A 144,179-nucleotide genomic window follows, 5' to 3' on the forward strand; every position below is an offset into this window, starting at 1 on the left:
AGTTCCAACCTTGCAACCATGGGCAGAGCACACCTTCAATTAGACCATATTGCTCAAAGCCCCATCCAACCTGGCCTTGAACACTTCCAGGGATGTGGAAGTGAATCCACAACTGCTCCGAACAACCTCTTCCAGTGCCTCATGACCCTCACAGTAAAGAACTTTCAGCATCCAATTCTAAACTTACTATTTTTCAATTTAAAACCATTGTCCATTACTAAATCATACTAAGGAAGCCTAAAATATTAATATTGCACAGATACATTTTTTAAAACCACCAATTAAAAAAAAGTACATGCACTTACTGTCATTATGTTAGTTTGTTTCACTTTTAATCCTTTATCACCCACGCTTTATTACCCATTAAATCAGCACGGCTTACTCATAGCTTCCCTCTTGGGAAAATTAGATTTAATACTGCAAGCATTATTTTTTTTTACTATTACCTTCATTTAAATTTAGATTTCACCTTGAATTGCTAATATCTTTTTCTCTTCACTCATTTTCACTTGAATAAGGGTAAATTTACAATGCAATATAATTTCTTGACTTCTACATTTGTTCATTAATTTTAATCTCTTTCACTCATTTTATTTTTTGTATTACTGTAAAATGGTTTAATATTTTTCAAGGTTCTATTTATCTAGCAATTATTTTCTTGACTCAGTTTCAACATAATTTCCAATAGCTGATATTCTGGTGTCTCTTTGCTCATTAGCTACTGAAGACTCTTCTCTGCTTTACAGTCTTTGCTTTTATTATTTCAAATCAAAGCAAGAAAGCTTCATTTTAATGCAAAATAATTTGATAGTGATTTGCTTCTCAGATTTGCTTTTTGCAGTAATCTTCTTATTTAATAAGGAAATAAAAATAATGAAAATTATTTAAAGTGTACAGGGATCAACCTGTGGATTAATCTTCTATAGAAAGGTGTTCCTTAAAAGCAAAGAGTACTCATTAGATCCTGTACACAAAAACAAAAGTAAAGCAAAGAGTGAATCCATCCCTCAGAAAAGCATGGCAATAAATCTCTTGGATTAGTTAGAATTGAGCAGTTTGAAATAAGCAAAAACCAATAGCTCATCCCCTGTTTGTGTTTATCCCCATGCAACATATTCAGTCTAACTACTCAGAGAAGACTGAATGGATTTATATTCCAATTCATCAGTTAGAACTGAAAAATGAAATTACTAAGATACTACTATTATATTTAGAGAACTTACAGGAATTTAAGCTTTTCTTATAAATTAAATGTAGAGAGATGGAAAAAAAATTGATATAGCAGCAGGGGAGTTTAAATTTCCAGTACCAATGAGATCACAAGCTATTTTTAAGGTAATGATTTACTGGGATTCCTGGCAGTGGTAATTAGCTAAAATTGACAAGGCACTCATTGTGACATATTATGACAGGGAAGAATTTGTATCACATATATTTACTGTATTTACTTTACACTTCAAGTATTAAAATACATTTGCCTTATGGTCTCAAAAGGATATTCAAGGGTATTCCTCTCTCTTAATGTTCTGTAACTCTAACAGCTTTCCTAACGTATTACTATGAGTATTTCTATACCATTTGTACCATCAGAAGATACTTGCTATAAAAAACTGTTTACATCCTCCAGCCACATTGACTTGATGACTTTTATCTCAATGCACAGCTACATAGAGGAATTTTTGCTGAAGCATGAAAATCTTGCAGCATAATATCCTGGCTACCTTGAATTAACAGAAATCTGACATTTCAGAAGTACTTACTCTAAGTTTGGGGCTTTTGATTTATTATTTGTTTGGAAATTCCTGAATTTTTGATCTTTTTTCTTTTTATTATTGCTGCATTTTGATACATCTCTGAGAAAGGGAGAGAAAAAGAGTTTAGGATTGCTTTAAAGCTGACTCAATACTGTGCTTGCTTGAAGCTATTAATGGCACATCATAAGAAACACTAGATGCTTGCCTAAACTTTACACTAATTCCTCTTAGATGAAAGGATTTTTTGGCATGCAAAACAGCACAGCCAGGCAGCATAAGAGTAATTACAAGATCATACTGCATTTCACTTTTTTTAAACTGGTTTCTAAAGAAAAAAGGCAGTTTTCTAACTTTGATCATTATGTACTTGCACAGGAGAAAGTGAAAAGTGGTTTCTCCTTCACCAGTAGTTGCAATCCCTACTAATATAAACACCGTGGAAGTCTTCAAGGACAGATTATATATGCTATTGTTGTTCAAGAGATTGTTCAGTAACCTCATCTTATTTGGAAGGTCTCCAACACAAGCAAAGTATAATCAAGTATTTAAGGAAATTAGTGAGACAATAAAAGAAACCTGCGTTTAAAACTTAGAACCCAGGGAACATGGATATATCTTTCTTCTGTGCCAGATTTTTTTAATAATTCAACAGCTTTTTATGAAAATTGTCACTTAAAAACCTTGATACAAACAAAAAATTATAATTTGTAATAAGAAAGCTGTTACAGTATGCAATATTTAAGGGTTTATTTTGGGTAAATGCAATAATCTAGCCCAAGTAAAAGAGAATTGCTCCAATGACATTTTATATTTTCATTAAATGAACAGAGTGCAACCTCCTTTTGACACTCATTTGTCTTAATAATAAATCACAGACTCCAAAGACATACAAGTTATTTTAATAAAAAGACTACATTTGGCTAGCATCAGCAGTATCTTTTCATCCAGACCCTACAGGGCTGCCAGTTCAATTCCTTCCAAAAGCAGCTCTTCATATGGAGGAAGGCTAGTAGAAATTCTAGGTAATAATGCTAAACTTATTTCCACAGCCCTTGCTCACAAAAGTTGGGTTTGAAAAACAGAGCTTGTTTTAAAATCACATTCTTTGCCACATCATAAAAAATGCTTTAGTCCTAATGCTTAAGGAAAATTCTTCATTTGTGTTTCAGATCCTGTGTAAGAGTTTAGGGGTTTAGTGAAGAGAAAATTTCAGGGTGACCTAATTGTGGCTTTCCAGTAATGTCTTAAGTTTTAGCTCTCATAATTTCCAGATTCTGTACTGCATTAGTCTATAACTCTGAACTACATATAGAGTGCTATCAAGCTCTCCTCACAGTTTAGTTAGACAAAACAATCCTTTTACAGCCTGAAAATAAGGTCACCATCACATCTTCAAGCCCAAGAAAGTACAAACAACAGCAAACTGAGGAGAGCAAACTGGGAGGATGGGACTTCATTACCTGAATCTGTAATTGGACAATTAACCACAATATATAAATCGACCAAAACTTAGAAAAGTGTGAAAACTCGTGACCAGGGTCCATCTTGGATGTAGATTCTGCCAGGCTCTTGTACTACCCAAGGTGCATCCTTTGAAGGCCTTTCAATTATTCCTTATCTCTGTCTAGCCCCTGTTCTAGGTAGCCTCTTCAAGATATCACCTGAACGGAACCTACAAAAAAGATGGAAAGATAATTTCGACAGGGGTATGAAGTGACAGAACACAGAGAAATAGCTTTAAACTGAGAGCAGGTTTAGATAAGACTTTAGAAAAAAAAAATTTACTGTGAGGGTGGTGAGGCACTGGAATAGGTTGTCCAGAGAAGCTGTTCATGCCACATCCCTGAGAGTGTTCAAGGCCACGTTGGATGGGATTTTAAGCAGCTTGGTCTAGTTGAAGGCGTCACTGCCCATGGCAGGAAGGTAGAACTAGACTGTCTTTAAAGTCTCTTTCAACCCAAACCATTCTACAATTCCCTGTGGAAAGCTGTAATACAACAGCCTGAGCTGAACCAATGATGGAGTCTGTGAAAATACTACTAGTCTTTACTAAGCAGTAATAAAATCCAGATTTCCAGATGTCTTGTAACATTACACTTACAGCACTGAGCAAAGAATTTCCAGCACACATAACAGGAGGCTCAATTGCACATGCCACTTGTTGAATCTGTGGTGTGGTAACTCACAGACTTTGATTACATTGCTACTTTGATTCACAAGAGCTACTGAAACCCTAACTTTTGAAGAAAGTTCTTTCTAAAAGTCTTTTTACTATTTCTTCACCAGTATTTTTCTCCTGATGTTCATCCAGGAACATAGAACAAACATGTCAGCCTACACATTACCTTCAGGAGATTCAGACTTAACAGGAAAATTTGAAGTAATGAACACCAAACCAATCCTTTTCTTTCTTCCACTGTGTACTAACAAAACACCCAGAAATAGGAGATATGGCCTTGAAAAGGTCACCTGGTTAAGTCAAAAGGACTGGAATTCAAGAATTTTGATTCCTCTCCCTAGCCCTGTCTCAGTCCATTAATAACCTTGGGATGTTTTTTGCATTTGAAAATGATGATAATAACTACCTAGCAGCCTCAAAAAGTATTTGTGGTGCTTTATTCTTCAGCGCTACTAAGAGCAATGAAACGTTTGTCATAAGACAATGAAATACACAACATTATTCTTGCACATGAAGCAGCCTATATGTTCTATGATGTCAGTTTGACCACTTTTGCTTCCTGGTTCATGTCTACGGGTATTTAAATCTGATACCTGGGCTGTCCTATTTTTTTGACCTATGTTTTTGAAGTATCACTTGAGTTCTCTGCTCCTCTGAGCAGAAATTGAGAAGGCCTTACCTGCTATCCACAGCATTTTCTCTATTTTACAGAAGTAACATAGGATTATTCACTAAATTCTTTAACCTTGTCTGCTATTGCTTTCAAACTATGCAGATGACTTTTAACATACAACTGGCATACCTCTACACAACGGAGAATTGTCTTGCTTGCAAGACAGAATTGCTACAACCAAGTTTTGAAGTGTGAAGGTGTATAAATCCCACATTTGAGAACGTAACTAGGGAGATGTCATCTCTGGAATTGACCGAATAACAGCTCAGAATTAGATTATCGACTGAAAACATAAGTCATTAGTTAAAAACATTTTCAGACTAAGTAATTGTTGAGGAAATTATGTCTACAAATGCTTCAAGATCAAAATTTGGAACAACTGGATCTTATATGTAGGGACTGTGAGCAGAGGGGAAAGGAAGGTCTGTGATTCATTGTTTTTTGTACGTTTATGCTTGACATAGAAAATTATTTTCCATTCAGTGTAAGTCCTCAAAATGCTTGTAACATAAACATATCTATGATAGAAATTTTATCTAGTCTTTACAAGTTCCTTATTAATTTTAATTAGAAAGAACAAAACTGATGTTAGATCACCAGTTCCTACTGAAATATTTGTCTTCCTGAAGGCTCTTGGATACAAATTTAAGAATAATTTACTAAAGCTAGTATATTTCCACATTTAGTGAATAAACAGTTACTTAAATAATATAAATACTAAAGCTTATTGTGAATTTTCCACAGGAAAATTCTTTTTTTTATGCAAAGTCAAAATCAAATATTTCATTCCTAGTCTCTCTGACTCATATATCTTATAATGCACTGAAAAGGAAACATCATTTTGACATAAAAAAAGAATGTTAACTATCATTTACCAGGCCCTGTACTACATTCTGGAAATTATATGTTAACAGATAGATGTTGGCATCCACTTCAGCCAAGGCTCTCCAAATGCCATGTCCAACAATCCAATGAGAATGTCTCTCTCTTTGGCCTGGCTGGTGTTACATGATTGAAAAATTTTAGTTAATCATAGAAGAAACTAGAAAGCAGAGACCATGGATGCAAAGGCATTGCATAAAGGGCACAACTCAGTCTTTTTTTCCCTTGTCAACTACCAGAACACTGTAATACCATCATACAGTAACTCACAAAAAAAAAAAAAAAGGCAGAACAGATTTTAGCCTCTGCCAGTTTCCCTTTACCATACTTCGTGCACAGCATTTCAACTACTTGCAGATTTCACTTTCAGCATTGAACCATGCTGCAAATACACCAACTTTGTTGCCACCTAAGTGCATCCCGAGTGACAGAGAAGTTTGTGTCCCTTTTTGCTACATCCCATGAGTCATTGCCAATGTGCTCTAGACAAATTTCAGTTTCTCAGAATTCTAAGAAAACTTTTCCATCTTTTACAAAAATATCCTATACAATTTTATTCTCACAGCCCATTTATATATAAATGAATTTTCTGAAAATATTTTCTACTTAAAAAAAAAAAAGAAAATCCAAAGATAAGTCAGTTTCACTAAACCTCCTTAGCATATTCTTAAAACATCTCCACTGGACCATTGCTGAAGTGAGATTTGGGTAGTTTTGCTAGTTTTTGTCCAGCAAAACCTGGCCCAACTCAAAGCAGAGTGCCATGTCCTGACAACTTGTGGTGATACATCCCCTGCCCCACTCAGGCCAAACTATGATCTGTGAAATGTCCATCACACCTTGGCCTTGACGAACATCACCTGTGCTAAGCTTTTCTCGAGCTTATCAGAAAAACTGTTCCCAGGGACTACTGCTGTCCAATGAGCTGCTGGTTTTCAACAATCTTGGAAATTTATTTTTCATTCCTGAAAAACTGCCCAAAGGAAATAACAATTTTGGGAGACAGTTACCTACTGAATTGCTGCCAGGATGGGAAGTTATTATGACCAAAGCTCACTCTGTTGTAACCTTATAAACCATAGTCCAAAGTGAGATCCTTGGAGCTGTGCTGGACTGCAGTAGCTGTGACCAGGTCTTCCCTCTGAGCAGGGACTCTCAGAGCCAGCAAATTCTCAAGTTGGCTGTACCTGGAGGATCACAGAACAGTGATAGTGACACAGCCCCTCCTCCAGACTCAACCCTTCGCCCTCTGACAAGATGCAAAGGCATTTGACTCAAGAGCCTTACTAACATGAAAGGGAATTTTTTTAGAGGTATATATCTTACATGTACTCCTTGACGTCTGAGTGCATGCTAATGTGAATGTAATTAGCCACAGCTAATGTACAATGAGTCTTGCTCTCTCCTGTATTAAGTATTTTAAATTTGTAAGTAAGTTAGGCCTGTGAGTTACTAAATTCCGTATGAATTGTTCAACTGTTTAACTTAAGCTATAAACTAGCTGCTGTTAAGTTTAGGTTTAAATCTTTGGACCAAAATTTTCCTAGGCTCCATTTAGCAAGGGAGTGTACTCTGAACCTTGTGAGTCAACAGGAGGGCCTTCTTTATTCCTTTTTCCTTTTGTTCGTTATCCTTTCCAACCCCGTGCTTTCCCCCCACACCCTCAGCCCCCAAGCCTTCTCATGGGTAATTTTTGGGTTAATTTTGGTTGCAGATTGAATGGGTTTGGATTTTTGTTTGCTTTTTCTCTATGTGCTTTAATCATCTAGTAAGTAGCAGGGTAAACCTGAGCAATGAACTTTGTAATGCTTTTTGCTTTATACCAACTGTGCTTTTGCCAATACCTTTGCCAGTGATTCTTTAAGCAACCCTAAAACCACAAGTCTTTGGAATACCTTGGCTCTTCAAGGTAAGTGCTTTCAAAAGGACTGCTTCCCACTCACAGAGTCCTGGTAAATTATTTTCCTTTGAAGCATGACTTAGTCCAGATCAATAGACTGGTAGACATATTTTGCAGACCACTATGTCTAAAGCATCTTCTGGAACCTGGAATCATGTATCAGCCTTTCTCGCTTCTTTTCTTCCATCATAAAGTTGGCTAGAGTTTTTCCTGCGAGCAAAAACATAGAATAAGAGAGAGTACATGTTCTCATGTCTGGTGGGGTAAAAAGAAAATATTGCAGAACATTGCTACCTGACCAGAGTTTCAAGGGAGCAGAAACTTCTTTTTTCACTATTTTTCCTTTTGGCAGCTCTGCTTCACAGTGAGGCCCAGACAGGGCAGGAAAATGAAGGAGTACAGCAAGTTCAAATGAGAAACAGATGTTGGGAAAGTGTTGAAACAATATTCAATACCCCAACAGCCATTTGCTTCAGTGGCCTGAATACCCCAGGAACATAGGCATATATAGGAATTATGAATATAATAAGGATATATTATAACAATGCATATATCAGTACAGTGATAGAAGCTAAAACACCTTAGCTTTTAAAAGTAACGTCATTAAGTAAAAAGTCTCTGAAACCAGCATTTAAAAACTATTTATAAACTAATTAATTTATTATTTACATAACTGAATTCTAACTTTACAATACAGAGAGCTTGGTAATATGATTTTTAAGTTATTATACAACAAATCATTCTGAAATTAAATTCAAAGGCAAAAACATTATTGAAATGAGAGTTAGCAATGAAATGCTTACTTTCCATCATCTCCACAAGGACCTTTTGTGACTGTCACGGGGTTAGTACCTATAGAGTAAGTACAATACCATAATATAAATTCATTTCTGACCATGAAGACTGAACTGAAATCCTATTATATTTCAAAAGATGCAATGCAGACTGACCTAAGTAAGGACATTCATATACTACTTCTTTGTACAGATGTACATAGAAATGTTTTCAGTTAAGATGTCAGAGCATGCATGGCAAGACCGATTTTCTATCAGACCATAGTATGTACTTTCTGCTCAATATGATATATGAGTGTGAGAAGAGAACATGCCTTATGGAATCACTGCTCCTTCATCTTCTTCCCTTGCAAGAAGTTTATATCATAACATATGGTACCCATGTGGCTGTGAGCCATCTAAGGTACGCTATCCAACATGTTTTCAAGGACATTCTGTCCAGTTTTACTTTCCTGAAGAGGTTGCCACCTCTCATAACTGCTTCCTGGTGTTCCTTGCAAAGAAGTGAAAAAGAACAACTGAAGAAACGTATTTCTTACCTTGGTGTTGGGGGTTGGTTCTTTCCCTTTTCCCTCTGTGGAATTCTCCCCATTGTCATGCTAAGGTACCTGTTGACTGGGCCCTGGTGGCAAGAAGAAGGAGAAAGAAGAGGGAAACCCCGCAAAATTCAAACAGCCAAAAAAGGAAATGGAAAGCTCTGGCTCAGCCCCATTTCCCCCGTGGAGTTCGGACGAGAAGGACGATCGCCGCCTCTGGCCCCATTCCTGCCATCCCAGCGCTGGGAGCCATCCTCACTGCTGTCAGACCCTGCCCTGCTGCCTTCTCGCTGTAACCTGCCACCATCCAGCACTCTGCTGAGCACCAGGACCCACACCGTGAGCAGAGGGCTCTCTCTCCATCTCTCTCTCCCCCTGGGACAGCTCTGCCATCACCCCCAGCCCTCCTGCAGCTCTGTGGGACCCGCCCGCCCCCAGCACCGGGAACTGCAGCTCAGGGAATAGGTGCCTGCAGCCAAAAAACACTGGGACTGAGTTACTGTTCTGTTTGTGGGTAATTTCATAGCTGTTGTTGTTTTTGTTTGTCTTGTTAGTTACACTAGTTAAGAACTGTTATTCCTACCCCCATATCTTTGCCTGAGAGCTCCCTTAATTTCAAAATCATAATAATCTGTAGGAAAAAGGATCACATTTTTTCAGTTCAAAGGAAGGCTTCTGCTTTCCTTAGCAAACACCTGTCTTTCAAACTAAGACACTTGGTTGAGCTGTATCTGATTATATATCTGACTGCTTCATATACAAATTCATATATTCTTTATATTGGCTGAGCTGTATTAAAGTCTGTATCCCATTGCCTCAGATATTGTAATATGGAGTTTCCATGCAGTACTGAAGAGGTCTTTGAAGAACACTACCTTCTAACTTCAGCTGGAGAAATCTGATGCTGCAATTTTGCTCTCAGCTACTGCCACAAACTATACTGACAACAGCCATTAGTAATGACAGCTGTCCTACAGAGAGCTCCTGCAATAATCACCCTGGTATCAAGCAATTTGGAAAAAATACATAATCATATTATTGTTAGTACAACTTTGGTCCTCACATTTCCTATTCTATTAAGAATTTGAGATTATAGACATGGGCATCTTTGCATCTAAAATTGAGTAACAGTGGCTGTAGATAGGATTTATTTAACATATTTTGAAAAACCATATTCTGAACTGCAATTTATTTTTATTTATAATAAAGTGAATAATAAAGTAACCTTTAAACAAATCTTGGTGCATTTCTTAAATAAAGGAAAGCATAGTATTTAAGGATGTATGTACTAAACTGATTTCTACTGACATACAAAGCTCCAAGGTATTCTGTAAGAAAGCTGTTTTACCACAGTCCCTTGCTGTTCAAAAAAACCTTGAAATACAATCTTAAACTCAAGATTGTATCTAAGCATTACATTGTAAGCATATATGCATTTCATACATGTGCATAGTATATAATATGCAAATAATATATATTCTAAATAAACCAGAGCCTAAATTTTGCGAGAACAGATCCTATAAACTTGTAATATTAGAGAGTATTTCCTTCTAACCTAAGCAAAATATCATGTCCAGTTTCTTATAACTTCCAGTAACATCAAGAATCTTGTGATTGATTTAAATTTCAAAAGATAATTCATAGAATTTTTAACTTACTTACCTGTATCTCAGATATTAAACAGAGTTAAGAGAAAAAACTCCAAGGCAGAAAAATCAACTAATGATACACATGTGCTAAGAGTTTTGTAATCGTGAAAAAGGTCTCTCTCTCAAGTGAACATCTCTGCACATTACCCTTGCTGTAAAGTAGACTTTAAATTTCCATTAAACAGTGTGAACTTCCAGAAAAAAATAGTGTGACCTTTTAGAAAACTGTCCTTTTTAGTAGTGAAAAGTCTTTTAACAACTCCAACAGTGAATATTGGTACCAACAGAACAAAAGATGTGACACACATGCTTATAAACACCTGGAAGTTTCCTTCAATCAGTGAACACCTTCTTCCCAAATGTGTTTCTAGGTTTTGATGGTAGAAGATTGGCTGTTTATTTATTAGTGAGAAAAAATTGTAAAAATAGCTGAAATTACATGATCAGTCCTGACCGTTGAGTGATGTCTGAAGGCATTGCTTGGTGATATTAAAACCTGAACTTTTTCACATCCACCTTAATTAGTAGTTGGATGACAGAGAGTTACAAATATGAGCTTTTCATTTTCACTCTTTTGTAGAGAAAGAACATTCCTTCTGTTTCAATACATTTGGTGCATCCCACCACCTGTTTTATGTGCCTGACTATACTCATAGACTATTATGTGGAATTACACACATCAGACGAATTACTTAAAACTGGCTCACCATAATTTAGCAAGCACTTGTGTGGACTTGCATTCATTAAATGGATAGTGTTTACTCAGTATTACACTAAAATTTCTATAAACTATTTTCTCTCTCCTAACTTAAGCAGAATGAAAATCCACTTGACTAACATATACCTAAAAGTATGCTACAAAATACATCTGAACATCCATGTCAGTAATTGTTAGTGGGTTTTGGACCTCCTAGTTATAATAGCCAATGACAAACTGTAAGATTTCCTCAATTATAGGCATTATCCTGAACTGCATATAGCCTCCTGCAAGCCAGATAAACTAATGCTTTGCAAGATTTGTGCATTTTTTCATATTTCAGACTATCAGGAGAAGTACTAACATCTTCTGCCAGTACATTCATTCTTCAATTCACTGTTTGTGTTCAAAATGCACATAACGTTCCTGCCATCAAACTGACAAACATAATAATGAAAGAGCTTTAGTTTTAGAGGGTCTAAATGATCTGCTGTGGGGATTAAAAAAAATATTTTAATAAATTAATTAATTAAAGTACTTTAGCTTTATTACAATACTTTTTAAAAAGTCCAGCAGTAGCAAACCCAGAGCTATCAAAAAACCCAAACCCCATTGGGTTAAACTTACTTATTTCAGAGAAGTAAATCAGAGAAATAGAAGCTGGGATTCAGAAGTACAGACAGAAAAAATTGTACAATGTACTCAAAACCCAATGTGCATTTCCACTTTATCCTTTACCATAGACACCAGAATATCTATTTCAGTATATAATACAGAGAATATCAAAACCTGAACTCTTGACCTTGCTCTACTCACTTTACTTTGCAGCAAATCTCTGTAACTTCAGAAGGCAAAGCAATTCATAGAAGATCTTAGAATTTCATACACAAGATCTATGAGAACCAACCAAGAGAACACACAATTCCTATGCATGGTCGAATTTAATATTGAGTTGCTGTAACAGAGTTGAGGAAAATATTCAAAAGAAACTAATTATGTATGTGAGGTGGTACCTTTTTGTGTATTAAGAACACACAGTCTTTCTTTAATACTCAGGATGCAGAAAGAAACCTGCTGAAAATATCTGAATTTTTCGGAAAATCAGAAAATGAGAATTTGTCCCTTAGAAATTATATTACAAGCATAATCCATCATAGAAAACCCAAATCACAGTTCTCAGGTGGAGCACATGTCTTATGAGTCAATAAGAGAATCATCCAAAGCATCATACATGGAAGAAATGGGAAATTTTACCCATTCAGACATTTGTTGCAAAACCAATACCAATAAATAAAGACTGTAGAGAAACTTCTTTGAATAGTCAAAATTTATCAATAACTTTTCCACAAACTGGCAGACAACATTACAAAGAAAGTTGTAGATATAAAATTTTTCTTTTCTAGATGTTCGTCCAGTTGTTGTTCTACACAATATGAAAGTTCGTGTAAATGGTAAGTGGAAAATTGGTGCAAATAACAATTACTTTAAATTTACAAATAGGTAATTTTGAACTTTTCAGGTTTCTGTTTGACACCAGGGCACAAAAAATAATTATTCAGAGAGTGCTTTTCAGGCTATGTGTGCAAGGTGAATGTCCTCATTCCTCTTGTACTTGCACAGTTCGTGGATGCCCATGTATTACTTTAATGACTATATAAACATTCAAAAAGCAGTGTGGAAATTGGCTTCTGGTCTTTTTCACCAATTTTTCATTTTAATGGCATCATAAAGGACCTCATCATCTCTGAAAGTGTCTCCTTGTGATAGTGGAAAAATCCCCATCTCTCAGATCATTATAATGAGACTAACTCTGTGCCCATCCCAAACCCCTCAGCCTGACTCTAGAGTGATCTTTATTTTTGAGTTTTAATGATATCTTTGAATTTAACTTGTATAAAAAAAGATAGGGCTAAGTGGATGGATTATTTACATGAGCTGAAGCCAAACTTTTTAAGTGTGAAGTCTATGCACAAAGGTACTTTTGAACTGCAGATTTCCAACATGATTGCAGCCTAGATTTTGTGGTTCCCAGTTGAGCTATGCTCAGCAAGGAATTTTTGTCAGCTTCGAACATTCAGTAGCACTGCAATTTGCTTTCTTATCCTTCACGTAAATTTAAACCTCCCAATATCCTGCTACCACCAACTGCAGAAAATAACTCAGTGGCTAATGGCTATCCTGACCTCACTTTTTTCCCAAGAAGTTCCCATGTCTGGGTGAGGAGTACAATCAGAATCTATTACCATTAATTAACCCCCAGAAGTTATGCAGAGAAGTCATATGGAGGCTGAGCTACCAACTTCTATGCGCCTTCCAAAACTACTGCACTGCACAAATGTCAGGTCTTCCACCTATCAACAAAATGAATGAGAAATCAGAAGGACTGATGTAACCTTTCCCTTGGAAACCAGAGCCTAAAATGCTGCGAATGGAAGTAGATATAAAAGCTATAAACATAAACCAAATTTATTTCCTTGACTGTTAGAAATTTGAGCAAGAACTTTGAGTAAACCAAGCCTGAGCAGTCTTAAAAGACCTTCTTAACATCTATCTTATGACAGTCCTTTCTGAAATTTTTCCAAAGGTGTCATCACTGGACATCAAGAAATCAGACTATGAGAATCATGTCACAGAATTTCTTACTCATATATTCACTTGAAAATTGCATTTTAAACATGCTTCTTTCTCATTGAAACATCATGAATACACTTGTTATTTTCCAAACATGATGCTATGAATGGAAGAAAACAGGCACTTGTTAAGATATTATTAAGGGTTTTAGAGATTTTGTACATTCAATGGCAGAGAACTTGAAAAGTTCTCTATGTACATGCATTTCTTCCTAGAATAACTGCTACTCATTCAGAGTAGTAATCACCCCAACAGCCTCCCACTTATGGATATATACTTCTGGTGACCATTTTCAGAAGAACTGACATGCAAATTTACTTACTATATCAAGCCAGTTATCCCTATAGAAAATAATAATGAATAATAATAATAAAACCCAAAAATATTGTGACTGAAAGATTGCCTGACACTGCTGTCAACACCATTGAGAGTTCTCTATTGCAAGAGATGCAACAGATAAGCTAGGTTATTCATTAAGCTCTTCTCCTACTCTATTTGCTTCAAAAGAAGCAAAATCTTTGAAAAGTTGTGTCTGCATGTCTTAGGTTGCAATACAGGATATGACCAAAAGTATGTATTCTTTCTCCATCTGTTGAAACCGGGGGGGGGGGGGGGGGGGGCAGTGATCCTTATCTCCGTGGAGATATTCTCTGCTAATGGGCCATCTGATAAAGCCAGGTGGGGCAGTTATCTTTATCTATTCCACAGCCCATCCTTCCTCCAGGAGATATCTCCTGTTAATGGGCCATTGAGTACCACTGTATGACTGATAAAATTACATCATCCCACTGGGAGATGCTCCAGCCAGGGGGAGGAGTCAAGCCTTTCCTACCTAGATAAAAACTGAGATTTGGAACACCTAAGGAACCTTCTTTACACTGGATTCCAGATGAAAACTGGACTTTTGGAGGAAAACTGCACCCATCCACAGGACTACTGCTTCAACAGAACCACATCTGTCACTGCAGGAGGACTGCAGCCACCATTTAATGGGACTGCTACCAACACCCTGACTGACTGATGGGGTGTCAGGTTGTATTCTGACTCGATCAGTGTTTTGGGTTCTTTATAATACTGCATTTCTATTTTGATTTTCCTAGTAAAGAACTGTTATTCCTATTCCCATATCTTTGCCTGAGAGCTCCCTTAATTTCAAAATTATAATAATTTGGAGGGAGGGGGTTTACATTCTCCATTCCAAAGAGATGCTCCTGCCTTTCTTAGCAGATGCCTGTCTTTCAAACCGAGACTCTGAACTAACTAAGCCATGTAGGGGTTACTGCAGTCATCCTATGGAGGCCTTGTGAATGAATTTCTCTAAATGTTTCTCAGTAGTGCAAAAGACTTATTTATTTATTGTCTCATGCAGTACCAAAGCAAAGCCACAGATCCACAACACACATGCACACACAGAGACAAAGATCAAGGCAGTGAAAAAAGCCTATTACTGTTTTATTAGCAAGATTAACAGATTTGCTAATGCTAAAAAAAATCAATAAAAAGAGCAAAGAAGAAATCAGAATATTCTTCCTACAGTTAATTATTAATTATTAATTTTCTGTATTTTTCAACTCCACTTTTAAAAACTTTGAAATGCAATTCCGAAAATGGTGCTGGAACTACAGTTTAATTAGTCAGAGTTTTCACCACAGCTTCTTAGTATTATTAAATTTGCATAATAAAATTATATTTAGGTATTAACAATAGCTTTCTAAGAATAATTGCAAACTAGTTCTAAGCCAGGAGCACACACACACCAAAAAAAAAAAAGTCCAATTTTAAAGTGTAAAGTCTCCCATCTTTTTTTATTCCTGTAAATTGTATGAAATAAAAATCAGCCTGTTTCATAAACCACATCCTGAAGATAAATTACTGAAAATTGTTTTAACTTTTTGCTTATTTTGATGAAAGAAATGATTCAGTTATCTTTGGAAACTTGATACTGCAAAGGAGTATCCATTGATTGGACTCACATGCTGCCAAGTAGAACTTTCTGGTCTCGGGTTGTTACAATCGATTTTTTGTATTATATGTATCCTGAAATTGGTAATGTACTTTCCTATTCAAAGATGTAACAGATGGTCAGGTGAAGATATATAAGAGCAGCTTCTGAAATATATATGAGATCATAAAATGCAATACATACCTAATATTGCAATGTTTACTCATGTTCTTGGCGACCCAAACTTTTTAGAATTTCCATTAGTTCTGTGATTATGCTCATAAAACCTAAGTGACAGCAGCTGTTTCTTTAAAGTCAGAAGACCAGTGGCAGAAAATGAGTGTTGCAATAACTACAGTGTATAACTAATTACTTTAAGAAAACTTACAGTGCAGTCCAAACTTTTGTTTATATTTTGCTGATTTTCATGGAGACAAAACATGAAATTCTTTCTCAAAAAAATTGTTTATTCTAAGAATAGGATTTGAGGAAAAAAATGTCTTTAAAAAACTCAGGTTAAAATGCCACAATCCTTTGCCTATTCTGATAAAAATAACTCTTAACTCGTAGCCAGAAAGAAATTCAGAGAACTTACATTGTTAAAATTTGTTCTTGTCTTCTTTTATCTTTCTCATATATCAAAACTATTAGTATCAATGCTGAACCATGATTCTCATTAATCACCACAAAACAGTACTGTGCAAATATGCAATTTCCAAAGTAATACTCTTTGTACTTTAATAATTTGATTTACCAAACTAAAACTTCATTTTAGAAGTGAGGAAGCTTCACAGATCACCTTCTGACCTGTGGAGTCTGATGAGTTACTTGGACTGGATTCCTGAGGGAGGAATCTTACCTAATTCTGCTTAGCTCCAGACTTAACTCCTAGATCAGTTCCAAAAGGAAAAGAAAATAGAGTGTATTGATCAGTCAGCTGCCCACTGGAATACACTCTGAGACTCCAATTTCCCAGCTGATTTTGAACCTGATGAAACACGAAACTGACTCAAAGGCTTCTGCAGGGAGCACTCAAGAATCACCTTGTATCTGGAGTAAATCACAACTGCTTATGATTTCACACTTAGGTAGACTGTAACTACCGGTTTCTCTCTCCATATTTCTGAGCTTTTCATCACAACCACAATGACACCCATGCCAAGATTCATCCAATCTAACTATTTTTTATTTGAGGCACTCAGGTTAAAAATCTAGTCACCCTAGACCTCTCTTACCCTCGACAACAAGATCTTAGATAAGCCTTAAGTGTACTCTGGAAGTATACCTGTGTCTCCCTCTGAAGGGAATGGAAGTGTAAAATAATCCTGATTTGATTCCTGACTGATAAAAGATTCTGTTTAAAAGACTAACACTGGGTGTGACAGACTTTGGCCTTTAGACTTTTCTACACAGAATATTTATGCTTACCAAATCTAAATTCTGGAACAAAATTATTTCTGAACTGTCAAGGGTAAAATTAAATGATGCATTGTTTTATATTTTCACAGAAGTAACTAAAATTGTTCTATGGATGCGAAATTCTCTTCCATTTTAGCCAGGAAGTCTCTCCTCTACTTGTCTGTTAACACCTCTCCATTTACAGTAACAATTCCATGCTACTCCTGATCCCACTTACTAAAAATTTCATACTACAATTTATCCTTTTCTTTCCTACTCATTCTCTGCCGGATGTTCTTTGCAATACGGGCAGCAAGAGCCCCATTAATCCCATCAGTTACTCCAGTACTATTCCATAGACCCCTTCCCCATCCATTTTTATGCTCCATCACCCACTTCCAAATTCCTTTCCAGGGACCTGGCACAAGGACTCATCCTACAGCTCTACCTGTAGACACCACAGGGGTGCACCCTCTGTGCATTTTTTACTGTGAATTTGAACAACCTCTCTTTGTGAATGAGTCACTTCATTCTCATCTTTCCCAGCACAACTATTGTTTGAGCACCATGACAAAGACCCACTGTCTCTCTTTTGCTCTTGGGACATCTTCAGATTGCTTCTGCAGCTTATTTTCAAGTTTCCCTCCTGCAAGGGATCAGAGAGAGCTTGGTCTTTTGTGTTTTTCTCCCCCAGATCTTACCTTTGAGTAGTCTTTTCTGCTATCATAAATTCAGCAGTCATCTCTGGACTGAAATATAGAGGTGTCTTTTTCTACTCCAAACTCACCAACCAAGTTGTAACAATTTTTGGATATGGAATGTTTTGAGTTAACCACGACACTTCCATGGGATTTTTTTTAAAAAATTATTATTAGACTTAAGGAATCTAGCAGATACTAGGATCCAATTTTTTACTTAACATTTTACCTGGGCGTAATGAGAAAATTTTGTCCTCACACAACAAACAACTGAAATAATCAGCTGAACTACTGAACTGCTTCTTGAAAAAGAAAAACATAGGATATAGGAATTATTAAGTGATGCATTTATGATGGGCTGTACAAGAAAACAATGTGGTTTACACATTTAAACTTAATATCCCAGTTTGAAGTTCACCACAAAATCTTTCTAAGCTCTTTCTTCATATGCATTAAAATAATCATTACATTCAGATGTTTTTTTTAAATTTAAATTCTCAAATTGTTGCTGAATGTTGAATGGAAGTAGGAAAGGAATCTCAATGTTAATTCTGCTTTCCTAATAAAAGAGACATAAGATCCCCTATGATGTAAATGAAGTGAGTTTCACCAAAGCATGTGTTCTATCTGATGTGCAGATAAAGACAGTAACACATATAAGTGTGTATGAAGACTCAAAAGTGAAAAAAGTAATAAGGAAAACATCTGCAATGATAAGAGCAAATTATTCTATTTTCGAAGTCACAACTTCGAAATTTCATGGAACATCTGAGGATTTATAGAGGATGAAGAATCTTTTTACTGTCTATTTTTTCAATAGTTCTACTATGTAAGTAAGAATTCCTATCTTGGGGAAGAGGCTGATGCCATTTTCCCTTTGTCTCCATACCCACAGTCGGCAGCAGGGGCCACTGTACTGGGAGAGGACAGTACCCTGTCCTTTCGGGAGTCTCTTTGTTCCCAGGGTCTCCTGAGATTTAGCAATTTTGTGTTAAGTGATTATTTACTGGTTATGGTTTTGGGGATTTGTTTCACCTGTTTCTGTTTTACATGTTAGTAAACCGCTATTTTTTAACTTATATTTATTAATATTTGCACCTTATAGATGGAAAGGGATTGGTTGAAACTGGGGGAGGTAACTAATTTTAGAGTTTCCACATCTTTAAATTGTCATGACAAAAAGAAAGGGAGCGAGCCCAGAACAGATGTCTTGGTATCAGGAAAAAGAAACTCCTCTGGCAAAAGTCAAAGCACAAGTGGCAGGAAACTAGTGTTGTCCCCAGTGTCTAGTTAACATTACTTGCACTTTTCTTCTATGAAGCTTCTTAAAGTTTCAATTTGATTCACAAAACTTGAAAGATTAATTGAAATTTCTAAAATTTATTGTCATTTTCAAGCACAAAACAAACTTCATATATATTTCATTACATCTGTACTGAGCATAAAAACACAAGTGTCTGCAATAATCACATACTTTAGTAAGTATTCCAAAAATGTAACTTTTATGCATGGCCTCTGGGATCAAGGCCAGTTGTAGCTACAAGACAGTCTACACAGCTGCTACCACATCATATGAATCTGGAGAGTGCCAAGATAAAGGGTAAGAAATAGGACAGAGCCACGACACCCTTTTTCTTTAAATAGTCTTCAATTTCAACTCTGTACTGTTCTGCAGCATCTTATGTCCTACAAATAGAATAACAGAATTGTAGAATGCCCTGAGTTGGAAGGCACCCATCAGGATCACACAAGTCCAGCTTCTGGCCATGCACAGGACACCCCAAGAGTCACACCACATGCCTTAGGGCATTGTCCAAACACCTCTTGAGCTCTGTCAGGCTGGTGCTGTAACCACTTCCCTGGGGAGCCTGTTCAGCCACCCTCTGGGTGAAGAACCCTTTTCTAATATCCCACCTAAACCTCCCCTGACACATCTTCATGCCATTACCTCAGGTCCTGTCACTGTCACCCCAGAGCAGGGATCAGTGCCTGCCCCTCCTGTTCCCCTCACATGGAAGCTGTAACTGCAGTGAGGTCTGTCCTCAGTCTCCTCCAGCCTGAACAGACCAAGTGACCTCAGCCACTCCCCACACGGCTTCCCCCTCTACACCCTTCACCACGTTCATAGACCATACATAAATGCTGCCCTGCGATGCACATAGTTGTTCTGAAAGGAGAGAAAATAGTTCAGAAAAATGCATTCCAACACTGAGAATATATGCCAAAATATTGGAGTGAAATACTGACACAACAGGAAGAAATGTCAAAACCAAACCTCAAAGTACAAAAAGTGTTATATGGGGCAATGCCTAAAAGTAACTTGACTGTGACAAGCTGACAAGAAAATCTTGACTTCAAATGCATTTAAGTCAGAAAACAGTATGACAAAGGGCCAACAAAGAAGTTATGAGGCACAAAGATTCTTAACTCTGGAAAGCCACTGAGGTGTAAAAAAAAGGAGAAATAAACAAACTACTTATTTTTAGCAATTACTAACTAAGTGAGAAGAAAACAAAATTGTTGGATGAAGAAGGGCCAGAAGTATGTCATCAGGGCCTACAAGAAACTTTCAAAGCAAATTATTTCAGTGTTCAGGGGAAATGGAAAGGAAAATTGAAGTTATGACCAAGTAGGCTATAAAGACAGAACTCTAATTGATGTGAGGCCAGGGTGGCACTGGCTGGATTCACAGAAGCGCAGCAGGCTCCCTGCTCCTGCTTTTGTTTTTCCCTTTGCTAAGATGCACAATGGGACTTAAGACTGGCATATGCAGTGATTAGTTTTGGATGAAATATCAAGATAAAAGGAAGGAGCTCTTTTTTGTACTTGGAAAATCTTCCTTCTGAAATTTTTTGCATCCAGTTTTATACTCACTGCAAACAAATACAACCTAGATGTGAGATTACATCCAGTAATTCTTAAAACATACATTGGCGGCATTGTGTGTATTACATCCGACACTAATCTTTACTCACATACAGTCAAATTCAGCTCCTTCTCACATAGATCACTATAGCTACCTGACATTGGTGGTACTACAAAGAAAAGTTCACTTTATGATGGTTAGCTGAGTTACTAAACTGTATATAACTGTCCAAGTCAGAATTTTTATGAAGCAGCAGCTGTGGTAAACAGCCCTCATCTGCAGTGAGATTCAAAACTGTCTCAGCAAACATACCCTTTAAATCAAATTCAGCTCCTGCTGGAAGAAAGTTCCTCTACTACAAGATGAAAGGATGAGTTCAAAGTATTTTCAGTTGGCTTTTTACTGATCCAGATGAAACCTAGTCTGCTACTGAGCATCCAGCAGCACCCTCAGAAATATCCTAAATGGAACTCAAAAGTAATACTTTGAAAGGACTAGCTTGGCCTAACCTCACTTGCATGTGAGGCTTGATAAAAAGTGCAGTCAAGGGTGACTTTGCTGCAGCTCACTCACAGGAGACGCCAAAGCACCAGTTAGAAATCAAACATTAAAATATAACAAGATTCAAATGTTAAGCCCTGCAGATACAAAATGTATTACAGAGACAGCTGACAGTAGTTGTATTTGTTTAAATACTCAAGACTTCAAAGCAGAATTCTAGGCACAACAGTGCCATCCAGGGGCCAGGTAACTGGGGGTTTTTTTGTTTGTTTTTGGGTTGTAGGTGGCTTTCTTTTTGTTGTTTTTTTCTTGGGGGGAGGGGGAGTTTGTTTGGGCGGTTTTTGTGGCTTTTTTGTTTGTTTGCTTTTGTGGGGGCTTTTTGTGGGTTTTTGTTTGTTTTGTTTTGGTCTTTTTTGTTGGGTTGCTTGTTTGTTTTTTGTACAAAGAAAAGTCAGTTTGTTTAAAATGATTCCCTCAAATATTTTTAACTATGGCCTCATTTCTTTTGAATACTGCAGCAGATAAACAGGAATGTGGAATAAAATAAACCTGATTCGTTCTCTATACATGCTAAGCTTTGCTTACATTTAAGCAAGGGTCTTGCAAAAGTTTAAATAGAAGAGTATTTTTAACAATTTAAATCAAGAAGTCCTTCTAGCACTATGAACTGGCATAGAAAAGTTCCGATGAAACTTTGCAAAACTTTTCAAACTGAGACATCACAATCACATGCCCAGCCACAATTCACCACACCTATTTAATTACGTATATTAAACTTCACACGACCAAACCTCCGAGACGTACAGTTTCTACACAACTCTAAGTCTTCCTTCAGCACAAAGGGAAAACACAATCTGAAAACTGTAAAGCACTTCGCAAACGGAGGCTGGTTTGTCACGGCGGGGACAGGGCAAGGTCAGGAGGTGCTGGAGCGTCGCGGTCGGCTCCTGTAACACGTTCTACTCCGCAGCAACGAGGGCGGGACAAGTAAGAACACAAAAATATTTCTAAATCGTGAGGGCAGAGTCCGCTCCAGTTTAAGGATTTACAAGCGTTCATCCCCTGCAGCTTTGCATTCAGCCAGGCAGCAGGCCGGCCATGCCGTCCACCACCGCTACGCCGCAAGGCACAAGGCCGCAACGACCCCGCAGCCTCCTGCTCATCCCAGGCCCTCTAGGAACCTCTAGGAACCGCCCGGACGCCTCGGGTGGGCCGGGCTCGGGATCCGCCCCCTGCTCACGCCGCTCAGCACGCACGGGAACCAGGAAAAATGCCCCAATGGAAGCTCTTTAACCCCGCTTCTGAGCGAGGGCTCGGGGCGGGGCCGGGCCGCGAGCGGCCGCTCGGCGCCTGCGCGCGGTTTCGGTTCCTGCGGCGGCGGCGTGGGGAGCGCTCGGGGCCGGCCGGGCACGGCGGGGCCTGCGGTGCCATGGCTCCCGTGCTGAACCTCAACAACGAGGTGAGACAGTCGGGGCGCCGGGGGGGGGGCGGGGCTCGGGCCGGAGGAAGGGCGGCGGCGGCGGCGGATTGCCCTGCGAGCGAGCCGCCTCGGGGCCGACACTCCACGCGGCCGGCGTGACTGCCTGGAGCCCTAGGGAAGGCCCCAGGTGGGTACCGCCGTCCCTCGGCGTGGGGAACAGCATCCCTACACCCGTGCTGGAGCTCAGCTGAGACGAAAGCAAACACCCGTGTGCTGAAGTTAAGATACTTGCAGGGGGGTGCTACGCGATTTTGGCGCGTGTGCCTCGGTGCGACTTCCTGTCCCTGAGTCCCGTTCCGATCCTGCTGTGTTTGTGTTCACACTGGAGTTTTGCAGGTGATCTAGCGGACCCACCAAAGCCGCAGCTGCCTGTCTTCTGGATGGCAAAGCTACTGCCTTAATTTCTTGGACATGAAAATGAAAAATTAATGGATTACAGCTAACTTCTCCCTGTTCTGTAAGGAGTTTGGTGTTTCATATTTATTTTAGTGTATACATATATTTTCTGTTTATTATGTGAATCTGGTTATGAGTGTTTCACTTGTGATGGGTTTTGGTTACATATTTGCAACTCATGTGCAGTAAGCCTGGCACAGCTAAAGGAACCTCTTTTTAGGTGTTGCAACAACAGCTTAGAATAGCTGGCAGTTCTGCTGAGCATGTGTGGTATAAGCACCTGCATTTGGCACTGTATACGTCTACCATAATTAACAGTTTGATTACAGTTATCTGCAGAACAAAAATTACTTTGTTTTAGACGTGTTGTAGCTTAGAGAGGGGTGCAAATTGTTTACCTGGTCAAGAATTTAGTGAAGTGTAGCCTCTTCATCTGGAAAAATGTTTGGTAGTACATAAAATCAGGATACTTGCTCAGTAGTTTTTGGTTCTTGCTGTTAACAAGTGTAAGGTCAGAATGAGTGTTTTGACTTTGGAATATACTGGTACATCACCAAGGAAAGAAGAGGATGTTTCATCCATTGATGTAGTGTGGACTTCTTGTGATTGATTCATGTTTGGGTGCTGTTTCATAGTCTTTCACCACAACAGTGCTAATATAACAAGAGATGAAAACAGAAGCATTATTTGAATGAGGGGTTTTTCAGAAAAAGAGTACAGTAGGTTCTACAGAAAATTGGAATATTTCAGTTAGGACACTGGGAATGAAATTTCATTGTCCTTCAAGCATAACCTTCTCGTAAGAGGAAACTGAAAGTTCTGGATGAGGTAGCTCTTACCAGTTTCTACAGAAAGTAAACACTGTAATAATAGGTCCATCTGAGATGTAAGGTAGGACATAAACTGAAGTCCTGCCATCTCTTCAAGAGGGACAGAATATCAGCCTGTCTTAGAGCAGGATGGAGACCTAGTGTGAATAGATTAAGAAGTGTTTTCCATTTCTGTGCTTATGTCCTTTTGTTAAGTGTCAGAACTGTATTAATTAAAATAGGTGTTTATATATAAAATGCGAAATAAATTATTTACCAATGCCACAATGTTTCATATCTCTGTAACAGATACCCTTTGTGTATTTGTTACAGACATACCCTTGTAAGAAAGCATTTTAAGAAAAGAAAATCATATCTTCCTCTCATAAAAGATGAAATAGAGGAATTTTATTAGGACCACGTTTAAAGTAATAATTTTTTAAAATGCGTTCTATTGAATAATATTTCTCATGTATTCTTCCTATTTCCTAAGGGAAAGGAGATTACAGAGCAGCTCTGTTCTTTTGCACCTTCAGTTCTTTTGCACTCAGCCAATATTACGGATCATATGGGCTTTTCCTCATTAGGCCATATGCAGTGGGCATGATGGTATTTGTTGCAGAGACAGCCTTGTGACCCTTAATATAGCTGATAAATTTCTTTGTCTTTGCTGGATTTACAGGAGTCCAGTATGTGAAGGAAATCTACAGTAAGGCTGGAGAGACACTTTTCTCAAAGGCATGCAGAGATAGTACAAATGGGAATGGCTTTAAAATGAAAGAGAGTAGATTTAGGTCAGTTACTGGGAATAAATTCTATCCTGTCAGGGTGGTGAGGCACTAGCATGTGTTGGCCTCTGCCCTATCTCTGGAGGTGTTTAAGGCCTGGTTGGATGCACTCTGGATGCACGTGGTCCAGTGGGAGGTGCCCCTGCACATAGTAAGGCTGGAACCAAGTGGTCTGTAAGGCCGCGTTCAACCCAAGCTATTCTATGAAGTCCTGTGATATTTTATTTACATATTTTATGTTTTAATTCTAGCAAAGAAGGACTTCTGCTTTTAATTAACATAAAATACCATGTCCTGCTAAATGGTGGAATCTTAAGGAATTCTAGGATGTTGGATTTCAGAATTTTTTTAACCAATTGATATTTTGTTTAAATGAAGAACAGATATTCTTTAGACAAGTGTTTCTCAGTGATACAAACTGATTCTTATCTTAATATTAATTGGTCTTTATTTTAATTACTTACTGGCTTATGTTTGATATTAGTAGCTAACAAATAGTTCTAAGTGTCAAAAAACTTGCTTGTTCTGCAGTGTCTACTACATGAGGTGTATACGTGCTTTGAAACTAGAGAATGTTTAATTGTATGATGATTGAATGATGACGATGATGAAGAAAATCCTCCAGGGAAGTGAGAGAAATAGTGGACTGTCATGCCTGTGTCCTTTCTGAAGTTCAGCTTTTGAACTTACTGGATAATTTCAGAGAAAGTGGAAAGGAATGGAGACCTCAAAAGTTGTTGGGCTTTGTGAGTTTTTAAATTATAGTTTGGTTAAAGAATAGTACCTCCATGGAACAATATTCTCCCAACTGTTCTGATCTATAAGGAACAGAGAACGAATATGTTGTACTGTTCAGGTGACTGAATGAGAGATGAAAAGTAGCTGTACAGTGTTAAGGACCTAAGGTGAAAAGAGGAAATTGCAATTGTGATGAGGTGAAATAAGACAGGAAATAAAAAAAAACAATCATAATAAATTTTTCATAAATAATTGGTTTAGACATTTCATTTATCTTTCTTTTCATGAAAAGTTGTTTATAGCAGTGTAAATGCTATAAGAAAACATCACATTATTTCCATGTTAACAAGTAGGATTTGTGCCAAAAATGTGTAATTGTTTTCTTTGTTTTTGCTCTAATTGAATATATACCTAGATAATAACAGAAAAAAGCACAAGGTTTTGGCAGAACCCACAGTCAGCAAGGTCCAGTAGTTTTAGGAAGCCATCTTGCTGCTGGTAAATAGCATGGTATGGTTTCAGTGTGACTGCATATCTGAAAAATTGAGATGGAAAAGGGTTAAGAAACACAACTTTTTTGTAAATCACACATCGTATTACTGTATGGAATTGCAGCGTTTTGATTACTACCCAAGGAAGAATTGTGTGGGGGAAGGAGGGAAGGTAGGGGCAAAGGAAATAAAAGCCAGAAAATTGGAACCAAGTGCAACAGTGAAGAGTAGAGTTTTTGGGAAAGAAGAAAATGCAGTATTCTTACCGTTTTTCTGCTTGTTGTGTTCATTGAAACAAAGGAAAACATAAGTTATAGAATGAAAATTTCAGTTTTGCAATTAAGTATTCACTGCATATGGTCTTAGTTTTGAGAGTTTATCTGTATTAAGCCTAATTGTATTCTCCAATTGTACTTACTCTTACAAGCATGCAGGCTGAAGGAATTGTTTTAAAAACCTGTTGCTGTCTTGAATATGTTTCCTATTTTAAAAAGCTTTCTAAGAAATTTCAGGTGTCTTGCCACAGAATGGCTTCCAAAGTTAAACTTTTCTGGAAACATTTGCTAGATGGCAGCACATAATCATCAACTACCATGGATAAGGGCAAGTTTAAAGGGAGATAGGTCATGTTTAGTGTGAAAAATTACCCTTGTTGATCAGTAGTACACAGGAGTATGAAACAGAAGCTGTTGAATGGGAGCCCTACAGATTTCTAGGTTTTTTTTCAGAACTTGTGTTTCTTAAATTATATTGTTCTGTTTTTACTGTCATAATCTTCTAACAATGTTGCATTACTGCAACAAATACAGTTATCTTTCTACCCTCCCTTTTTTTTATTTTTTCTTTTTTTTTTAAATGGTATTCTCTTTGCAGCTACCTCAGGGACCTATGCTGCAGAAAGCTCATGAAGCTAATGCAAATGAAATCTGTATACAGTCCTTTAAAAATAAGTATTCTAATGTGTACCTCCATGAATGCTGTAATGGCTAAAGTTGAGTATTAATAAGGCATCATATTATATAAAGCAAATTCTTAGAGTTGAAAGTAATTTCTGTTTGTGGGACATGTGAATCAAATTTTCCAAACTTGGTTGGGTATTGAAACTTTGGTATCAGGTGAATTTTCCTCCTAAATTTGTAATAATTAATCATGTGCAGCCAAAATAATTTTTCTCTGTATTTAACAAAGCTAAACGTTTAGGTAGTAAAAGCTGATGTCTCCATAAGGCTTGTCATCCACAACAGAACTGTTCTCCTTTTTTCCTGAAAGGTAGGATCAAGATAAAACCATATACTGAGAATGATGTGTGTGCATATGTATTTTTTAGCCTGCCAAGCAAAGTGCAGAATGAAATTTTTTTATGTAGGGAGCTTAGTAAGGAAGCTCAAGGTGATCAATTCCAGTCATACTGTTTTGAGTCACAGCACTTTGTGTTGTGATACTCTTCATGGCAACACTCAACTCTTCTACTCTTTAGCTTCACAGCTGACATCCTGGCCTCAGATTTAGCTGAGCAGCAGTTTAGGCAATGGCACATTTAGAAAGCAGTCTGGACATGTGAATTAAGAATTTATATTGATGTATGGCAAAGTCAAGAATGAATGGCTGATAATGAATAAAATAAGACAAAAAGCCATGAGGAATAACCTCAGGGAGAAAGACTGGCATACAGTCTCTGGAAGTCTGAAACTGCTGTCTTGAGTTTTAGCTGTAGTTTAGTAATTACACAGAACTGCATCTGAACTAGTAGAATATTTTATCACAGAAGTAAATGTATATTTGGCAATGCTTATATAAAGAATGAGTTGTCTTGGTGTAGCAAGGGTAGGTGTTCAGACAACTAAGATAAAAAACAAAAAGGAAAGAGCTGTTGAAATTACATTTATACTTTTGTTCATTCAAAAATTGAAGAAAATTCAAGTACATCCTTTTATAAGTAAGTAATTTTTGGTCACCAAAGTTTCTGTATAGCAGTAAAGAGAATGTGGTCTGAGCAGCATACCAGGAAAGACTAGGGAGGGGGTAATTTGAGCGGGTTGTTCAATCTTCCTGAGGCTGGATTGATTTCTATAACCAAGAACTGCCTCATTATTTTTGTAAGGTGCACTAAATGTGAAAGATCTGAGTATTTACCCATTCTAGTCCTTAGTGTATTATTTATTTCTAGTTTGTATATAGTACGTCTAGCATGCTTTCACAAATATTTTTGAATTGATAATAAAATCAACTTAGAAGTTTTTAGTCTTTGAATGATCTCTATTTTTGCAAGAAGCACTCTGTACAAAGTGAGTTTAAGACTTCACTGTGGTATTTATTTGCAGTTACTTAAGATCTTCCTTATTTTAAGCCTTCTTCAGCATTATGTATGACTAGCTTGTCACTCTCGTGATATACCTCTAGTTTTTTGACTTAGGATGTTAAATTGGACATATAATTTAAAATCTTATTTATTTATTTATGGTATGGTTTTTTACACACATTTTATTCTATAGAAACCAAGAGAGTTTTTAACATTGAAGTGCTTCTCATATAAGGCTTTTTGTGGAGAATTGCTTTGCAGTTCAGACAGATGTGACTTGCCCCTGAAGGAGTGTGTTTCTCCAACTGTTGTTTCACAAGCATCTGGACTTGCTGCTTCTCAGTGTGGGGCTTCTCACTTACCCATTCCAGCCACATGGTCTTGCCTCATTCTTCTGTGATTGTAAGAAGTTTGTTGCTAGAGTAGTTTTCTACTACAGATTGATGGTAGCAGGGTCCTACAAGTGAGTGGGAGCAGCAGGAATATGGGACCTGAGATGAATGGGATGGGCACAGAGCTAGAGAGATGGACTATCCCACCACAGTAACTGAGCTGTTTGGTTGGCTGATAGAGCTGTGCTGTTTTTTCTGTGAAATAAACACAGGATATGGGGAGGGTATTGAACCAGCAAAATCTAAAATAAGGTGATACATAATGTGCATTTATGTTGTCTGGCAGATGTTTGTTGCAGAAGTTAACTAGTGGTCAAGGCTATAAAGGCAGGAGGATTAGAGAGGTCAAAGGAGGATGCCAAAGGAGCCCATATATTTGTCTAATCTTGATAGTTTTACATAATGAGTTCATACCAGAGTAGTTAAAAATCAGCTTGAAAGAAGAACCTTAAAATTTCAGTGGTGTCTAGATATACAGGTGCCTAGAATGCTCTGTGGTCAGAATTTAAGCTGTGGCTGGATACTGGAACTGCCAAGATCCCTGATAATTTATGATCTTAAATACTTCCTTGAACCTGGTCATACAGTTTCTTATATGCCGCTACATTTATATTTATTTTTTGGGAAATGTGACAGAGGGGGAAAGAATGGTCTCTTACCTGTTGCAAAAGAACAAGTTGCAATCCAGTAATAAGTAAAGGAAAATGTAATATATGAGTTGTATTTCCAATGGTAATTAAGAAATTAACACTTGGGCCTTCCTGGCCTTTCTTTATAAATGCTTTTTGCTATTGTGGGCAAGCTGATGTGAGCATTCAGGTTTTTAGTCTGTTAGATACAAAGATTCAAATGGCTTTTGTTACCTAAAGTATGTTGTGATATTTGAAAGTATATTCCAAAGCCTTCCTTATAGTGATGATAAAGAATCCTAGATGGAAACTTTTGAAATAACACTGGGAGTGCTGCAGACAGTACTTTGTATAAGGCAGTTTGAAATACTGGGCAGCCAGTCCAGTACAGTAATCCAGCATCTCACTGGAATAAAGTAGCTACCCCCAAAGATCTATTTTTACACTGTCTCCTGGACTATGTGGTAATCGAGGAATTCCTTGGGGCAATTTGATACTTTTGTCTGCTCTCTTTATATAAAGGAGGAAGTGAGACCTGAGGTGAAGCATCTGACCTGGTATTGGACTGAGCTCTGAGATGTCTTACTGCTCGTAATTTAAAATATAATTTTGTCCTTTAAGGCTTGAAGCTGTCTGATGGGGGGAATTTTTTAGTTTAATGGCTTAGCTGTTACACTTAACTTTCTAGTAATTGAGAAAGCTGGTGTATAGGTTCCCTCGGTATGAAGCGAGTTGAATCCTGTGAATCTCAATGACCAGCAGAGTGCACTAATCACAAATATTAGCAAATACGTTGCTGGGCTACTGTCTGGCAAAGAAGGGCGATTTTATGGAGTAAGGGGAGCCTGGTCATGTATTTCACCAGTGGGAGCATTTCCATAGGAAAAGTCCTTGACTGTGCTCCAAGGGCTGCTTATCCAACAATTAGCATAAAATACATGAGCTGTCTGAAAGGAAAAACTGGAACTCAGAACTCTGTACTCCTGAGAAAATACTTCTTGTTGGTCGTTAGATAAGTTCTCTTTTACTATTTTTTCTGTGGTTTATGCGCTGTATTTCATCCAGCACCTATGCAGTATGCTGGCCAAGCATTTTCTTGAAATATAAGTGCTTACCCTAGACTCCTATATTAGGTTTTTCAGTTCTGTTATGTGCCCCATCATCTAGACTGTTCCTCAGACGATGGACCCCGTTTTTTGTACTCTTCTGAGCTATCTGCCAGCATGGTTCATATGTATCACAGGGTCTCTGTCTCTTGTTCAGCTTAAACTGGCTTGAAGTTCATCTGTGACCACTTCAGAATTATTCTTAAGGTAGGGTGGCTAGCCCTTGGATACTTTTGAAAAATATGTGTGAATAGGATGCTTTGTGGTCACATTGAAGCTGTGGATGACTATTGGCACTGTCAAAATCTATGTACCCCTGGCTTGCACATGGTCTTAAATACTTCCTTGAAACTGGTTCTGCATTATCTTAAATGACACTAAAGTCAGTCGAAAGGAAGGGCACCTGTCTTGGAAAGGCATGTGAACAAGTTATGAGAACTGAGAAAACATAAATTTCTGCACGATTCAAAACTAAATAGCTAATCTTTTCCATCAGTTCATTTTTTAGTATACTGGCAAATCGCTACTTTTTTTCTGTATATTACAAGTCTGTGCGAAGTTGGAAAGCAAACATGGCTTTCTTTTTAAACTCTGGAATACTTGGCAAAAGTTATTTTAGCTCTGTGGAAATGCACGTAAAAATTTTTGCATTAGTTGTGTTACTAGTAAATAATTGTAGGCATAACAGTTTCTTGAAGAAGAAAGTCGTACTACATAGGGCTTGATTTCTGCTTGAAACAGTTCAAGTGTTAAATTGCTGACATTCTTCTACAGACCATGTAAATGTCCTAAGGAAAAAGTCTTTTGAAAGCTTACAAAATTTCCAAACTTACACTCTGTGAGATAAAATTCTGAGGAATTGTGGCTTTTTTTTCCCCTAGGAATTGTTCCAGCAGCTGTTTCTAAAGTTTCTAGAGTTGCCACATCATCAGTTTTACTAATATTAGCAGCAAATTCTGATCTGCTTGCTCTTCACACAGATTTTTTCAGCAGATTACTGAAGCAATTAACCATGGCTAGCAAGGCAGGTTTTTTTACTTTTGACAGTATTGTATACAGCTGTTACCGGACTACTGTACTTGAGGACAGTAATGAAAACTTTTTCTTAGCTCAAGTGGTTTATATAAAGTGTGTGTGGTAGGCCACGTAGGCTAGTAAGATGCTCTCATAAAACAAAAACATCTGTGGTTCCTTGGTGTGGTAGTGTGCAGTAATGAAAAAAACATGCAAACAGTCATGGGAAACTTAGTAACTTTTACTTTAAAGGAACTGTGAGGTACTTGCAGTACACAGTGTAGTTTTTTTTTAAATGTAATTTATGGCTACATATGCCTCAGTAAAATAATTTTAAAATGGTTCTGTTACAGTAAATGTGCGTAATTCCTCACTGCTGTCCTTGCAGAGGTCTTTCAGCAGCCTTTACATTGCTGGGTTTGGAACTTGTTGCTAAATGAAGAAGGGAGCAAGGCTGAAATGGGTATAGAAGAGAAGATGTGGTGTTAGACTTTTTATAATGGAATCTGGGGCCCTGGGGGAGGAGGTGTTCCTAGAAGGAGAATAGTAATCAATTGTGAATTCATTACAAATTGCTCATTGGTATGCAAAGTTAAAATTATTTTCAGTTTGTCTTGAGCTGCAGAGAGGTCAGTAGTAAAGAGCCATTAACAGAGAGGTAAAGTGGCCAACTCACTAAATTCAGTGATTCTTTTGAATGTCTTTCAAGTAATATAAAGTAAAGGGATTTAAAATTCTTGTACTGATTCTGTATGGAAAAAAAATACTGTTGTTATTTCCTTTGGAAAGAAGGGTCACAACGATACCTGTTTATTTATGTGGCCTTTACTCCCAAATGAAATTGAGATGGATTGCTGTCTACAGCTAACTGGAAGGAGCTTGTCCAGCTCGTGGTTGTGAGGTGGGGATTGGTCTCTTTTCCCATGTAACAGGACAAGAGGAGACGGCATCAAATTGTGCCAGATTGGCTGTTAGGAAGGATTTCTTTACCTAGAGGGTTGTCAAGCCCTGCAACAGGATGCTCAGGGTGGTGGCTGAGTCATCATTCCTGGTAGCATTTAAGGATGTGTAGATGTGGCACATAGAGACATGGTTCAGTGATTGGCTTGGCAGTGTTTGGTTTATGGTTAGGCTTTATCATCTTAAAGGTGTTTTTCAGTGTAAATTATTCTGTGGATCCTCTTTGCTGTTTTATGAGAACACATATGAGAAAACACAAGGTACAGGTATGTTGGTTTAGGAAAAGATGAGTGGATAAAAGCTGTTTGCACAAGAGCCTGGTTCTGAATAGCAACTGGTTCAAACGAATGAATGGTGGATTTCATTCAGAGGCAGGTGTCTCTGAGGAAATGCTGCAGAGGTTGTGAATAGCACATGGGAGCATACCTGACATAGATGAGATAGGAATTCCAAACAATATAAAACAGATTGGCAGTTCAGGTCGTTGCTTGCTTATGCAGGGGAGATGAGGGGGAGAAGGAAGGAAGGAGCTTGTAACTATTTAAATATTAGACAAAAATGGTGGGTGGGTGATGAGGCGTGTTGAGCAAGTTGAAATGAGGAGAGCTTCTAAGGACAGGAAAAGGGAAATCAGTTTAGTAAGAAAAACGTGGAGATCGAAGAAGCTAGCAAGCTTCAGAAGAAGAAAATCTTCCAACAGAACCAGCACTTGGTGTGGAAGAGTAGTTGTCAATAGACAAGGAATGTACCATTAGGCAGTGTGTGGTTGTACCTTGAAGGCATCTGAGGGGAGGCCATACTAGGAAGATTTGCTCCTTGAGAACTTCTGTGAATTGATGGGACCAAGTGGAGGTTGGTTTAGTTGTTGACAGGCTGAGAAGCCAACTGGAGAAGCTAGTTCGCTTCCTGAATCACATTTGAAGCAAGTAAACCTCAAGAAATCTCTCTTTCATTTATTTCCATCCTCTCCCAAGGTAACACCGACCCGGCCCGGGCCCCTCTCATGTGGGGCCAGGCAGGGCTGGGCTCGGGAGCTGCCAGGCCCCGTTTCCAACCAGGAGCCCCGATAACCAAAAGAAGCCGAGCCCATTGCTGGGATCCTCGCCCTTTTCCCGGTGTGTCCGTGGCTCGGGGGGCCCTGCCCTGCCCTGCCCCGGCTCGGAGCAGCCCTGGGGTGGCCGAGCCCGCCCGGCCGCCCTCACGGGCTGGGGGGAGGCAGCCGGGCCCGGTTCGGGAGAGCCCCCAGGGCTTTGTGTGCTGGGCAGGGCAGAGGGAGAACCCCCGGGCTGCGGCTGGAGCTGGGGGCGGGCAGCGCCGGGGGAAAGCCATGGACACACGGCCTTGGCACCCATTTCTCCTCTGCGTGCACTTTGCAGTTCTCGTCCTGCCCCTCCAGCGTGGCCTGGGCACCCTGAGATCCTGACACAGCTCCGGCATGGCCTGGCACAGCCCCTGAAACTTCTGGTGGAGATTTTAACTTTTTTACCAATGCTCAGATAAGACTTACAGACTTTCCATCCTTCCTTGGGTCAGAGGAAGAAGAACAGAAAGGATGCACTAAAGTCAATGAAACAAAGGCTAAGTTTCTAGATGGAAGGAGAATGAGGAGATGCCATCAATGTTGGCTGAAATACGTTTTTGTAAGTTACAGAAGTGAACTGTACTACACTAAAAAATTCCTTTAAACCATGGAGAGAGATGTGGGGGGATGGGTTGAGGTGTGAAGTGTTTGGAAGATCCTTTGTCCCGAGGGAAAAAGGGGATCTCTGTTCCTGGGAATGAAGTATGAGCAGAGAGAAGAGAGCTAAAGAGAACTTTCGCCTTTGAGTAGCTCATCTTTAAAAGTAATACCCCATGATTTTAACATGGCCCACAAGCACAGCTCTGGGAAGGCTGTGAAGGTGGGGGGAGTTTCATTATGGCAGATTCCGGGTGGCTGCTTTTTTGTGAAATAAGTGGAGTCAGGGGAGAACTGATTTTTTTCCTCTCTTAAAAAGGTCCCTATAGCTGAAAAGAAGAAACTCCTCTCCCTAAAGTGAACTGAAAAAGATTATTTAAGTAAGGAATTGACTCAAGTGTTTCTGTATGTTGTTCAAGTGTAAAAAGGGGAAGGAGAGAGTAGTCTAAAGATCTGTTCTGAGTTGGATATTATTTTTCTTTGTGTTATTAATAAAGTTTTTCTTTTTCCCCTGTTAAGTTTTAAGCCTGCTTTGCTTTTACTCCTAACTCTATTTCACAACAAAAGGTAAATGTATTAGAATTGGCAAACCCAAACTGTAACAGGCAGACAGGTGAGAGTACTTGTTCTGTTACAACAAAGAAGATTTTCCAAGAACCTTTAAGCGTTGCTCCAGGTTGTTAGTAAGTAATACCGGGATAGTTGTGTACAAGTCTCTTGTAGATTTGGCATCTGGGCAGCTGATGGAGAACAACTTGTGGGAAGGTATTTAAATTAATGAATAGATGTCAGATATCCGGCAGGGACACTTTATTCCTTCTACTTTTCATACTTCCCTCCAGTTTCTATTGATGTCATGAAGAAACTTCCAGGAAGAATGGAGATTATTAGATTTTTGGGGTTTTTTAAAACACTGACTTTACCATGTGTTTGTATTTATGAAGAATTCTCATCATGAAACAGTTTTTTTCAAAATTGATCTGAGGGAATAAGGAACACTAACTGGTGTAGCAAGGCAATTTTTCATTCCCACTCATTCTTCCCATCCTTCCAGTAAGACTGAAGAGTAGCTGATATGGTAGTGCTACTTAAAATTTTTTTTAAACATTTTTTGCTGCATAAATCTATATGTATTGGCTGAGAGAAAGTTCCCAGAAAAAAGTGTAAGTCATAGAGACATAATAGCAGAAAGCATCTTAAGGGATGAGCAGTTTTTCTGTGGGAAGTAGGATAGTGTTTCAGAGTTTGTCAGGCCAATAATACTGCAGCATGTTTGAAGCCAATAGAGGTTTACCTCACATTCTGGTGATATTCACAGTCTTTGGCTGAATATTCATCCTGTTTAGAAGTGTAGGTCAGAAAGATCTGTGATGCAAATTAGGATTTCCCTTATATGAGATTTTTATCAGAGTGTGTTTCCTGAGGCCATGGCTTTTGCTGGTCACTGGCATAGCCTAGGTCTGAACAGGGGTTGTGTTTGTACTCACTGGATGCATTTTGTTACCTAACTTTTATATGCATGTCAGGTGTCTGTGCTAGGGGCAACATAAGACAGATGAAAAGTTGGACTTGATAGCCTTGATAGATAGTAAAAGGAGCCTCAAACTTCTTAAAATAATTTTAGGTATGGTAGCATTTTTTTAATAAGTCCTTTTATTTTTTAAGAAAGGCAAAAGTACCAAATACTTTGCAAGTAATAAACCACATACACATCTTTTCTGTTCTTTCCCTGTTTTCTTGTTCTCTTTTCTTATTTTAACAAAGGATTTTTTCTTTTAAAAATATGGATACTAAATTCTTATTATTTGTTTCTCAATAGCTTTTTTTCTCAGTCATAAGAAGAAAGTGGTTATGAATCTCTTTTTTTGTTGTTTTTTTTCCTCCTGGAACTCAACTCATTAATTTTTATTTGATCAATGTTTTGGACTTAATCATCATTCCATTCTTTTCTTATAATGCCGTGTCATTCCATGACATACCACTCTATTTACTTCTTATGATGGTTTTTGTTAGTCTTGTGATGCTACTTATATAGATGATTTCTTTGTGTTTCTAACATTATACGCATCAGAACATCAGACCAGAAAACACTCTTGGAAGTTACAGGTTAAAGAGGAGAAACTTCTGTTATTTTAAAATATACTTGGATGACTGAAATTTCTTTAGGTAGTGAGGCAGAGTGTAATAGAGCTGCTTATCACTCCAAAATATATCAGTACTGTTGATGCTTACTGGCATCACGAAAATTAGCTGTAACTGCAAGATGTGACTTGAGGCGTGGTTTGCTTCTATCCAGAACACTGACTTCTGCATGAGCAGCAGAAGTTGATAGCTGTTCCTTTTCTTGACAGTTGATCATTCTCCATTTTAATGGGAATTTCTGCATGCCTAAGTAGCCTTTCAGCCTTTTCCCAGTAGTTAGGCTTCTTCTTACTTGTATTGACAAATGACAAACTTTACAGAGGGGGATTTTGGGAAAAAAAAAAAGTTTTAATTTTAAAACAAAAGTTATTTTTCTTGTCATAGTAAGATCAGTTACTTTCATAATGCAAGCTAAATGTATATTTCTGGTCAATCTAAAAATTATGGTATTTAGGTAATTTTTTTTTTTATCTTTCAGATTTAGGGAGAAATGGAAAATCACTTAGTAGATATTTCTCCAACTACATCACTCCTCTCCTGTTGCTGTTTTGTTTCATTTAATGAATTTAAACAATTTTTCCTTAATTATTCCTTCATGTTGTATGTATATATTAATAACAACTATATAATGACATTAAAATATAAATTTTGAAATGGATGAGTCCTACAAAATGAATGTTTGTGTTAAATATTACTGCGAAATGAGTGTTTGTGTTGAAGGACAGATACAGTAATAATAATAATAATAATGCATTTCCTGGTAATATTAAGATACAAATATTTGTCAAATATTGCAATGCTGATGTTAGTTCAAAACTCCTACATGGCTACCAGAGTTCACAAAACGTGTAGGAGCTCTGGCCTGTGATGATGTGTCAGCCTTGATTTCCGTTTAATAAACCCTAGAGTTACCAGAGATGGATGCTGACAAGACAGTGTGCTGACAAACGTAATCTTCTCAGAAACCAGGCTAACAAATATAATCTTAGATTACAGTTTTGATATTCTGCACTTTTCATAATAGCTAAGGAAAGTTGCAACATAGCAGCACTCAAAACTTGGAGTCTTTGTGGCAATTTAGGAGGCCCTACTACGATTTTTATTAGCGTCTCTTAATTTCAAGACAAAGCAGTTACACCACCAAACACAGCTCCAAATTGATCCTGGGATCACTGTGGTTGAATTTCTGTATTTGTTGTGCGGAAAGGTACTTACCCAGTTTTGACACAATTTTCTTTTCATGATGGCAGTTCAACTCTACAGGTATGGATCATGTTTGTGACCTATATAATTAATGTAAAAAATTACACAGATTGATTGTGAGTCATTGCAGTCCAGATGTCATGATTCAGATTATGCAAGTACTGTAGAGATTCATAATGTTGCCTTGTGATCAGTGCTCATTTCCAGCTGCTTTTAAGAGGTTCACTGTTTGAAGAGGGGTAAAAGCCCTCAGCACACTTACTATTTATTCACATATGTTCACCTTCATAATTCTTACATTACTACTGCATCTTCTGCTGTAACTTTCTGTAAGCTTAAGGAGGCATGAAATTCACATGTGACTTCTAGCTAGAGCTCTGGTCTAATTAAGAAGTCGTAGATGTCAAAGTCCATTGATTTGAGCTTGTCTGTATTGAATGCCTTGATCACATCCTCCTTCAACGTTCCATGGAAATATTTTTCGCAGAGTGATAGCTGGGGGTTTTCAAACTGGTAATCATCTTATCAATTAAATGCAGAGTTAGAAATTACCTTCAGGTAGTCCTCTCTTTTGGAAAATGTATAGTTTCTACTTCCATGTTGGTTACATATGCAGTGATACGTGTATCTAATATAGCATCTTGAGGCTAGTTTATAACAGTTATTTCTTATCTGGACGTTTACAACTACTGATGTGTATTTAGGGTTTAGAAATGTGTCTAGCCATCTCGTGATCCTGGTTTGGACTTGAATGCTTTCTGAAGTACTGCAGTGAATCTGACTCCATCCAGTGAGACACTGACTTTGAAACAGTAAATCCATTAAATTTTGGTCTTTGGCAATGATCAAATAATTCTAGGCTAGCCTTACTCCCTCCCAGCTATCGTAGGTCCTTGGAATTGCTTTACAAAACCTTTAGATGAAAATGATCTTTTCTAGCGTTTCCGAGTACTTACTGTGGTTTCTGCTTGGAGAAATTATACTAGAAATGACAACTGTTCTCCATGCAGGAGGAAATACAGTGCTATAGTGAATAAAGAAACCCATATTTCAGTGCTTCAGTTGAGAAAGTACAAAGGAAGCAGCGTGGTCAGACGGTGGAGGAGGGGTTTGACAGTAACTCACAAGGGGTGTGTGCATTACTTTTCCTGTAAGGAAGGTGGAAATTTTCCCAGGTGGGCGATATGCTTTTCTTCATTCATCCTCAGCAAACGCCTTGGGAAACCTGACAGGATGAGTACCCAGAGGCCTGAGAAGCTGCAGGTGTTTTGCTTTCAAGATACTCCAGCTAGCGGTGGCATTTCTGCCTGCTTTGGGCAGCAGGGTGCAATAGTTTAATCCAGAAGAATTTACCTCATGTGTCAAGAATTTTTGTATGTTCTGATAGTTGTATTGGGATAGAATTGAATCAGATCTGTTCTCATGTAGCTGCAGATGGCAAAAGCAAGATTAACACCATGTTGGTATGACACAAACAGTAACTGAAAAGTGTGTTCCTTAGCACTGTCTGTGTTATCGTAGTCTGATTTGTTGTGGTCTATCTCTCTGTCTTCTGTGTGTTCTTAATTTGCTCTTTTGTGCTGGAACTAGCTAACTATTTAGGTGACCATAAGGGGAAACAGTTCAGAAAATTGATCTGGCTGAAAATTCACACTGTTTTGGGGTTTTTTGTGTATTATTTTTTACAGTATATGTTTGTATAAATATGTTCTGGAACTGAACACTGATACTCCACATCGGTGTGTTTATGTTGTTTCTTGCTGCCTTTGCCACCCTACTTATGTATGTTTTTATAATGCAAACGTGTGAGGCTGTATTAAGTCTTTCTGCCTATTTCCACATATTTTGACATGTATTAAATGCATACTGTAATACGGGGATTTTTTTGTGAAAAAAGGAAATTTGGCAGTTGCTGACTTTTCCTAAGTATCTAAAAAATCATTAGATCTTTCAAACTGGCATTCCAGATAATAGAGAGAAATATTTGTAATGAAGTTCCAGAAACGTTTTTTTGCTTAGATTATTCACTCAAAAGATTATGTACTATTGTTAGTTCTGGCTAATATGTGATCCAACTGCAGGTGTTTCAAATTTTAAAACTCTGTGTTGCCAAATAGCACCAAAGATTAACGTTGAGAATACTCTGTTGCCATGGTAATTTCTTGGTTAGAAGACTGCCAAGTAACTATAAAGTGAAACCAATGCTTTTGATGTGCCCTAAAATGAGGAAGGGAAAGAAGATCAGTGAGAACTGAACCATTACTGCATTCCATGGTGGTTTTTTGTAGGTATTGGAGAGACTTGAATATTCAACTTAAATACATTTCACTTTCCTTTTATTGTTTGGTTTGGTTTTTTTGAAGGTTTTTTTTTTTTTTTTGCTTTGACACTTGTTGATGTGTAATTTAAGCAATTTGTAAAAAATTTTTTAAATGGCCACTGTACAAAACACAAGTAATTTGGTGTATTTTTAGTGACTTCTTCCATTTCTACTTTAGCAGCACTGTTTAAACTTGAAGGAGTTCAAAAGTAAATACCTTACTGCAGTAAAATCTAAAAACTGTTGTGTACCTATGGGCATATGTAAGTATTTTTTCCTTTTGCTTCGAGTTATTTTGGTCCTAGTAGATCAGACATGCATTTCAACTTTGTAGGGTATTCTTGGCTTGAAGGGTATGTATGAGGACTGAAGTATATCCTGTACCTGCCATTTCATCTTTTCCTGTCATTCATTCACTAGACCCCAGTATATGGTAATTTACCAATAGCAATATGATAGACTATATTTAAAATAGACTCTCCCTGGGACAGAAGTAACAGCTTTGGTTCTTGATGTTTTCTCCTTGTTATCCCACTCTCAGGTGTGACCCTCATGTCAGATAAATCCTGTTAGGCTGGTGAGTACAGGAAGAAATGGAAATGAAAAAACAAGCTCAGAATTACCTTCTTTTTTTTCCAGGCATCAAGCGATAGAAAAGACATGAGACACCTTATTGTTGCACAATGAATTTGGATGTGTCTACGTAAAATTATGGAGCTCTGCTTTAGGAACACCATCTTCAAATTGTAGAAGAAATATTTTTGCAGTTGTGTCACAAAATTGTCCTGTTGAAGACAGTGTTCATATAGGAGAGACCTTACCATGTTGAGGGAGAGACTGGAAGCCTCTGTTTAATGCATGTGTGTCTGTTCAACATCATGGATATTTGACAATGTTACAAAATCTTAAAATTACGTTTCTTTTTTTTTTTTTTGTCACTAGATGAGGTTAGATGCAGTGTCCTTTCTTGAAGAGAACAGAGTAATTTGTCTTTTCTGGTTGCTTGTACCAGAACTAGGACTAACTAGACTGTGTTCTGGCATAAAGCAGAAGTGGATGAAGAAATTCTGTTCTGTCTAGTGCTGGTTGTTTAAGGATTTAATAATTTAAGTGCATTATTGGGTCAGGACCAAAATATTCAGTACCTCATGGGCTGAAGCCCAAGAAGAACAGTTGTATGTACTTCAGACTGCTCCAAAGAAAAGGACGTGTCTATCAGTTTATTGGCTTTCATACGTTTTGGATAGCTGGGGCTGACTGAGTAACTTCCATTAACTTTAGTTAAGAAGAATTTAAGACATTATAGGTAATTCAGGTATTTTCGTATACAGTATTAGCTTTTGTATGTGGTAATGTCAAAAAACCCAAAAAACCCTACTTTTCCCTCACAGTTGTTCTAGTATTTCAGTGTTTTTTGAAAAAAATACATTCAAACAAGACATAGGCAGAAATGTATTAGTGCTTCTCTTAATCAATTGGATTGTTTTTTGGATAATGGTTTGGTTTTGGGTTTTTTTTTTCCGGTCAAGTACAGTTGATACTATAGTTCAGAGTAGACATGTACCTTTCTTGATACATTTACAAATCTTTAGTCACACTTTCCTTTATTTTTTTTTCTAATTGGCTGAACACTAGCTTAGTTTGGAGTCATGTTGCTTGTACAGACCTCAAAACAAGTTTCAGAAGTGGCCAAGTATAACATTTTTTTCTAATGTAATGTCCATTTGAGAACTGCTGCTGTTGTCTTAAAAATGTGAAGGCAAATATCTTTCACTAGTCATGTGAATTTTAATGTATAATTGTACATACGCTGTCATTTTATCCACATTCCTTGATGTTTTTTTCTTGCTATCCCTAATATGAGGACTGTTTTGTAGTAATACAGATTTTGAGAATCTAAACTAGACTTCCTGATGTTGTTTTATCTAAAAATGCCTTACATTTCTCTTAAAGAGACTTGAAATTTTTCAAACAAGTTTTTTTTTAATAGTTTAGTTATGTGGGAGGCTCTTAAAATAACTTTCTATTCTATGGCACATGTGTTTTGTCTTGCATTATATTGTACAATTGCAGTGTCCCATTAAATTTAAAAGGGATAATGTCTGTGATTAGAAGCCCTTTCCAGACAGTCTGCACTGATTTAGGAACTGATTCAGTTCTTCCAAGACTTTTGTTAGTCAAAATTAATTTGTAACTGTGAGGGAAATACAGTGTCAACAGAACTATTTCATGAAAAAAAGCTGGGGAAGACTAAGAGATCAGAGGTACAGTTAAGTTATCTTGTGTCAGTTTTCTTTCTGGGCAGGAGAAGGGCTTGGACGTGCTGAGGATTGGGAAGGTCTGACTGGACTACCACACAAAAAAACAAATCTCTGGGAATGGCTATTAACCCTTTGGAGCCAGGTATAACCTAAAATAGAAAGGCAAAGTAGTCTCAGCTGTGAATTTTGGGTTAAATACAGTTCTTGTAACATCTTTAAACACACACCTGTTCTTTATTATTTGCTAGAAATCACCCTCTTGGTTTGATATGTACCCTCTGGTGCCCTTTTACTGTGTCAGTGGTACCCATCCATTAAAGCTGGGGCTGTTTTCATTGCCAGATAAGTACTGAGAGAATTGTGCCAAGTATCACTTTAATGTAGGCTGTGCTTAAAGCCAGCAATTTCTGTTACAATCTCCCTCAGTAATGTGCACTCCTTGGGAAAGGTGAGTTGCAGGATAATTTCTAGTTCTTGTATGGTTTGTCACCTGCTGATCCCCTGCTGTGCTGTTTGTCTGCCCTTCTTGAAAGGGCATCAGCAGCTACCACCTGCATATGGCTTGAAATGGTTTGTGTGCAGCTGGCTGGCATGTGTAATGCTTTGTGGCAGTGCTTACTGCAGGTGGAAAGCTTTTGGTTGATGGATGCCTCTCTTTGTGGAGTACCATCAGTCATGGAACTTTTTGGATTTCATCTTTGTTTAGCATCAGTAGTAATATAAATACATTATTCTGTGAAAAGGCAGTGTGAAATGGATGATTTTTGTTCATAACCAAAGCTTTTGAAATATGCCTGTATTCATTCATGCTAGTATATGTTACTACCTAGGCTTATTTTCAAAAGTGAGTTATTTTTATGATTTCTTTTGTAGTTAATAATTATGTAGTATATATCTATTCTTACTTTGGTATTATCTATGATTAATAATTTGTGAATACAGACATGTGGTAGGATTAATGAGTAGGAATGGCATAATTGTCTCTTAAATAGTATTTCCTAACAAATAAAGAAGTGTCTTCAATGAAGAAAACCATGTCTTCCTCTTTGTTCACTTCTTTGAAGTGGTTATTTCCACATAAAATTGCAGACTTCCTTAATTTCCAGGAATCCTAGATCCTATTGATAGAGAAAATTGTTTAGTTTGTGTTTTACTTATTTATAATTATTCTTTTGTCCTTACTGTGACTGCTGAGTAGATTAAATATCCTTATTGCCTAGTCTTAAAGCATAAAGTCTGATCCTGACTTACACTGCAGCCTTTTTATGTTTCAGTACAAAGAGTTCTCCTTTTCTTACTGTCTTTTCTTGAACAATTAATAAAAAATACCTTATTATGAATAAATATTTATTACTACTTTTTGAAAGTCATTACTATTCTTGGGAGGTTTTTGGGGTTTTGTGGGTTTTTTTGGTTGGTTGGTTAGGTTTAGCTGTTCTGGATTTTTTTTCTACGGATGGCAAAGTTGCCTCTCTCACTTTGTAATACAAGAGACCATGGCCTACCCTGGTGGTCTAAACACCATTGTTTCAGGCACACTGTAAATCTGAAGCTTAACTTTTTTGATTTCTTTCCCAAAGAGCTGACTGCTTTCTTGAGAACGTTGTGAGTACTTCCAAGAACAGAGTTGATGCATACTGTCCCGTGTGAAAGAAGTGACTGGATTACATAAATTGATATTCCTAGTCTGCCAAAGAACAAATACCTTCCCTCATTCCTGCTGTCATGTCTATACAGCCTTCACTGGCTGGCAGCAGAGGAGGCTGAAGTTTGGCTCTTGTAGGTCCTGGAAGCATGCTGTGTGTGCATTAATATTTCTGTTAAGAAATACCTGACAAAATGTTTTTGAGAGAAAGTTAAATATACTTCATGTACACAGTAACTAATATGTAAGGTATGAGTTACTTAAATTCCAGTATGTTTCTAGTGGTTATTAGAAAAATAGAGAATAAAAAAACCCAAACTGAAAACAACCTCCCCAGACATTCTAAGGCATACCCAGTTTGCATCTGACATTCCAAACTCATTGAGTGTACATAGTATCAAAGAGGTGTTCAGCCAGAAGCTGCATTTTCTTTCTTCCTTTTAGAAGATGTGCTATAGGAACCTATGATAATCTCATTCATTGTCTTATAAAAAAGAAGTATCAACATGCCTTGATGGCAAGTTTGTATGTTAGGGGTTTCTTCCTTAGCATGTTAAAGACTTGAGCAGTGCTACTGTGCAGCAGAAACTTGGCACTTGGTGTTTTTTGGCATGTGGTTTCTGCTGTTAACTGAAGTAGAAATGCTTTTGTAGGTAGACCAGTGTGTACAGGTACTTTTACTAGGGCAACTAAGGTAAGTACTTTGCTGTAACAATTTATGGAACAGGAGACCACTTTTAGGCCAATTGTTTTTGTCCCACAAAGCTTATTTATGTTTTTACTTCTCATGGTGCTCATGGTGATTAATGCTGCCCCCCCCATACAATTCCCTTCTTCTCAGAGGAGCATTGCTTCACATTTCTTCTGCTTGTCTGGCAGAGGTGAGGCTAACAATCAGCACATGCCCGTCTTTAGAATTTGTTTTGCTCTGATTTAGCCTTCAGTTAAGCCACTGTTGAATACTGTTCAGGGCTAAACAGCTTGATTAATCAATAACCTAAACTACAAACATAATCAGCCATGCAAAGTATGTATTCTACTTTACTTTTTTTTTAAAGTATCATCTTTATAGTCTCTGCACAGGGTGTATATGAGCTTGCCAGACTCCCCATCACAGGTGTGAGGTACTGCTTTGTGAGCTTTGAGGATTTTTCTTTATTTGTTCTTCAGGCATGTTGGAGCTTTATAGTACCAATATTCTTCATCTACCTGACTAGGTAGTGCAGTCATCATCAGTCTCACATTTTGATGTTATCTCTGAGAAATTAGAATAGAAATCTGTTGTACAAAGAACTTCATTGAGAAAGAAGTGAAATTTCAACTTAATTTTGAGACTTATTCCTCTGGCTGAAGTTAAGATAAATTTGGCTTTTGTCAGAAAAACAGATTTTTTTTTTGTTTGTTTGTTTTAGTATTTCACGTTATTCTATGTTTTAACTGTTAAGTACAAAATTTTAATAGACATAGTAACATATATATGAGTAAATAAGGGAGAAGCAAAATTTTAAAAAAGGGGGTCACTGTTGACTCCCTGTATATCTGAAATGTTCATCATTGGAGAGGCTTAAGGTTTTCCATTATGGAATTTAATTGCAAAAGATTGGAAAGATTCCTTTGTCCATCCTGTCAGTCTAATAATAATAATAATAATAATAATAATAATAATAATGAGAATTCTCTTTCTTTGTTATTGGTGTGAGAATTAAGACTAAAATGTCATTGCCAGACTTTCTTTAAAACGGCCTGCTTTTAATTTGGTAACAGAGTATTGGGTAGGATGGCAAGTTGAGATAGACTGGAGTGAGTTAAAATTCACTTGGATTTTTGTACTTAATGAAAATTAACTCAAATATATTAAGAGAATTAGTATCTCAAATTCTGTTCCGTAAGAAATAATGTTAATTTTGAAAGTCTTTCGTTAACATTTCAAGATGTTTCATAATGAAAATGCTTTTATGTATTATTCACCAATGAAGTTAATGTAATGGAGTTAATGGAGTTAATTGCTGGTGTTTCCCTGGGACAAAAATAAGCTAAGTGAAAGCAAAAGGTGAGACTTTTCAAATCTCTAGCTCAGTCTAGCTCTAAGAATAATATTAAAGTATGGCTAGTTAGGAATGTCTTGTCTTCTGTTCTGACTTCAGATGCATTTTTAGACTGGTGGTAGTTCTTCCTCTGATGTTTATGGAAACAGTTTGATTTTAATGGAAATCTGAATTAATTTGAAATGGGATTTGGTTAACAGGAAAATGCACTCTATTTTCAAAATAGTTCTCTTTATTGAACTAATTTCAGAAATTTAATTCAATGTAATGAATGTATTGTGCATGGAATGCAATCAAGGAAAACGCTTTATAATGTCTTCCTTATTTCTCACAGGTTGTGAAGATGAGGAAAGATGTGAAGAAGGCCAGAGTCCTCACTATTCGCAGACTAACCAGACACATCGGGAAATTAAAATCAAAAAAGTCAGTTTTAAATAATTGTGGGGTTTTGTGGTTGATAAATGAGGCAGTATTTTAATTGTTTTCACAAAAGTGGGAAAATGGGAGAAAATATACTACATTTAAAACTTAAGGCACTAAAATACATAAATTCTATTTTGCATCATTTTAGACTAAAAATACTAACTAAAAGGAGTTTCATAAACAGAATTTGGATGAGATTTTTTAATGGGATTCAGTGTATTGGAAGATAATTGAATCAGTTACAGAACCTTTTACAGCGTGTCTGAAAGTGTCAGATTTCATCTTTTAGGTTATTCGGCCACTGAATTTAAGTTGCACCAGGTTTTCTCACTGGAGTTGTCTTCAGGATTGTGTAGCAAAAATACTTTGTTTGCATAAATAACAGCTCATTGGGTTTTAGTAATTACTATTAATTAATTCTTATATGAGGAGTTGAAACAGTATTTTGTAGATTATTTTTTTAAAGATTACTGGCCTGAAATAACTTAGCATGTGTCTTGGAGATGGTGTGAGATACATCTGTTACTGTGTTCATGGTGTAAATTGAGCATGATCTCACAATTTTAGCAAGTTGTCCAAAATAAGAAGCAAGTCCAATGAACTTCTGTATTTAAATATTGCAGGTCTTAAAATATAATTGTATTTGAGACACTGGTGTCACCTTCAAATTTTTTATTTGAATTGTAGTTTAGTATTTTCTAATACAGTAACATTTGTTTTTCACATTGTTCTGTGAAATCCTCAGTGTTTCCCCTGCTGTTCAGGGCAGCAAAAGCATTGGGCTATGTTCAGCTCTTTGCTAAAATGTTTATTTGCCAGTAAGGGATTGTGTTTATACACCATCTGCTGATTTCTTTTATTTTGCTACTTACTTTATTTCCTCTGTGGCAATACTATCTTAAGATTTTCTTAATAAATACAGACTTTACTTGCAGGGGTTCAGAAGAGTTGAAATTAAAGAATCAAAAACGAGTTGAGAGATTAATAGAAGAAATTCATGCCATGAAGGTAATGCCATGTTTGGAAAATTCAATATTAGAGACAATTATTTTAGTAGCTAAAAGGTTTGTCTGTTTTCTGCATCTGCATTACTGAAACTTTAAGTATTTTCAGAGTAAGCTTGAACATTAACACAGGTAACAAATTATGAGTATTTGCATTTGTCAAGGTGTTAAAAAATTTGAGTCTTAAGCTTTCCAAGATAAACATGAATTTGCTTAGCAGTGTGTGATGTTCAGAGTTTTTTCTGTAACAGTTAAAGCACAGAAGTTCTTGTGCCGCTCAGGAGTATGGGGAGGCATTTTGAAAGTCTGACAGTACGGTGTCATCTGTTCGCAGAACTGTCTGTTCTGCAAGCTCTTAATATCATGCCATTGGTGTTTGGTTCTGTAATAGTTTCAAACTGTAGCTTCAAGGACTGGTTACACTTGAGTCACATGTTGTAATTTTCAGCCTTGCTGTAAATTGATACAGTGTTTGTATCTTAGGACACCAAGAAAATGCTTCAGAAATTTTGTAACTTCATAATGATTTGTGCTAGTTTCTCATTTTTAGTTGATACTACATAAAATTATGTGCGGTGAAAGGAGTTAAGAATTCCCATCATAGACCTTGAGCCCCAAGAGTCATGTATAGGTCATGACAAATGTTTTCTCACAATTTGTTTTGATTGTTTCCTTGATACGTGTATTTGATAACTGTAGTGATTATGTCACTCTTACTCTTGTGTGCTATTCTGGGAGGTTTTTTGTTTGTTTTTAACATTTCTCTCTTTCTTTCCTCAACCTTGCAGTGATCTTAGTCTTCAAAGAAAAAAAAAAAAGCTTAGTAACAGGAAAGGCTTCATTGACCAATTTAGATGTCCTTTGTGCCAGATGGATCAGGTGGAATCTAGCTTAATACTTCCAGTAAGAATCTCCATAAGCCAGTAAAGGGGAAAAGAAAATGAGTAGCACTGCTCAAACACCATGACAATCATATTGAGGCAGTCTGCATTACTGACTTCCCATCAGTGTTAAACTTGTATTTGCTCCTTTTCCTCTCTCTGCTTTTTTTTCCTCTATTTTTTTAAAATTGTTTTTAATGCCAAGTATGTGTATCTCAGTTTCTAAAAGAATGATCAAGTGGTCAGGTGTGCTGGAGCACTGAGCTCAGAAGCCCATGTTTATGGAGCTTTTGTGAGTGCTCTTGAGAGGGTTTCACTACAAGATTTGTTCTGTATGCATTTACCCGGAGTCTTTGATTTGTCCGCATTGTGCTTTTCCTTCCAGGTTCGGCTCATGGAGACAGACATCTTAAAGCCTGCCTGTACTCAGGGCTGTATTGGCCAAATACATTCAAGTGTTGCTTCAGTTGGCATGAATATGTACAGGACTTATAAATGGTAGCTTTAAGAGTGGTTGTCAGGGGAGAGTGGATTTGTTATTGAGAGAGCTGAAGGCAAATTTTGCTCTGAAATAGTTTATAGAAAGGCAGTGGTCCTCAAAGTAAGCCGCTGAGAAGGAGAAACTCTCCCATTTCTTGGGTAGATAACTAGTAAATGCACTTGGTTATCTGAAAGTGGTTTGTCTTTTAAGTGGTTTAATTTCATTTTATTGTTAAAAACAATGCACCGTTATATTAATATTTAATAGGAAAAAGGTTGGGTTACTTGGAGATTTTTAGACTTTAAAAATGCACAAGCCGACACTTAGTAGCTCTACAGTGTATTTGTTTCTTAGATGGAAGAAAAACTCCTGTTTCTTATGAATCATAACCTAAAAGGTACCCGTTATTTTAATATTTTTTCAACTATGTTGATTTCTGGACTAACAGAGATTTGTAGAGTTTGCATAGAACATTCCTTATGGAAAAAGTAAAAAAGAGCTTTCGCACACACTGGTAATATTTTTTCAGGTGAGTTGAAGATTTTTATATTGGTGAAACCTCATTCCCACCAACCTTTTGTCCTAAGTTATTGATCATAAGGTTCATAAAAGACATCTCCACATAACTCACATTATGAGAATTTTAAAGAAAGATTGGACACAATAGAAATAGAAAGTGATCTGTAAAGTTGCAGTTTAGAGCAACTAAGGTTTGAGTTATTCTAGATGATTTTAGCAGTTTTAGTGTGTGGATCTCAAACACATGCCAGCGGAAATTCAAGATCCTTTCAAAATTGATAACCTGTATGCAAGATACAGCAATTTTTTCATGTTCTGTTAACATGAAGAATTTGTCCACTTCCTGAACTTCTTGAAGTTGAACTTCTCCTCATATGTTTTACGTAAGAAAAAATGACTCTTTTTCTCTTACTGAATGATTAATCTTGAGGAGCTGCAAACTGCCAAGAGCAATTCAATTGAAAAGACAAAAAATCCAACAAAATAATTAAAGTAGCCAAAGTAATTTGGAGCCAGAAAATGGGTGTTGCACCAGGGTTCAATAGTGTGTGTATTTTTAGGATAAAAGATTTATTGAAGTGGTACCTTAGAACTTTTGGAAATTCTTTATTGGTTGGAGGCCTGAAGGCCCTCTGTAGGTTGAAGAAAGTAGTACAATTTTTTTTCCCGGTTCTTCCCTGTTGCCAGAGTGTTGTGGTTTGACACTGGCTAAGCACCAGGCACCCACGAGAAAAACTCTCGTACTACTCTGCTATAGTTGAGCACAGGAGGGGAAAGAAACTGGAGGGCTCATGAGTTGAGATAAGAATTAGGAGAAAACACTCCAAGGGCAAAACAGGCTCAAAACTTAAAAAAGGTATAAAGAAAAATTTGTTATCAGAATTAAAAGAGGATGATAAGAAGTAAAATAAACCTTTAGAATACATTTTTCTTCCCTTCAGCCTCTTCTTTCCCACTGACAGTGCAGGGAGCCCAGGGTGTGGGAGTTTTGGTCAGTTTTTCACTCAAAAATCTTCAGTTTGCTTAGGGAGAAGAGTCTCTTCAGCTATGCCATGGGGTCCTTCCCATGGGAAACAGTTCTCTGTGAACTTTTCCAGCGTGGTTTCAATGTTCAGGTTTCCTACTAGATTACAACTTTTCAGCATCCATCTGCTCCAGGGTGAACACCTTTTCTCCTGGGCTGCAAGTGGATCTCTGCATTCCCCCCCCCACTTCATGAATTACAGGGAAACTGTTGTGTTACAAGTCCTCACCACAGCTTGCAGAAGAATCTCTGACAGTTCTGACTCTGCAAGTTCTGACGTTTATGGCACCTCCTCTCCCTCCCTTCTTTCACCAGTCTTAGTATTGCCATGTTGTTCTCCTCACGTGTCCTTTTTCTTTTCTCTGACTCAGGAGAAAATTGTTGTCCATAGGTTCATTTGTTCTCAAGTTCTATCAGTTGGAAGGTTCTTACAGGGTTTTGCAGCACTGAAAGGCTGATCCTGTCTGGACTTGGTATTGGGGAATTGCTCGCTATGCCCCTTGCTGTAAGCCAGGTTGGCACTGTGTGGGCAGTACTGGCACTATTCCGTATCTCTCTTCATGTGGAGCACCAGAAAAGAGAAGCTGCTGCATCTGCCCTTCTGCTCTCAGCATGGCTGGCTAAGAGCAGCTAAGCAGGCAAAGTTCACTGCAAGCTCTGCTGAGATTGCATGCCATATGGCACTGGCAGCCACTTGCAGCAAATGGCCCTGGTGCCTCCTCACCCCTTGGAAGAAGAGGAAGGACTGTGGTTTTTTTTCTTTCTTAAATATTTCTTAATAATGCAAAGGCATTTCCAACTTCTCTAATTGGGCCAGCAACATGTCTATCATCAGAGCCTTTAGGGATTGGGTCTGCTGGGCATAGAAGCTTCGAGGAGCTTCTCAGAAGCCATCCCCAATTAAACCAATTCACAAAGGACATTTCTTTCTCAGTCCTTTGTCTTCTGTTGCAAGAACAGACCCAGACCTCCTTTCTCCTTATTATATATCCAGAAAAAAAAAAAGAGCTGCCTGAGAACTGTTGGCAACAAAGTCTTTGAAAGGACTTTATGTATTCTGATGACCTCAGAAGGCATTATTGGGGGATTCCATTTTACAGGGAATTTGTTTCAGTCTCAGGAAAGAAAGACTGAAATTCTGCAACCTTGATACAGTTGTCTGTTTTACTGATGGAATTGTTTAAGTTTCTCTTATTCAGAAAAGAAATCTAATGGTTTGAAATCCTAACCAGGGAGAGTTCTTTGCTTTCTTAAGAATTAGGTTTCTCAGTTCAGTTACCTGTAAACTCACAAACTTTTTGAGCCTGCAGCTCAGCAGGACTTTCCGGAATGAAACAAATTTGAACTTTCAGTTACAAGATTTTAACTTCTCTTTCCAGTTTGTATCTTTACTAACTATGGCAGGAAGGACAAAATGCTTGTTACTACTAACAGTTGTATCACTGACTCTCAAGGTTGCTATTTTCTTGTCTTCAAATAAATTCTGAACAGACAGTGCTGACATAATATCACTTTAACACACTGTTTCCTAGGAGTGAGAATGGTATAAGATGCTTTTACTTTTTAGTTTTAATAGCATGTCCATGTCTCTTTTTTAATATGTTTTACATTGTCACACATGCACACTTCTGGGTATATATTGAAAATCTTTGAAGTGTTGGTTCTGGGCTGTGTTGAAAAACCTTTTGTTACTTGAACTTGCAAATAGTATATATTGAATTATTGTTAGAGTGACATTTAATTTTTCGTTCTCTATATTTTCATTCTTAGAACCAAAGAATAAAAAAAAACTTAACTGGAAGATACAATTAAAAGTGTCTCAAGCACAACAGTCAGAAGTAAAAATTGTGAGAAATGACAGCAGTTAAAAGTTCCAGCTATGTGGATGCAGGAACTGGGTTAATTGTTTGCAGGAGTTCTCAAAGCTATTGGAATCCTCTGGGTTTTGAGTTCTTCAGTTTTCATTTTTCCAAAACTGTATAAAATATCAACACTTCTTGAAAGATGGGGAAAAATAATGGTATCCTTTCTAGTCCTCTGCTATGATACTACTTCTATGAAATATAAAATTGTTTATACTTACAGTGTATAATATGGTAAGTATTTCTTTACTTGTTTGTCAGGCTTGATGATACTGTAAAAATGGATTAATTATCCATGGTAGAGTATTACTTTCCATATTTAAGAAACTATTCTTTCTTTTTTTTTGAAAGTTTCTTGACAAAAAATAACAGATTGCCTAGAGATTTCTTAGCAATGTGTAGCTTATCTTGAGTTGTTGGAATTTCTTAGCTGAAGTGAGATCTTAATATAATTGTTGTTTCTTTCATGTGTCTAGGAGTATTTTTTTTTTTTTGCCTTTATCTTACAATATATATCTTGGCATTATGGAAGGTGTTCCTATATCATGTTTGGGGGATGCCCATTAAGAAAATATGGACAAAAGGCAGTTTGCAGTGCTGGAATGAAAAATGTTTTCCATTTGTCAGGAATGAGCAGCAATTGATTTCAGTCATTTTCAAGTGTCTTGGGAAGATACACTCTCTATCCTGAAAACGATCACTGGAGAAACAGATTAATTAATACAATGAGGATTTTTTAGTACAATTAAACCACAGTATTTATCACAGAATAGTGAATTTTGTACAAGAGATCCAGGAAAAAAATAATGCTTTACATTATTTTCGCTTGGTCTTATATTCTAGGAAGATGTTAACAAAAGTGGACTTAAATATGAACTCCATTATTAAGGTTTTGAAAGCCAAATTATTTTATAAAATATCTGGAAGTACAACAGGTGTTTTCACACTCGTTGTCCTTGGAACAACAGTCATTCAGTTTGCTGAAAGTAATAGTGGTAAGGTTGAGAACAGAGCTGGGTAACTGTTGAGCTCTGTAGTAGGACAGCTGAAGGAACTTGATAGGTCTTTCTTTTAGTATGACCTTTTTGCATGGCATTCTTATATCTGAGAATACCACGCTTATTTAGAAGTCTTTATCATTTTCTTCTAGAAGTACTATTTCCTTTCTTGGTTAATAGTTTCATCTTCTGTAACCTGGCTTTCAGTTAATATCTCACTGTAAAATTGTCTTACATCAGAGTGGAAGCTAATGCACTTTTTCACTTTTTCTTTCTCCTAGCATGTGTTTCCAGAAGTCTTGCATATTTTCTTTTAAATTAGATAGCAAACATTCGTCCTAATGTTACAGGATCTTTAACTTTTAAAAGCGTCTATAATAGTAATGGGAAGTGCTTAAACTTTGGTGTAGTCAGCCTAGGAACAGTCTTTGATGCTTTTCAACAAAAGGCAGAGGCAGGGGTGGTTCAGCTTTTGCAATGGTGTGAGCCAGATGCCACTTGTAGACCATTTCAAGGGAGGAAGAAAGGGTAGATCTTAAAGTTATTCAGCCCTCCTTCAGTGGAGCAGTCCAGATCCTTGCTTTGATGCTGGTGTCTGACTTTTTATCCATGCATGATGCATTCCTCTGCAGTAGTGCAGGAAGCGTGGGGCTTTGCGTGGCAGATATATCCATGTGTACACTGGTCAGGTGCGAGGAGTTCAGGCACTATTAGGAAACACAAAAGATTGCTGCTTGTGCTGTCAGCAGCACATTCTGCTTTGTCATTGGCAGTTCATGGCTGTTCTGGACAATGCATGCCTTTTTGTTAAGCAAAATGTGTAGTAATTCAATGGCTATCTAAAATTACGTCAAGGTTGAAGTAAAAGCTCTCCAAAGTAGAGCCAGAGTAGAGTAGACAGTCAATGTAAAGACCACTTAATGTAATGCAGAAGAAGGTGGTGTGGATAAACAGTGTGTTCCTGAGCCCGAACACAAGCAGGAAGGTCACCAAAAGTGGAAGCAAGAACAGCCGGCTTGTGAGGAATGTAGAAGACACTGTTCCTTGAATGCACAGCGAGTATGTTACTAAATACAAAACTGATGGATTTTTCAAGTAGTGATGAGTGTGAAGCTCTGCAGGAATGTATTCTGTAGGTACGCTACAGCAGAAGTAAGGCTAAAGGAAAATAAGAGTCCACAGCTCAGTGTGGAGATATGGAAAAAGGTGAGCTGTTTAATGTTTTTTTAAATTGATGAATAGAATGAGGAAGGAACACCTCATCAGGAACCTATGTACACACATCTCCTCTTGCATGGTCAGAATGTGTTGAGTGAGTGAGCTCATAATGAGAAAGATGTAGAAGGCAATACTTTTCTTTTTCTATATTACAAGTATAAAAGAATATTTAAAATTGCAAGAAGGAATGAAAAAATAGTGTGGGATCTTGTACGGTACAGTTTTAATTTGAAGGAAGAAAACAGCTGACAGCCATTCTTACTGTTATATTGCATTATGATAGTAGAAGTTGTTTGGCATTTTTAATACACTGAAATACTGAGCTGGATTAGATAAAAATGGGCTGCATTTCTTAAAAATGAAAGTCAGTAAAAATATCAGCTTCATTTTGAAAACTTTATTGTTGACATGATACTTAAATAGAAGCAGCTATCATGGGGTTTTTTTCTTATGCATTAGAGTCCTAGTTACAAAGTCAAAACAGATCACAAGGGCAGCTGTTTGTTGGATTTGAGACAACTTAAGGAAAATATTAAAGTATGTTCTAAGTGCAGGTTGTCAACTGACTTAAAAATATGGCTTGCAGATGAAACTTTTTCTAATCAAATCTTGCATAAGAATTTTGCTATCTTATGTTTTGTAAGAATGCAGAATAAGCCATTTTCACTTTTTGAAAAAACAAGGCTTACAGATGAGTCTTCATCTCTTCTGAGTTCTGTGTGTTTTCACTGTTTATTTTAATAAAGAGGCAACCTTTGCAATATAATTTAAAAAAATATGCAACTCATATGTCTATATGTGAAAATTGACCAGTGACAGCAAAAAGAAACATCTGCTATTAATCAAAATAATTAAAGAAGTGTCAGCTTGTTTCTGCACTTATTTTGAAAACATTTATGTGTATTCAAAATAGATACTACTTTGTTGTTGACTTCTTTCATAATCCTAACTGTATTTCATTTTACTGAACCAGTTTGGGCCTTTTATTAAATGTCTCCATAATTCATGAGAATCTGAAAAAGAAAATTACATTTCTGTAAGTACTACATACCTTACTTTCATATTTTGGTCATCCTATGCTGAGGTGTACTAGTCATCAAGATAAGATGATCCTTGTGAGATCTCAGAGGCAATTCTAATTAATTTCTTGCTGTATACTAGCTGGTCTTTGTACTTAATTTATTCTGGAGAAGCAAAGAATAATATATGCAGTAAATAGTGAATCTACTTAATATGATGGATCAAACTGTCTGAATATCCTTAATCAACTGTCCTTTTCTGTCCTTTTTTGTTCTGAAGAAAATTTTCTGTAGAAATTAGATCTTTTATTCTTCACAAATAGAAATTATTCTTTAATGTTGTGGTAAAAGTTTTATTCCTATTTCTTCTAATTGAATGGTTTGTGGTGGGAGGGGGAAGAAATTGGAGTAAATATCCTTATAGTCACTTGGAAATTAATTCAGAATAACAACTGCAGCTGCTATGACTCCTTATTCCAACTGATCCTTTTGTATGCAAAATCTTACTTCCTCCACAGCTACCTCCTGCATAAAGAAAAAAAAAATTATGAAGTCTGTTTGGGAACATAATGCTAATGTAAATACTACTTCAGTGCTGGACAACCATATTGGCATTTCTCTTTAAGTGAGGATTTAGTGAACACATGGATGAATAGTAAGAGCTCCAATAATGGTACCTTTAGGAAATGAAAGTCATACCTTGCAGATCAGTGGGAGTTCTTTGAAGGAGTAAATACATAGTAGATATTGTTGATCGAGTCTGTATATTGTTTTACATTTAAAAAAAAAAAAAGTCGTTGTCCAGCTTTCACCAAAGCCTCTAGTGGTTTTATGTGATTTTAGTTTGGTTTTTCATTTTTTAGAGCTGTTCATGAATATAAGTTTTCTCTTAGTCGTAGAGTTAAACATAGTAAACAAAAGAGAAGAATAGATGCTTGGCTTTTGTAGTGTTGGAAAGCTAACAGCGGAGTTTTGTGTAGATCAGTGCTGGAAACGATTCAGAAAAAGTGAATGAATGACAGAGCTTGATGATTCCAGAATTTCGGGGTAGTGAAAATACTAATACTAAAATGCTGCAGAGCTGACCAGCTGGGCAACAAAATGACTGAAGAAATTCAGTGGTGATAAATGCTAAGTAGTACTTGTGGTGGTGGTGAGAATTACATTTCCAGTAGTTCATTTTTACTGGATTGAAGGAAATTGGCTTTTGCCGATACCACTAGGAGGTGGATATTAGAGTTACCATAGATATCTGTGAAAATGCTAGATTTGCTTTTTTTTGTCTTCAGACAGAAGATGCTCTCTTCCTGATAAAATAATTATTTTACTATATACTGCATAAATCATCTTTGTGTATGTAAAAGCCAACCAAATAAACTAAAGAAGTATGAAGAAGAGTGTCAAGAATGATCAGATGTGGTACAGCACCTATATAAGGTGTAACAAAACTGGGAGAGGATTTGCCAGGATACAAGGTGAACTACTGATGTTCTAGTTTTACACAATGCACATATTGGGATATCGATATGGATACTGTGTCTTTTGCTGAGGAGCTAGCATTTAATAGCCAGTTTAAAAATCTGCGTATACTAAAAGCAAAACTTCTTTTGTGTTTTGTTATGTTCTCTTCTATCAACCTTTACTCCTCACCTTGGGCAAATCAGTGTCAGGTTTGTCTTGCTAAAGTTTCAAGGTCTCTAGGAAAGGACGGAAAGTAATTCATTTTTTTTTCTCCATGGAGCTTGAAGAAAGGGCTGGAGGAGGAGTAATTTTCCTGGAGACACTGCATACTGGGGAAAGGAATGGAAACAAGGAGTTCTTTTCTGCATGGTGTCTCTTATGCCCTCTGGAAGCAGGCAGAGGGGTTGTGCATATGGGGTCTGTGTGTTCACGTGCTTCTGCTTCAGACTGCATCTCTCCAGACTCTTCTGTCCTCAGGATTTGTTTGTTTCCGTCTGTTATTTCAAATAGAAGACAGCGGGCGGGGGCGGCTGTTAGGCGGGATGCGGGTCGCTATCGCGTTTTGGGAGCGCCGAGGGTCCGCAGCCCGTCCTTCCGCTGGCTCCTCGGTGGCGCCGGCCGCTCTCGGCGCTGCCGGGCGGGAGCGGCGCCAGGGGTGCGGCGCGCCCTCTGCCGGCGGGCGGCCGGCGCTGCCGTCCCAGCCGCGCCGAATGCGGTGCGGAGGAACTCCAACCAGCCCGCGGCGCTTCCCGCCGGCTCGGGGCTGCTTGGAAATGTGTTAACCCTCAAATCGCATGCGGCTGTTATTGTAATGTTAGGAAAGCGCTGTGGAACAAATTGTGTCGGCGGCGCAATGAAATTGCGGATTGCGCTACAGTGCAAGTGAGCACTGACATTCAGAACTAAGGGATGTTTGAAGCAAAAAGAATGCTCAAATAATAATTTTTGGCATCGTGCTTGCTGTGCTTCTAAGCTTGTTTTGCTTCTCTCTTTTGTGTTTTGTTTTGTCATTTTTAAATGCATGTAATTGTAGTTTATTTTCATAAAACCTTCTACTTCTGAAATTGCCGAATTACTAATTCCTCTCTGAATGTGACTACTGAATCATATGTGAACCTCCAAAATGAAACAATTCATTTAATCTAATTGACAGAATAAAATGCCAAGTTCACAGTGTTCATCTCAGTAGACTGATGTAATTGCTGGCATTTCACTTGCATACCTCTTGAAATATTAAATTAGTTTATAAACGTGGCAGAAAAGAGCAGCCTATACTTGCCAAATAAAATTTGGGTATTTTACAAGAGCTCAAACAATTAGCCATGTTAAGTGTTGTTTTGGGGAGTTGTTTTTTTAGTTTTGTTTTGTTATTAAAGCATGAATAAGAAGTCTTTCCCTCAGCTGCTTGTTCTGCTATTAGAAGAGGTTATGCAGCATAGAGGAATGAGACTATTTAGCTAGAGGAAGGTAACCATTTGTGCAAAACTGTGTTCATAGGAGTGTGGTGTAGTTTTGTTAGAAGGGTATTTCTGTAACTTTAATATTCCAGAAAATAGTAAACCCAGAAAATTATAACATTTTGTATTGTGAAACATACTAGATGAAAAGTCACAGGTTGACACTGAATTTCACTTGGATCTAAACTGAGACAGCAATACTGTAGACATTTAGTAATGTTTAAAATTGGTGCCAGCAAAAACCTGACACCAATGTAGTTTACAAAAAGAACAATTGCAAGACAAGTTCCCCTTGAAGTACATTCTTACATTCCCAATGATTAACTTATTTTGGAGTCTTTTTTTCTGACAGGTTAGGAATATTAAGTCCCATCAAAATCAATTGTCCATCTAAAAGTCAGTTGTTCATCTAAAGAGAGGTGGTTCTCAAGCTTCTGGGTTTTTTTGGAAAGTTGCAATCTGGTCATTTCTTCTAGTAATGTTGTTGGTTGCTATTTTAAAATATTAATTAAATTCTACTGTTTCTTTCTTAATTTGTTTTGTAGTATTTCTCTCCAAGTTGTTCTTAATCCAACAAGGTTGAAAATTAATGATTTCAAGAAAGATACTTTTTTTGTTTTGAGATGTCCTGTATTAAAATTAAAGACCTGTTAAAACAGCATGAAATTCAATAAAACTTTTGAAAATACAAGGAAGTTGATAAAACATGCAAAGTAATTGAAAATATGTTAAATGTCTTCAGTGCATTTTTCAAGAAAATTAGAAACTGCAGAACCATTTCTTCTTATGCTTTTCTTCCTCTTTGTAATACAGACCCTAGATAATATATAAATTAAAAACTATAATTACTTTTGAACATCAGAATCTTAAACCCAAGTAATACAGGGGAATGTATTTAAATTGTAATTCACTTAGTCTGCCTCCAATTAGAAAGAAAAAGTCTTCATCTCTACTGAATAAAACCTCTGTTTTCAGTGATACAAAACTATGTCATCCAGTTAGGTTGCTGGCAAAAGCTTTGTTGGCTACACCAGTGAAACAAACAAACATCCATGGAATATTTTTATTGTGCTTTTGCTTTCCTGTAGTTGCCTGTCCTTTATGACACTGGTATGTACAGTAAAACTTGACTTCCATGGAAAGCTACATCTCTACATACATATGTTTTTGGACATTTATCAGACTTGCTGCATTGACTGTAAGCTTAGCAAAGACTAGCTTCTTGAAGTTTTTTATTGAAAGAATATGTGGTTTCTGAGTATGTTGAAACTTCTGAAATAGTATATATTGAAGCACTATTAGATTTCTGTTTGGAATCTGTTAGTAAATATATCTCTTTGATAGTGAGAAGCTTCCACAACATGCAGAGCATTGCTAGTTGGAAAGACATTCCTACCTCCATTGTAATGCAGTATCTAATTTTCTTAGAATAAGGAGTATATTAATTATATGCTGATTTGTTTTGTTTATATTAATTTTGACTGTACACATGCCTCAACAGACAGTCTTTACTTTGTCATTATATTACATTACACTAGATATAAAGGTCTTCCTGAACACATGTACCCCACAGTGGTTACTTACTATCTTTTATGGTCTCATGGCAGAGTCCTGTGTTTTTTGAAAAGATTTACATGTCAGCACCACTTATATTTTGTGTCCTTCTGTAATTTAAAAAGCAAGAATTTATGAGTGAGTCACTAAAGAAATAATGAAAATACTTCCCAAAAATAGATTCCATTATTTTTTTCTATCTGAAAGGTGTAGGCTCTGGCATAAATATGCATAAACATTAAAAATTGTAAATGTTGTCTTGCCAGGAAGAATGTCAAGTCAAACTAAATGAGGCAGAAAGACCTTTAACCTTAGTGTGAGTAAATTAGGTATACCTTGTCTTTTATTTCTTTTCCTATGAGCTTTTTAGCTGTTTCTGTCTTTTTCAAGTATTAAAAGTAAATGGGTTTAATGGCATTTTATTTAAATTCAGCATTAATTGTGTCATAGTAGGCACAGCAGGGCCCTTCCCTGTGTGCTAAGAGTGGATCCTGATAACAGAGGGGAGCTGAGTTGCTGAAGTCTCCCTCAGGGCACATCCTCTGCCCTGGGCACCAAGTGTGGTTCCCAAGAGCTCCAAGAACTAGTCCCCATTTCAGCTGCATGGCCCAGTGAGTGGGCTGACGCTTTCAGCATGGGTGAGTGCAGGTTTCTTTTCTGCAGTGACAGTTAAAAAAAATAATAACAGGAAATTTTTTTAGCATGGAGATGCATAGGTATTTACTAGATTCATGAAGGATTATAGTATTCTTAACAAATGACTTGGCAGTCTTCGTAATTTTCTGGACTTCAGTCAGCTTCAGACCTATGACTGGGATGGCCCTAACAGCACTATCCTGGACTTCCTGTCAAATCAATCTACTTCCCATGAGACTGTTACTGGCCCCCACTGGATTCTCACCTGTGGCTCAAAAACCTCAGTCCTTCTCAGCAGGAAATTCTTGGTAAATGTGTAATGTTTTCATATCCACAGATGTGTCTGCTGCAAAAGGAGGCAGTGGCAGGTCTTTTTAGAGTTGCTTTAGAAATGCAATGAATACAACATCCCAATGATTACTCAATCTCTTTTTTTAGCACCAAGTAAAATGAGTTGATCAGTTGCGTTATTTGGGCATTCTCACGTTGTCATTCAGCCGGGGGGATAAATTGTTACTGGGAATTGTCACAGTCAGCAAAGCAGGAAATTATGAAACAAAAGTGAGTGCTTGGATGAGAAATGTTTTACTGCAGACGGAGCAGTTGCAAACAAGTAGCAAGTGCAGTATTTTGAGTTTACCTATCATCGTCGTACAGTTAGGGAAATTTGGGACAAATTACTGTGCCTCTCTGGAAGGATTTTACGTAATTTACAGGTGATGAATAAAGATGAGAGTGGCCTGGATTGCCTGGATTCCACTGAGGAAAAAACTAAAGCCAAATGGAAGATGAAATTTCCAGGGCTAAGGATACAGACTCTTTGTCTAGGATTAGACTTCTCTTCTTCTGTGTGATATTACCAAGAGAGGTATTGCCTCCCATATTATTCCTGTTTTAAAAGTTGTAGTTAAAAAATGAGAGCAGATACAGAAAATATTTAGAGACCTTACACATCTTCATCTAGCACAAAATAACATTTAAAGTTCAGAACATCTAATTACTCCGAAGAGAGCTTGAGAGGTGTTTTACTAATAGTTCATGAAGATTCTCAGTAAGGCAGCTACTCGAAATTAGCTTAGCTTTGTCTGTGGTAAAATCACATAGGGATTTTATAATAAAGCAGATATGTCAATGTAGCACTGATTTGCTTAATAAACTTGCTAGTAAGTTTAAGCCACACTTAACTAGACAATGTCATATTTTACTTACCAGATCACTTTTTTGTTATTCTGTTTATTAATTTTATCCAAATTCTTCTGGTAGTATTGTTCATATTTGTTGCACATCTGGTAAAACAAGGACTTGAGGAGATGGATATTTGGGATTTATTTATTCTATTTTTTGTATAGGCAGAGTGCCATTCACTTTAGTGTGACGGTCTACTAATGTGACTTACACTGGAAATTCTTCTGTGTGTATTTAGGTCACAGCTACTGACAAGGGATTTGGATTTATAAACTGCTAGGGGAAGAAAGTATTCTTTTTCTTCATAATCAGTTTGATAATAATCAGTTACAGCACTGCATTTCTGGAAAACATGCCTTCATAAGTAAAACAATTTATGCTCTTATAATGGATTTAGTTTCTTTGTGGATGCTGGATAAGCTTTCAGGTGAGCCTTGTCTGATTTATTTCCGTACTTTGAAGATACTCTGTTTTTGTGTATTTTCACAATGGTAATACTTACCCATAAGTCTAAGATTGCTTTTGTTTTCAATGAGTCAAATACTGAACTTCTAAAGACTTAGGGGAACAAATTGGTTTTGACAAGAAGACATAGGGATTAAACTAGTTAAAAAAAAAAGCTGGAAAGTATTCTGGAATTTTTTTCTCTTTTACCTTTCTCCTCACTAAGCAACCTAGAAAAATGACAGAAATTACCAAAATCAGACTGAATGCTCTGGAAAAATGTAAGAAACTTTGTGAGAAAGTATTCTCAAACATAGGCTTAAGAGTGAAAATTACGGTTATGTTTTGAAAGCTGAAAGTGTATTAATGGGTAGCAAACTAGCTAAGATTTCACCAGAAATACGACTTTTGGTAAGGGCGTTCTGTTTCTATACACCCTGATTCTTTTGCTTTTTTTTTTTTTTTTGTAAAAGTTTCACCATTTTAAGATGAACGTCATCTTTTCGTATGGAAGGGCTTAAAACTTGCACAATTAATAAGATGTGAAAAAATAATGATGAAAAGTAATGAATTTTATGATAAAGTTAAACAAAAATACTAGTCAAAACAGAATTGAAATCGTGTGGTTTTTAGTAGTCTGAGGACTTTTAAATTGCTTCCACAGGCCACTGGCAGACAGGGTTTTTTTCTGAGTCATCTAAAACTGCCTGAAACAGCACAGCTGAGAATACATATTGTATGAAAAATCTTGCATTTCTGAGATGTGTTGAAGCCTCACTTGACAGTGAGTTTTTTATTTTTGCTGTCTTCCAGAGACTATTCAATAAATTGCATTTCCATGCCTTTTAGGTTAGAACCTAACCTATCTTCCTCAGCATCACTTGGATAAAGTGTTGTCTGTGCAGCCACAATCAATATAAGCATGAAATCCTATTTTCACATACCATTTATGCTTGACATACTTCTCTTCTATATAGTCTTGTCTTTCTGTGTAAGACAATTGTGGTTTATTTAAAAAAAAACAAACAAAAAAAACCCCACAAAACTCCCAGCATTGCTGTTTTAAGTTTCTGTAAGTGCTGAGGAGAGCTCACTGCCTCCAGTATGCTGTTCAGAGATGAGTGCCTGCTCCACAGCGACCTCTTTGTGTGCCCCAGTGCTCTCACTTTTCAAGCCCAGGCCAGTCTTTGCCCACCCATAGTTACTTTTTCCACAGATTTGGTGTTTCAGTGTAACTTTGTATGCAGTGTTGGTTGGCTTCCTGTGCTGGTTACCTTGCAAGATGTCCACCCCGAAGTCTGCCCTGTATTCCACCTTTCCATGGAGCTTGTCTGGTTTTTGTATAACTGCCCTGATGATCTGTACAACCACTCTGCAGCTCTTGCATTATCTATCACAGCCAGCAGTTTACTTGTGTCCAGTAACTTTTCACATGCTGTTTGTTCATCTTAATCTAAAGCCAAGGCCTGATCATCTGCCTGCAGCCTGACAGGATCCAACTGGCTGACAGGGCAGTTCTGACATCGCTCCACTGCCCACTGGAACAGCTGCCTGGGCAGTGAATGACTGGAGGAACATCAGTCCCACACTGCTGGAAAAATTAAGTCAGGCTGGTCCTACTGCTGCCACTCCTTTGCCACCTCTTTCCAGTGTCATCATGGCATTCCAGTGGCCATTGTGGTCTCTGCTGAGGCATCAGGACAGACAGTGGCACCATCGTGCTTTGTGCCATGTACATTAGCCTGCAGAGAGTCTTTCCTTGCTTGTGTTCCTGTCTCTAAAGGATTTCCTGACAGAAGTGGAGATGGGGGTGCAGTTTGTAAGTAAAAGAAAATTATCTCTTCCATTGTTGCTCACTGCTCATTATCTATCAGTGTGCCAGCATTTGCCAACCAGAGCACTAATGCCAATAGTGCTGGCAGTGTAGCATCTCCAGTAGTTGTCTCTCTCCCACAAGAGAAAACATGGTCAGTCTGCAGGGAAGAAGGGGGTCTCAATCTCAGCAGTGTATCATCCCTCCATAGGTAGTCAGCATGTCAACACCTTACTTTTAAGGTTTTGGTTTGGGGTATTTTTAGATATTCGGGAAAACAGGGATGATTTTCAAGGAGAAAGAGTGTGTGCATTGGTTGGTAGGAGGCCTTTGTCCATATTTCCCTAATCTCAGATTATTGTGGTTTGTATACTTCATAAAGTAGCATATTTATCTTTTTCTCTCTTAACTTTTGCGTTCCTTATTCTCTGGAGCATAGCATCTCTCTTGGAAACCAACTGGCACAGGTTGTGACACTAAATATAAGTATGATTTCAGAAAGCAGCTATAATCTGTGAGAGTATTTGGAAGGCAGTGAGAGTACTCTTCATTAGGGGCCTCCAGAAGTGGACCTTGTCAGTGCTGAAGGGCTTGACAAGAAAACAGGAAGGGATGAAGAAAAACAGAGAGTAAAAATGCTGGTGAGACAAAGGATAAACAGATGGGACAAAGACAAATCATCTCCACTCACTAATAATGGCCCACATAAAAACTACTGATAGTGCTTTGCAGAAGGCCAACCTTGACTTTGTAACTGATAAAGGAGGACAATCAGAGCATGGGGATTTGGGGATATTGCGAAGACCTCTGAACACAAAACTTATTAAGCTGCACGTAGGGGGCTTAATTGGGAGTGGGCATTTTAAGGGGCCAATCTCAGCCAGGTTTGGTCAGTAAATTTACCTGACCAAGCACTGTGACAGATCAACACTGTCTGTTAATATTTTTTTCTTTCCTTACCTGTTTGTAATCTCATTTCTTTGTTCCCTGCCTGCAAGTGCTGTAAGGACTAGGTGCCAGCTACTAGGGGTGTAGGGCAAGCAATGGGAGTCAGGGTGCATTAACTGAGCTTTGCTACTCATTGAACCTCTCAATTGGAAAGCAGCTGGAACATCTATGGACCTGGGAGAGACACCACCAGGTCTCTGAACACTGGGCTGGGCTGCAGCATCAGGGCAGGAGGAATCCCTGCACTGGTCTCAGAGATGCTGGAGAGGGCATGAATTTATACTGTCCATTAGCGCAATTGGAAAAAGTGTTCCATAACAGATATTCAATACTAAGGTTTTCCTTGTGAGTCAGGTGCATCTCAGAGTTGAGAAAACTGGGAAAAATACCACTATCTCCTTTTTCTATATTATTGTCTGTTGCTGACCACTGATAGAGACAGAAAAAACATGTATTTATTACAGTAACTTGACTAGTGATGTTTACAAAACCAAAGTTCTGTGGAAGAATATTTAAGTCAAAAATTCTTAGTTTGCCTTAAATCTAGGAGAAGTGAAGGTGCTCACTTACAAATTTGGGAATTTAAGCCTGAACAGAAGGTTCTTGGCCTCATTCTGTATACTAGACATTTCAATGTGGCTTTCATGACTTCACATTCCAAAGTGTAATTCATTCTCCAGTACTATTCATAATTCTGCAATGTCTTGGGAATTCTGCAATATTGTCATATCAAAATTAAACCAACCATTCTCATGGGGAGGGATTGCTGAAGTTTGTCTGCCTCTGCCCTGAACCCTGTTGCTGCATTTAAATCCTAAGGAGACAGGAAATAGGCAGTTTTATTTGGGATGAAGATCATAGGAATTATATTTTTGGTTGTTTTTTTTCTTTTTAATAAACCAGCAGCTTGATTTAATGAATAATACTGGGTTCCAGAGCTTCATCTGTAGCCCCAAACCTCCTATATGACAGTAAACATGTCACTTAAACAACGTGTCCTACTTTCACCATCTGTGAAACACTTCGGAAAGTCATGGAAAACTGAATCATAGGTCTTTTCCATCTCTTATTACGTCATCCAACTGTTTAACTGCCAGTAGAAGATTGTTTCCTACTTCCACCAGTGTTTTTCCAGTGTGGATCGTGTCCTCTAAGTGATTGGACTTCCACTAGTACCTTTGGGAGATGATTATGCAAAGCTTTAGATCTCATTGTCAGGAAGCTCTTCTGACATTCACAAATAGAGGGTGGTTTGTTTCTTTTCTTCTTCTTGTTAATTTAACTAAGTTCTGCTACTTGGTTCCCATTACTGTTGTTAAGATAATAATTGTTTGCAGTTAATAGATAATTGTTTACAGTTTTAAGATATGCAATTCATACAACACCTTAAAGGTCTAGATAAATTGCAAGTCTCTATAAAAATACCTTATCTATACAAAGAAGCAAAACAAGGTTTTAGGATGCAAGGTATGACCCTTTATAAGAAGCTAAGATACTTGGTTCTTCCTGAAATTATGTCTAAGGAAGTGTACAGATTGCTCCAGATTTATGACAGAAAAAGGGTAAAATATGGAACTTAACTTCATTTTTACTCCACTGTTGTTTGAATAGGTTTCAAAAATGCTTAAGCAGGGAAAGAAAGAAATTAACAAATACAACATAGTTGTTGAACATGAAAGCTATCAGAATAACTAGGTGTTACTTTGTACAGCATTTTAACTTTTCAAAATGTGTGGACATTATTTGGGTCTGGCGTAAGAATCAAACTGCTTTTTAAATGGCCATCTGGGAAACAACTGGTATGTAACATAATTTTTGGTTGCACTGCCTGATGAGGAAAATAACCTTCAGTTAATTAGTTGATGAAGTTAATAGAGCATTTTGTAATACAGCCTACATAAGGCATGTGTCTTAAAAAAGCAAGAAATGTGTTGTGGGGGCATGTTTCATAAAATATTCAGCTTTTAACAAAATCCACTTGCCCAGAATTTTCATGCCTGTATTTCAGCTGCGGATGCAAATGCTTAAGTCCAGGAATGCAAACTGCATGTTCAGTCAGTCTCTTTAGAAAAAAAAGATAGTATTTTTTGTCTCAGCTTCATTTTCATTGTCTTTAACTTATATATTAATGTACATTGGCCTTCCAAGGTTTATTTGTAGTACTACAGTATGGGCAGTTGAAATATTTCTGTGAATAAAACCACCCATTCTGCATACTTTGCTGTTGAAAAATCTCCCTTGCCTTCAGCACTAGTGTATACAGTCAGATTAAGTATAAGGTAGTGTTTACATACGCACCAAAAACTTTGCCAGATAAGAAACTGGTTTTCTTCCTTTAAGAGATTAGGGAGGTACCATGATTAGAATGTTTATAAGGAAAGTGAACCTAGAAAGACTTCATAAGGTCTGATCATAAGAAGAATAAACTTATCTTTCATCTACAGGAAATAAAACTGGATGAAGTTACCAGACTTGCTCTTAGGACAGAAGTTAATTTTGAAAGTGTCTGCAAAAAGGTAAGACTTGCTGGCTTTGTTTTTCTTTGCCTGCTCTCTGAGTCTGAAAAGGTGCATGTGTGGGTGCAAGTACATAGATTTGACACAGTGTTTTCTGTTTGTTCCATTGTATCTTCAGTGTAGATCTTCCTTTTATGAGGACGTTTATCCACTGGGACATATTTACAGAAAAATGAATAGCTGTCTGGTACGAATTTTCATTAGTCTGGTGGGCTAGTCCCTAATAATTGGAACAGAATACCAGGAAGCATAGTAGTGATTTCTTGGTCTTTATAAATAGGTTTGTTATGTTTATATAGTATATATATACATGATTCAATTAGTGTAAATAATCTAAGGAACCTTTCAGGAACAGTTGGAAGAAGCTTCTCTATACTTTTAAATGCAGAGAGAAGTTTCCACATGGACAAGATATGACAAACATTAGCTTGAAATAAAAGTGGAATTCTAGCACCTCTGTGTCTCATGTGGTTCAGTGTAATGTTTTTCTTGAAGCCTGCTGATGTACAGTATCAAATATTGTCCTAGTTTGAAAGACAGGTGTTTGCTAAGGAAAGCAGAAGCCTCCCTTTGATCTGAAAAATGTGATCCTTCCTTCCTACAGATTATTATGATTTTGAAATTAAAGGAGCTCTCAGGCAAAGATATTGGGGGTAGGAATAACAGTTCTTCACTAGTATATCTAACAAGACAAACAAGAACAACAACAGCTATGAAATTACCCACAAACAGAACAGTAACTCAGTCCCAGTGTTTTTTGGCTGCAGGCACCTTTTCCCTGAGCTGCAGTTCCCGGTGCTGGGGGCAGGCAGGTCCCGCAGAGCTGCAGGAGGGCTGGGGGTGATGGCAGAGCTGTCCCAGGGGGAGAGAGAGATGGAGAGAGCCCTCTGCTCACGGTGTTGGTCCCAGTGCTCAGCAGAGTGCTGGATGGTGGCAGGTTACAGTGAGAAGGCAGCAGGGCAGGGTCTGACAGCAGTGAGGATGGCTCCCAGCGCTGGGATGGCAGGAATGGGGCTGAGGTGGCGATCGTCCTTCCCGTCCGAACTCCATGGATGATATGGGCCGAGCCAGAGCCTTCTGTCTGCTCTTCTGGATGTTTGGATATCAAGGGGTTTCTCTCTTCTCTCTCCTCCCCCTTGTCACCAGGGCCCAGTCAACAGTATCTTAGCATGACAATGGGGAAAATTCCACAGAGGGAAAAGGGAAAGAACCGACCCCCAACAAATACTAACTGCCTAACTATTGATGTCTGTAAGAGGTTAAATGAAGACATAGAATTACGAAGATGCTCATTTAAAGAAGCAGCCAAGGCTGGGAGCAGTACGATTTTAAAGAATAGGCTACATTATTGATGCCAGAAAGCAATTCCGAGTTTAAAAATGTCAGTACGTGAAGTTTTATGGGTTTTTTCACTTTTTCCTTAATTCCTATGTATGGTCCACTGAGGAGGACTGAAACCTGAAATTTTTAATGGCTAAATTTTGATGTAGAATTGGGTCATTTACTCCTGTAATGGCATAATTAGTTTGTATTACTCTGCTGTTGCATATTGCAGTCATATCAGTGTGATGTAGTTCAGTTATTAGCATCGTATGCAGCCAATGTCAACAAAATCAAGTTAATAGGAAAATATAATAGGAATTCCGTATTTCTGGCGAAGTGTTTGGGTAGAAGCATCTTAACTGATTTTCCTTCTCTTACTGAAAGAAGAGAGTAAGGAAAAGGTCACAGATACAGTGAATGTGAAACTCAAAAGCTTTATTCTTTTGAATTTATTTGACAAGAATTTTCCAATGTGAAGATGAAGTAGTCACAAACTGGTTACTGTAATGTTAGAAATGGGGCAGGTGTAAATATTTTAAATATGAAAACCCATGGAGAGGGATTTAATTCTTGAAGAGGGATGCTAAATTCAATCAGTGACATTTTGTCACTTAACCATAAGAGATTATTCTGCCAAGATTTCAAATTCATCAGGCTTATGCTGATCTCATAAATTGAAGGAGCACCAAAATGCAATTATTGATATGATTTTTAAAGGAGTTTGTAAGTTTACAGTTGGAATTTTCTTTTCTGAGGTGGCAATTTTATTGACAAGAATTCTTGAAGGAATAAAATTAATCTTACTTTCAGCCCATTATTTTTTATATATTCATAGTCATGACTGATGGTGTGCTTCTCATATTTACTTGAAATAGGCTTTAATTTAGCTTTAATTCTTGCAAACACATAATGCAGGTATTTTCCTGGAATTGTTTTGGGGTTTTGATCTTTTGTTGTATCTGTTACTTTCTGCTGCTGGTCCTGTTTTTCAGGCAAATTGAAGTCTATTAATTTCACAGCTTTTAGTGGCAGGAACTTACAGGAAATCAAGCTGATGAATGGATGGATTCTGATGCTTTTTTAAACCCATAGAGGGTTTTAACCTCACTGCAATAGAAGAATATGCACAACTGTATGACAAGTGATGGCTGTGCTGTCATAACTTCATTAGATGCTTTTGGTTAGTCATAGCATATCCCCAACTGAAGAAGGCATCCCTTCTGTGCTTAAACAGAAGTTAGTTCTCCAATATTTTATTTCTTATTTTCCCACAGTTAGTCGTTAAACATACAATAAAAAATATTTGATTTTCTATCCTTAGCAATTTTCTGTAGTCTGATGAAGTACAGACCACACTATTTACCTTTTCATTAATTTGAGTTTCAAAATATTTGAAGGAAAACATCCTGTGGCTGTTTTCATTTTCAGAATAGGTTTGTTTTCATTGACAAAAGGCAATCTGCTTTTAATTCACTGTGGAATGCTGAATATTAGTTTTGCATAGTAGTCATGTAGTCAAGATACTTTTTAATTGCTTTTGCTCACTGAGCTTTTATGTTCCATTACTTTTCCCAACATTTTTCAGAATAAGCTAAGTATACTTTTCTATTTAAAAAGAGTTTGCATATATTTCAATCAAGTACAATAAAATTCTGCTAAGTGTTTAGCAAGTGGCAATTTGCTGGGAGTTCCTATGATTAGATTTCAATATTGCTGTATTGATAATAAGCAGATCAGATTTATCTAGTTGCAGGGGGTGTTGGCAAGAGTTTCCAGCCCCATGACACAAGACTTTTTATAAATGCATTGCAAGAAGCAGCAGGTGAGCAATTCTTTGTGCATGTCTGCTGAAATATTTTTGATCCATTTGAATATTGCTGCAGCTGGCATCATTGCTACCAACAGGTGATAAATCCTATTGTAAAAACGGTAATAAATGTTACCATGCAACTTTGACTAGGATTTCTATTTTTGGTCCTGCTAACAGCTGTTGAAAAACAGAACCTGTATTTTGTGGGTTTTCTCCATGCTCTTGTGCACTTTTTGTACCAAGTTCTGCATTGTTTGCTGCAAATATATTTGACAGACATTAGTAAAATCAGAAAAGTATGTCACAGAGTTCATATTTTACACCCACATTTGCACATTTTAAACTGTTGCACGTGGCATGTATTCCTGCAATGTATGGGAAGCTTGATTCGTCAGTGTTGTGCTCCAGGACACTGGAAGTTATTAATTGGAAGCTAATCCTAATAATGCTGTTCATTTCAAGCAGAAAACTGAACTGAGCACTGGCCAAGTCTTAACTGTGATCTTCAACTTGTTGCTAACATAGATTCAGTGTAATTCAGCTAGGCAGGATAGATAAGTTAATATGTATTAATGTTTTTTTCCAATATTAGAAAATTGATTATAATCTGGGCTGTTTCCTCAGGAAAAGAGGACGTTGGTGCACTTGCAAGCACCTTCATCATAGCCACAGTTGGTTTTGTTGCCCTTTGCTAACAGATACTAACTTACTGCAGCATCTAATTTAGCTGTTCTTCCGGGAAGTCTTTGGTGTATAGTACATGAAGAAAAAGTCCCCGTGTTTTAAATACTTGAGAATGACAGAATTCCAGCATAGTGGAACTCTGCTACAACCAGTGATATGTCATCTTGCCTTAAGTCAATATATTCTAATTTTTTTCTAAATAAAAAAATCTATGGGTTTCAAAATTCAGCAACTGTCTGATTTGGGAAGCAGGGTTGAAACAGAAATTAACTATTGTATTTTGCTTTGAGTGAAGAATAGAGTACCAATATCCATTATTATCAGAGATTGAATTGAGCACATGCTTTTGCCTTGCAGAACAAGCATTCATAGGTTATAAATCCCACCCATATTTTTTGCTTCCAGATGCAGTCTTCACATAACCTTAGGAGCATGGTATTCCCTTCTTTCATTACACTGATGTTTAATTTGTGGTCCTTGAGAAGATTGCCATTTTTTCCTATTAAGTCTTGTATTTCCATTGCTCAAATCCTGTTGTGTTTGAATCATGCAGATGCTTGTCTGTAAAGAGGATTCTGCACAGCAAATTTTGAATATATTATGATCCTCACAGTTCTTCTGGGGGCACATCCCTCTGCATCACAAGATGACAGAAAAGCTTGCCACAGTTTCTAAGTGTGTTGAGAAATTTTTTGTAGGACAGAAATGTAAGTCATTAGTAGTTTTGAGAAGCTTTTTTCCCTTTTTTTTTCTTTTTTCCTAATTTAAGGTCTGGCAAGCTTATTTTGGATTGCTTCATGTACAGGGACCTACTTTGTCTTGCTTGGAATTTAAAAGGAATTCAAAGATTTTAGGAACAGGATCTCAGGCAGCTCATGAATAGCCATAGGGAGACATGCCAGGATTTAACTGAGCAATTGGGTACACATTGATCATTTAAAATCTAAACTGCCTGATGAGGACAACTCGGCTTAATATGATTTTGGAGGGTTGACATTAGTGTCGTGTGGCTTCTGCTGCAGATATTTTTAACAGATACCCAGACTAATATATTAGAAGTTCTTAGAAGAACTTCTTCCAGAAATTCTTAGAAGTTCTGGGGTGAATGAATTTAATATCTCTGTCACTTTACCTGTATGGCTTAAATCAATTTAGGATGGGGAAACCAAAATACTAACAGTAATATGAAAGGGTTTTCTGTGATTTACCATACATTATACATATATATATATATATATGTATACACAGTGTACAGCTATATACAGACAATGACAGTGACATCCAGTAGTAATAATTGCGTATAGTTCTCACTTAACAATCAGATCTCCCTGAAGTTCACATCGTGTTGTCCCATCTTTCTGCATTATCCACCATGTGTAACCTGGTCACTGAGCAAAGACTCAGACTTCAACTTATTCACATGTGAGAAGAAGATTTCTGTTTTATCTCCCATACTTCTTGAGTTCACTCAATCTCTGGTGTGGGGCTAAGGAAGTCCTTGGACAGAAGGCAGGAGATAGAAAGGTGTTTCAGCCCAGGACAGACAGGAAGAAGAAAGATGAAGCTACAGGGCTAAATACATATTAACTTAATTTCTTTCAAAAGTATTTTTCAATCACATTATCAAAATAGCATTTGTCAGATTCATGTCCTTTTTAAATTATGCTGGTGATGGCCTGAGAACAGTCTGTCAATTCACAGCCTCTCTGTCATAAGAAAACAAAAACAGAGCAAGGGTGGAGTAGTCACAATGCTAGTTTTGTTTTTCTTTTTGGATTTATATTGAAAAAGTTTTTCACTCCAAGTTTTTCACTATTTGAAAGGCAGTTTATGAAAAGCTGCAAGCTTTGAGGCTTTAATTAACAGTGAATAATTAATTGGAGCAGCAGGTGTTCCTGAATAACTCACTAGATGGATACAAGACATTGTTCATGCTGAAGGTATATACAAGACATTGTTCTACTAAATACGCTTACTTATTAAAGAAATTTTAATCTCAGTAGTCCTAATACTTTTGAACTTTGTAGCAAGAAAAGAAAGATGTAATTTCTGAATCAAGTAGAATTTTTGATGGAATGCATCTATGTGTATAAAGGAACAGTGATATCTGTAATTCCTAATTTTGAAAAATATAAAGGTTTTTCTTTTATCTGATAATCCTAAATGTATGTTTGTGATCTTTGCCTTTGTTTATTTTAAAAATGTACTTCCTAAATTGAAAATATCTAAACAAACCCCTCTACATGCACTGTAGATTTAATCTGAGGAAATGTACTAAATCCTAAAAAGGGCCCTGAAAAGGGTCTTTTGCATTTGCTGCTAGCTTCAAAGGCTTTGGATCAGAGAGAATAGTTGCTGTCTTTTGTTTGGGGTTTGGAGGCTTTTTCCACAACGTCCTCCCTTCTCCTCCCACCAGCCTTCCTGAAGACTTCCACTAACCACACAAACGTACTAATTAGGGTAGATGTTATTATTGACATAAAACAACTGTTTGTTGTTAGTGCCTTTAATGGTAGATTCTTATGTCTGTGGATTTTTAACATTGCTTTTGGAAATATTTTGTTTGCATAAACCATAGGGACAAGAGTATTGTATGAATCAATTTTCTTTATAATACTGATGTGGTAGTCCCTAAGTGTTGTATAATATGCTTATCATTAATATGTTGTAATTTTGTGGTTGGATTTTGGCTGTGTGGGGGGCAAATGTCTGGTGTTTTTCAGGAACCCATGAAAAACTTTGTTCTTCTTCTTATCTAAATTTTGGTTGTTGCACTCTGATGATTTAATAGCCTACCTGGATTCTGTAGATCATCTCCATCTCACTCCCCATCCCCTTCTCTATAAGTATTCATTATTGGAAACATTGATATGTATTTATTTTGCTCCAGAAGGAGTATACTGCCTTACTAGTTACATGGATATTTCTGTTCTCCAACAAGGCATTTATGCTGAAATACTGAAATGATAATATACAATAATTAGTAAAATAGTAAGATAGTAATATGCTATTTATTTTCTTACATATTTCCTACCTTCCTATAATAGATACTCATTTTCATGTTAGATGCCAGATCGATTTTTCTCTCTGTACTAGATGCATCTGTCAACATGTTATATTTTTTGGAAATGTATTGCATTAATTTAATAGTACAATTTCCTGCAGCACAGACTAATTTAATTGTCTTTGTGCTGGGCATCAGTGTTACAGAGTTGAATTCTTTTTGTCCTGACTACTTTTACCCAGTTTGAATGGAAGTTACACTAAATGTATGAAGCCACAGTTTCCTGAGAATTTTCCATGTCAAACACCAGATGTTAGTGTTAAACAGGAATGTCTGTGGGTTTTTTTAGGACTACTGATGAAGTGAAGAATTTTGCATTCATTGATGAATATCACATTCAGGTGTAAATACTTTCTGTGTGACTGATTGTTCTTAGTTTTCTTTTCCTGAAAGTTCCTCATCTTCCAAATTTGATTGCTTGAATTTCAGGCTGTTTAGCATGGCCTTTATATATACCAGGCTATATTTAAGAGCCTACAATCCATTACAGTGGCTGTAACTGAAATTTTGTCAGTATAAATGAAGTCTGTCAATTTTTAAATTAAATCTCTTTCCAGTCTTCTCCACACCTACTTTGGTTTGCACAATTGTCCATCTGTCTGCTAGTCCAGCCAGTATCAATCCCTCCCCAGGCTTCCAGTGGGAGAGTACAGGGTTGTACTGGGTCCATGTCACTCCCACCTTTGGTGAGCCATTCCTTCCCTGCACCATACTCTTCCATTACTGTTTCTGGAACAATTTGTAGATGTATTCTCCAGCTGCCTCTCTGCATTCAAACTGGGCCACTGTACATAGTCCACTGTAATGCCACTGTTGGAGAGTAAGGAGGTACACTAGAGCAAAGCTACCATAATCTTCAACATCAGAGTAGCAATTGCAATGAGCTCAGTTTAACCACAGCTTTGATTTTGTTCATTCTGGAAGGAGTCATCTTTTAAGTTCAGTATTGAAATAAACTGCTTAGTAACTTTGGCACTGTTTCACAGAGATACTGTTTATCTCTGACACAAAAGGGCTGTCTCCTTTCAGATTTTAAGTTGTAGTCCAAGAATCTTTCTACCACTCATTGGTATTCCTGTGAGGCTGTAGCTCTTTATTTTGTTGCCTTGCTGAACAGTTCATGTTTGCTAAAGTATGGTCTTGTCCCTAGACAAGACTCAGACTCAGAAGTGGTGTGATTGGCTTTGATTTGAATGTGCTCCTTTCACTTACTTGGTGTGCCAGACCAGAATCTGGGCAAGCATATCATAGTTAATAAAGCTCAGAGGAAGTTGATTCACATTTTTGTAAGTGATACTTGGCTTGGATCCCCAGGAAATTCAAACACAATAAGTATGCTCATGAGGCTATAATGGATGAAAAGGTGGGTGGGAAAAGCAGTGCTGTTAAGAGTCAGATACACCTGTGGTAGTGGTGTCATGATGCGTGGTTCTGCACATACACATTGCTGTTCTTCTCCAGTCCCAGGGAACTTTATGTTACAGCACTCACAAAAGACAAGCAACTCACAACTTTCATTCCTGTTTTAAATGAGTATTTGAGTGATGTCTGATCAGTATCTTACTGGATATGAGCTGTCATGGGAATAATAGAAGAGAATATTAGAAGTAGTCTTTTTTCTATACTTTCTTTGAAGAAAATAAAGGAAAAGTAGCATAAGAGGTTCTCAAGGTATTGTGGTTGATTTGACAACCTTTTGGGTTGGTTTGGTTTTTGTTGTTTTGGTGGGGGTTTTTTTGGGTGTTTTTTTTTAAGGAAGGCCAAGTTACTGATGGCCACAATCTCCTTCTCCAGAATATTGTCTAGACTTGCATACAATGCCTTTGAGACAGAATATCAGTGCCTGGATGAGTATATGATATAAAAATGAGACACTTAAGTACTTATAGTATGTTTGGGGCCAGGAAAAGCTGGACCTGAAGGATGACCTGCAGCATAATCAAAATTGCACAAGGCTCTCGGCACTGAAAATTTTGAAGGGCATAAAAGAATATTTAAAAGCATAAGGGAAGGTTCTATGCATGGAGGAATATCAGATTAACATTGATGTGACACACAGGGAGTATGTGGCTACTTTTCAGGACATCTTTTACAGGCAAAGGGCAGAACAGCTTGATCCAACAAGTAATGAAGGTAAATCAGACTGGCTAGAGTTGATTGACACCTCCAATACTAAGGTACTGGGGAAAAGTGTAAATTATGAATACTTCCACATTAACTCTTGCACTGAAAACAATAATGGCAGGGAACTAGAATTTCTGACATGTATCATCATCACTGATAATACAGATACCCTTCTTCAACCAGGTCTTCAAGATAGCTAATCCATTTTACCATCTTTACAGGGATACTGGGGTGTGATGTACACACATTAGAGTGGTGCTTTTCTGTGAAGCACTGTAGGTTAACAGCTCTAAGGTATTACCAGGGAAAAAAAAAAAAAAAAAAAACCTCAGAAGTGTTTTAAATGGATGTTTCAACTGTCAAAAAAGTTTGGCACCAGTAATGTACTACAGGCCCCAGTGAGAATGGTAGTGGTGAACAGTGTTCAATGAGACTAGAGACACTACAAATTTAGGACAGATAATAAGAGTCAGTGGTTTCAGTTACTCTTAGTTCTTTTGGGTACTAAAAGCAGAATTTTTGAATTGTGTCTTTTATGTATCCATAGGGAAAGTAATCAGTTTGTAAAGCTGATCCACGTGAAAGGGCAGGGAGATGGATTTGTGCAACCAAGTGACAAAGCAAAATGTTTCCTCTGTCTTGTCATCTATCTGTAAATCCTCTGAGAATTGATACTCATTGAGCAATTTCAACCAAGATTCCTGTAGCTGGTTTTAAGAGTATTAACTTACAGCAGGAATTTTTTTTTTTATGAGTGTGTGTATGTGAGAAATAATGACCAATGACCCCTGAAGGGGGAAATGGCCATAGTTTTTTACATCTTGATCGTGTTTTGAGAAGCATAATAGAGTTGGCATTCTATGATAGTGTGAATGCACTCCTGTCTAGAAGAAGAGTGCAGGGATGTAACATAAGGTAGAGTTTACATGAGTTTAAATGTTGTGGTTGCTTGCTTAAGAGAATTTTAAGGGTTGAGATGTCTTTAATGTTATATAAATGAGTGTGATTACTTTTATTAAAAACTAATAGTTCCTTGTGCATTAATAACTGGAAAAGCTCTTTCTGTATATTTGCTTTGTATTGTGACTCAGAATTGCATTGCAAAATCAGGAAAAAAAATCTGACATTCCTGATATTTCTGAAAATGAAAACCAGCTGCTCATATTTTATGCTGCTTTTATTTTTACAAATGAAACTCTCAGTTTTTCATTATATAGATGATGTAAAAATAAAGTACATTATTCTGATTTCTTCCCATCTCTCCTATCCAGATAAGTTTCTTAAGTGCCCAAGTCAGTACAAAGAAATAGTACTAACTAAAAGTAAAGTTATGGAATTAAGCAGGCTCTTTCAGCTCATTAGGAAGCCCTTCTATCTGTTGTTAACACTTGAAAACTAGAAGAAAAGTGCTAGAGCCACTGTTCCCTGGAATTGTAGATGATGTTCCTGAATTACTGGAATTCTTTCTTAAAAATATTCTGATTTATTGGGATGCCAGTAAACATAGCTGCTAAGGCCATCCACCTGAAAAGTTTGTTGCATGGTCAAATGACACTGTAGGTTTACAGCGTATTGCACCTCTCTGGCAATATTGGTAGGTAAAACAAAGTATCAGAAACTGGAGGTAATTAGTGACTTAATGGAGGTATGACAACATTAAATTTCAAGTGATGATGATCTAGTTTTTCTTGAGTTTGGAATTCAAATAACTACCAAATGACTGGAGTGGTTCAGTGGTTACACATTAGGAAAACAGCATGCCAAAGTAATAACTATGTATAGAAGATGCATATAGTGAAATGCCTGCTATAAAGTCTGAACACCCAGGATTATGATCCATTTTACATCCATTCTCTGCTGATGTGCTCAAGTAATACCTGGGATTAGATATATGTCTGATGTGTCTTTATCATTAGAGTAGGTCTCGAATGTATTAAGTCAACAGACTTAATGATGGAAAATTTACATTTTGGTGCCAGAGAACTGGCATGTTTATCTCTGATGTTTTAATAGTTTTTCAGTGAGCTGAACTTGTATTTCCATTGTCTTTTTCAGGAAAAGTCTGAAAGACATATATTTAAAAAAATCTGTTTTCAATCATGTACAGAAATTGCAATGTGGTATGCCAAGAAATGCTGTCTTGAGTAGCATATTAGTCCCTGGACTAACCCTAGTTAGTGTGTGCAGTGCTTGTGAAGTCTTTTAAGACATCTGTGCCTCCAAATCCCTGGCTCTCTTAATTCCTTCAACAGTACTTTAAACAGAAGTACATCTCTCCTGAGAGTTTTGTCTGAAAACATTAACCTAGTTAATACATGTTATATGTGTGGTTATATATGGGTGTGTTCCATGGTGGTAATGCCTGCAGATGGAAAGGTCTGAGCAAGACAAGTTTTGTCCACAGAGATATTTTTTTTTTCCTTTTATGTTCTAATTATCTGAAATATACCTGATTTAAGTGGTACTTGTTTTTTTTTTAACATTAGCTGGCTTTGAAGCATTACATCTGTTTTAAATTTGAAGAATGCAACTATGTCTACTTTCTCTGCTATAAACTTAAGTTTGTATGTGCTTATACTTATGGTACAGTATCAGTCTGCATCTGACAAGTTATAGTTTGAGGTTTGAGCATCTGTTTTAAAGTGAAATATTGTAAGGATATCTCAAGATTACATCCCTGATAGTTGAGTACAGAGTTTTGTCTGTAGACAGTTTTTTCTGAGCATATTGATGTCAAAAGGGAGAGTTGTGAGTATCACAGTTCTGAAACTTCTTTGGTTCATCCAAGACAAAATAGTTTGAACTTTTTGGCCCATTATAATAATTTTAATAATACAGAACTCATTCCTATATTAACAGTTTAGTTACTGCCATGAGCTCCACTCAGTCTTTAGACAATCCCATGGTGCACAGCTGACTCATGGGAGTTCAGATGCATTCAGGTTAAAGTGAAGTCACAGAATTCTGTTTACTGCTTGGTTTACAGCACTGCCTGAGTGTTGTTGATTTCCTTTGTGTTTCTGCTCTCTTTTCTGTAACAAGTAAGTATAAATAGTAATTTTTAATTTTTTTCAAAAAAATGGTTCTTTCAGATTTCATTTTTATATTACCTAGCTAAACTCTCTATTCAGAGTTAATAAAAGACTGCCCGTTTTAATTTTTCAGACCCTCATTCAAGATTGCCAATTACAAGAAATTATCTCAACTTCACATTTTTGTAAAAGTCAATTGCAGTTTCAGATCCGATATATAGTTGGTGTCCAACTAATTTGTTTATGATATTTTCTCCAAATTTACTTTTCTTCTCTTAAGACTCCCTGAATTTTGTGGCAAAGAATTTTCTCTTTCTCACAGCTATTGCCTCTTAGTCAAGGTGTATTTTGTTTCTATTTCCCTGAAGTACATCTTTTGTTTCAGGGTTTCTATTTTATCTTATTTTGCTTTCCAGTTTAATCTTTCAATATGATTGTCTCATGCCTTTTTGGGTTAGAATGTTTGATTTTTTTTCATGTGAGGTGTGGGTGTGTTTTTAAGTGCCAGCTATGCTCTCCCCAAAATTGTTTATTAAGTTTGTCAGGGTGCATGTATTTTATAGCAATGCTGTTCTTCGAGTCTTCAAATATCAAAATATATGAAAGGCATATATTTTATAGAAAGCTATCTATAAAAAAAGCAAAAACATGTAGACTTTGTACTGCTATGATTTATGTGTTTGATTTTACATTTGTATAAATCATAACTGCATGTATTTTATCCTGGTCAATTGTCCTGGATAGACAATTTAAGTTATGTAATATTTTTTTAGATCACTGATATTTATTAATAATTTTCTTAGACTCCAACTTAGGGAACACTCCCTTCTCACAACTCTTTTCCACTTGTAATTTGTCCACAGTTCTCTATAGTGTAAAGTAATATTCAGCATTGTCCTAGGTTTTCTTAAAGGCCAGCAGTGGTTTCAGTGTTGGTATGAATTAGACCATCACAACTTGGGGAGGAGTTTTCAAAGTGCTCACTTTGTCCTCTTTCATAACCTTAAGAAGTTGTTTGTTTGTTTTTTTTAATGTGCAGGTTGTCTCTGTGGGATGCCAAATTGAGATAATTATAGACACATAGCCTTACTAGCCTTGGAAAAAATGATGAGTTAGAAGCATTTTAATTTGCTCACAGTCTTGATGTTTCCACTTACACCTAGAATTGACCCTGTTTTCCATAATGAAATAATTAAGAATCCATGCCTACTTCATTCTTCTTTTTCTTCTTTATGCTTCTTTTTTCTTCTGACTTTTCTTTATTGAAACAATCATAGGAATTTTTTTGCATAAAGAGAAAAAAGGAAAGAAGTACAGAAGATTAAGTACATAATTTCTACTTGGGCAGGTCTGGTGTTTATGCTGGGCTCTGCTGTATATCACTCTGATAATTTGGGATGAAAGACTCCATTTTTCTTTGGCCATTTCTGAATCTGAAAAATAAACATTTACTTCACACTTCTTTGCCTGGCTAAATTAATTGTGACAGGTTAGTCCAAAGAAACTCTACTGACTCTTTTATACTCATATTAAATCTAACATCTGCAGAATGCTAGGCTTTTTATGAATATCTTAAAATGCTTAGATAGTAGGTATTTCTTATCATGCATGTGGTAAAGAGCAGCAACTAATGTATTTTTGTTTAAATCTATGACCTATTTGGAGCTCTTATTTTAAAAGAAGAGGAGGAATGATAGAAACATGTTTATACATCAGACTTCTTTTGGATAAAAGACAAGCCAAAAAAACAAGACAAGACAAGCTTAATGTGGAAAGGAGCATGGATCTAAGTGAACGAATCTCTTGAGAAAATGATAGCTTTGGTTCAGACATTCAAATAAAATTGGAGCAGTGTAAGTACCTTGGTAGTATTTAGAAGTATCTCATGCTGTTCCCTGATACTGGATTCAAGAGTCTGTGGTAGGCAGTGATGAGTTGAGTCAATGCTGCTGCTGCCAACCCAAGCTCAGATAGATTTTCCAGACTTCTGCCTTCTACTGTGTATAGTTCTACATACGAGCAAAAAGATTGTCCATGTTGCCATGTACCTCATGTTGCCTTGGGTCTTTAGTTTCATAATGTTCTTTATAATATTTTGTGTTGGGTTTGTGTGGTAAGATTTTGGTAGATGGGTTGGCTGTAGGAGTGGCTTCTGTGAGAAGGGACCAGAAGTTTGCCTTGTGTGATAGAGCCAATGCAATCCAGCTCCAGGATGGGCCCATCACTGGACAAGGCTGAGCCCTTCAGCAATGGAGGTATCACCTCTGGGACAACAAAGTTAAAAAGGAATGGGGGAGAATGCATAGGAGCAATTGCAGCGAGGGGACAGAGGAGTGAGAATATGTGGGAGAAAGAGCTATGAAGAAGGAGGGGAGGAAGTGGTTCAGGCATGGGAGCTGAGGAGGGATCAGCTGAAACAATGTGTGAACTGACCCACAGTCACCCATTCCCTGTCTCACTGTGCCATTGGGGTGGAGGAGGTAGAGAAAAAAGCAAGTGAAGTTGAGCCTGGGAAGAAGGGGGGAGTGGATGGAAGGTGTTTTAAGATTGTTTTGAGTTCTCATTGCTCTATTCTTATTTGATTAACAATAAATTGTATTAATACTTCCCCAGCCTGAGTCTGTTTTGCCAGTTGTGGTACTTCATTAGTGTTCTCTCCACATCCATATCTTGACCCATGAATCTTTCATTGTGTTTTCTCATTCTTATTCTACTGAGGAAGGGAGTGATAAAACAGCTTCACTGGGCACCTGGCATCCAACCCAGGTCAACCCACCATGGCTTTCAAGATAAATAAAGTAAAGATACTTTCATGGTTGAATTACCTTGATAAAAGAAAATAATGTAAATGAATATAAACTATTGCAAGCATTGAAAGGAATAATAAACAAGTTTACTTCTGTATTGTGATGTTTTTCAGAAATTGTTCCATTTTAATTCTGTAGTTCAGTCGCAGAACGTTGTCTTGATGAGTTTTTGCAAAGGTTTTAGATCTGTTAAGACATTTTTTAGCTTCAAATGGAATTTTTTCATCAACCTAATTTAAAAATTGTATATCATACAATTAAAGAAATTTCTGCTAAAAACTTGGATGATTTCCTGAGATCTGTAAAGAATTAATTTCTGTAAGAACTTCTCACCTGTCATGCTATTAAGCTTTTATAACTGCTACTTTATAACATCTGTATGATCATTTTGGTGTTATGTTGTAAATAATTAAAGCTTGAGTCAAAACAAAGTAGTAGATTATTTAAAAAATGAGAGGTTTTGACAGATGATGAGTAAATAATTTGTCATCATTAATGAGAGACACAGTCAACAACTAACCCCTTGCTGTCAGGAGCTGAGAGACAGCAGTGCTGCTGTGAGTGATACCATGAACCAGTTGCCTCCCATACCAAATCTAATGGCCACAAATCACATGCTGTATGTCTTACAGACATGCAGCAAGAGGGAGAACTAACTGCATTTCACAGTCAGAAAGTAACTTCTCTCAAATCTTTTCCAAAGTTGTGTGAGGTCATGGTATGGACTTGGGTAGCAGCCATGATATTTCAACCACTCTATGACTGCGCATTAATCACATCTGCTGTTATGAAGGACAGCTGTAACTAGTTACAGTTTTATAAAGAATGTATGGATTAATGGGTTTTCTAGTTGTTTTTTTGGGTTTTGGTGTTTTTCAATAGAGAGCTCTTCTCCCAAGCTTCTATAAAGGATATTACAATGACATCTTGTTTTGGCTCAGAATGGGATGTTACCTTTTTTATGCTTACTCTAGTTAGTATTGACTCTTTTTTTCTTCTTCTTCTTAAAATCAGGGTGTTGTTAACATTTGAAAATAAACTGCACTTCTAAATAGTTTAGAAATTAGTATTACATTCTCCAAGGTTGTTTTCTGTGTCATGATTTTTACCATGTACTGCTTGCTTCCTGGTGGGGTTTCTTACTGTCCCCATTTGAATGTCATTGTTTTAAATAACTGAGTAATGACAGATGCAGAGCAAAAAGCATTACCAGTTTGGTAGCACTCTCACCCAGGCGAAATCTAGTTGTTGTCCTTATAGCAATAACATTCTAATAATTTCTAATAACAGCTATGTTTCTGATGAGACCTGTAATGAGGCAATTCCCTTTTGGGCAGAAGTCAGTTCCAGAACAGAAGTATGACCTCTTTCCTATTTTTGATTATAACGATACCCGAGAGGGTACAGACAAAAGTAGTCTTGGAACAAAAAGATAATTTAGAATAAAGTGATGGTCAAAAACTCTACATTTCATGTTGTCAGATTAATCACAGGTTTCTGCCCTTTAATTCATCCTGGAGCTCTACTGTCTCAGGCATACTACCAAGGTATGCCATTCAGCTCCTGCAATCCCATTTGCCTTGAAACCATGAGAAACTCAGTTTCTCATTCTCACTTTATTACCTGCATTTGGTGAAGCAGGTTCTACCCACACAGGTTCTGCCTGATGTTTACATCACACTGCTCTTTCTTTTTACCCTGTGGCGCCAGATCTCAGAGCCATTACAAACCCCTGTTCCAGCACATACCAAAACTTGCATTGTGAATCTGCTTTTATCTTTGCAAGTTTGTAATGTCCATTCTCTTCACAGTCATTGCCACTATTTGCCTCTTATTTGTCTCTTATGTGGGGTTTACATATGTGTTTGATAATATGTGTGTTTAATAATATTTGCAGAAATAATGCATTATTTACCAAGATAGAGGTGTTAGAGGAGACTGCCTTCAGATGGTTTAACCCCAGCCAACACCCAAGTGCCAGGCAGCTGCTCACTCACTCCTACACCTGCCAGCAGGATCAGGGAGAGAACTGGAAGGATAAAAGCTAGAAAACTCATGGGCTGAGATAAAGACAGTTTAATACAGAAAGCAAAAGCTGTGCACAACAGCAAAGCAAGGAATGAATTCAGTGCTTCCCTATGCCAGGAAGCATCAGACATGATGTGAGTGACTCCATCAGACATGGCAGTGAGTGACTTGGGAAGACAAACACCATCACCCCAGTGCCCCCCCATTCCTTCTTTTACCACCGTTACCACTACTTTATGTAGTGACCACGATGTGAGATGGTCTGGAATATCCCTTGGGTCAGTTGGAATCATCTGTCCTAGGCATCCCCAGCTTCTTCACCAGCAGGGAACTACGAAAGCAAAAAAGGCCTTGGCTCTGTGTAAGCCCTGCTCAGCAATAACAAAAACATCTCTGTATTATCAACCCTCTCTGTGTTCAGCACAAATCCAAAACACAGCCCCATACCAGCCACTGTGAAAGAAATTAGCTCTACCCCAGCCTTAGCCAGCACAGTAACTTAAAATTTCTCACTGTGAAGTGTGACTGTACACTGCTGTGTTGCTTTATTCACTTTCTGGTGCCTCAGTTGCACACTGAAGAAGGAAGAATGTTCCTGTAGAAAGTACTAGCAGATTCATGCATAAAAAGCAAGTAGTGCAAAATAATATAAGTAGCACGAGTGTGTCAGAATAAAGGCATACAATTCTAGTATCTAATTAAACATCCAAGGGATGAGAAGGGGGGAAAAAGTATTCCTCCTTATAAAGACAGTTGACATTTCTTCGTTAAGTTTTTTTTTCTGTATTGTCTATATTTCTATAACATTTATATACTGGAAAATACTTGAGGGAAAATAAATTGAGCATGGGCTGTGACAAAAAAACCCAAACCAAAGCAAAACAAAAAAAAAGAAACATACCCAGAAAAATGAGAAATTGGAGAGAATTTGAATATCATATTGTGTGTTTGTTAGCTGATGGCTGTCAGCGTGAGTAGTGTTTGTGAAGTATTTTGCTCTAAGGAAAAAATGTGGTTATTCCATATGGGTTGGCCTATATATGCTTAAAGCCTTTCTATAAATACTTGAATTAAAAGACACCAGATGTTGCACAGAAGCTGCTGCTGCTGCTTTCTGAACTTCATGGTATATTCTTTCAAAACCCACAGGAAGTAGCTGAGGGAAAAAGTGTATTAATTATGTTCAGAAATAGATTCTCCAGCTATAGGAAAATCTCCAAAGAAAACAGCATATGATCTTCAGAAATGTGAGCTTGCTGTCCCAAGAATCTGGTGGCAGCATGCAGCACTGTCACATGGGGATCAAAATTCAGATTTCAAGTTCTCCAAGCTAAGCTAACCTGGAAATAAGCCAGTTGGTGGCCCTTGGAAATGGACCCATCTTTTGACCTGTCCCCTCTGGCCAGTGTTTATAGTTTTATAGAACAGTCTTCAGAGAGAATATTTTTCCAGAATATTTTTTGACCTGAAGAAGTAATGTTATAGTAGCAGAGACTTGAGAGGAAAGAAAAGTACTAGAATTCACAGATGCTCTACACTTCAAACATGAAATACGGCTGACCATAGAGTATATTTTAAAAGCTCTAAAACTATGGTAAAAGAATTATGAAATGGGATTTGCTGTGAACTGGTTGAGGAAGATTTATGGTTGGCAAACCAATTAAATATTTCTGCATTATAATTACTAACTCTGGTGTATTTGTAGTGCCTTCTTTTCCTGTTTCCTTCAGACCAAAGCACTGAGAGTGACTGTCCTTCACTAGCAGTTGGTGGGACGTGTCCTATCTGTCTTTATGCAATGAATATATAACTGTTTATAGTCACATGGTTTTGCTGGAAGAAAATGGATATGCAAACAAGTAACATTCACCACTGAGTAGTCTTATGAGGATCATGACAGCTGCTTTAAATGTGAATTGCTGATGTATTGGTTATCATGTGTATCATGGTGGTTTGACCCCAGACAACAACTGCTCACTCACCCCACCCCTGCAGGATGGGGAGAGCATCCAAAGAGCAGAAGTCAGAAAAACTTTCTTGAAAAAAAGACAATTCAAGGAAGGAATCAAAGCTGTATGTGCAAGGAAAGGAGAAGGAATTTATTCACTGCTTCCTATTGGCAGGCAGATGTTTAACCACATCCAGAGAGCAGGGCTTCACTTCATGTAATGGTTACTTGGGAAGCTAAATGTCATAACCACAAACATCTCACCATACCTTTTTGTTACCTGAAGCTTTTCAATGCTAAGCATGACTTGAAAAGGTCTTGATGACCTTTTGGTCTATGTGGATCAGCCAGGGGTGTTCCTTGCCTGTGGTAGGGGTAGAGCAAGAGAAGGCCTTGATGCTGTGCAAGCACTGCTCAGCAGTAAGTAAAACACTAATGTGTTGCCAACTCTAAAATGCTTTGTGTCACAAATCCAAAACACAGCACCATCTTGTCTGCTATGAAGCACGTTAACTCCATCCCAGGATAGAGCCATTACCACTTCTCCTTGTTATCAACCAGGTAACACTTGTGGCTTGGGCTCCATCTGCTGCAGTGACTGCTTAGGACAGGAGAGGCAGCATGCTCTGTTAGTTGATGACACCAAAATCAGCTCAGGTTACATCACAGGACACTTTTCTGGTTCTTTATGAATGTAATCATCTCTTGTTTCTGGTGGCATCTGCTGTGATACTTCCATAGCACAAAGCTGAAATCACAGAAACAATTTGAACATGTATCCATTGCGGTACCACTAGGAGGAAGAGAGAAAGGTATGTCTTTTATATGACTTTTCCACTCTCCTAGAGAATTCCACTGCAGGCCTTAAGAAATCTTCCTGGTAAAGGTGTGTTTTACAAATCTGTTAGACCTGCTTTTCCTCCTTTCAAAAAAGAACATGAGAAAGAAAGAAGTAAAATAAACAATCACACAGAAAAAAAGTCAAAACAAAAGACAGCTGTTTTTGGAAAAGTCTTAAATACCTGTCTTAGGTACCTTTCATTTTGAGTGATGACAAGACCATGAAAATGAGAGTTTTTACAATGTGTCATACCTGTGATTTACAGGACGTAAAAGAGGAAGTCAGAATAGAAGCAATTCCTGGGATTTATTGTGGGTTTCTTGGGTTTTTTTTTTTTTTTGGCGGGGTGGGGGGTATTATTAATATTTGCTGGTTTTTTGGAGGTTTTTGGAGTTAGATTGAAGCAGGAAGATCATATTTTTTCTTTGAATCACTCTGCGGAGTTCCAGTATTCTACCACATCAAATTTAAGGTTATTTGTTTGTCTGATGAAGTTAGACCTTGCTGTTCAACTTTTTATGTGTATTCCTTCAATGTCTGCTATGTAATTTGCCCAGCTTTAATTGGATCAATACTGTAATTCGTGTAAGCTGTTGCATTCTTTCAAGCAGAATGCCTTCTATCAGTCTGATGTTCTTTATTCAGTGAGTTCATGAATTGTCTTTGCATTTGTATGAAATAGTAAATGTAAAATTGGTGAGTGATGTGTCTGGTAAGCTGTAAAGAAAACATAAATTATGTTATCCCTGTTCAGTACCTGAGAAATATCACATGTTGTGCATCTGCTACATGTCTGTCAGTGTTTGGGCAACCAGATTTTAATGCATTTACAATGATGGTAATACATTAAAAATAAAATACATGTTCCTGGTGAGAATCACATTAGTATACATTGTGGCATAAGTGACATGGATCTGTGCAAGTTGGCTGTTCTGTTGAATTCACACCTTTGAATTTTTCTTCTGCAGCCAAACTGTACTGCAGCTGAGCGAGCCATGGCAAGACTTGCAACACACCCCACCTTGAAGCCCAGATTTGTTGAACTTAAAGGTGTGAAACATTTTATTGAATTTTTTACTATACCTGTAGGTTACTGATGTGTTACCTTGTTCATGTATATTTCTGATGTGAACAAAAGTAAAAACCCATAAAAACTAATAGCTTCTGTAATTAGCCTGGCTAGCTGTAGTGAACCAAGCCACAAACTTGAAACCGTTTATTTGGCTTGAAATTTATGTGGTTTTATATGTGACAGCTTACAGTATTATATGTATTTAATATGGGGTGTTGAACAAACAGAGCTTATAATGGGAGTTCTAAAAATCAAATAGATCTAACGGAGTGTTTCTGAATTAGACAGGAATATAAATGGATCATTACAAATGGCTTTTCAAAGGTACCTAAAAGGTTTTACAAATTACTTTCTTAATCTTCCCTGAGAACTGTCTTCAGAATCCTTAGGGTATGTTTCCTGGTATTTTTAGGGTATTTAGGCTTTCTCTTGTTCTCTTGAAACTGGAATTTTCCACCAAAAATTAATGTTTAAAAGGGTCAAGTCCTAGTAGTAATGTCACCAAGTTACTTCATTAATAACAGCATATCAAATACCATTTAATTACAATGAAAAAATTAATATTCGTTTGCAATTTTGCAAAGTAGTGCCCTAAGTGAACATGATTATCAGCTGCATATTATTTTTTGAAAGAGAAGTGTATAGTTTAACCCAAATTTTGTCATGTACTTAATTGATAATATTTGCAAGGATTTTCTTTCACTTTTGTTGATACTGTATTCTAAGATATATCTTGTCCCACGTGTTTGGTAAATAATTCATAAAGACATTCAAAATATGCTCAATACAACACAGATAAGTTGCAAAAATGTTTTATTATATAAAAATGACTTGCGTGTATTAATGTGTAGCTGCAACAAAATAATTTTCTGCCTCTTGTACAGCTGCTGTTAAAGCTTTTAAGGAGGCAAGAAAGAACCCAGACAAAGCCACTCCTATGAAAAAGGATCAGTCAGAAGAACAGCCTAAGTCAGCACAACATTCCAATAGCAACTTAGACAAACAAGCTTCTAAGCAGCCTCAAAAACAGCAAGGATGTGAACACAAAACAAAACCAGGCATGAAAATAGAAACTGACAAGGTGGTTAAAGAGATCTGTGAGAATGAATCTGAACAGAAAACTGTGGAAGTGAAGAGAGCATGTGCTCCAGAAGAACCTTCATTTCAGGCAGTAGAAATGCAAACAGTTGCTCAAAACAAAACAGGAAATAAACTTGACTATCAAAAAAGGAAAGAAAATATGAGTATGAACAAATTAAATGCAATAAAAGAAATAATTGATGATAGTGACCAAGAGCATCCCAATGAAAAGGAATACTTTGATGATAGTACTGAAGAGAGGTTTTATAATGAGTCATCAGATTCTGACAGTGACAGCAATGATGATTTCTTCATTGGCAAAGTAAAAAAAAAGAAAAAAGTAGCAGCAGTTAATTTTTCTTCAACAAAAGAAAAGGGTAGTGTTCAGAAAAATGTAATGAAGACAGAAAAAGGTGCAGTGTCTGGGACAGCACAAGATTTGATCATGGAAGAAAGAAAGCCACTTGAAAAAGCAGGCAAGCTGGAGTCAATGTTCTGCAGTTCTTTGTCTACCACCAATCAGAAATCTCAGAATAGAAGAAGGTAAACCTTTTCCTGGTGTTATGTTCTCCATTCTCTCCCTCCTTTGCAGTAATGGAAATGTTTGTGATTTCTAGTAGTCATTACTAAACAAAGAGAATTTCAGCCCATTAAACCTTAGAACATTTTCATAGAAACTACTTCATAGTATTCTTAATTGTATTGTTGTATTCTTTAACAACACATATTTTTAATATTCACACATTTATGCACAGGATTTCTAACTAGATCTATACCCAAATTCAATCACTTCTGAATACTTGTCTTTCTACTTCTTTATTAACATGAGTGGAGCAGTATTAAAGAAACTTTTATGTTATGTTTGAAAAGTTATTGCATGAATGTTTTGGTGATGATGATTCTTTATTCACAGGTGTTTGTAGTCTTACAGTTTTATTGAAAAAATCTTAATTTCTCTTTTTGTTTTCAGAAATACTAAAGACCAGTCCCTCAAAAATGAAAAAATGGGTATGTATTACTTAACTTGGTAAAATTAGGAGAGAAAAAACTTTTCAAAATTTTGTCGCCTCTGCAGTCTATTTATGATGGGATGTATTTGTTTATTTTCAAGTTTGTGGCACATATTTTAACATTTGTTATTAAAGTGATCAAACTGTTCAGCTTTCATTGGAATCTGTGGATATTGTCTGCTATTTTCATGTATTCTCATATTAAAAATACTTAAGGTTTACACTGGAAAGTGCTTTTCTGTCTGTCAAGGAGTTAGTGTTTCTTGTGCACAGGTAAAGGTACCAGATTTTTCTGTGTAACTAGTAACTTATTTCATAAGTAATTCCCTCAATAACTCCTGAAAATGGAATATTTTATTCCATTTATATTCTGTGGCACCATTTTGGAGTTCATTGGATTGAGGATATAGTTCCAGTCATACTGAGTTACATTGTGTAATAGTCATTGGTTTATTGTGAAGAAAAAAGTTTAGAATGTGCTGAATGTTTGTCTACACTAATTTTGAGTGTAGTCAGTATTAATAAATCCAAAAATATCTGCAGTCTACCAAATGGCAATTTACCAGGCTGCAAGATGAAGAAATCTTGTTGTGAGTATTCAGATGACTGTGTTCCCATGGCTCATTATGAATTTTTTTTAAATGCCTTCAATCCCAAAGTAGTTTGCATACTTGTATGGAGGTTCATGATGTAGTTAATGTTTTGTTTTATACTTGCACAGGTTTTCTTAAAAATGAAACAAAGCTCAAGAAGCAACCATTTGCAAAAGCTTCAGGGGATATTAAATGCAACAATAAGAAAGCACTTTCGGAGCAGCCTCTTCATCCTTCATGGGAAGCAAGCCGGAGACGCAGAGAGCAAATGTCTCAAATTACAGCATTCCAGGGGAAAAAGATTAAATTTGATGACTAGACTATATGTAAATGGAGGTTCAAATAAAATTTTTTTGCAACTGCTGTTTTGACATCTTTGTTGTACTGTCCATATCCTTTGCACCCTACAAAATTGCAGCTGGTATTATTTGCTATCTTAAAATATAAAGATTGTTTCCTTCATTCTGTGTGCTGTCTGTTGTTTGTAATGTCTGTAATGACCATTTGGTGTTGGTTTATAAGTCCCATTATGTAGTGCCACCATTCAGGAAATAAACCCTGAAGTGAATAAAGGGTTTTTAGGAACATAATCTGTACCCTGTACAATAGTACAGATTCTTTCAAGGGGGGTTTGGAAGGGTTTTTTTGTATGTAAAAAAAAAAATGTACTTTATATGAGAATTTGGTTGTCAAAAGAAAGGTTCTGTATATCAGCTGAGACAGAGTAAAAGATTCTTAAACTTGAAGAGAGTTAATAAATTCATCAGTGTACTGGGTAGCTGGAAAAGTCAATCAGTTGTAAGCATAATATGAAAATTTCTGGAGAGAATAAAATATGCTTTTCAGTTGTGATCTCTGTCCTCTGATTATACTGCCAATTTGAAGAAATTTAAAGGTGTCTTATTCTGGTAGATTTGTCTGGATTCTTCAACATCTGTGTCTTGCACTTTCTGAAAGAATGTGAAAACCTGAAAAAAATTTTACACTAAGAAACATCTGACTGTTAAATGCCAGTCTGACATTGGGAGTTCATCTGATTGGGATATGACAAAAAAGGTTAATTGAATGCTTCTTCAGGTGCTTTTTCTACTACCTAATTGAAAGAAATTCTGAACATGTAATTAATCTTTAAGTGTCATTTATTTAAATATAGTTACCTTCCATTAAGTAGTTAGTTCATAGACTTGGTAAATGACTGGATTGTACTATTCATGTAGCATTTTGAGAAGCCTAAGGATAGCCCTGCATCACCCCAAATGCCCATCTAACCTAGTACCTTTGAAAGTAGTCAGATGCTTTAAGGATAGAGGGAGCACATGGTGATACATCATACAGCATCCATCTCTTCAAGCTTTCAGTTTCACAACTCAGTGACATCTTGTGATACTGTAGCTTATGGCATTTAATAATCCTTTATCAATTTCCTTTCTTCAGATTTGTCTGCTCTTAAAACCCTGCAGACTTGTAGATTGTGTCATCCCTTAAGGTGTAGATGGCCTTCCTTGCAGTCTGAAAAAATCCAGTCTTTTTCTGTGTCAGCCAAAGCCAGCAGGCTCCTGGGCTGCATTAGAAAATTATGCCAGCAGTATGAGGAGCCTTGCCCTGGACTAAACACAGAGAATGCTACATTTTACATGTCCCATCTCATGTTAAGTTTTTGAAGACTAAACCTTTAGATTGCTCTGTTCTGTATTAAAATTTAGGCATAGTTTGCCCCACTTAGTTAGGCTTTCTTTTCTATATACTGAACAAATGTCAGTACATGTAATACTGTATTTAATGTCATTGTCTCCCAGAGGAATGAGGAATTCGAACAACCTCCCACTTCAAAGTGGTTTTGTTGCTGTTATTTTCACTGTAATGTATAAAACAGTATTTAAGGCTGAAAGTTTCAAAATAATGCACAGAAACATGTTTACTGTGGTTTTGTAGGGTTATATTTCACAGGAAAAAAAAGCTGTGCATTTACCTGTTTTCTACAAGCTTCAAGATTTTTAGATACATATGTTAATCTTTAAAGCATTAAATAAAACAATAGGTGAATACCACACCAAACAAAGTTTTGGTATTTGACTTCACTGCTTCCAGTGTAAGGCAAGAGAAATGTCTTTTGGTAGATGTCATCAGCTGTAAACAGTTTTTCATGGATAGATTACCTTTCTTTTAGCAGATGACTATCCTGTTTAAGGATCAAGAACATAGAGATTGCAAATAGTTTGGGAAAAATCCTCAAGACTCTAAGGAGCCAGTGTTGTAAAGTGCTTTTCTGCATGTGCTTAAAAGATCTCGGAGCATTGGTTTATCTTGGCATTTGAGCTAGTTTCTTACTGCATTATTACAGCTGTAATTTGTGGCCACAGAATTATCCCTGAAGGAAGCCTGACTTATCAAAACATCCCTTTTTTTTTTTTCTTCAAAAATACTTTTGAGCACTTACTTCAAAGAAAAGCAAAAAGATAACATACAATGAGTATGAATGAAAGAAGAGAGATTGGGACACTGGCATTACTTCATATTTTAATGGGTTACTGCTCCTTCCTGCTGGTGCTTAGGGACTCACCTGGATCACAGCCTTAATACGTTATACAAATGAGTAGTGGCTTGATGAGGAGGCTTGATAATATCTTTTACATGTAACTGGGCAGTTTATTTGTGAACTGATAAACCCAGTGAACTTGCCTGGAGGTTGTTGATAAAATTTAGAACGCTTTCTCTTCATTGTAACATAACATGTTCAGATTTTAACTTAACTCATATCTGTAGCACTGTTTAGACAGAGACCTCTCACAAAGTACTACCCATTTATTTTTATAGTGACATGGGAAGTTACTTCTTTCTGTCATGATTAGATTTTAAAATGTTGAGAGCCATGCTTTTCAGTTCAACACCATACCATAGTAGAAATGTCTTCAGACAGGTACATACTGTCAGACACTACTAGGCTGCTTCAGGTGCAATTTTTTCACTTCAGGCTTACCAACAATCTCAGCTATTTCAGTCTAATTTTAAGACAGTCATCACTAGCTTAAATATGATTGGGGGTTTTTTAATAGCAAACTGGTGTATTATTGATGGGACCATTTTGTAGACTTCCAAACAGGCATAAATATTTCTTTAATCAGTATTTGTGGAATTATTAGATCAGAAAAAATGGGGCTTGAATGAAAATTCAGTTACAGCAATGCTTTCTTGAGTGAAAGTGTTGAGCTGTTTTGTGAATGTAGACTGGTGGTAGAAAATTTCATGATACTCAGCAGGTGATCTAATATAAAAATGAGATAGCAGAATGGGGATAGAAGGTACTTGGGAACTGGGAGATGCTTTATTTTCAATAGATTTGAATATATTTTCTGCAATTATCATATGCAATTTTTACTGCATTTTTGTATTTTCACAGATTCTGATCCACTCCAGGTTCTGTGCTCTAGGAATAGCACTTGGAGAAATTCTCAGTTTGAAGCTCTTGGCTCTAATAAGCAGTAGGATAGGAAATACTTTTTAAATAGAGAGACATTACACAAAGTGGGTTATATCTGAAATAATTCTACATTTATTTTATGAATTTTAAAATATATTACATTGGTTTTGTCTCCATTTACATGAAGCCAGGAGTGCCCAATTAGTTGAAATTTAAGTGTCTGACAACTCAGAACAAGTCTCCAAGCTTTTTAAACCATGCTCTTCCATAATAGTCCCTTAGTGAAGGGATAAGAGATGCTTCACTACTCGGACTCTTTCATCAGTTTAGCATACAGATTGAAGAGGCAGCAGGACACTGGCTTGTACATAGAGGATGTAAATAACAAGATAAAGTGTGTTTGGAGTAACTGCATGTTTATATGTGTTGGTCAATTTTCTAGAGTACATAAACTTCCTACCATGTACTGCTCAAATGTTCTTTCTGTGAAAGCATAGTTTTTGGAGCAGAAATTCTGAAAGTGCTTTTTAAGTTCCTGTTTGTACCAAGACAGGTATGGTAAGGAAATTGTGTGTCCAGATGAACCATATGCCTCCTCCTGTTAAGCCTTGATGTGTTAATTCTTCCTGTAGTATGAGGGATTATTTATTATGCCTTGAAAATTTTTATTTCTTGTTTCTACCTTGACATTTTTTCTGATATAACTTTTTTCTGATATGACATTTTATTCTGATACCTCAGCAGTACAGAAGTTTTGTAATTTTCACATAGATGTAACAACCATAACTGAACCCTTCTCACTGAGAGATGGATCTGGCCTGTGCAGTAAGTGTAATACTTCAACAAGTAGAACGCTTGAAACATTTTATTCAAGTCATTTTCACATAAACTTGCAACCATAATACGGGCATGTAACACAAGAATATGAAAGTGCAGTGAAAGAATACAAAGCTAGTGCCTGAATATTATAAATTAGAGCTCTTCAGATAAAGATGCAAAGTTACTGAAATTAAGACTCCTTGAAAAAAAAGTGAAGGAAATAATGAAAAGTCTTCAAGAAAGTTGCAAAAACAAGTGGCATTTCACTGTATCTGTAGCATTTAGTTGCATAATAAAAACCTCCCAATTACATACTCTTTGGTTTTAATTCAAGTTAAAATCTTTCAGCACCTTTTAGGATTTGGAGAAAATGAAAATGCCTTTTTGGCATAATTGTGAGACACAGGATAAACCACCTTCTAATGTCTCATTTATGAAAACCTCCCTGCTGGTTTTGAATATAAGCACACTGCAAACAATGCATGAATGGCAATAGGAAGGTACATTTGATATGTGCATTCATTCTGGAGCAGAGAAAAAAAAAAAATTAGTAGATTTCCTAACACAAAAACTTCATCTACACAGTATTTTGGTTCCATTGGTGACCAGTCTGTCATTTTTGTTATAGTTTTGTCTAGAAACACGCAAATATCAAATGTATTTCAGGATTAAAAAAAAATATATAACCCTTCCTCTAATGAGCCTGACGCACATTATGTTCTTTATGTGCAATTCTTAAATAAAGATTTGAAATGTGGGAGGTTATTGTTTCATACACATTTTTACTTTCTGGGTGTTCAGAAGAAATTTGAGTCAATTCATAGTAGGAATCTCACAAAATTTAAATCCAGTTTTGCTTCCACTAAGACCAATGTCAATGTGCTTTTCAAAGATAAGGGAATAAGCCCAATGTCTGGTAAAATGGAATCCAGATATAATTAGCTTTAAAAGTAAAAGCTTTTACCAAAACAGTTTTTAAAAATGCTTTTGAACAAAAATGCACATAATCCCAAAAACATATTCCAGTATGCAAAAAATAAGGTGTCAGATCTGCAGAGCCAAGATATTGAAAATATTGGTTGGCAGTCCCCTATTTAGAACTACTTCTACACATGCTATATAATAAAACTCTTCTACTTCTACTGCATTGTGACTTACTAAAGTTAGACAGGGTTAAAGTCACATTCCTTCATTTTTTTTAATCCTAAAATCCCTTGTTTATCTGTTCATGTCTTAGGCAATTTTTGTGCTATTGTACATCAATGTCATGTTGCTTAACACACATTTCAAAACAAATAAAATATTTTGCTACGGAAAAAAAGCTACATTTCTGTAGCTCCAATATCCCCAATATTCAAAGTTACAGCATTCAACACCTTTCCAAAGGAGGCCATTCCCACTTGTTCAAGCTACGCAGATGCTCCAGGCCCTCTGGCTCCTTGCCCACTTCAGTGGAGTTCTGCAAGTGGTTTGGGCACAGACGTGTGAGCAGGTGAGTGTGTCATGAGCAAGGGGTTCCCCCCTTCCTGTGGCTGCTCCGTCTCCAGTTAGTGCTCTCATATCCCACATCCAGCATCAGGCACAATGAGGTACGAGCACACCACCTCTTCCCAGGAAGCAGCCCATGCCCACAGCCTGGCTTCCATTCAGTAGCTTTTGTGTCCATTGCCCAAGCTGCTCTCAGGACTTTGACCCCAGTTTTGACCTAAGTCTATAGAAAGGTGAATGCGCTTGCATCCCTTAACACCTCTTAAACTTAAAAAACTTTGGGCTGAGATTTCAGAAGCCTAGACTTTAAACAGGCCCTCGTTTTTGCAGACATATGTAACAAATGGTTTTCTCATAAATCGAGTTTCCAAATTTTGCTTCTGTTTATTGCCCTTACTGGTTACGGATTGCTAAAATAGATCTCGCAGCAAACAGAAAGGGACCTGTAGCTGTAAATTATATATTTCTGCACCCTCTCCCACTGGTGGGTAGTAATCACCAGATTGCTGATTCTCAGGTCCTTTTTAAGTTATTGTGCAAATTTGTCACCAAGTTATGATTAAGGTGGAAATAAACTTAAATAAATGTACTAAAGAACAGCTGATCCTTGAAGGATATTATGGTAATTCATCAGACTTCCAAATTAAATCCATAGGGTTCTAATGCATAAAATACTTCCAAATAATGCCTGAAGTATTCTCAATAGTGATAATAAAACCTCTCTATACTCCTCAGATTTTTCATTTTAACTATATTGAATAGCACATTTTTCCTCTTTTTTTAATTTGATTTATTAAGCTTCCAATATTTCATTAGGTGCTTTGAACTGCTGATCAAATTTAATGAATACCAATCAATATTTCTAGGTCCCATTGTTCCAAAAGTAGATTCTTCATTTTACATGATCAGAAATCTTCTGAAAAAAAAAAAAGCCAGATCCCCTTGTGATATGTCATTTCACAGTTTAAAACAAAAATCACAGCTACTGTAGCTTACAGCAGGGTGCACTGCAAAAGCAAAATAATATGGGGATGGGAGGAGGAGTAGTATACCCAGCACCAGTTAAGCAGTTCAGCAAAAACATTAATTTGGGCTGGAAGTTTTTCCCCTTAACAATGTTGCATTTGGTTCCTGAACAGCCTAAAGTAGGATGTTAAATACACTGACTTTTGCTCTTCCTCTCTATATAGTATATTTTCAACTTCACTATTTTGAATACTGAGATATACATTTTAAAGTCAACTACAGTACTTAAGGGGGAAGCAGGTAGTAGGTTTTCTTCACGCTAAAAATACTTTGTAAGAGATTCTGACCTACTTCTGTTTGTGGTGCCACCTGAGTTAATTGCCTATATCATTTTGATGGTTAACCTGCTCAAGCTGGATGTTTTTCACAGATGACCACATCAGGGACTCTTCATCATCTCCAAGAGCCCATTTCTTGACAGGTATTTTTTATCCACATCAAGTTTGCAGAAGTTTCTTAAAAGTCCCACCTTGAAAAATTTCTTGGACCTATAAAGGTGGGTAAGCTTTTTAATTAATTGTCACAGATGAAAGGTGTATTGCAAAACCCCATCTGTTTTTCATTTAAGAAAATGGAAAAACTTCTAATGTATTAAAAATGTAAACATAGCTTTTCTTTCAGGGGTATAACTGATATATATAATAGATATGTATTTCTCTTCTATATGTTAATATTCCTTGAAAACTGAAAATACTTCTCTCTTTTATATCAGTGTGTCCTAGCAAGAATTTTAATGGTACTGTATCATTACTCTTGATCTGTTTTTCATTATTTTCTGAGATAGCTGACATTAGTACTTTTTCTTGAGTTTTATTTAATTCATTTTGCATACATTTTTTCTACCTTTTAAAATATATTCAATTCATTCACCAGTAATATTCCCGCTGAAGTCTCTTACCACATAAACTCCAAATTTGAAGGAGCTAAGAAATGGTCCCATGTTTTTATGAATGAGTTCGATTATCAAAATTTAAAATATCTCTACATGAAGCACCAGTTTCACAGGTTTCAATAGCAATACAATGCCAATTTAGATTCTTAAAATCCAGTTACGTTTTGGTTGAGAAGCAGCAGAAGTGCCTCAAAGTCAGTAAGGTGTGTGGGTGTATCTGTGTGTGTTCTGCAATTTTGTTTCTATAGTGTTTGCATCCTAGTGAAGTTTGTATAGTGATACTTCAGTTCAAAACATTTGGCACCATCTCATCCATTTCTTGCATCTTTCTCAGTATCTGTTGAAAGAGGAGAAATAATTTTATGCAGGTGAGCAGACACGCACAGGAAGAGGAACTGCTAAATATCCACTTGTTAGCTTGAAAGCACACGTCAGCCAGCAGTAACAGACGTTTTGTTTCCTAGCCCTGCATGAATATGTACCTGAGAGAAATATAAAGTACAGTGCACATATACATATATACATGTATAGCTGCATACGTGTGTACATAGATACACACATGTATCTATACATATATACATGGGGTGTTAGCCTGGGGGAGAGGAGGCTGAGGGGGATCTCATCACTCTCTACAACTCCCCGAGAAGAGGCTGTGGGGAGGGGTGGGCTGGTCTCTTCTCCCATGTAACCAGTGAGATAGGATGAGAGGAAATGGCCTCAAGGGATGGTTTAGATGGGATATCAGGGGAAATTTTTTCACATAAAGGGCTGTAAAGCATTAGAGCAGAATACCGAGGGAAGTGGTAGGGTTGCTATCCCTGGGAGTGTTCAGAAGCTGTATGAATTTAGCACTTTGGAACATGGTTTAATGGTGAGCATGGTCATAATCCAAGGTTGGTGGCTAGACTCCATGATCTAAAAGGTCTTTTCTGTTTTTAACTATTCTATTATTCTATATACTCAAAAACATTTTCAGAGATAAGATGGGGAGACTAGAAGTTAAACATAAGTTTGCCTCATTTAACTACTGATTTCCTAATGCAAAGTGAGGAATTAATAACTTAAAGGCTAATTAAGCAAGTCATTAATTCAATCTATTTGTTTCACTGATACTGTTACAGAAGACTACACTGGTCATCTGTTTTACTTTTCACTTTTCATTTACTGCTCTGGAATTTATTTCATATGAACCTCTATACAATGTTAATACTCACTCCTTATACAATCCAAATGAAGTCTCTTGATAAATATCTCATATGAGCAACTAACACAGTGTTCTGAGAACTGCTTACCTCTGTGTTACAGAAGACTGCTTTTTCTCTGTATGTTTCACAGATACTAAGGTACAGCAGATCTACCATGAGGACATTTATTAAATGAATTTGCCTTTTTGAAGGAAAAAAAGTCAAAATGCAAAATTGTGGCATGATTTGCACTTTTAAAGAGCAAAACTCTAAATGGAAGGTGTGTGAAAGAACTGTTTCAGGGAGGGTGGCTGCTGTGTAAGCAGCAGCAGCGAAGTAGCATGCATGTGTGGGATTTTGCAGAATGTCTAAAAGAGCACTGTAGCTGCTCAATTGTGTGTTGGTGGTGTAAAAGGGTATTGAATGATCCTAGAAAGGTCTTAGTGCAAGTACAAAGAAGGTGTGTGAGACAGAGGTCATTATCCCTTAGACCAGAGAGGAGTGGCAGGTTTGGAAATGTTACGTATTCCAACGGCACCTTCTGCGAGGGCAAAATGCCCACTAATTTTAAAATTCACAAAACCCACAAAACAAAATACTAAGAGCGGGGCACAGTGACAGAAAAACCAGCAGTGGGGAGGCACTCACGGTGAAATTGTGCAGCCAGAGGCATAGGCGTGGTGGCCCGTGTAGCGGATGTCGCAGCGGACTATGTTGTTGGAATAATCGGATTCAGGCACCAGGTAGCTGGGGTTTACACTCACCTGGCGGGGAGAAAGCACAGTGCTGTCTACTGCCACGCCTCAGTTTGGTAACTTACATGCCAAAGGATGTATGCAAACATAAATACAAGAAAAAAAATAAACCTCCCAAAAAACCACAAACTTCCCCATACCCAATACACTTACCTTGAGAATGTAATTCCCAGGTTTTACATCAGTAATATCAATCCACTGGCAATCTATGTCAGCATTGTAAGTGTCGTAGCAGCCAGGGCTCAGACCCTTAAGAATGAAGTTAAGATGGATGTAAAAAACCACTAATCTTTAGCAACAGTGACATTCTAGACTCAGACTGAAGTTCAATGTAACTATCACAGTTCACTTAGAAAATTAACTTAGAAAATTAGTCTTATTTTTAGTTGGCATTTTATTTGTGTGTCTAAACTAGAACACTTAAGTCTAATGTACCACTTCTACAAACTGTCCTGGATAAAAAACACCTATAATATTGACACTTGTTCATTTGTGAGGTATCTGTACTTTCCTATAATCACTTGTTACAGTATTCCTTTTGTGTAAAAACTGTTGATGTTGTTATTTCCTGTTCTTTACATAAGACCAGAATACAATAAAAGTTGACCAAAGACTGGAGATAAGTATCTGTAAATGTCAAGTGAATATCTTCTGAGGTCATGAGTACAGACAGACTTGATCACCATGTTGAAACCTCTCTCTACCCTTAGGAAAAATGCAACTTTTTTCTGTGGATGTAATCTGTCCAAGTGCCATCTTTGAATAGTAGAGTTAAGGGCTATTTTCACACTGGGCTTTATATGGAAATGGCAAAAAGTGACACAAGACTCTGAGGGAACTGAAAATGTAGCCTTTATTCCAGATGCATCTTTCTGAAAAATTCTTTGTTGTTAGGAACATTAGTAAGAATCCCCACATATGAATGATTCAAATCTAGTGTCTTTAGCTGTGGCCAATACAGATTGCTCCAGGCAGAGCTGATCTGTTCTGGCAACACACAGAGTGCAGAAAACCCAAGTCCTGCAGGAATTCCCTCTTGACCCAGCTGGTGAGCAACTCAGACTCTTGCATATTTGTGCCAAGTCTGAGGCTGGAGGGAAGTTTTACAGTCCAATTACAAACCCCTGAAATATGGGCTTCCAGTGGAAATGCTGACACAGCCGTTGATTCTAGTGACACAAATACTCCAGCTGTAAAATATGTATGTTCCTTAGATGTCATAGTCTACAGAACTAGCAAAGGTATTTATAAAACCTCTTCAAAACCTCTATGTATTGCAGATCATTCATTATAGTTAAAATTCAAATGTGGACACGTCAGCCAGTGAAACATAGCTGTCATTTCTCTGTGACAGAATAACTACCTTCTAGATTAAAAGCTGCAAAATAAGGGATACAAGTTTATGTGTATGTATGACCATACTGAGTTAAACCACAGATCCATCAAAGCACAGCATCATGTCCCTGACAGTGGTCAGAAGCAGATGCTTAATGAGAAAAGAACATAAGAAATGGGATGTGTAATGTCAGGCAAATTCCTTCCACCAGGCATTTAACTGTATTTAAGGCATGGAGTACCGTCAGATTTTTGTGTTTAATAACATCTGTTACTTTGTCTAAATTCTTTTTAGGGATTTTTGATCTTGGCAACATCTAATGGCAAGGTCTTTAATACTTCATTCATGTGTCCAAAGAGCACTCACTCCTCTCTGTTTTAAAGCTGTTGCCTGACATGTCTTAAGTTCATACATTGTCATAAACATCAACAATTCTCAGTAAATATCAATAATTTCCTCTTTCAATCCACAACCAGTCAAGTTTTGGTCTTACTTCTGTTTTTCCACATGGAAGAGTCTATGAAATTTCTTAGCCATACTACACTGCTGATTAACCTTGTTCTGCTGGAGTTGGCTGGTTAGGATTTTTTAGCTTTTCTTTAGCGGTTCTGAGAGTGATGCAATATTCAAGGATTTCTCTATCCTTATGGTATGTTCTATTTTCCATGTTCCCCTAACAAGCCCTGGCACCTGGCTTTACATTTGTACGTGGCCCATCATAACATCCACACAGCTGCCATTCTCTTTAACTGCCTCCTGCTGTACAGGCACACAATGTCTGAGATTTCTGTGCCAGACTGCCAGCCAGCAGCTGCAGGTGTTAATGGAATCCAGCACCTTGCAGCTTCAGACTCCACAAGGGAGGAAATACCAGCTATGAACTCTGGCACTGCCAGGGATGTCAGTTTGGGGGGATGACCATTGGGAACAGCTTCTTTATGGGCTGTCTTGAGTGCCTCTTAGCCTGACCAGTCCTACTGCTGTGAGAACTTGTGGTGTGTTTTAATATAGTTCAGTTAACAGTCGTGCTACTACTGGTGAGTCTCCCTGCCCTTTAATAAGAAACCCACAATTGACAGCACGTGGGTGAATTATCAGTCTGTAGACTGGTATCCTGGTCTCTATAATGGGGAATTCCAGAAGCTAATTAGGGCATTAGCTTATTTAGGGCATAAGGGGATTGGCAGGTATTCAAATACAAAGTAGGGTGGGGAAAGACACTTGGTTGTCTCCAAAGCAGCTCCTACCTGTGTGTGTGCTGTACATGCATACCGCCTGTAATATCCATAATCACAGGAAGTATCTTCAAGGCAGAAACTTGCTTTGTGTCCTTCAGCAACTTTTCTATGTGAGCTCGCATCCAACAAGTCATAGTGGCTGAATTCATCCATACTGTGATAATGTCTGTTAAACCATAGATACATTAGGGAGGGATCAGACCTTATCAATACCATTTTCACACTATTTGATCTACATCCTGTTAAATCTGGATAAATTTTATTTACTACCCAAAACCTATGTGTTAGTATACTTTCCTACTACTGACCACTCAATTATTTTAATTACTCTAATTTTCAAGTACTACATGTCATCATCTCTAAATAAATAACAGGTTTTAATTTGGTATAGGAAAGATTCCATAGCAGCACTGTTTTTCAAAAATTTTCTGTTTCACCTCTTTTTCAATAGCAAGTATTTGCTAGTTTATATTTTAATTGAACATCTTATAAGTGACTTTAACCAGAGTTTTTCTAGGAATGCTTACCTTACATACTATAAATTCCATGGAAGTTTCCTACTTGCTAGGAAAACCCCAACAATTTGGTTTCACATTTCCATGGCCATCAGAGAATATAATACATTTGTAACATTGGTGAAGACAAAATTTGCATAAAGAAATCAGCTTCTGGGTACAGGCAATGCAGATTTCAATCAATATAAAATATTTTTACAGTCTATACTTAATGCTGTCTCTATTTCAGAAGTGTGTATGCTTTTGATTTGGGCAAAGTGATGTATTTTTCTTGCTTTCACACAAAGTGACTTCTTGCTCTTTCTGTGGAGTTTTAACACCTCGTATACTTGCAATTTCACTTTTCTGAATGTCTGGGAAAATAAACCTGTATTTTCTACCTGCACTATGTCCTTGCAGCATTTGGCTGCTATTACTTTTGAATGCTTTCAGCCCAAGAAGTATGTGAAAAAGGCCTAATTAAACAAAATTCAAATGCATAGGAAAAACAAAGCAGCACAGGAGCCTCAGGAGCAGGCACATCCAGAACACTAAAACAGGTCCACAGATGATGATGTGACTAACACTGAGGTCTGATGGCTGGCCAAAGTAATTGGTAGTTAGAGTTCATTTCCAAATGAGTTTGCTTCACTGTTATGGAAATGATCACAAGAGAAACATTTTTTGTAGGCAGTGTATTTTCTGTCCAAGAACTGAATCAACATCAGAGATACTTTGAATCTGGACAGTGATAGCTGGACTATTGTGGCACAGTAAGAAACTTTTTCTAGAAATGGAAAACTTCAACTGCTCTCTGCCCATTTCATCCATTTATGCAGTTGTTCATATGCATCCTATCATGCAGTTTGTAGGCGTGAGGGTTGGGGGATTTTTGTTATTGGTGAAGACTGTTTTCAGGGATAGAGGTTAACTAAAGCATTTGTGGAGGCTTTTTTGTTAGGTTTGATTTAGTTTTAGCTTTTTGATGCTTGCAAGATTTATAAACTGGTAATATGAGTCTTTACTGGAAGAATTTATTCTAATGGTACTGATTTTTAATTCAATGCCTAAAACCTCTGAGCCTAGAGAGAAATATTCCATTGGCTCAGAGGCCTACAGATCAAGCCCGCATTGCATGCCACTTTTAAAAGGTTAAGTTATGATTTATGTACCTGTAGCAGCAGAGTTGTATTTTAAGTAAGATGGAAGCAAGTATTGTGAGTAATTAGTTCTAGTATTTTATAACAGATCCTGCTGAGAAGCAGAAAAAATTTGAACAAGGCTGCCAAATCCTGCATATGAGTTTTCTGAAAAGGTACAAGTTTGCAGTGTTACCTGCTCCCAAAATGTTGAAAATGTTCTTGCTGTGTTTCCTTTGCTGTGTTTCCAGCATATATACTATTTTTAAAGCAATGCTGTTAAGTCAAAATATCATATACATATATAGATTATTATTGATAATAGGATCAGTCAAGTCAGTAGCTTTCCTTTACCAAATTGACCAGCCCATTCCCTGTGAAGAACTATCTCATTAAATTCAGTTCAAGAAGTATGGGTCACTGTTTAAAATAATGTGTCATTATAGAGAATATGGTAGTAAACGTGCATTTTAGGGTTTCTATTTATTTTTACGTGGTTGGAACTTCTATTTACTAATTACACTTACATTTAAGTGGACTACATGTAAAATAAAATGACAAAGTGCTATTATCAGTTCTCATTTCAGACTTTTTATATTTAATCTACACATTGTAAGAGTTTCATACATATGGATAAGCTTTGTATCCATCTCTGTTTCGTGTGTCTGTATAAAGCGTAATTACCACTACATACAGAGAGTAATTACCACAACATAAAATTAATCAGATAGTAAAAGGCTTAAGTTTCCCCATGATTTCTCTCTGCTTCACTTTAGTTTTAGGAAGCATCCCCTTGTAAGTGACAATTTGTTAGTGAAAAGCATAATTAGAAGATGCCATACTGAGCACTTCACTCACTGGTGACAGCTGTGCCACTCCCATGAATAACGGGGTCTGCTGGGCAGAAAATCCGATGTGCCTTGATTTTTCACTCTTTGGGGGAATCTCAGGAGCACCCGATTGTCATAGTCTCTAACATCTGCTCGATAAGCTGAACTGCAAAGATGCAAATCAAAGAAAACAAAGGAAAAAGCCATAAATATGCAAGAAATACTTTAAAAAATGCTTTATATTGTCTTAGAAGTAACTGATAGCAGAGATCTTTTCAGGCCACATAAGCCTCATACACTGGAGATTCACACAGGAGTTCCATATGATGTGGAAATGCCTGGTGTCAGACCAAGACCTGAGTAAGATTCAGATCTGGTTTTAATTTTATAACAGAAGTTTGACCATTGCCTGACTCTGTCTATGAAGGAGATCACTGTTGAGCTGTAAAATTACTCTGGTACCAAAAAACACAATTTTATTAGTTACTGTTAAGCAAAATAACTCCCTGTGTATGCAAGATCACACAACAGATGTTTGATTCCATTGTAAAAAACCAACAAACAAACAAAAAACAAACAACAACTTAATATATATATGAACCAGGCTGTATTTTCCTTTTCCTATTATCTACACTCTTTGAAATACTGAAATATTTTAATCAACTAATTATCATCAAGAACACTTCAATGAGTCTTCACTGTGAAGCTAGCAAAAAAAAAATACTGCTTCCTATGTCATGTTTTCTTTTTTCTGCAAGTGAAGAGCAAGCATGACCTTGAAACAGACAGACAAAAATTAATTATACTGGTAAATTAAGAAATCTGTTTTGCGTGATAAGGTATCAAACAAGTTAAAATGGTTAAAAACAGCCATGTTGATTTTTTTCCAAACAAAACAGGAAAAATCCCTCTTTGCCAACTGGACAAGACCTGACTTCATAACGAAGCTGTTATTTCAACCCCTTAAGAGACTCTGAAACAATTTTCAGAGGGATTTTAGGTTTAGGAGACATTAAAAGGCATAGGCCCAAAAACAATTAGCTTATTATAATCTTAACAGTAAACTGTGCTGGTTAAGAATAGGATTTTTGTTATTTGGTTTTTGTTTCTTTTTTTTATGAAGTAACACACAATCTTGTAGTGGGAGTAGAGGAGGGAGATGAAAATCAACAGATTGAAGTGGCTTTCCAAGTGCCTCCATTTCACAAAATTCAGAGATGTTCAAGTGAACCTGATGATAGAAACATGTAATACAACTTTTCACAGTATGTAGGCTCTTCAGGAGATCTGGAGCTTGTCTCTCCAATATGCCAGGACTGCTTTCTGATGTGCAATACTCTACCATCTACCACAAACTTGGAAGGAGCTAACAAAGGGCTGTGTTTCCTAGACCCCTCCAGCCTCACCAACCCTTCTTCACTCTTCACCGCGTTCACAGGTGGCACCACGAGCACGGCAACCCACAGCAAATGGGCAAAATCTCGGGACGATGCCTACCTTGCCAAGCAGTTCTCCTCGGCAGCACATCTCAAGTTATACATGGACATCCTCTGGACATATGTGGACGCCTGGATGTAATAGGGATCCGGGACTAAGTCAGGGAGACCTGCAGTTCATCAAACCAACCACATAACAGCAAGATCAACCCAGGACACGTTTGCAAATTTTTGGCTAGCATCCCAGTCGTTAGGAGCCGTCGTTTTGGTACGGACTCCTGTTCTCCGTTAACCTGTCATTCCCCTTTGCTCAGGTTTGTCCCAAACACCCCATCCCAATCACGATGCCCGCGGTATCGGCAGCTCGCCCCTCTCCCAGACGCGGGAACTGGGCTGCCCGCAGCTCGAGAGCCGGGCGGGCGCCTGCCCGGTCAGATTTTGCCCCGAGCGAGGGCCAGGCAGGAGCGACGATCCCCGCAGCTCCTCCCGCAGGGACCGGCGTGCGCGGAGCGAGCGGAGCGAGCGGCGGGGCCCGGGCCGGGGCTGCGGGCAGGGGAGGGACGGGACGGGCGGAAAGGAGGGAGGGATCTTACCGTACTGGAAGTAGCCGGTGCCGTAGCCGGGTCTGTACCTGCTGCCCTGGCGGGGCCTCTCGTAGGTGTCGTAGTAGTTGTAGTAGGGGTTATCGTCCGTGTACTTGTAGGGGTTGTAGGGGTCGTCTCCTACCATGACATCTTCCCGGCCGGGCCTGAAGCTGCCCAGGGACGGCAGGCTGCCGGCCCCGGTGCTGCTCCCGTTGCCGTCGGTGCCGGTGCCGCCGGCGGGGCTGGGTCGCGGCGCGCCCGAGGAGGCGCTCCGGGCCGCGGAGGTGGCGGCCGCGGGGCTCCTCTGCGCGGCAGCGGCGCGACCCCCGGAGGAAGCCTGGTAGCCAGCCTGGAACCAGTGCCGAGCGCCGGAGCCGCCCCGGCTGCCGGCGACGGGCTGGGGCTGGGGCTGGGGCTGGGGCTGGGGCTGGGGCTGCACGGCGGCGGGGCGGGCGGCTCTCCGCGGCTGCACCGTGCCGTTGTTCCGCAGCAGCAGGATAGGGCTGCCCGCCGCCTCCGCCGCCTGCCTGCGCCGCGGGGGCTGGTACTGGGAGCCCAGGCTGAGCAGGCTGTACACCTGCCCGTTGTTCTCCCACTGGATCCGCTGCCTCCAGGCGGCGGGGGGCGGCGGGGGATCCCGACGCGGCGGCTGCTGCTGGCAGCCGGCGGGGCAAAGGCAGCTCCAGTAGATGCACGCGTGAAGCTGGGCGAGCAGAAGCCCCGGCGGCGCGAAACGCATCTTCTCCTCTTTCCTGGGAACCGGCGGGTAGAGAGATACGGGCGAAACCCGGAGGGGAGGGGGCACGAGAGGAGAGCGAGGGGCGCCTTTCCTGCTCGGGATGGAGCGGGGGGGGCGGTACGGGGGGTGCGGGCTGCTCCTCTGGAAGCGTCGGGCGGGCAGCGGGATCTCAGGCTCTGCGGCACCCGGGAGATGCCATCGAGCAGGTCGGGCCGTCGGAAAGGAAACCCGGCCCGCGGGGGGAGAGGCGGCGAGAGCGGCTTTTCTTCTCCCTGGTATTTATAGCCGAGGGGATGCGAATGGGAGCCGGAGCAAACAATCAGCCTCTCATCGTCCTCCGGCCCGCGCTGGTGTCTGGAGCGAGGGAAGGAGGAGGAGAGACCAGGGACTTTAAACTTGCTGGCACGCTCGCAAAGTTACACAAGCCCCGCTGGCTGGGCTGGCTGCACCCCCGCCATTTGTTCACGTAATGCGGCTGGAAACGTGCGGGCCTGACAGTTCCCCCCACGGCCGCCCCCTGCCCGCCCCGCGCGGGGGCGGCTCGGGGGAAACGGGAACGGCGACTGGAACGGGAACGGGAACGGGGCGGCTCGGGGGGAACGGGAACGGGGCGGCTCTGGCCGGCTCGGCGGCGGGGGTCCCCATCCTCCATCCCTCCGTCCCTGCCCTGCCTCCCTCCCTGCCTCCCCCGCGCCCCGAGCCGTGCCGAGCCTGCGGCGGGCGGGCGCGCTCAGACACACGTAGGCTGCCAGAGTATGCCGTGGGGCAGCGCCAAAGTATGCAAAGGAAAAATGCTATTAGCTCATCAGCGCTGGAGAGACTAGAAACGGGGTGGCGGGGAGGGGGAAGGGGCTGCTGGCGAGAGAGGAAACATGTTTCTGGAAAATGTGCTGGCCGGCTCATCTCCCGGGCTGGAGTAGCTGCTGGTGACCATCTCAGCGCTGAGTAACAGTCGGATCCCCTTAATGACCTCTTAATTAGGAGAAAACCTCCATCAAATAAACTCCTGATTATTGACTTTTGGGTTTTGTGCATATGAGTCACACGAGAAATATATTGGCGATGCTCCTCTCGGAGTAAGTTTTCATTGAAAAGTGAAATTTCACATGGGAGAGGCTTAGTCCCATCACCAGAATAAATAAACCTAGTTTGGGTAATGTCTCCCCAAAACCATGCTGGGGAAGAGGAGCAGGCTGAGACCCTAAAGCCTCTCCCTTCCTTCCTGCTTTTACAAGAGTTCATCAAGGCTGTGTTTTGATAAGTACAATCAGCCAGTAAGGCAAATGAATTAAGGTCCATGGATTTCAGCCAAAACTTCTTTTGGGTGTATTTTTCCAAAGGCTGTTTGCTTATGAATTCTTGCAAAGGAATTGAGGGCAATACACAGAAGTTCTCCTTCTCCGAAACTTTGGTGGTGAGAATGCTTAAGTGTATCCTGTCAATAATGATCAGCCTGGGCTGGAGGTTTTCACCTTACTCAAGCAGATTCAAGGCACCCTTCAACCACTGCCAGCTTCCCCAGGTCAGGTTAACAGTCCATTTGTTGTGGGCCATGTGGATATTGCGACTGGAGTTTGATGTTTTAGATACAGTTCTCCTGTCTTTAGTTGTGTTGTAGTTTATTTTAATTGCATATTACTTTAAATGGTGCACACTTACAAACAGAAAGCCACCAAAGTGTGGTCCTTCTTTGTGGCTGTGATGGATGGTGAATGCTCATTTACACTGCTGTGGAATTATTAGTTGCAGTGGTCATCTTTAACCTTCACTTTCACCACCCTGAAATCAGCAGTGCCACCCTGCAAGTCGAAGGTCCTCCCGTGAGCAGCAGGTCATTGGCTCTGACTGGTGGCTGCTCACCATGCCAAGCTTGCTGGCTCTGCTCTAGTTGTAAAAAATGGTCAGTCTGGAGAACACTGAGGAGCACAGGGCTCTTGTGCTCCAAAGACAGCAAAGCCTTCTTACTCGAGAACAATATCCAATAGCCAAGTGGGTGCTTGTTACCACTGCTAGCCAGCAAGAGGATGGAGGAGAACATCAGCTGGACTGGGCCCACATCCAGAACAGTAACTGGTGCCTTTCCACAGGCAGGTTGTGTGTACTAGTTTGAGCAGTCTGCTGCAGGGGTGGTTTGGTTTGGGTTCTGTTATTCATCGTATTTGCAGGCTGCTCATCCCCTATGATCTTTCTCATCGTGGCTTTGAAAATATTATTCTCCATTTTAAGCGTTTGCCTGGAACAATCAGTGACTAAGGCTGAGTAAAGTGGAAAGGTTGAAGATAGGGAAAATGCAACACTGAAGGAATGAGGTTTCTGTCTTTTTAATCTTCCTCTAAATCTTACTAATGTTACAAACAGCAGGTTGTTGCCCAATGTGTGATATTAGACAATGTTTCCACACAGTGGGATTCCAGCCATTTTTTCTTATGCCTGATGAAGTTACTATTTTTCATGAAACCGGAGAAAGCATATTTGAGGCTAGTATTCTCACCCATCTATCAGCCATCCACACTGTTTGCAAGTTTTTCCACAGCACAAAGTTTCATTTGTTAATTAATTTAGGGATCATAATGCCTGAAATGCATTATTAGCATCCCTGGAGGGTCATGCCCTTCCCTTAGCCTTAGGTGCCTGTATCCATTTAACTGCTTTCCTTTCCCCACAGGTTGCCTAATTAGACCAGGTTTTTACATCATGGGTCTGAAAAGACCATCAAAAAGCTCTGCAGCCTGAGGTGTGGAGATGAGAATTTCTGCAATACTTAAAAAGGACTCATAAACAAGTCAGGTACTGCATCTGCTTTAAAATAGCCCTAAAAACTGTCAAGCACTCTGGTATTAAACTTTCTCATGAGATTGATACAGCTGCTTTGTAAAATCCAGTTCTGACACTGATCACAATTAATTTAGTTGCTTAGGCATTTGCTTACCCTTTTTTTTTTTCTGGAATGACTGGTGTATCTGGGTACCTGCTGGATGGGGACTTTGATTTTTGTTACTTACAGAAATGGATACAGTGTATATCAACTGAGAAATAAAATCTTCCTTCACTAAAAAATGACACTAATAAAAGCAGATATCAGTAAGTAATTGCAGTAATTTCTCAAAACCTGGTATCAGGTGGCAACTTATATTTAAATTTACATTTAATTGTAAGGTTGTAGCAGTCCTCATTCAGATGTTACAAATAGAAAAATGTCTCCAGTGGCATTAGTAGCATTTGGAGTTACCTTAATGTGTACACTACTGCTAAACTGCTAATTCAGTTGTGAATCTTGAAAATGGAAAAATATTAACCTGTTCACCACAAAAACCAACAAAAATACCCCAAACAGGACCAAAGCTCTTTGAATTTGGCATGCCTTAATACATGTCCTAAGACACACATTTTAAGGTTCTTTAATCTTACTATTTGAGATGTGTATGAAAAAATATGATGGCGTAAAAAAGAGGAAGCATTTTTAAATGTCAATTTACGTCAATCACATCATTTGTTTCTTTTAATATTATTTTTAAAATATCAGCTCTGTAGTTATGGGTTAGATAATTCATGGTCCTTAGTCATAAACTGGTATGATTAGCTAGTGTCACACACATAAAACAAGAAAAATAAATAATGTTATAAAATCCTAACAGGAAACTAGAAATCTTAGTATGTGTTATATATGTAGTATATTTATAGACTGATATATTTTCATTTGGGATTGAAGGGTTGTTTGTTGAGGAGTCACTAGTAGAAAAATCTTGAAAAGTAGTAGTTGGTTTCAGCTTTTTCTACCTGGGAAATATTCAGTGTACTTATCTGATTTATGCTTGAATAGACAAACAAGTTACTCTGACTCTTCTGTTTGCATAAACACTCAGTTGCAACTAGATTATTCAAATTTATCTTATTTTGTAGATCTTATTTATAATACTTTTTATAACTTGCCATTTTTTTGCATTCAGATATTGAAAACTGTATATTTTTGTTGCACATGAGAATACTGAGGATTTTTCTGAAGCATATGTTATAGAAAGTCCTGGCATCTTTATTTAGGAAGTGACTTGTAAATCAATGGTATTAAAAGGTTTCTAATGATAATGAATTCCTCTTAATAGTTGGGATTAAGATGTAAAGGTATTCTTTACAGTATGTACAGAAACTAAGAACACAGAGCACTTTCAGATTCAGGTCTATAATGAGATTTTTTTAAACAAACCAACTTAATTAGAGATGAGGGTCATAGACTTGTTCTGACATCAGTAGTCTTTGGAGCAGACAGTTATTATTTTTACAAAAGTTAGTCTTCTAGTTAAATTTAGCTACCCTTTGTATGTCTGATTTTGAAGTCTCTAATCAGGCAACTTTCCTCTACCATAAGTAAAATGTATACTAAATTTCCACAATTTTTTTTTCTGCTCTGAGTTTATAAAGGAATAAGCAGATTTGTATTCATTCAATGAACTTGTCAATTTATTGAAAAAAAGAAAATTATTATAATTTCATTATCAGGTAATGTCCTCAATTCAAAATTAAAGCCAAAATCCCACCTGTCCCTTATCTAATATTTTGGGTTTATCTACCTGCATTACAATAGCAATTTGTGGTTGCTTTGTTTTGTACACCATGGGTACTACTGCTGAATTGCAAATACCTGCACCAGATGAAATAAAAATAAGTCATACTTGTCTATTTCTTCAGGATCTGACAACTTGATCAGGAAAAGCAGCTACAGGACCTGACACAGCTGTTGTTCTTCTCTTGGCATGGTGAGGGCTGATGACAAAGCCTTCTGATACCAGTGGATTTTTATTTTTATTTTTTTTTGTCAAATCAGAGGTTTTTGTCAAATGAGGTTTTAATAGCAGTATTTTTTAAGATTATTGATGTGTTGCTGAAGCTGAGCATGCGTGGTTTCACAGGATGCAGTTACTCTTGTACCCCTATGTCTAGGATCTTAATTGTCTGTTACTGTGTTTTCACTGGGGAATATGTATACGGTAAAAAACAAGCAATCCCCCTGCACCTTTGCATTAGAGAGAATATTTAGAGGCATCAAGGACATTAGAAACAGAGTTTGCAGTTTGCATTAAAGAAGGGAAATAGCTGAATGGTCCAACATCTCCACAATGAGATCTGCTTCTAGCAGGACACAGGAACATGACAAAGGTCTTCTGATGCGAGAGGCAGGTTCTGACTTGTGAGTTATATTAGCCAAGCTCCTACAGAAAAACAGTACTGTTTAGGCATCTATCCCTCCTGAATATCTACAGCAGTGCTTTGCTGTACATTTCTTGATGTCAAAATAGAAATATCTGAGCATGGGCAGGATGTTTCAGAAATAAATACATTTGTAACTCAGTCTTGGTTCTTAGCATGGTATTGGCAAGCTTTTATCAAACCTAATAGATGTTTGATGTTATTAACACCTGTTGGTTCTATTTTGCTCATCAGACAGCTGTGTTCAAAAAGTTTTATGTGTAAACCCTGAAAAAGATTTTCTGTGTGGATTACATAAACATATCTGGTGCATCTTCCTGGATGATATCTGTCAAGGTATGTGGAAGACAGAGGCAGCCAGCACGGCTTCACCAAGGGCAAAATCCAAAGAGCTGCCATCAAGAGCTCAGTAGTTATTGGTACCAAAGAGTGTCCCTGAAGGGTCCATATTTAGACCAGTAGTGCTCAGTATCTTTATTAATGACAGACAGTGGACTGAAGGCATCCTGAAAAAGTTTTCTGAGTGGTGTAGTTTTCTTTTCTGAAGAGAAGGGGTACAACATGCACTTCCAGCCCAGAAAGCCAATTGGATCCTGAGCAATTCTGCTCCTCTGCCCTAGTGTCCTGACATCCTACCTGGAGTACTGTGTCCAGCTCTGGGGTCCTCATCAGAAGAAAGACATGGACATGTTGGAGCAGGTCCAGAGGAGGGACACAAAAATGATCAGAGGGCTGGAGCACTTGCTTTTGAATATAGGCTGAGAGAGTTGGGGTTGTTCAGCCTAGAGAACTGAAGGCTCCAGGGAGAACATCTAGCAACCTTTTAGTCTTGTAGTGAAGATGGAGGGAGGCTTTTTACTGAAGCCTGTACAGAACAAGGAGGAATATTTTTAAATTGAAAGCAGGTTAGATACAAGGAAGAATATTTTTTTACAGTGCTGGTGGTGAGGCATGGAAAGAGGCTGCCCAGAGAAGATGTGGGTTCCCCATTGCTGGAAGCATTCAAGGCCAGATTGGATGGGCTTGGAGCACCTTGGTGAAGCAAAGGTATCCCTGCCCATGTCAGAGCAGTTGGAACTCAAAGATATTTGAAGGTTGCCTCTAATCCAAACTATCATATGAGTCTGTGAAAGAAGTCGTATTTCCAATCCTGAAACAAACCAGCGTGCATTAAACAGTAGAGATTCAACAGTTTGCACAAAGTGATGGTCTGGACTGGTGAGCATTTCTTGGCTTCTGAGCATTCCTTTGTCTAGGCATAACTAATTAAACTATTTTAGGAAGATTGAAATAAGTAGTATCTAATTGAATAAGTCTTGGGAAAAACTGACTTTATTTATTTGCCTTCCTTATAAGATGAAGAGAACACTAAACCTATTGAGAAATTGTTTGTTGTTCAGATTTCTCATCCTATCAAGTACAAGATCTTGGTTCTGTTATCTTTTCTCCTTGCTACTCTTGTTTTTTTCCCAATTGTTATGGCCCTTTTTCCCCAGAGCAAGGACCATGGCTTCCTATGTGTCATCCCAGTGATGCTCATAGTAGGGCACTTAGTCTGACTATTATTTTTGGCCACTGTGGCAAGATGAAGAGCAGCCCTGAATGCAGAATGCTGTACTGAACAAATGCGTCATTTAGAACATATGAAAACCCTCATGCAGCTGTGTGTGCTATTGAACAGAGTGGACACTCAGCAATTCTGACTCAAATAAAACACCCATGGTGGTTTTCCCTTTGGTCTAAATTTCATCATAATATTTTGTCTTACATACCAATATTATGAACTCTTTTACTATTCTGCTTTATAGTAGGTCCTTTTGAAATACATTCCTTATCTAATCCCTATTTTCATCCACACATAATTATCAGATTTTGCTTTAGATATTCTCAGTGATTGGGGAAATTTTTTTGAAGTAAAACACTAAGTCATGCAGTTAGATTGAAAGGAATGTTTATAAAAATATGTTGAAGGTATATCAGGGCAATCACTGTAATATTTGTTTTATCAACTAAGAGTAGAAGAAAAGTGTATATTTAGAAAGAACTTGTTTGACTTTAATGAGCTGAAATAAAGTTGACATGAAATATTTTTTTCCTTCGCAGTGAACAGACCCAAGAAGCTCCTAACTGAAGACCATTCTTTGAGGGCAAGCTCAGAACCTGTATGGTAGGCCAAGGTGATTTCACTAGGTCTATAAGTCTCACACAATAACTGCTCTTATGGGTGCCATTTCAAAGCATTCAAAATTATCTCAACATCTGATTTCATGTAGTCAAACTCTGTGAAAAGAGGTACTTTATTCAAAAGTGTGTACTTTCAGCTATACACTGTAGTGACAGGGGTGGCTGCTGTCTTTAACTGGGGAAGTGAAGCCCCTTCTCCCTCTCTCCATCTGATGTGTGTCTCCCAGTGCTGTATCTGGGTGGCATGACAGCCTCAGGTCAGAGCTGGGCTGAGGCTGCTCCTCGGAAGGACAGGCAATGAGCTGAGGCAGTGCACAGACAACAGCCTTGGCTCTGGTGCAACACCGACTCCTCTGTGGCATTGAAAGCACTGGGGAAAAGCTGTGGTTGCACACAGTGGCTGGGTTTGTATGAGTTATCTCTGTGCTGACATGGAAGCATGATGTGAGGACATAAGATGGGGAAAAACAGGAACAATTAAACCCCTTACTTATCTTTCCCTGTAAATCTACAGTTAAACCTACAGTGCTTTTTCTTTTGGTTTAATTTTATGATGGTAATTTCTTTCTGTACTTGCTATTGGTACAAGTACAATTTCCCAGCATGGCTGGAACAAAATCAAATTCTTGGATCTACATAAGCCATCAAAAAAAAAAAAAAATCATAACCTTCAGGAGATTTTATACTTCTGATCACCTCCTGATCACCTGATAATGTTTGTTATGGGGAACTCCGGAGGGCTGCAGCTGTTCTCCAGCTTGGGGTGTCTTAGTAGTCCCAGTATGACAGACTACACCTTCCAGCACAACAGCCTGAAGGGGTTTAGAGAGGTGTGCCTGCTCCAACATTTTCTGCTTTTTCAAGTGGAAATTTCTGTGCTTGTTCTAGTGAAGTTGCTGTTGGGTAAGCCAGAAAGAGTTTTTCCAAAAATTCACAAGAAATCAATAACCAATACAAAGACCTTGACTTGGTGACATTGTTTTACTCACTGTTGTGCACCTCTTGAGGAATGAAGAGCAGAAACTACAGAAACTGCTATAGGGCTGCTGTAGGAATCATATCAGCAGAAGAGACCATGTAGAAAGATAGAACCTGATTAAGCATTGGCAGGTTTAAGCAAAGATGCTGCTTGAGAGGAATGAATAACTGGTTCCAGAAGCAGATGTTTCTCCCACAGACACAAAAGGAACATGGTATGTCTGGAGTCCCTTTAAAAGTTTTGTGGATAATACTGAGTTCTAGTGAAAAACTCCCAAGGAAATTAATTGAGTTACACCAGTGTGAGACTTTGCAGTTGAGAGTAGAACATTTAACATGTTTTTATGTGTGCTGTGATGGACTTTTAAAAGAATGAAAATTGCTTCAGGTACTGTATTTTCCACTTATTTCACAGAATCATAGAATCATAGAATATACTGAGTTGGAAGGGACCTACAAGGATCATCAAAGTCCAGCTCCTGGCCCTGCACAGGACACCCCAAGAGTCACCCCACGTGCCTGAGAGCATCATCCAAACACCTCTTGAGCTCTGCCAGGCTGGGGCTGTGACCACTGCCCTGAGGAGCCTGTTCAGTGCCCAAACACCCTCTGGGTGAAGAACTTTTCCTGATATCCAACCAAAACCTCCCCTGACAGTTTCATGGCATTCTCCTAAGTCCTGTCACTGTCACCCCAGAGCAGGGATCAGTACCTGCCCCTCCTGTTCCCCTCACATGGAAGCTGTAACTGCAGTGAGGTCTCCCCTCAGTCTCCTCCAGCCTGAACAGACCAAGTGACCTCAGCCACTCCTCACACGGCTTCCCCCAAACCCTTCACCATCCTCATGGCCCTCCTTTGGACACTTCCTAACAGCTCAATGTCTTTCCTATATTGTGGTGCCAAAAACTATTTACTGTAGGTCTAGCTTTGGATTTTGCTTCCCATTAAAACTATAATGATTAATAGCACAATTCTTGTGTTAAACTTTGGTTAATTTAAGTGTAATTTTAAATTTATAGGAAGTCAAACCAGAGCACAATCTAAAAAACTGGAGTTAGGAATGGCAAGGTACAATATTTCTCAAACTACTACTTGCCTTTCCATCATTACTGCACTCTCCTTGCAGGTTAGTATTTGCCAAAGACTGAAAACCAGCAAGAAGAAACTTCGGTTTGCGTCTTGTCATGAAAGATTCAGAAGCAGGTTACAGAAATCTCTCTCATGACTGATCTTTGCACCAAGGAAGAGCATGTTAACTCTGTTGAAGTAATGTAAACTAGCAGTGTTGGACAGAAAGAAAATGAAATATTCTTTTATAGAAATCCCCAGGGAAATCTGTAAGTAAGATTATATGTGTTAGAATTTGGATTTACAAAATTTTAAAGCTAAGAAGGACCTGTACAGTCTGATCTTCTGCAGGCACTGGAATTTCACCCAGTAATTTCTGCATAAAGATCATAATTATCTGAGCTAAGATATCTTTTTTAGAAAGACAGTTTTGGATTAAAGAGGTCAAATGATAGAGAGCACACCACAGCCCAAAGTGAGCTGATGCAATACTTTTTACCCTTCCCAACAAAACAAAACAAACTATGCCTTTTTTGTAATTTGAACACCTCCACCGAAGTTGTCATTCAGGCCAGCACCTGTACTAAGAAAACATATCCTAACACAAGCATGAATGAAAATGTTTTAAGCATGAAAAATGTTGACTAGGGAATTAAGAAAAAGAAAGCAAAGTTTTGTTTACTGTTCTTATCCCCCCATTTTTATAAGGTCCTTCACTTTTCCCTCCTGGCTGCTGCTTCATGAGAGTGGATCAGGTTTTAGCTGAAGAGCTGCAGCAGCTTTGAAACACCTTCTAAAGTGACCCTTGCCATTATCTGTTTTTTGGAGTGATTGCCCTTGCCTGGGTTCCTAATGGAGAAAGGGGCACATTGCTGTAAAGGAAGTTTTAGATGCAGACTCTGGTGTGTTGAAAATGTTTTTATCTAACTTTATATTCTTTCTGTCAAATGATGGAGTGCTACTGGGCTGAGAAAACCACTGGTAACTGTCAGCTGGGAGAAGAAGATCCAGTTATTACCCAGAAACATTTTGGGAAGTTTCTATATTCATACAGCTGAAGACAGTCTGATGTCTTTTTCTCAAGGAGTCATCAAACACATTAATTTGGAGAAATTGCTAAGTCTTCTCTTGCTACATGGCTTTTGCTTGCTGAACACTGGGATCAGAATAAGTACTGCACCACTTGAAACAATTCAAATTCCTTCACCATTCAAATTTATATTCAGGACACACTTATAGATGTAGTTTATAAAACTACGTTTAGGATCGACATTGTAGTCAAAAGGCATACTGGAAGGAGGGGCTTCTCAAAAAAACCCTGGTACTGGGGGACCACAGAACTCCTCATGTTTAGTCTGCACATCATGATGTGCAGCTTTTGCCCAGGCTTTAAAGATGTCGAGTAAACTATATCCCATACCTGAAGAAACTGACCAGGTTTCCTTCCTTTGGGGCCAAAAGATAGCAGAGGCCAGAAACAAGGGACAGATTTCCACTGTGGTTATTCCTGTCCTGCCTGTGCAGTCCCATGGAATCCTGTGCACCTGTCTGTTGTTGTATGTGACAAAACCCTTACTGAAAAGTACTTCTCAAAAAAAGAGCCTGCAAATAAAAATAAAGATTACTGGTACATTCCTTCCTGTTCTTTTGAATCTTTGGTGGCTCTATAGCATCTGGAGAGCATCTTTTATCCTAGGTTTTAAAATACTGCTGAGAAAAATTTGCCTTAATTTTGATTTTGCTCCCTATGGCAGTACCTCAATTGTAAAAGTAATGTTCTTCTTAACAATATAGTTTATCCTCTTGAAGAATATAAGATTTAATTCAGTCATTTTCTGTGATCAAAAAAACGGTCATGTTGTTCTTCATATCCTGTGAAATCAAGTTTTTATGAACAGTTATTTAAAATGCATCATACCAGAAGGACGTTCCGAGCAGAGAGCAAACTATGTTGGTTAAGTGTGAGAAAACAATATCCCAGAGAAACATGAACTCAACTCACTTGAACCCATAAAAAACTGAGCACTGAGGTTAAACCAGAAAATGTGGTGGGCAGTTTCTCACTGCAGTAAACCACTAGACTATTAGCTATGCAGGCAATATGTGTTTGTTTGCTCCATGGATACTAAAAGTATTCTGAATTCCTCAGGACTTTAAATATTATGTTATAAAATATTAAACCAATACCTTTAGGACAAAAACAGAATCCAACACATGCCACCTAAATTACTAAGGTTGAAAAATAAAAAATCAGGACTTGAGCTTCATAAGAATTTTTTTGTGGTGGAGCACTTTTCCACTTCAGCTATAAAAAGCCTCCAGTTTAAACCCCTGCACTTGTTTATACCTGAGAATAATGATGTACCTTATTCATTTGCTTTTGGAGAGGGCTATTTTTGTTTCTGCTGAAGCAACTTAGTGGCTTTTTTTTTTATTTTGGTTTTTTAAATCTTTTTATTACAGCATCTTTTAAGTTAACAGTTACCCTGTCTTCTTAAACTAAGAATATTATATGCTTCAATCCAGCAGGACAATTTATTGTTGTTTATGTCTGCAGTGGATTTAAGAGCAAAACATAGAGCAGCAAGCATTTTTTTCCTGGGGAAACCAAACAAATGCTGTCCTCCTTTTGTTAATGAACACATAGATTTTTCAGAGTTCACCAAAAGTTAAACTTCCTGAAAGTGACTAAAATGAGCTAAATAGGTTTCTTAAAAAGAATATGTTCTGGGAAAGAAGCAACTCAAGACTGCATTCATGTGAAGACTGTTGTGAAAGCAATTTTTTAGAACAGATCTTTTTCAATAGGTTTTTGACTTCTAAATGCTGATTGTTGGGGTGGGATTTTTTTTGTTGTTGTTTAATGCAAATTTCTGTGGCATCAATTCTGGGAATTTTTCCAGTTAAACACATTCTTCCATTTAGCATAAGAGGAAATTCTCAGCAACAGCTCTGAACTGTCTTTTATTTTAGCAAGATGGGTGGGGAAACCTTTGGTTTGTTTTGAGAGACCCTTGGACCTATTGTGTGCAATGCCATATAATAAGTGTAACATTTAACCCCAGAACTGCAGCTTCTTCAGGGCCAGTGATGGTGCAAATCCCTTGATAAAAAAAGAAAAAAAAATGGCATACCATTCAGTAAATTGGGCCTTTCTAACTATCAGCAATATTCTGTGTGCTCATTGCCCTCTCCTGGTTTCCTCTGGTAAGTTTTCAGGTTTAATATATCCAAAATGGGTTTCCTAAGAACATCAGGCAGATTTTTTGCCATTGCCAGTCAAAGGTATAATTCGTTAACACATTTTTTCAGGTTGCACAAACAACTCCTCTCATCAGGGTGCAGATACCAGGCTAAGAGTCTTCACTGGAGTCACACCTTGAGCTCTTTGCTTCCTGTGCTGCTGCAGCACCTGTCTGCAACACCTTCTTTGGGCCATGCAGGCAATTCTTGACTTCTTTTCTTTTCTTTATTTTTTTTTTATTTTAAGAAGAGGTTTTGGTAACATCCTGCCTTAAATACTTGAACAAAAGGAAGCTGTTGTGAGATCATAGCTCATTTCGAGTAGGGATTCCTCAGAGGGTGAAGGTGTCTGTTTATTCATGAACCACATGAAGCCCAGTCTCAGCAGCTTGCTCAGGTCAGTGCTCAAACTGGTTCTGAGTATCTCCAGGAATGAAGAACCCCCCTTGCTTTATGGGCCTGTTCAATTGTTTCACATCCCTTGCAGTAGATAATTTTTCTTAATATTAAGTTTTCTGTGTTTTAATTTGATGAGGTTGTTCCTTAGAATAGGACCTTTCATTTCATAGAGGAAAAAACTGATGTGTTCAGAGCAACAATACAAATTAAAAGTCATGACAGGTGCAGAGAAAGGGAATAGGGAGATATTTTTTTAGCATTGAAAAATATGATCATTGCCAAGTTTACACTAAAATGTAACTTTTTTTACACTATCATGTAATTACCTTGTGAACTTGCTCCTTCTGAGTAATGTAGAGGGCACAATGCTATCTTATTTCTACACACATTTCTTTTGTGTAAGTGTGTGTGTGTACATTATGCATGCATGTGTGCATGTACAAAATGTAAATATAGTCAGTACATTTCATTCTGAAAGTTATTCTCTGACCTGCTGTCCTGTTCCTATGAAACAAGAATGCAGAAGTAGTAAAAGAGGCTTTGAAGGCCCACACCTGAGGGAATACTCTCCCAGGCATGGAAGTGTGACAGTGAGTAAACCAGTGTCTTCAAGGGCAGCTTCATAAGGGGTCACATCAGCAGTAAGCCTAGGGGTGTAACTGAGACATAGTAGTGAATCATCCCACATCTTCCTCCTTTGAATAGCAATACCCTGTGTTTTATGATGAAAAATCAGCATTTTTAGTTTATCAAATCCCCAGTCATTTGCTCTGTTAGAAAACTTGCATAAACATCTGCAATTACATAAGCAAAGCTTTGGATCTCACAAACTCGTACAGTCTCACAAACTTGCAGATGAAATGTTGTTGTGAAAGCCAAAATATTGGGACATTCCTGAAATTTCACCTTTCCTTTAACTATGTTATGTATTAATCTACATTTGAAGATAATTCCATTCAGTTCCCAAATTGTCCAGGAGGTATGCTGGTAGTTCCAGGACCTCCCAGGAGTAAGAAAAGTCTTTTAACTTCTGACGGGATGAGACTTTAAACTGACTTTTTAGACTAAGGAATATGTGTAAAATAACTTCATAGTACTCCCAAAACACTCTGTCTGCCAGATTTAACAGATATTCTGGTAGGTTTGAGTGGAAATGTCCACATCCTGGAATCTGGCTTTTATATAACATGGTAACACTAACAGGGTTAAAACTTCTGGTTGTCCTACAGCTAAAGATACACAGTGACTATTAGCATACTAGCCACAAAGGATCATGTCCTATGTTGTTCTAGGTAGATCCATAGTCAGAGTATAAAAGAGGTTATATCATATGCCACGTACAGGGAATGGTTATTTAAGGCACACCAGCGTCTTTGGGTTCAAGGTGAGAAAGCCTTGTGGTTTAAATTGAAAATAGAGAGCTATTCCATCAGTGGTTATGTGTAGATTATTTGCTATGTGACTACATTCTTCAGACCAATCCAAATCCATTAAAACTATATCACTCTTATGAAGATTTTACACATTAAAATGGTTAGAAAGGTATGTGCTACTTTGTCTTTCCTTTAGTAAATCTTCAGTAATACACCCAGCACCAGACCCAGAGCCCTCTTAAACACCTCTGGGGATGGCAAACCCCTCACTTCCCTGGGCAACATATTCCAATGTCTGACCACCTAACACAGAAAGATTTTTTTTTCTGATACCTAATGTGAATCTTCCTTGTCTCAGTTTAAGGCCATTTCTATCTATCCTCTCACTGCAGGCACTGTACAAGAGACTGATCCCCATCTCACCACAACCTCCTTCCAGGAGGCACAGCAGGTCACTTGCTATCTCCCCATCGCCAATTTACAGTTCAGGGAGATGGGCATCTTGAGGACAACTGGTTTTGATATTAAAGACTGAAGCAAAGATGGCATTAAGCTCCTTTGCCTTTTCCTCATACCCTGTCACTACAGTACTCTCTACTGTCAACAGATGACAGAGTCTCCTTGAGCCTTCTTTTGCTGTTAATGTATTTATAGAAGCATTTTTCTTATCTTTAACTGTAGCTGCCAAATCAAATTCTTGTTGAGTTTTGACCCTTCCAATCGTCTCCTTATATGACTTCAGGATGTCTTTTTAGATCTCCCAAACTACCCGACCGCCTTACAGACATGGTAGATTCTTTTTCCCCTAAGTGCTAGCCTAACTTCTCTGTTTAACCAGACTGGTCTTTTTCCCCTGACAATTTGTCTTTCTACAGATTTGGACAGCCTGCTCCTGAGTATTTAACAGTTCCTTTCACCCAGCCTTTCTGGACTCCTTTATCCTTCAGGACTGACTTTTACTACTCTCCTTATAGCTCTAGGCCACATGTGTGTGTAAGACCAACTAATTTGATTTTTCAAATAGTATCACTATATTAATATTCAGGCAGAGATTTTCAACATACTTTTAAAATACATTTTTAACAGAATTTTGTACTCTAGCTCATTTCTAAGTGTTATGATTTATTTAACTAGGACCAGGAAGCCCACTAGAGATTGAAGAATATACATGCTTTTCTGTTAAAAAGTATTTTAAATGTATTTAAGAAACCATAAATGCAAAGCAGTTTTAAACAGGGAGCTGAAGATTAGCTAAAACAATACAAGAGAATAACTGAGAAGAGATATCTTAAATGTAGTCCAGAGGAAAGCAGACAATATGTGGTCAGCTCTCTCAGACTCCATGGCAGTATACAGCTGTAAAGTACTGCACTGTGTGGTGATTACAGCCCAGTGGGTGACAGCCTTCTTTTGGGTCACTGCTAACTAACCCTGTCGTCCAGCACAAAGGTAGGAAGCGCTGTGTTGTTCAAGGTACAGCATGTTACGTGGGTTGAGGGGAGAATTAGGGATTAAATAAATTGCAACCATTATATGTAGAGAAGTATTCAAGAAAGAAAGGATGTTAGCCTTGGCACAAAAGCCAAGTGATAATGTGAATGAATAACTACACCCACATAATTTCCCCTTTATATTTGCATCATACTCATTGATGCAAAAAACTTTAACTTATTTTCCCATCAAAATAACATGTCCATAATAATAAATTGCTTATCACATATAAGCAGATAAATAGAATTTTGCAAAGCTGATGTGATGGTAGGATTTAGATCTTCACCTATATCATCCAATTCAAACAAGTATTCCTAAATTATCACCAAAATTACTCAATTCAAATGAATAAGTTAGCAGAACTTTTATACAGTTGAAACCAGACAAAACTCTATATAAAGCCTTAATTATACCTGTAATGGTACTAAGATTTTTCTGGAACTGCAGTTAATCTGATGGTCTGTGATTTCTCATCAAGATGATTCTATGCTCCTGGCTCAATTATTCTATGCTTCTGGCTCAAAATACAAATTTGCTCTGAACTGTTCATCTTTTGGGGGGCATAATGCATTTCATATTTTATGCTTTTCCATCACTTCATTTTCCTACTTATTGCTACTCTTTGCAATAACACACTTCAAGTGTGCATCTCTGTTAAGCTGTTCTATCAGCCTCTATCAACTTCATCCCAGCTAAATGGACATGATTTTTTCATTTTTTTTTTTTACCACTGTGATTCCCACAGTCTAACAATGAAGGGTGCCACAGCTGGTGGCTCTGCCATTCCAGACTTTTAGTCAGTAGGAACCACTTCCAAAATACAAATAAAAGTAGTATTTACTTCAGTGGCCTGCCTAATTTAAAAGGAAGCAAACATTATTCCCAATTATCATTGCAATTTAGAGTCAAAATAAAGCTGAGTTATTATTTGTGAAGCAAAACACACCTGTTTACAGCTAAATGTAAAGTATGATTTGCTAGATCTACAAGGATGAGATGAGAAATACTTCACCAAGCAATACAAAGCAAGAAATGTTGGAGCACAGTCTTGCACATAGCTGTCATTCTTAACCTCATTTTAGGACAGGACATGATGCTGTATATGTATGGCTAAATTTCACTTCTTTCCTTGCATAACGGAAAAAGAGAAACCAGACAAAAACAGGAAAACCAGAAAAAATGAGATGCTCAGTTTTTACTAAAGTAGGTGTCATTTTACATCTAAAACAAGTGAATAAATCTGAGGTTTCCCCAGCCTACCCCTAGAGGAGAACTGATAGGTTATGGCCTAGACAAGAGGTCCATGCAGTGGGTGAGAGACTGCCTGAATGCACCAAGGGAGTGCTGGCAAATAGTTCCTTTCAAAACCAGAACGTTGGCACTAGTGGTGTCTCCCAAGGATCAATACTGGCCCCAGTGCTCTGTTTAATACTTCTGTAAGTCACTGAGAAAATGGCACCAGCTGTAACCTGAAAAGGTTTGTTGATGATTCTAAATTGAGTGGGGATGGGGACATTTTGGAAGCTTCCCCTCAGGAACCATAGAATCACAGAACTTGCTGAGTTGGAAGGGATCCATCCAAGGGATCCATTGAAGTCTAATTCCTGGAACTGCACAGGACACCCCAAGAGTCACACCATGTGCCTGAGAGCATTGTCCACATGATTCTTGATCTCTAACAGGCTGCTGACCATTTCCCTGGGGAGCCTGCTCCAGTAACCAGACACCCTTTGGGCAAAGAATCTAAATCTCCCCTGACACATCTTCAGGCCATTCCCTCAGGTCCTGTCACTGATCCAGAGCAGGGATCAGTGCCTGCCCCTCCTGTTCCCCTCACATGGAAGCTGTAACTGCAGTGAGGTCTCCCCTCAGTCTCCTCCAGCCTGAACAGACCAAGTGACCTCAGCCAGTCCTCACACGGCTTCCTCCAAACCCTTCACCATCCTCATGGCCCTCCTTTGGACACTCTCTAACAGCTCAATATCTTTTTTGTGTTGTGGTGGTCAAAACTGCCCCCAGCACTCCAGTTCTGTACAGGCTGGAAGAATGGGGTAACAAAAATCTTATGGACTTCAATAGAGACAAATGTAAGGTTTGGCACCTGGAAAAACATAATCCATGAGTGCAGCAGCGGCTGAGATCTACCTGGCTAAGGAGCTGCTCTGTGGAAAGGGACCTGGATATTCTTGGACAACAAGCTCAGTGAACAGTCCTACTGCGGCAGAGAAATCTAGTGGGATGTCAGGCGGCATCAACAAGAACACCACCAGCAGAGACAGAGGAGACATTGTCTCATTCTACTCAGTACGCAGTCAGGCTACACTTAGAATACTGTGTTCAATTTTGGCCCCTGCCACACAAAACATATATAGGCTGGAGAGAGTCCAGAGAAGGGACACAAAGAACCAGGAAGCCTGCCAGATGGGAAACGACTTAGGGGAGACCTAATCCATATATTACAGTATTTAAAAGGTGTCTACAAAGAAAATTGAGGCTCCCTTTCCACAAGGAGTCACATGGAAAAGATGAGGGGCAATTGGTACAAGTTACTCCTGGGGATATTCTGTTTAGACAGTAGAAGAAACTTTTTCACAATGAGAACAATAAGACATTAGATTAATCTCCCTAGGAAAGTCATGAATTCCCCAGCACAACTGGGGAATTTGGATGAACATGGCGCTGGGTCATCTTATCTACGCTGTGCTTTTGCCAGGAAAGTTGGGCCAGATGATCCTTGAGCTCCCCTTCCAATCTTATATGATCATTCTATACAATAGACAGTAATTCAGTTGCTAAGTAAAACTACTACTTAGCAATTTAATTATTTCTATGTATATTATTTCTATGTTAGGGTTTCAGCAAGAGTTGACAGCACAAAAAACCTGACCTAAGGAATCATCATTGTATTTTAATAAAAAAAAATATTTTGATTATAAACATTCTGGCAAAATAGACAAATAGCAACTCAATTGATATGAAATTTAAAAGATTGACAGCCATATAAATTATCTTGTCCTTCTCCAGAAGAATTCATAGCAGCATCCTCTCAGTGCTTATTCAAACTCTATTTGTCCTGACCTTCAGGCTGTCCATAAAATGGAATTAAAATAGTTTGCACTTGATCCATTGCATCTCTCCTTGTGTGCTGATAAGTACTAAAAATGGGAGAGATTTTATTTTATATATACATTGAGTGACCACATGCAAATCATGGGCCAGCAGGAAACTATCAGACAAGTTTCTTTAGGTTAGCACCATTCTAGAAACATATTGGTTACACATAGCCTTTTTTTCAAAAATATCTTTTTCTCCTCTCCTTCTGTCAATACTTTTTGGTCTTCTGTTTTGAGAAATATTGAGTTCTGAAAAGGCAAGAAAAAAGGAGACTTAGAAAAATAAATATCTCCTAGAATCAAATACATGCGAACTGGAAACCTCTTCCTCTGAAAACATTAAAGTGTTTCTAAAAGGCATTTAAATGTGAAAGCCTTTCCTTCTTTTCTTCATCATACTTCAGGATCCAGTGTAGCCACAATGTGTTCACATTGAATATGCAATTTTTAACTTTCAGAAGCTTCCCCCCTGCAGATTTTTTTTGTTTTCTTGCCCATATGATAAACTGCATTTTACTGCTCATAATTTGTGTAAAGTTCAGACTATTTAGTATTACAGGGCTGATACAGAAAGGATTACTGACAATAAGAGTTCAGACTGTGTTTCAAAAGCTATGGTTTCTATAGTCACCTTCAGAATTCTTTTCTTTAAAGTATGCATTACAGGTGTAGTATTAAACAGATGCCGATTTTTCTGAATTGTGTTGTAGCAGCTTAGATCAAATATATTTTAACTATCACTGTCCTCAACAGTTGCTTTTTTAGCCAAGATCTGACATCACAAATCACTTTCCATGCCTAAAATGCAGTTATTACTCCATTAATCCTTTTTAATTTAACTCTATGTTCCTCCCAGCTTTGGTACTCCAGCAGAAAAATTGAGGGATCTTGTTTGATACAGATTTACTAGCTAAGTTACATGCATGTGAATATTCTTTGAGCCTAGCCCCATTCATGCACCTATGCATGGGTTTTTGGTTTTTTTTTGCCATAGATATGTGTGTCTGTAACTGTCTGAAATGCCTCATAATGTCTGGAGTGTACATGTTTTCAAGCTCCCCTTCTTCATGTCCAAGTTCTTTCTCTTCATGCTCTCTATTTTCCTTTTATCATCCCTCTCTTCTTTTACACAAGCACACAAGACAGATAACTGGCTGACAAAACCTGTTTGGATAATTAAATTGCTGTAGGTCCAGTATTTCCTTTCTGTTTAATCTTCCCACCTGGTTGAACCTGTAAGTTTTCATAATGTTTTCTGGAAGCTGAGAGAGGGACACAGAGCACTGAAATGCTGGGGAAAAAAAGAATGCAGAGTATCTTAGCAAATCTTCATCACTTACGCCACATTCCAGTCACAAATTTTTTGTCACTTTGCCTTGCATAATGTCACAGCACAGAGCAATATGACAAGACAAGTATTATGGCAGGCACTTCTTTATGCAGTTAGGAAATACAATATTGGAACTGTGTCCAAGCAAGGTTTGGGAGCAGTCTCTGCAAGAGATCAGGGGCTGCCCCATGCTGGCCACAGCTGCTCAAGCCAGCTCCAGTGGATCCACGACTGAGCCCTTCAGCCATGCTGGCATGTCTGGGAGCGCTTGTTTTAAAAAGGGCAGAAAAAGCCATAAAATGAGAAGGAGAGAACAAACGGAGTGAGAAGCAGCACAGGGAAAAACCAAGGTCAGGCAAGGAGAAGGAGATCCTTCACAGCAGAACAGAAATTCCCTGAAGACCATGGAAAATCCGGATTGGAACAGGTTTATCCTGAAGAATTGGAGTCCATGAAGAGCACCCACACAGAAGCATGGGAACAGTGTGAGGAAGAAGGAGCAGCTGGGTAGGAGTATGATGGCTGTGTATTTACTGCAGCCCCTGCTGTGCAATTCAGGGTGGGATAGAGGAGCTGGGAGTGAAGGAGTCAGTTAGAACAGAGGGTAGGAGAGTTGTTCCACTGACTGTCTTTGTATCTCACCATCTGAATCTATATTAATTGAAAATAAAAGAAATTTATTTTCCCCAAGTATGTTTTCCCCATGACAGCAGCTGATATGCAATTTTGTATCTTTATTTCAACCAATGAACTTTCTCAATCTACTTTTTCTCCCACTCTTCTGGAGAGGGGTGGTGAGCAGCTGGGTGGGAGTTTGGCTGCTAGCCAGAGCTAGCCCATCACAATGCATTACTGTGTTGTGGTGGCAGGCAGAGGTCACAGTTGTCATTAGACAAAGAATGACCCTTGACTGTAAGGATTAGGCAGGAAGACCACCCTGGAGCAAGACCCAGAATTCCTGTGCCACCAGCTTGTGAATCAGCTACACAATCACCAGTTTCTCTGATGCTCTAAAATACATGTCACTAGGGGAAAATGAAACCTGGACATAAAGAAAACATACACTCTTAATTGGTACCTCATATAACAAGTAATTACTGATGTATATTGCCACTTTCAAAAACTGGACTCCATGGACTTTCTGTGGTGAGACACTGTAGTCAGGATAACTCTGGCAGCTATGAGCACTCATCAGTTTAGAAATCAGTATGGGAAGAATGATTTTCTTAAATTTTCTCTAGTCAATAGCAGAACACTCCCAAGAAAATTTGACTCCACTGAGATCATGATAATGGAAGTGAAGGCTGGATTTGAAAAATATTTCAGGGTTATGTAGTAATTCAAAACTCCTCTGTATTGTCAATTAATTTTCAGCTATCTTTATGTCCTTAAAACAAAAGAAAGAAAGAAAGAAACAAACAAACAAAAGGACCAGAGATGCTGAAACTTATCCATAAACAGTGGCATTCTTCCCATGCCCACCCTGCCACTCAGCTTGTCCTCAGGAACAGGCTTTTCTTCCCTTAACATAAAATGGAATTCAATGCAGCTTTAACAGAATCTTCTTAAAGCACCAGAGGAAGATGAATGGCTCATACTGGGTTTGTTTCCTTGGATTTAATGTTTTTAATTAAAAGAAAACAAAACACAAAAGTTTATGCTTAAAGCTTCATTCTAAGCATATTCAAAGTGCGTGCTCTCAACAGCTGGGGATAAAAACAGTTTTATCATAGGGGCTCTGAGTAGGCAGCCTGTGTTGCTACTTGTTTGGGAATAGTTTTGCACTCAGGAAATCTGTCCATCAACGTCAGTAAGGATCTGTGTTTAATCTGCTGAAAAAGAAAACGAGCTCAGATATCTTATGCTTCTCATCTTTACTACAGGTATATCAGCATGAGAAGTTTATTTTCTTTTTTCAATCAGTATTTGTTGTTCCAGAGATATCCTTGCTGCATACTAATGCCCTATTTTCATGTGACATTGCAAGTTCATGACACTGGGATGTTTTTCTTAACTTTCACTGTGATAGTAAAAACACTTACACTTCAGCTTAAACATGTAAACTCATGTCTGAGTAGTGGCAAGAAGTTTTGCTCTAATATTTCACAATAAAAAAGTTTTTAAATGCACAATGAAATATATGTAAAATCATTTTGTTTATCCAGCTGGACCAGGCCTTTGTTAGAAATTGTTTGAAGTGGATGGATACTGATGTAATTTTGGAAAATGCATTAAACAGGGAAAAAATATTTTTCTTTTATTATAAGTCAATACCAGGAGGAAAGGAAATACAGTAAAATTTGCCGCAAGCAGTCTCTCAGGGGAACAACAAAAATTGACTGCTTAATGGACATGGCCTTCTAATAAATTCAGACAAGAATTTATTGAATTTTTTAGGGATATGTAGAGGGTGTTCGCAGACAAAGAAGTCTGATAAAGTTTGTATTCCATGTAGATTTATATGTAATTTTATTAAGGAGAATGTTTAGTCATAACAGAAATCTGTGTCTTAATAATCAACAGTTTGATTTAGTAGTTCTTCTTTAACAAAAAAATCTTGCATAGAGTCATGTGCTGAAATATGTGGTTTCCCATCTGATTAGTTACTGTTTTTTAAATATGTTTGTTATTGGACCTTCAGCACTTTTCTCTTGAGTACTCTTTTCACAGTGAGGCTGCTTGAAGGGACTGCTAGAGTCTCGGCTTGTACTTTGAATAGACAAGTGTTTTCCAAAACAGGAAAATGTTATGTTAAGCAATGCTGAGGTCAGACATGAAATGACAGTGGCTTCTGACTGACTGGTTTTATGTGGTTGAGGAAATCTGGACCCTATTCCTGATGAGAAGATGAAGTGATAACCTACATGAAACGTTTCCTTGAGGAGTATTGCCGGGAACTACCATGCTGCACTCTGTAGGATAAATGACTCAAAGACACAGAGAATAATCATTCCTTTGATCTGTTTATAACATAAAATATGCTTGTATTGTTGACACTCTCTGTAGTGTCAGTGTATATACCAGTGTCCCCTATGATGCCTGGAAGGATTACATTTCCGGAGAACCTCATCAAAGGGACATCAGATTTCACAGATCTGGTCGGGCAGACAATTGCACAGGAGGTTGGTTACTCCTTATTGACAACCATTTAATATTTTACTAATGTTATCACTGTCATCCACAAGCTTCAAGTGAGAAACAGGTCCCTGCATACCCTGGTCATAGCAGAGAGGAGACATGCCCTGTCAAGTTCACAATTTGGGTGTGAGATTAAAGATAAAAGGTACAAGTGTAAAACTCCTGTCAGAGAAAGATGTTGCTCTTAAAACTCCACCTATCTGAGCATGTGAGAATCACTGCTTTTAATGAAAAGTTAAATAACTCCTGAACCCAGGAATCTGCTGGATCTGGCCTGTTGGCTCACTGTACGCCTGCACTGTACACCTGCAAAACACTGAAGCAATAGGGAGAGAGACAGGTTGGCCTTTGGTCTAATTTATACCTAGTGAATCTGGGACTACTCTTATACCTCTCTGACCAGCTAGAAAAGAGTGCTTGTCCACTCTTTGGATAAAACAAGCATGAAAGGATGATAAAAGTAATGTAGCTTTAGTGTATATCCAAAAGACAAGAAGAGATCAGCACTGATATTGTGCTAGAGTTAAATCCCACAATTTCAGACACTGGATGGAACTCATCACACTGAGATAACAAAAATGGCACTATCTAGAGCAATGAATTATTTTCAAATTCTTGCCTCCAGCAAGGAGTTGCCCTTTGTAAAGGCAACGATGATGGTTTTTGTACAGCTTATTCTATAGGGAGATCATGGGCTCAACATTTAATAAATGCAATATTAATTGTGAGGCTTAGACAGCTGCTTTTTATCAGAGTACATGAAAGGAGGAAAAAGGCAGACATTTAACAAGAGCTGGTTGGGAATGGGGGAGGTGGAAGACAGCAAGTGGCAGGGAGTTATGGTCCAGTGTTGCTTTAGACACTAACGCAGCATGTTTGTTGCACAGTTTTTTGATTTCAAGCAAGTTTTCATTCCACTATTCTGTTTATGACCATGAAGCTATAGGATTACATATAGGGAAGCCAGACTGTGAAAAGTCAGAAATCAACTGTGAAAAGATTATGGAAACTGGATGTAATACAAAACTGAAATAACATGAGAAAGGCACTCCTAAGAAACAGCATGAAACCCATAGCGCCACTCATTAAGTGCCTCCAGTGGAGTGCAACAGTTTGCCTTATGGAGGATATAGCCCACGACTTTTAACTTGGCAATTTCCCTTTAAGGATCAGATAAACAAAAATGTCAATGACCTTGGCAACATGACCTGAGTGTCTTAGTTTCACTAGGATGAACTGTTCTTGGAAAAAATTCTCCCCTGTCTGAGTCACCACCAGGTTTTTCCTTCTGGAGTTGGAATGTGTGCTGTTCTTCCCCCTGCTCCCTTCCCATCTAGCAACGCAGGCAAATTCCAGCTCACTAGTCTGGCATTTCAATTTTTGCAGGGTCTTCTCATGTTATGCCAGTGTAGAAGCTTTCACATTTTTTGTAACATTCTTTTGAAACAGAACTCCAAAGCACCTTGGTAGAGTACAGCAACTGAACTTTTAAAAGAATGGGGTTTTGTGTTTGTTCACAAAATGTGCACAAGTAAATTTCATTTTCTGTGGCATATTAGAGAGGCCTATGAGCAGTGATTGCAAAAGTCATTACATTTAGGCTTAAGAATACAGTGGCAGAGATTTTCATATCAGAAACAAGGTGATGGACACCATACCAATTAAACATTAATTATATTGTGTAAAAAAAGTTAATTTTACATTCAGTTGAACAAAAAGAGCAAAAATATAAGCATTCTTCAGATCAACTGCATTTAGTAATTTATTTTGTTTCTTTCTTTCTTTCTGTCACTCTTTCCACAGGCATATAGACTGCCCATCCAGGAAACAAATCATGCAACTAATTCACATGTTTTTTGAGATAGTGAATGGCGATAGCAGTGCTTTTAATCATTATTGAAGTATCCAGAACATTCAGTGATATGCAGGATTCAGATCTGATACCTCCCTTGGGCCATGGGAGTTACAGTTTGAACATTCTGAAGCAAAGAGCAACCTGCTCAGCAAACCAGGAAATATTGAGGTGGCTGGGCTCTCAAACCCCCTAGCCTGATGCTGCTTTGTCACAGAAGCAGGTCATGTTCACCTACAGGCTGCAGACTCCTTTTCTCCCAGCAGCTGTCAGTGTATTTTGAGAACATCAGGTTAAGTCCTTGTGCTAGGACACTGATGTGACAAGAAGGTTCAATAATTTTCCTGCACCATGATAATTTTTACTGGGGTTTCTGGCCTCTTAATCTAACCTTCAGTAACACCATTTTCTCAAAAACAAAAAAAAACATTCTCTGGCATGAGACCTTTTTACATTACACCACTTTGAAGTAATTATTAATGGCAGTACTCCAGCCAAAAATAATTATGGTGAATTCTCCATTATCTGATGGAAAAAAGCAAACATAGCAGAAAAACATGGATGATGCAAGTACCAGGAGCAGTCATGAAACCAGTTCTCACAAGACCAGCCAGACCTAAGAGTATCCCTTCAATTTACCCCCCTGAAAGTCCAAACTGGAGGAGTAGTGCACTCATTCATGCAGAGCACCTGACCTTAACTGATCTCTAAGTGCACCACATTTCAAGAGAGCTAACAAGCTTTCTAAGAATCCAGAGTGCTCTGCAGCACAGTAGGAAATAGATGATGCCTGATATGGCATGAACACAAGTACATAAAATCTGCGGGTGTCATGCTGGCAAAGAAGAGCCCATTGGATGCAGTTGCAGAGGGTTCCATGGTACTGGTTTGATGTGTGCTGCACAGAGACAACAAATCTGGCTCTCTAGCAAGATAAACCCAGTCCAAGCCTACACTCTGTCCACTCCCTACACTCTGCATAAACTGCATTTTGCCCAAAGATAATAGCCCAAGGAGACTGGATAGGTTCTTGCAGAGCCAGCATTATTTTATCTACTGTAACACAATCATTGGTACAGATCCATTGCTGACAAACTGTCAAGTGGGAAATATATGGAGAAATATGTTATGCTTGTGACACTTGATTTCTTGATGTTTGCTGTCTTACCACCTGCAAGGAGAATATGAAAGTCAAACAACATTGTGTTATCCATGAAACCTTGACACAATGCTATTGGTCTCTTATTACCTGTAACAACATCCTTAAGCATATTGAATGCAAATCTGTAAGTCGTCTACTGGCCATACCTGCAAAGAGAATTACAGGAGGTGAAAAGGAAAAAACAAGCATGAAAGGATGATACAAGTAACCTAGCTTTAGTGTCTAGCCAAAACTGCCAAACTTTTACAGTATCTTTAGCAGTGAAAGATCTCACATTTTATTAATAAACTCAAAACTTTTAATCCTGGTATTGAACAGATATTGTAACTGATGCCAAGTGAGTAACAGCATAAGCCCCATTCTGACCTCTGAAAAAATACTGAAGTAGAAATGCAAATATGTCATAGCTTTTTTACAGTTGAAAACTACCTCTTACAAAGTGGTTGTTAATATTTTTGTTCTTTGTAATGTAGGCAACCTCAAGAAGGCCCTCAGTGAGATCTGAGCTACACTTCAAGTTTCTTCTGTAACACACTGAAAAAAAAGCAAATTCAGCACTTTCCATTAACAAAAAATGTAAAACAAACAAACAAACTATAGAGACAGGATTTGCAAAATTTTCAGCTGTATTTCCAATCACTGTAAACTTCTAATGCAATGTTCATTAAAAATAACCTCATGTGCCCTCTTTAATCTGTATTGACAGCATTCAAATCACAAAGCACAGTGAAATTAAAATGAAATGGCTGAGCAAACAATTCATATTCTCAGTTGTCAGGAAAAAAATGGATTGAGAATAATCTTAATATTTTTTTCCTAATTATTTCCTTAGAAAACCTAGTTTTGTGTATGTACAATATCTTCTTTTTATTTTCTGAATCAGGTAACAAAAATTTTACTCTTCTAAAGGCTCACAAAAACTCCCTCTAATTCTGGTAACACCAAAAAGTCCTGTTGACATACAGTCAGAAGCAGAGCATAGAAATCTTCTGTAGAACTAAGGATGAGAAGAACTATGAAAAACATGCTGTCCATACAGCTTGTGAACAATTCAATAAAAGGCAACTATAAATTCCTGTCTGGTGTGTCTAGATAATACCACAGGTACTGTCAGCCAAGTATGAAAAAAAGCAGAGGAAACAAACAAAATACCCAAACCGCCTACCAAATTAAGTGAAATGCTGTTCTAAATCCTTTATTTTCTTGTTATTAATATTTCTGTTTGTTTCTCCCTCCTGCAGCTCTTGGCAAACACTGAACTTTAACTATTTGGAAAAGTAGTTCATTCTTCCCACCTCATCTGTGCCTTTTCTTAACTCCCAAAATCATTAAGCATTGTGGTCCTTGCTGAAATCCTGTTTACCAGTGTTGCTTTGTTATGTGGGTATTTTCAAGTTTTCAAAGGAACTTTTTGTTCCTACAGAGTGAAGTCTCTCCATGTCATTCTGCAACCAACTTAGCCAAGGTGCTGATAGCCCCCTGCAGGGAAAGAACATGAGGAGAGTGAAGACTAGGGGAAACAGAGCAGTCTTTTCAACTGCCAACATTTATTTAAATGTAATCATGAAATTTGGCTGTTTCTTGGGCCATGTGGTGTCTGCCCATTCTGCAGGGTGGGGCTGGAATTACTGCTGGCATGAAGTTGTTTGGCCTATTATTTTCATAACCCTTCAGAGCCACACAAGGGGAAAACAAGAGACTACGTAAGTACATTTGCGTGCTAAATGTTTGTCTAACATGCTTGTATCATACAGAACTTACAAGGGCTGAGGAAATTCTCTGAGCTTAAGGGAATGTGAGGTGAGCTGCATAGTTTGCTATGCAGACAGACAGCTGAAGAGATACAGAGAAAGAAAATACTTTAAAAAGTACACAAAGGGGTCAGTATGTGGGGATCAATGTCAGAGGAGAAAAGGAGAGAAAGATTGTCTCTGTTGTCTTCCATTATAATGATTTGAAATCCAATACATAGTAGGAATATTAATGGGGTGCCCCCTCCTACAGGAAAGGGATCTATGCCCCTTCATTTCACCCAACTCTCTGGTTTTATGAAGCATTTTGTGGATGCTTTTATTCCTCCACAGACTCTCTGGTTTCTCCTGTAGTAATCTTGGCCCCTACCTCTTCATAAAACTAGCCTATATGTCTTCCCCCATCTCCTTGCAGGTCCCCTCCTTGTGCTTAGCCAAACTGTCATGTTGCCCTGTTCTGATCAGGCTGCAAAGAGGGGTGTGGCTGCTGCTGCTCCTGCTTCCCACCAACAAGAGGGATGACTTTAGCAGGTGGCAACAACTGGAAATGGCTCCCATGCTTCAAGTATACTCCCAAGTCTTCAAGTCCCCTACTTCTCCTCAGCAGCAAAAGCTGACTACAAAATAATGAGAGGGATGGGAAAACTTAGAGAACTTGCATCGTGTTGTGGTACCTAGAGAGGCATTATTCAGAAGAAGTAGAAGAAATACTGGAGGAGAACTGGAAGTGTTTTTCATAGGAGCAAATTAGGAGATCAACTCAGTGCTTGCAGTTACAAGTTACTCACATATATTGAATTGTAAATCTGTAATGGGCTTGCATAAAACAAGCAACTGAAAGAGTATCACAGAAAAAGATGGATGAGAGATGTAGTTGTCTGGGGACATGAACATATGACTAAAATAGGTAAGTGGCTTAGAAAGGAGTGAGGAAATGCTCAAACAGTGCAGCTGGGCAATGAAGACATAGGGTGAGTGTGCTGAAAAGTGTAATGAGAGAGAAAGCTAACTGGGGGAAAAGATGATGATGGAGGAAGTTGGCACTGGCAGGTTTAGCCACAGAACAAAACAATAGCAAAGTCAAGTGCTAGAAGGATAAAGAGGGAAGGAACAAAAGAAGTAAAAGATGAAGGAAGATTGGAATATGGGAAAGAGACAGAAGCAGACAGAAGAAAGGGGGATAGTGACCAATGTGACAGTTTCTTTCATTTATGACATTTTGCTTGGTCTCTTTCAGAACATAAATCCAGGTTCGCAGGAGAGGCTCAGTGGATGTTTGACATGTTTGCTACCTGATGCACACAGGAGGTCTTCAAGTATTTTCAGATCTATCTGAAGACTGGAGAATTTCTGACCTTCTTCACTCTTTGGCTGAGTGCAGAGAGATTTTAAAGTCTGTGTCCCATTTATAATATGCAGCTGTTGTTTTAGTGACATCTTGGCTTAGAAATATGGGATAAAAACTGATCTAAGTGTGGTTCTTGACTTTTTTTTTGGATATAATTAAATTCCGAATCTTGCTTGTGAGATTTTTAAGGAAGAACTGGAAATCAGTCCTTTCTGCTGACATTATTTCTGGCTTATTTACTTCCAGTGCCGCGAATGGAGGGAAAAAGACAGAGGACAGGGGATAATTTCCAGCTCTTCTGTGTGGAGATCCATTTTGGTGGGGCTACTGTGATGAAATAGGAAGAAAAAGTCTAGTAGAATAAAACATAAAACTTTTCAGCATGTAAATGCAAAAATAAATGGTAGAGGTTTAAGTCACAGAGGCTCAAATCCTTCTGGGGCCACTTAGGAAGAATTACTTGACTCATAGATTTTAGAGCCAGAAGTGATCAACAGATTGTTAGTTTGACCTACTGCATAACATGGCCACAGTATTTCATCCAACTAATTTTGCAGCTAGCCTAAAGCCTGTCTTTCCTGAAGTCAGGCAGGCTTGAAATGGAGATTTGAAGGGTTGAAGAACTCAACACATGTTAACAGTTTCTCCTCTGGTAGTTTATTCCTTCTTTTTTTTAAATAGGTTGATCTTATATTTAACTTTATACAGTTCAGTCTCTTTTTTAATTTTTTGTTGTTAAGCTTCTTCTGCTTTGTTGGAAGACTTCATTATCCACTATGTTCTTGATGTGAAAGATGCTTATGAAATGGAAAGTGTATGCTAGGTACAAAAGATATGTGAAAAAAAGGGCATCCAGGTAGCAGTAATATGAGTGACTGGAATGGGGAATATCTGTTGCAAGAAAATTGTCTGATCCTGAAGTACACTGACTGTATGTAGCTGGGCTCCCCTGAAGCTGATTCACTGCTGTTCCAGTTTGTATCTAGGTATTGAGGCTTGGGGCACAAGCTCACTGATGGCTAGAAACTGTGACAGCAGGGTAAAGGGGGCTGCACTGGAGACAAGGTGATTCCAGCTCTTGGGACAGCTTTTGGCATTGGTGGCTGCCTATATGGGATGTAATAAGAAGGGAAAGAGCACAAAATGGCAGACTGTGTGAGGATGCAATGAGTCAGCCACTCCAAGGGGGCTGGAAGAAATGCATAGTCTGTATAAAGGAGCCCTGGGCTGCCCTGAGCTGGAGGCCAGGAGTTCAGGTTTCTGCAAATCAAATTCCTCTGATATTGTTGGCAGTCAGGGGAGGAAACTCACAGCAGAGAGCTCTGGTGTGTGCAGAGTGATGATTCTCGGGCTGCCTTCTGGGAAGGCAGGCCAATAAGTGTGGCTACCATGTCCTGCAAAAACAGTCCTGAAGAGGGAGCATAAACTAATAGTGGTGTACAGAGCAATATAATATGCATCCTTTGGGATGGACTGAGAAATGTAAAACTAATGGCTACAGCATTAGACAATCATTGACAGGAATAGTTCACATATAGATGTATTTAATAACCAATGATTTGGTTACTAAATCAAACCTTCTTGACAAGAGAGAGAAATTCAGTGTGCTAATTAAAATTTTTCTTTTTGAGAAGACAATTTTTTTTGAGAAGTTCATACTTTTACAATCTTTATGCTGCCACTTATTCTTCCATTACTTCTTCTAAACTCTGGGTTTGTTCTTTTCCTGTCCAAACACAAGGGTCCTTCCTCCCTCTTACTGCATTTTGGAGTTTCAAAATTCTTTCTCAGAACTTCTCTTTCTCTTGTTAAAGAAACTAATTCAGGGGATCTGACATTTTTCCCACCAATCTTTGCTACTGACAAGTATTATCAAAGGTATTACAGGAGTATAATTGTGAGATAAACACAGTTCTGGTGAAAAAAGCACTGGATATTTTCAGGTGGTCACATGGGGAAATGTCATTAACACTGTGTAATTTGCTTGGAGTAGTCCAGCCTTGGAATGTGTGGCAGTATTTCACTTCATGAAAAATGACTGTTGCTTCAGCTGCAGCCATATCCATCTTCCTGGGAAAACTTCCAGCTTCAAAGGGAAATCTGGTTGTACATGTTTGAACTGTGTTCTTAGCTGCAACATAATCTTTTCTGTCTTCTGGTTGTCCACTGGAAACGGTTATGGAAACAAGGCATGCGTTTCTTTCAGCCTCAGTGTTGCCTTTCTCTTCTTCAGGAAAGAAAATTTACTGAATACAGAGGATAATTAATTTACTGATGCTCTTTCAGATGCTTTGAAGATAGGCTCTGAGGGAAGGTCTGCATGCTAATCTGTAAATTAAACCAAAAAGGTGGCACATAACAGAGGCAATGTCAAAATATAAATACATTGGTCTCCTAAATAATGTCTTCACAACTAAATCATATTAAACATAGGCTGATTTCATGGACAGAAAAGTCAAGTTCTTAAACCTTCAGTTACCAAAATAATCTTGTCATAGGAAAATCTTCAGTGCACACAAGAGAAAAGAAATACTGATTATGGGAAAGACATATAACAAACATTTCCAAATGTTCAGAAGAGCAATCCTGAAAGTAAAAATAATATATAATGAAATGGACTTTCCTCATCTGTTTTCTCTCCATGAGCAAATGAGCTATAATAAACAGTAAAAATAAAGAAGTCCTAGCAACTGATGACCTCTCACCTTTACCCCATCCAAGCTACTTTTTAAGGCATTTTTGCATACTCTTGGTTTATTTATTGTTTCTCTGCTGCTTCCAAGTTGACCTTCTGATAGAATCCCACCCAGAGTTTTGGAGGAAGCAAAACAGGGCAGCAGAAGCAAAAGAGTTATTAGTTGGAATGACAGTTACAAAAATATGTGCAAAGTAATTATATCAGGGATGTTTCTACCTTGCCAGGATACAAATATTTTTATTGATGTTTGCCTCAGGCCCTTTGGTAAATTCAGACACATTGATATCCTATGATAAGTTTCCCATGGCTTCTCTATGACCCTTCCTGTTGTTCCAGGGCACCCTGATTGCTCAGGTACAAGAAATGTAAAATACTTCATATAATAAAGCTGGTTCCTAGGCAGTATCTTGTCCACTATGTGATAGCATCTGGTTTGAAGAAGATACATGTGGAAAGCAATTAATTTCTGCTCTTCTTTCTCTGGTGAAATTAATTGCTGTGTTTTTTGTTTGCATTCTATCCAGTCAGCAAGAGTTGAGAATGGATTATGGAAAAGATACAAACCAGAAGAGATTAAATGCAATTTTGTACCATTTAATTTAAAATAACACAGAGATCTCTACCAGTCAGATGCAGTAAACCACATGTATGGTATAGGTAATACAGCATTTTTCAGCGTTGTCCATTTTTGCTTTTTTCAAATACCTAAACATCTACACACATACAAGCATACGTACACACATACATACATACATACAAAATATGCCAATCAGAAATTCAGCTGTAAATTTCTCACCAATTTTTAATATATTGTTGGTATGAATTTTAACAAAAAATCAGCAAGTTTTATATACATAGTAACTTACTAAAAATCTATTTTACTGACAATACTTTAACAGGAAATGTATTCCATTACCTTGATGACAACTTTGTTAAGGATTTGGGGTGGGCTTTTAAATTGGAGTGGAAGTATTGTTTAGTTTGTTCCTCATTTCTAATGACCTGAAAACACTCTTATTAATTTAAACAAACAAAAAAAAGCAGCAAGATGTTGGGTCTTTTTCCTAAATCTTGTACTGCAATTACTTCCTTGTAATTTCAAACCTTTGAGCTGACATCTAAGACAGCTCATTGGAAACAAAAGTCTTACCTGTCTACCACCTAAAATCATACAATGGAGAAAAGGATTTTTATTTTCTGAAGACACATAGGTCAATGTAGGTTGACTTATGTTTACAACATGCAAACATACTTTTATTTCCATTTATAAATGTTCTGTTAGATCTGTGAGGCAAAGGATAACTTTAACCTTAGGACTCCCTAAATTTTAACTCTGTAACTCCACTATTATTCTTTAATATTTATCTGTCACATGCAATGATTACAGTAACCTCAAATAACTAGAAACTAACAGTCTTGCGTGATGAACATGAAATAATTTTTTCTTGTATTTTTCATGGCATCAAGGCATTCTGTGAATACTGTTAAAAAGAGGGTCTGCATCTTAATTCTGTCAAAAGGTGGGAGCTCTGTGTCATGCTGACAATAAATTTGGTGTGATACAAATTGTGTTTAACCCCTAAGGGAAAATGTAATTTGCTTTTAATCCAGGCGCTACTCATTTGATGAACACCTTTTGCTACACACAGCATGAAGCTGAATTAACTGCTGTGCTTACTGGTGCTGCAATGTCAAAAGGCCTTGCCTGCTATCACTTCCCTTCTTTGCACACTGCCGTTCTGCAATGCAACACGTTCTCATCAGACAGCCTGATTTTACTTATCTGAAAGCTTTTTGTAAATATAATTTTGGGTCTCAGGGCTGGGAATTCACCTGGTTGAAGGACATGATGCTGTAAAAGCTTGTTTGATAGGTTTACTTCAGCTGCTTTAACAAGGCACGCTAGGCCCACCAACCATTTCAAGCAGGTGCTAGAATTTGTTTGCAGTAGATTTCTGCCGCTTAGCAGAACACTTGCTCTTGGCCCTATACAAGCGATGCCTGTTGTGCATTTTGAGTTTTCACTAAGTGACAACTGAAGTTGGTTATGTAGAGAGGGGCAGCATGAAAGCAGGCCTGCCGCTTGCTCTTGGCACTGCCACCAGAGAACACTTGCCATAGGAATGTTTGAACGAGCCGGGTTTTCTTGTAGTAATTATCATTGCTTCTGTAAGAATTAACTTCCAAGGAAAATATGAAGCTTGCAAAAGTTAAATTTGGCAAGTGTTGAAAACAGTCTGGCCGAAAAGTGTGAACTTTTGAATGAGAAGAGTGCCTACGTGGGAAGGCAGATTTAGGACTTCTCAAGCTTGTCCTTGTCCGCTGCGTGGACTTCGCCATGATGCCATTTGTCCCTCCTCACCTAGGCAAGAGGGGAAAGGGATCGCGAGAGGGGTCCCCGGGCAAGGATGCAGAGCTTGATCGGGATCACTTCCTACAGAACACCGTCCGGTGTCCAGCCGATCACACGCTGCCCTCAGCCGCACGCTCAGCCCGGACCCGAAGGGCTCCGCCGACACCCTCAGCCCCCGGCGGGCAGGGGGCGGGGCTGCCCGTCCCGCTGACTGACAGCCGCTCTCGCCAATCGGCGCCCGTGCCGGCGGCAGGAATTTGAACGCGGCGCGGCGTTGCCGCGGTAACGGCAGAACGGCCCGGCCGCTCAGGGCACGCGAGCGCCTTCCCTCCCTCCCTCCCTCCCTCCCTCCCTCAGGAGCGGGCACACCCAGCCACGGGGCAGCCGGGGAGAAACGCAGCCTTAAGGGACAGGAGGGAGTTTTGATCCAAGCGGAGGTAGTCGGTGCTTAAGAGGACATGAACACTTAGATGCCATCCACGGTCTCGGGAGCCTTGGATCTGAATAAGCCTGTGAATATTTTTCTCGGGCAATACGGTGGAAGAATGGTTGGGTGAGGAGGAGCCATGCTTTTCCTTCTCTCCCGAAGTCCAAGCCACTCTTCTGCCTGGCCGAGAGGCACGGGATCCTATGGGCTCACAACCCACTTTTGCTAGCTTTCACTTCATTTTCCTGTGAAGATTGTACTGACAGCGTGCCTGCCCTGAACCTCAGTCAAGCAAGGCTTAATAATAATGTAGTGTGTCCTGTCCTCATCCAACTAAAACAAGGCTTTCCCTGAGCACCAGATGGTCAGATTCCTGCAGAGGTCAGGGGCACAGTTGTAAATAAGCAGAAAGGTCAATCAACAAAGATTTGTGTGACTTTCCACCCTTAGACCAGCTAGCTGGTGATACATTCATGTGTATTAGTGCTTACTGTCAGGATAATGCATTTGTTCTCTGGAATTTGTTTCTGCGTGGGTTTGACTGGCCTGGCAAAAATGGTGCATGAGCATTTACCATATCAGATGTTCTGGCTTCTTGGTTCCCCACTCTTCCAGGGGTGTGGACTGAGTTCATTTATGTGTGTGTTTTAAAGGGCAGAAGAATAAAATGCACTACTCATAGCCAGCAATATGGACATTGAAAGGTAGAAACGTTACTCTCTGTAAAAGGCAGCCGTACCTGGCACATAATTGCTGATTGTCCTATATAATAAATTATCTCTTGCAGTTCTGTTCCTGGAAAATATGTGATGCATAACAATAATGATGATATTTGCTAAAAATCCATTTTGTTTTGCTTTGTTTTGCTTTGTTTGGAAAGCACAACAGAAACAGAAAAGTTTGCTGTCCACATGGTTTATCTTAAAGCTTACTGCAAAATTTATCCCTAAGGTACTGTGATTGAACTGACCATTCAAGGTACAAACTAATACCATTTCCTTCGCTACAAATTTATGTATTTTACTAAAGTTTGCTTTTCTATCTACATAACTCCATAGGACATTGATCTGTAATAGAATGCAGTGGTATATAAACAGGTGAAATTATGGCTACACAGTAGGGAGCTCAAATATGTCTCTTTTTAAGCCACATTATCTGGGGATATTTCAGGCTTATATTCCATATGTATTTTTGTTGGCATATGGAATTTAATCCTGTTCATTAAAGAATTACAAAACAGAAAAAAAGAATTTCCTGTTCACTAAAGAATTGTAAGACAGCCAATATGGATCAATGCTTCAAATATGAAGTGGGAAAAAGATGATCATTAAACATT

General features: G+C 38.1%; 2 protein-coding genes across 2 annotated transcripts; one reads left to right on the forward strand and one right to left on the reverse strand.

Annotated features, from left to right (window-relative positions):
* The first annotated feature begins 22,482 nt into the window (after window positions 1-22,482).
* SRFBP1 (serum response factor binding protein 1) lies at window positions 22,483-91,050 on the forward strand. Its single transcript, XM_062513207.1, has 8 exons — window positions 22,483-22,559; window positions 45,831-45,919; window positions 46,855-46,927; window positions 66,868-66,939; window positions 87,569-87,650; window positions 88,557-89,295; window positions 89,723-89,760; window positions 90,484-91,050. Exons 1-8 carry the CDS (start codon window positions 22,530-22,532, stop codon window positions 90,672-90,674), a joined length of 1,314 nt encoding a protein of 437 aa, XP_062369191.1. The 5' UTR covers window positions 22,483-22,529; the 3' UTR covers window positions 90,675-91,050.
* Window positions 91,051-99,826: 8,776 nt separating this feature from the next.
* LOX (lysyl oxidase) lies at window positions 99,827-107,733 on the reverse strand. Its single transcript, XM_062513651.1, has 6 exons — window positions 107,004-107,733; window positions 106,472-106,580; window positions 105,003-105,140; window positions 102,521-102,677; window positions 100,091-100,186; window positions 99,827-99,946 (listed from the first exon to the last, which is right to left on the reverse strand). Exons 1-6 carry the CDS (start codon window positions 107,731-107,733, stop codon window positions 99,827-99,829), a joined length of 1,350 nt encoding a protein of 449 aa, XP_062369635.1.
* Between the last annotated feature and the right edge of the window lie 36,446 nt (window positions 107,734-144,179).

This window comes from Cinclus cinclus, chromosome Z (assembly GCF_963662255.1).
Source record: "Cinclus cinclus chromosome Z, bCinCin1.1, whole genome shotgun sequence".
Taxonomy (NCBI): Eukaryota; Metazoa; Chordata; class Aves; order Passeriformes; family Cinclidae; genus Cinclus; species Cinclus cinclus.

What these genes read in the sequence shown, in the direction of transcription:
- SRFBP1 (XM_062513207.1), top strand. Translation starts at nt 22,530, where the DNA reads ATGGCTCCCGTGCTGAACCTCAACAACGAG. An exon ending in TGCTGAACCTCAACAACGAG is followed by an intron (nt 22,560 to 45,830) that starts GTGAGACAGTCG and finishes TATTTCTCACAG; the next exon opens with GTTGTGAAGATGAGGAAAGA. An exon ending in CAGATTTGTTGAACTTAAAG is followed by an intron (nt 87,651 to 88,556) that starts GTGTGAAACATT and finishes CCTCTTGTACAG; the next exon opens with CTGCTGTTAAAGCTTTTAAG.
- LOX (XM_062513651.1), bottom strand. Translation starts at nt 107,733, where the DNA reads ATGCGTTTCGCGCCGCCGGGGCTTCTGCTCGCCCAGCTTCACGCGTGC. An exon ending in GAGTGGCACAGCTGTCACCA is followed by an intron (nt 102,678 to 105,002) that starts GTGAGTGAAGTG and finishes ATGGTTTAACAG; the next exon opens with ACATTATCACAGTATGGATG. An exon ending in CATGTACAGCACACACACAG is followed by an intron (nt 100,187 to 102,520) that starts GTAGGAGCTGCT and finishes TTCATTCTTAAG; the next exon opens with GGTCTGAGCCCTGGCTGCTA.